Source organism: Adiantum capillus-veneris, chromosome 19 (genome assembly GCF_014529385.1).
Source record: "Adiantum capillus-veneris isolate H3 chromosome 19, ASM1452938v2, whole genome shotgun sequence".
NCBI lineage: Eukaryota > Viridiplantae > Streptophyta > Polypodiopsida > Polypodiales > Pteridaceae > Adiantum > Adiantum capillus-veneris.
This window is the reverse complement of record NC_140949.1, coordinates 143,598,573-143,742,751: the sequence shown is the minus strand read 5'-3', so window position 1 is coordinate 143,742,751 and position 144,179 is coordinate 143,598,573. Positions and strand designations below refer to the sequence as shown.

At 44.7% G+C, this 144,179-nt stretch overlaps 1 protein-coding gene across 1 annotated transcript; it reads right to left on the bottom strand.

The window, feature by feature from the left end:
- Window positions 1-29,710: 29,710 nt before the first annotated feature.
- On the bottom strand, window positions 29,711-134,363 carry LOC147435007 (cytochrome oxidase complex assembly protein). The gene is made up of 5 exons (XM_086491366.1): window positions 134,214-134,363; window positions 134,031-134,135; window positions 46,906-47,093; window positions 46,691-46,825; window positions 29,711-29,996 (listed from the first exon to the last, which is right to left on the bottom strand). The coding sequence occupies exons 1-5, from the start codon at window positions 134,228-134,230 to the stop codon at window positions 29,896-29,898; spliced, it is 546 nt and encodes a 181-aa protein (XP_086347492.1). The 5' UTR covers window positions 134,231-134,363; the 3' UTR covers window positions 29,711-29,895.
- Between the last annotated feature and the right edge of the window lie 9,816 nt (window positions 134,364-144,179).

The window sequence follows — 144,179 nt, the reverse complement described above, 5'->3', positions numbered from 1 at the left end:
GTCCATGAACCTACTCACAACTCCCACTGCATGTGCAATGTCTGGCCTTGTTCAGACCATAGCATACATTAGAGAACCTACCGCTGCAGCATATGGAACTTTAGACATATAGGCTGTCTCCTCTTGTGTCTTTGGACACATATCCTTCGTTAGTTTAAAATGACCAGCCAAAGGTGTAGAAACTGGTTTTGCATTTTGCATTGCAAACCTTTCTAGTACCTTCTTGATGTAATCTTCTTGAGATAGCTTTATTGTCTTCTTCGTCCTGTCCCTTGATATTTTCATACCAAGTATCCTCTTTGCAGCACCTAAATCTTTCATTGAAAAAGATTTGGACAGCTCCTCTTTTAGGTCTTTGATGTCCTGCATGTTAGCACTTGCAATCAACATGTCATCAACATACAACATTAGGATGATGAATTTCCCATCTCCCAAATTCTTCGTGTAGATGCAGTGATCCGAGTTGCATCTTGTGAATCCATGATCCAACATCCATCGATCAAACTTCAAGTACCATTGTCTTGATGCTTGCTTTAAACCATACAAGCTCTTCTTTAATCTGCAAACCATTTTCTCCTTACCTTTTACTTCATACCCCTTTGGTTGAAGCCGTGAGGGAATGCCGTATTTACATCCATTTGCTCGAGATTTAAATCATGAGCAGCCACAAGGCTTAAGACAAGCCTAATTGAGTTCATTTTTACAACAGGAGAAAATATTTCATTGAAGTCAATACCTTTCTTTTGAGAAAACCCTTTTACCACAAGCCTAAACTTGTACCTTTTCTTCCCACCTTCTTCTTCCTTCAGCTTGTACACCCATTTGTTTTGAAGTGCCCGCTTACCTTTAGGCAACTCAACCAACTCCCATGTTTGGTTGCGATGTAGTGAGTCCATCTCCACTTGCATGCTCTTCGTCCATTGTTCTTTGGATTCATGTTGCATAGCTTCTTCGTATGATTCCGGCTCTCCAGAATCTGAGATCAAGAGATGGTTGAAGGAAGGAACAAACCTTTCTGGAGGTCTACTTGCTCTTGTAGATCTTTGGGGAATAGGTTGAGGCTCCGCATTTGGTTGACGTTGTTGCACATTGTCACCGTTTGCAGTCCTTGAGTCTTCACCGTCCTCAAGCTCCATGTACTCATCACTTGTTTCTTTTGTTTTTTTTTTTTCCAAGTAATCTTTGTACATATTTTGTTCGTTAAAAATTACATCCCTACTCCTTAATATTTTACCATCTTCAGGATTCCATAGGCGATACCCAAAGTCTCCTTCTCCATAGCCAATGAAGAAACACTTTTTGGACTTTGCATCTAGCTTTGATCTTAGGCTTCTATCTATGTGCATGAAAGCCTCACACCCAAACACTTTGAGAAATGCATAATTCACCGGTTTACCTGTCCATGCCTCTTCTGGAACTCCCCCATCCAATGCCGTTGAGGGTGACCGATTGATTAAGTACACAGACGTACTTACAGCTTCCGCCCAAAGCTCAAGCGGTAGGCCTGCATGTAGCCGCATGCTTCGTGCTCGTTCCATGATTGTCCTGTTCATCCTTTCCGAAATCCCATTTTGTTGAGGTGTCCTAGGGGTTGTCCTTTGCCTCCGAATGCCATTGCTAGCACAAAAGCTTTCAAAAGCTTGGCTGCAATATTCGCCTCCATTGTCGGATCTGAGGCATTTAACCTTGGTACCTATTTCATTCTCCACAAAGGCTTTCCACCTTTGAAATATGGAAAATACATCGGATTTATTCTTCATGACATAAACCCATGTTTTTCTAGTCGCATCGTCTATGAATGTTACATAGTACAATGAGCCACCAAGTGATGGTGTACTTGCAGGACCCCAAACATCAGAATGAACCAACTCAAGTTTTTTAATTTTTCTTTCATTTCCCGATTTTTGAAATTTTACCCTCTTTTGTTTACCATAAACACAATCTTCACAGAACTCTAAGTCCACTTCTTTCAAACCTGGTAGAAGCTTCTTTGTTTGAAGGATTTGCATTCCTTTGGCACTCATATGCCCAAGTCGGTAGTGCCACACCGCACTGTCAACTTCTGTAGTTGTTGCACAAGTTGAAGGTTGCGTGCTAACAGTACACACGTAAAGTGTATCGACTTTTTCACCCTTGGCAACCACCAAAGATCCCTTTGAGATCTTCCACCGTTTGTTTCCAAATGCAATGTTGTGACCTTCATCGTCCAATTGTCCTGTAGAGATCAAATTTTTGCGAAGAGAAGGAACATGCCTAACATCTTTAAGCTTCCATTCATTTCCGTTAGCAGTTTTGACATAAATTGTACCTTTGCCGACAATCTCACAAGCTTCATCATCTCCCAAGTATACATACCCAAAATTACCTTTGGTGTAGTCTTAGAAATGTTGCTTGTGTGGTGCTGCATGGAATGAAGCCCCGGAATCTACTATCCAGGAATTAGACACATTGTCTAATGAGAGAATTAGAGCATCTTGCTCTACTTTACCTGCCACATTGGCCTCCGATGTTGGCTTGTTGTCTTGAGACTCTGTCTCCTTCTTCTTCTTGGACCAGCAATCCTTATTCACGTGGCCCTTCTTGCCGCAGTTCCAACATTCAAGAACTGACTTTGTGCGTGACTTGCTCCGCCTTGAGCGATCACGACCCTTTTGGTTTTTGAACCTCTCCTTAAGCCTTCCTCTTGTTTCCACTGATAGTGCAGCACTTGATGATTCTCCTGTGCTTCTCCTTCGCATTTCCTCGCTTAGGAGAACACCCACAACATCATCAAACTTAAGAGTATTTGTGCCAGCGATAGAATTACTTACAGCCATCACAAGGTTGTCCCAACTATCCGGTAGAGATGATAGTATAAGGAGAGCTCGCACTTCGTCATCGAAATTGATTTTCACTGATCGAAGTTGACTTATGTTTGTGTTAAAGTCATTTAGGTGTTTTGCAACTGAACCATTCTCTGCCATCTTTAGATTGAACAAGCGCTTCATAAGAAATACCTTATTGGATGCCGATGGTTTCTCGTAGAAGTCGTCAAGTGACTTCATCAAGTCCTCCGTGGTCTTCATCTCTGAAACATTGAAGGCCACCGTTGACGCCAAGCTTAATCGGATTGTTCCCAGTGCCTTTCGATCAAGGACAATCCATGCTTCATCTGCCATTGTTGCGGGCTTCTTCGCAAGACCGCATAGTGGCAAATAGAGGTCCTTCTGGTAGAGATAGTCTTCAATCTGCATCTTCCAATGTTGGTAGTTTTTGCCGTTGAACTTCTCAATCTTGAGCTTCCCTTCCTCCGCCATAACTCCCACTCAATTCAAGGAATCCTTTCCTTGAGATAATTTAGCTACGAGCAAACCTTGCTCTGATACCAGTTGTTAGGAAATAAGACGTAGCTAAATAGATAATTGAGTAGATTACTTAATGGAGAGAGACAGATTTATATACACGAGATTATAGAGTAGAGAGAGAGAGAGAGAGAGAGAGAGAGAGAGAGAGAGAGAGAGAGAGAGTACACACGATATACGTGGTTCACCCAATGTGGGCTACGTCCACGGGAAAGCAGCCACTCAATGGCTTTAGTACTTCAAAACAAGAAGTAGTTTGCAAAGAGATTATACCCTTAATGGAGCTCCCGCCTTGCTTCACTCTCACCACCTCACACTCACCTTGTTGTATCAACTTCACACTATGAAATGTGTGTAGAAATGGCCTCCTTTTATAGGCCAAAAGGGCTACCCTCTCTTATGAGAGACAGCCATGTGTAGCCGCCCTTGTGCGAATAAGTCCAAATCGGACCCTCCAATCCGCCCATGTGTGGCCGCCCTTGAGAAGACAAGTCCGCTTCTGAATTCGGCCACCGGCCACCGGCCATTGACTTCCGACCACCGGCCACCGGCCATTGACTTCCGACCACCGGCCATCGGCCATTGACTACCGGCCACCGGCCAACCGACCGGTTGTTTTCCGACCACTTTCCGGCCGCCGTCCGGCCATAATATTCCGGCGAAAAAGAATATTCCAGCGAAAAAAAAGTCTCAGGGGCCTCCGCCCCCGAGGCCTTTAAAGTTGCCCCTGATTCTTGTCTGTGAAAATTTTGGTTCCGGTGAGTGATTTTCCTTCACGCACGATGGCTTCTCCTCATAATGGGGGCCTTACAAATGTGCGCTTTTACCACAGAAAATTACAAGGGTAAATCAGGCTCTATACTTAACAACTAGTTGAGCTGGATTTGAGTGTGTATAATTTAATATTGGTTTGATTTGGTATGTGTGTGAAAAATTTATTACTAATTTTGATTTATATTACTCCCCAGACCCCCACTTTCGATCTAATTTCACCAATTCCATGTTAAAATCCACTATTTTTTACTAACTATTCACTAATTCCTACTAACAACAATTGACTAATTTTTCTATTGTAATCATTAACATTGATTGTAAATATATATATATAATTTCTTAATTAAATGTTGAATTTCCACTCTAATCGAGTTATTTTTTGTTCATTGATGCATAATCTTGTGACTTGAGTGTTTAATTTTTGGCGAAATTGGAGGCACACATGTATGTGCATGGATGAGTCTACTCGCGGAGAAAGGATTTGCATGGATTTCTATGAATATGTTAGTGCTCTAACCTGCTCAATGTTTTTTATGCTTGCTAATTTGAATCTAGTATTGTGCTAATTTAATGACAAAAGATAGGCAGGTTTGTGTGTGTGTGTATGTGTGTGTGTGTGTGTGTGTGTGTGTGTGTGTGCATGCGAGCATGCACGAGCGCGCATGTGCATGCATGCACAATTTATCTACATCGTGTGCAATCTCTAATTGGATTGAGAATGAAATCATGAGTTAATTTTGATTCTTGGGTCTTGTGTATACAATGACTATGCCAAAATATTCTTGTCAAGATCTATATGTGTACATTGTGATTTTGTGCATTGAAAACAAGCAAAAATTGCCAGCAATCCAAGTTTGTGAACCTAAATTCTTGTGTGTACATACCTAGAAATCAAAGGTTTGGATCATAATAATTTGTGCAATTCACTCTAATGATGTATATGATTGGCATTCCTCGGCAATGTCAATGCAATTGTGCCAAAAAAAATTGGGCAAAATAAAGTGTGTGTATCCATACTAAAGCCACTTTAATGTGATGATTTGTTGTCTAATGGGGTCATAGATGCCAATGCATTGTCAAATTTGCATCAAATTTGTGTTCAAATATTGGGACTACACTTAATTGCATTGCTAGTTCAGACAAAACGGGAACTTGCACACTAATTTTAGTGTGTTTGCTTTGCTGGATTGAGCGGTAAATGCAATCAATTTAGGATTTTTGAGCACGCATGCCTTTTGATATGTCTAGACAAACATGAAGTTGAAGCAATGGAACAAGAAATTGAAAGGTCTTCTTCATAAATTTTTGGTCTAATTTTGAGTGTATGTGCCTAATCAATTGCACTAGAATTCAATTATTGAATGAATGATTGGTAATATGTGTAATTTTGTGAAACAGTTCACTGGTTATGATGACTAATGATAAAAAATTTGGTTTGTCACCATCAAAATTGGCTTGAAGAGTTGAGATTGATCACTCAACTGGTGAACAAATGTGAAGGTCTATGTGTGTTTCCATGGTAATGATTGTCAGTTGATTGAATATGGCAATGTTGTGTTGATATGGGTAGCTAAATCAAGTGTGTGAAACCATGCAAACCTAATTGAATTTGAATGATATTGGACGGTGAAAATGAGCAATTCAAGTTGCAATGATTGATAATTGGGTTTGAGTATCAAATGAGAGGACTTGTGCATGAAAATTATATGTGTGCATTGCTCACTTGAGTGAAAATCGAATCAAATTTTGAAATTGAAATGGATTCTTGTGTCTTTAGCATTCCTATTGAAGCAATATGGACGAGAAATTGAATGGCAATATGAATGATTTTTGGTCTATCTTTTGATGTGTATGTCATCATGTGTTGTGTGTTTACCATAAAAAATTGAAGGCTGCATAATAAATTGAAGAAATGGGCAACAATGTGTGCTTACAAATTTAAATGTGTCTACACATTATTGGAAATATATACCATTATAATTCCACTAGTGGATGCTTAAACAAAATTGAGCACGATGTTTGACCTTGAATTGGGTGCTTATGCCATTGATTGTGTACTATCCATCTGGCTTGAGAGTGTAGAGACATTTTTGTGTGTTTCCATTATCACAAAGTTTCAAATAATTCTTGGGGGATCTACCATGGGAAACTTACTATGCACAAAGCTAGATGAGCTTATAAGTTAAGGGTAGGTCCCTATTAATTTCCCCTTCTATACTTATACGTAGGGGAGATGGGATATAAGTTTTACCTGAGGGGCAAGGGGAAAAGGGGAAGGAAAAGACATAGGATGTATCAGAAGAGAAGGAATAGATATTCTTTCTAGGATATGATCTATCAATAACATGTATCTCCATTGCGAGGCAATCAAAACACAAAGTAGAAGAAAGAGTGAGAGAAAATAATAGGAAAATGAAAATCAAGCAAGACTTCCTTAGCTTGTGGTATTTTTGTTTTGTTTTACTGCCTCCCCCCCCCAACACACACACACACACACACACACACACACACACACACACACACACAGAGAGAGAGAGAGAGAGAGAGAGAGAGAGAGAGAGAGAGAGAGAGAGAGAGAGAGAGAGTCTTGCTAGGGCCACAAAGAGATAGAAGACTCACTTTCAAGAGAATGGGTCCACTTGACACCCTTTGAAATAACCTATTCGAGGATGTGGGTGCTCTATTTGGGTTTTTCCTATAGCTTTAGCTTGATTCAATCTCCACAATTTCAAAGAACGAAAAGTTAGATGGCATTGGAAAGTCAAAGATCCTCGTGCTCCTTTTTATTTTAAAGAGGTTGTCTAAGGTGGTGATCCCGCCAGGCTCATTTATGTGAGTAATTTCAGTAATTGTGCCTCATTTGTGTTGGAAATAGGGTGTCAGTGAAACACACACAGATTGGAGAAGATGAAGAAGCTCAAGGCACACAACACAGAGTATATTGCTTAGTGCACAAATAAAAGATATATTAGCCCTAGAATGATGGGCGTATATACAATGGACGAGGGGGGGGGGGGGGGGGGGGGGGGGGGGGGGGGGGGGGGGGGATATCTCCTAATGAGGGAAAAAATACCCTGACGGACCGGAGTGATGTGTATTCACACACATCACTACCACATATATATGGTAACAAATCCCCCCTAGGAGTGATGCGGTGAACAAGAGCTGGCACATAGTGTATAGGGGAGTGCCATGCCCTGAGGGCATGATCAATCAACAAAGGGGCGTAAGCCCAAAGCTTTGCAGAAATCTTAAAACTTCTCACAAGACAATGCCTTTGTGAAAAGATCTGCAAGGTTTTTCTATGTCAGCATATAAGCCAAGTTGATCCCTCTTGCTGAGATTCTCTCTCTAACATAGTGGTAATACACCTCAACGTGCTTTGCCCGAGCATGAAAAACTGGGTTCCTCGCATCTAGAAATGCGCTCTGATTGTCAGTGTAGATGATGTTGGTAGTGTCCAAATCATCCATAAGGTGTCTGAGCCATACACACTCAACCGTATTTGTAAAGACTGCCAGGTACTCAGCCTCATAACTAGAAGTGACCGTAGTAGGTAGCTTCTTGCTCAACCATGACATGCATGAACTGTCAATCATGAAACAAAAACCACTTGCGGACACTCGCGTATCATAACAACCAGCCCAATCTGAGTCCAAAAAAACATGTAAATTTGGCGGCAATGATCCCCTTGTGGGATAAAACAATCCAAGATGTAAAGTGCCACTCTAGTAGTGAAAGATCCTTTTGATAGCCTGCCAATGCTTAGACCTTGGGCTATGCATAAATTTGATGACTTGTGATACTGCAAACTAAATATCGGGCCTTGTATTGATACATAAATAAGGCATCCAATGGTAAAGAGTGACATTGGCAGGATCACCAACATAATGAAGAATTAATTTCAAACTTGTTTCCATGGGAGTAGCAATAGGTTTGCAGTCCTCAAGTCCAAACTTACATAGCAATGTCTCTATGTAGCGTGTTTGACACAAGAAAATACTGCCATCAAACAACTTAAATTGTATGCCCAAGTAATGATGCAACGGCCCCAAACAGCATTCAAATCAGCCTTAAATTCAGCAATATGTATCTCATTCAGGCTGGTAATCAGCAAATCATCGACATATAGAACAATGATGAGAAGTACATCACCCTCATGCTTTACATACAAGGTGCTTTTTGTTGGATTGTTATGGAAGCCTCGTTTGACCAAATGAGTGTCAGCTTTTTCATACCAAGCATGAGGAGACGGCTTCAACCCATACAAAACTTTTTTACATTTGCACACTTTATCTTCTTGTCCTTTTATGACAAAACTGCGAGCCTGAGTTACATCAACTCCCTCAAATATATTACCATTCAAGAAAGCAGTAACACTATCTGATTGATGTAAATCCCATCCAAAATGAGCTTCCAATGCACATAGAAAACAAATAGTAGTCATACGACAAGTGGGAGCAAAGTGTCTTCATAATTGTTGCCTTTCTGCTGTGCATAACCGTTTGCAACAAGTCAAGCCTTATAGCAATCAATCTCACCATCCGGCTTACATTTCAACTTGTAAACCCACTTTTTACCAATAGCCTTTTTGCAAGGAGGCAAATCACATCAAGTCCATGTGTCATTTTCTATAAGTGCATCATATTTTGATTGCGTGGCAGCCATCCAAGTTTTTGAATTTTGTGCTTCATCAAAAGATAGAGGTTCCTGCACATCACATAAACTAGAAATAGCCGAATCACAACAATCTGACGTATAACATGCATGGCAAGAACCTGAACGAGTACGACTAAACAAAGGTGCATCCAATTTATTGTCACGCATACCTCTAGCCTGCTCATTCTCAACCCTCTCCACATCAAGTACATCATGTACATCTGCATCAATAATAGGCTAATCTGTACCATTTTTAGAAACCCCCATAGGATATCTATTTGCCTCATTGGAATTTACATTCAACTTTCCACCATAAAAAAGAGGCAAAAAATGTCATAAATGTCTTGTGAGCTTACATTATTGTCTCTAGAACATGACAACAAAGGCTGAAAAGAATCTTCCACAAACACAACATCTCATGAAACCAAGATATGTTTCAATTTTGGATGGTATATTCTGTAACCTTTGATTTTAGTACTATAACCAACAAAAATGCATTTAACAGCCTTATCATCCAATTTTTTGCGGTGCATTTGTGGCACCAAATCATAAACTAAACAATCAAAATCGCGCATATGATCAGTAGATGGCTTCTTATCATACCATGATTCATAAATAATCATAGACTGCAAAGCTTTTGTAGGACACCTGTTAAGTACATAAGTAGTAGACATGATGGCCTCAAGCCAAAATGAGTGTGGCAAAGCTTGACTCTTGGGTCATACATTGTGCCATCTCCGTAAGCGACTTGTTTTTCCTTTCAACAACACCATTTTTTTGAGGTGTATACGACACTTTACATTGGTGTTTTATCCCACGACTAGCTACAAATGCATTAAACTCATGAGACATATACTCCCCCCCTCGATTTGAACAAAGGGTGCCCATAGTATATTTAGAGACATTTTCATCCATAGCCAAAAATTGCTTGAAGCACATGAACACTTCCGATTGAAGTGCGCAAGCGAGAGCACGCATGCGTGCACGTGTGTTTGTGTGTGTGTGTGTGTGCACGCGTGCGTGCAACAATTGAGAAGAGAGAAGAAACAGGTTTTTGGTGGACTGTTTAGAGTTATGAGTCCTTATTGTTTTATGTAGAATGAATGGCTGCCCAACACTTAGGTGCGGCACATTGGGCTTTACCACCCCAACAACCTCCCACTTAAAGGACAATGTGTCTTTAAGTTGGGGTGACAATGTATATATACATACAATAGATGTAGACAATGACCATAATCATCTACCTAATGTCCATGAGTGCCCGACAATGTGCAAACCTAATGCCCATGAGTCCCCAAAAATGTACAAACCACTCTGAAGGTAAGCCCTTTGCTAGAAGATCAGTAGGATTCACATTAATGTGAATCTTGGCAAGCTACAATTGCTTGTCCTCTAGCACCTCCCGTGAATGAAGAGATACTTCACATCCACATGCTTTATCTTTACATGAAACACTGGGTTCTTTGCCAATTGTATAGCACTTTGGCTATCACAATGTAACACAGGCATCTCAACACTAATTCCCAAGTCTCAAACTAGCCGACCAAGCCATATAGCTTCCTTGAAAGCTTCTGAAGTTCCAACATATTCAACCTCTATAGTAGACAAGGTAATGCAATCTTGAAAACAAGATCTCCATGAACCTGCACCCCCAGTGAATTCAAAGACATAGCCTGAAGTGGACCTTCTCTTGTCCAAGTCTCCTGCATAATCTACATCTGTGTAACCCATTACACATGCTTCCTTTCTTCCAAATCAAATGCACATGTATTTTTGTACCGTTCAAATATGGCATAACCCCTTTCATTGTCTCCCAATGTTTCTTGCCTAGGTTTGACATATAATTGCTAACGATTCCCACTACAAAAGCAATATCACGACCTGTAGCAATCATAGCATACATCAAACTCCCAATTGTAGATGAATAAGGCACTGTGGCCATTTCATCCTTTCCTCTTTAGACTTAGGGAAATCATTTTTAGAAATTTTCACATATGGAGGCAATGGAGTACTCAATGCCTTCTCCCTCTCCATATTGAAACGCTTCAGCAATTTAGCAATGTACTGAGATTTAGACAAAAAGACCAATTTCTTGCATCGATCTCGCCTAATGCGCATGCCAAGGATATGGCTTGCTTCACCCATGTCTTTCATTTTAAAGTTCTCATGTAACTCCGATTTCAAGGCTGAATCTCATCCCTGCATTTCCCGATAATTAACATATCATCCACATAAAGGACCAAAATAAGCAAACTACCATGTTTAGCTTGCTTAGTGTAGAGGTAGTGGTCCATATCCCTACGTTTGTAGACTTGAGAGAGCATGAACGAGTAGAATTGATGATACCACTCCCTTGATGACTATTTTAGACAATAAAGAGTCTTTTCTTACTGACGCACCAAGTCTTCAATGCCATTCTCAACAAAACCTTCTAGCTGCTGCATATAAATTTCTTCTTGAAGATCACTATGCAAGAAAGTTTTCTTGACATCCATTTGGTCAAGTTCATATCCTCTTAAGCAACCAAAGCAAGTACACACCACAGAGTAGCCATCTTGACAACCAAAGAAAAGCTCTCATTAAAGTCAATACCTAACGCTTGATCACTTTAGCAATGTACTCAGATTGAGACAAAAAGATCAATTTCTTGCATCTATCTCGCCTAATGCGCATGCCAAGGATATGGCTTGCTTTAGCCATGTCTTTCATTTCAAAGTTCGCATGTAACTCTGACTTCAAGGCTGAAATCTCATCCCTACATTTCTTGGCAATTAACATATCATCCATCCCTACATTGTAGCATTGAGACAGCATGAACAGGTAGAATTTACGATACCACTCCCTTGATGAGTGTTTTAGACCATAAATATTTTTTTCTAATTGACACACCAAGTCTTCATTGCCCTTCTCAACAACACCTTCTGGCTGCTACATATAAATTTTATCATGAAGATCACCATGCAACAAATATATATTGACATCTATTTGGCCAAGTTCCATGTCCTCTTTAGCAACCAACGCAAGTACACACCGCAAAGTAGTCATCTTGACAACTGGAGAAAATATCTCATCGACGTCAATACCCTGATGTTGCTTAAATCCTTTAGCAACAAGTCATGCCTTGTACTTGGGTTTATTATCATGAGGTGTAACTTTTTGCTTATACACACATTTTCATGGTAATGCCTTCTTACCTTTAGGCAATAAAGTTTGATTCTTATGCAGCAAGTCCATTTTTTATTGCATAGCTTTCTACCACTTCACCTTGTCATCCATTGACATGGCTTCCTTATATCAAGAGGGCTCTTCGCAATCTGTGAACATTAATGTAGTCCAATGAGGGAGTAAACCTATTAGGAGGCCTTGAAACTCTTGTAGACCTTCTAATAATAGGTTGAACCTGTTGTCCCTTAGCAACATCTTGTACTGTAGAAGGAATTTGGCCTTGTTGTCTAAGATTAGGCACTTCAGCCCTATTGTGAAAAAATCTATCTTCTTGAAAGATAACTCTTGTGACCTCCACGGTATGCACATTCTTCTTATGCATCTTTTCCTTATTGAGGTATACGTCAACAATATTTTTAAGCCTTTGGATCCCATAGCCGAAATCCCATTTCGCCATGATTGCCATAGCCAAGAAATATGCATTTTTTTTTACTTAGGAGAAAACTTGCTTCGGAATTCCTTTGGAACATGGAAATATGCTTTACAATCAAACACTCTAAGATGCTTGTAACCAGGAACATAACCAAAACGAGACAAGATTTTCATTCCCTTTTGAGACATATGTCATAACCGAAAATTCCACAAAGAAACACTTGGCTATTCGATTACACATATTACATGGTTTTTGACATTGGATTGGATACATGTAGCATATACAAATATCTGGACTTGGAACCATGTGCTACCACTAAAGAACCTTTGGTGATCTTCCATGAACTATCACCAAATGTTGAGTACTATCTTGCATCGTCCAATTGTCTTGTGCTAGTTAGGATTTCGGTAAGCTTCGACACATGTCTCACATTCTTGAGCATGAATGAAGAACCATTTTGAAATTTCAACCGCACATCACCGGCACCAACTATGTTGCAAGCAAAATCATTGCCAAGAGGAGCGCGACCTTTATGAGTTGTATAATATATACTAAACCACTCCCTGTAAGGAGTCACATGAAAAGCTGCACTTGAGTCAAGAATCCAATCCTATAAAGCATAGTCACCAGCGGCAACAAAAAATGTCGGATCCATGGTGGATGTGGGAAAAATATCTCCATCATAATATTCAACAAAAACATTGTTGATTTATTCAATCTTTATGTTGCTTTCTTTAGTCTTGCCTTCTTCCTGCTTCTTGTCTTTACCTTTCTCTTGTTTCCACTTTTGACAGTCTTTCTTCATGTGACCCTTTTTGTGACAATGATAGTACTCAATTTCTTTTCGGCCACATGATTTACTATGAGATTCTCCTATGTAATCCTACTTACCCTTTTTGTGTGATCGACCACAAGAGCCATTCTACTACCACAAAAAGCATCAAGATTCTTCATGCTAACCTCTTCAATAAGCAAACTACCCTCGACATCAACACATGTTAAACCATCAAGATGTGTTGAGTTACTTATGGTTGTGCAAAAAGTATCCCAATTTTTTGGCAATGTAACCAGCAAAGACATTGCTTTGACGGAATTGTCAAAATTGACTCCCTGTGCAGAAAGCTGAATGAAAATTGTGTTGAGCTCATTGAGATGGTTTCACATGGGTGAGCCCTCATCCATTTTCAAATAACCAACATTCTGAGTCAATAGACTTGTGACACTCCACTTTGCTTCTCATAGAGGTCACATAACATTTTCCACAGCTCATAGCTAGTCTTCTCCATGTTTACATTGAAGTACACATTCTTTCACAAAGTCAACATGATGGTGGACCTGGCAAGCTCATCCAACTCTTGCCAATCATAATCATCCATATCCTCAAAATTTATCCCCTTCATCTTTATAGGTCGGATCTGCTTTTTCTATACCAAGGCATTGTAAATTTGTTCCTTCCAAAATGGAAAGTTAGTGCCATCTAACTTCTCATTGTTGGATGATGAAGTCATCACTCTCGACCAAGAACAAAAGTGGTAGATCTGCTAAACTAAACAAGATGATAGAAAACCGAGTCTCTCCTGCAAAATTGACTTCTGAAACCAAAAACAAATGTATACAATGACTGAAACGCTGATCAAAGTAGCCAAAATTGCAAGATAGAATCTCAAAAATTGTCACTGTAAGTGTCTCCAACTCTAGCAGAGTGTCCCTGACATTGTCAAACACATATGCATAAAGATGACATCAATGCCAACAATAGCGGGTCAGCAGATGCACACTAGTATTGCACTAACCGCATGAACATACATCCTATGTCGATACCGAAACTATGGGGATGTCGGGGGCTCACTCCAAAACCTGTATCACCAAAAGGATCTCCACAATTGATAATCTCCCAACACAATAAAACCTTACCACAACCATCAGCAATAGGCTTTGCATATTTCTATCAATACATAAATTGCATAAGATCGTACATGGTTATATAAATCGTTTTCTGTAACCGCTGCGACGGTTTGTCTAATTTAATAGACCCTCAAGATCTTACATCAAATATGCATGTGATAGAGATTACATAAAAAGTTTGCAATAATGAAAACCTTTACACAGAAGAACTTGCAAAAGTAGACCACCCTACTCTCTAAACTAGATATCTCCCAAACTGTGCAGAATTTGTAGAAATCTCCTTGTGCAAAGTTGTAGAGCATGAGAAAAAAATTAGAGGACATAAGAATTGACTTGAAATGCTAATTCTAACTAGGAGAAATTTGATCTGCAAAATCTACAACCTGTACTATATGACCTGTAGACAGTCTAAGAAACATAGAATTTAAACTTTCTTCTACAAAGTTAAAGAGCACAAAAAAGTTCAAGAATCGCGAGAATCGGCCTGAACAAAAACCTTTTGACAGACCAAAAGAGATTTGCAAAAATGGGTTGAAGCTTTTGCTGCTTCCCCGCCTGCTTCTCTGCCGAGCTCCAATGGTGCTCTCCAATCCTCAAGCTCTAATACCAGATGAAGTGCACGAGCGAGAGCATGTGTGTGTGTGTGTGTGTGTGTGCAACAATGGAGAAGAGAGAGGAAGAGAGGAGACACAGGTTTTTGGTGGACTCCAAACACAAAAAATTCGGTGTTTAGGGTTGTGAGTCCTTATTTTTTTTATGTAGAATGAATGGTCAATGTTAGTCCCCGGTTAGTGTCTGGAAGTCCAACACTTAAGAATAGAACATTGGGCTTTATGACCCCAACAAGTCAAAGATAGGCATACTTCTTGGCTATGGAAATCCTAGCGAGATGAGATTTTGGTTATAGAATCCAAAGGCTAAAAAGATTGTTTGTATCAATGACGTATACTTCAATGAAGAGAAGATGCATAAGAAGCACGTGCACACAGTGGAGGTCACGTGCACACAGTGGAGGTCATGAGAGTTATCTTCCAAGAAGATGGAGTTGTTCACAATAGGGTTGAAGTGCCTTATGTTAGACAACAAGGCCAAATTCCTCCTGTAGTACAAGATGTTGCTGAGGGACAACATGCTCAACCAATTAACAGAAGGTCTACAAGAGTTTCAAGGCCTCTTGATAGGTTGACTCCCTCATTGGAATACATTATGTTGATAGATTGTGGAGAGCCCTCCTGTTATAAGTAAGCCATGTTAATGGATGACAAGGGGAAGTGGAAGGAAGCTAGCAATAAAAAATGGACTCGCTGCATAAGAATCAAACTTGGAAGTTGGTTTGTTTTCCTAAAGGTAAAAAGGAATTGCCATGCAAATGGGTGTATAATCAAAAAGTTACACCTCATGATAATCAACCCAAGTACAAGGCACAACTTATTGCTAAAGGATTAAAGCCGCAAAATAATGGAGAGGGGGAATGCATTGAGTACTCCATTGCCTCCATATGTGAAACTTTCTAAAAATGATTTCCCTAAGTTTGAAGAGGAAAAGGTTGAAATAGCCACAGTGCCTTATTCATGTGCAGTTGGGAGTTTGATGTATGCTTTGATTGTTACACATCCTGATATTGCTTTTGCAGTGGGGGTCACTAGTAGATATATGCCAAACCAATGAAAGAAGTATTGGGAGGCAGTGAAAGGGGTTATGTAATATTTAAATGGTACAGAAAGACATGTGCATTTTCTTTGGAAGAAAGGAAGCATGTATAACGAGTTATATGGATGCAGATTATGCAGGAGACTTGGACAAGAGAGAGTCCACTTCAGGCTATGTCTTTGAATTCATTGGAGGTGCAGTTTCATGGCGACCTCGTTTGCAGGATTTCATTACCATGTCTACAATAAAGGCTGAATATGTTGCAGCTTCAGAAGTTTTCAAGGAAGCAATATGGCTTGGTCGCCTAGTGGGAGACTTGGCAATCATTGTTGAGATGCATGTGATAGCCAAAGTGCTATACAATTGGCAAAAAACCCAGTGTTTCATGCAAAGACAAAGAATGTGGATGTAAAGTATCACTGCATTCGTGAGGTGCTTGAGGACAAGCAATTGCAGCTTGCCAAGATTCACACCAGTGAGAATCCTGCTGATCTTCTAACACACTATCTTTTTAGCCTCTAGATCCCATAACCAAAGTCCCATCTTTCGAGGATTGCCACATCCAAAAAATATGCATGTGATAGCCAAAGTGCTATACAATTGGCAAAAAACCCAGTGTTTCATGCAAAGACAAAGAATGTGGTAGCCTCTAGATCCCATAACCGAAGTCCCATCTTTCGAGGATTGCCACATCCAAAAAATATGCTTGTGATAGCCAAAGTGCTATACAATTGGCAAAAAACCCATTGTTTCATGCAAAGACAAAGAATGTGGATGTAAAGTATCACTACATTCGTGAGGTGCTTGAGGACAAGCAATTGCAGCTTGCAAAGATTCACACCAGTGAGAATCCTGCTGATCTTCTAACACACTATCTTTTTAGCCTCTAGATCCCATAACTGAAGTCCCATCTTTCGAGGATTGCCACATCCAAAAAATATGCATACCTTCATGCAATGAAGGTCATTTTTTGTCAAGTACAAGAGGAATAAGTATTAAAATCTTATGATGTCTTTGCAAGAAGAGTGTACACTCTTTAATTGATAATCGAAGTGGTTTAATAGAACGTCCTTAAAATCTTCCATGTTGGCATAATAAATTTGATGGTAAGAATGAGAAAGAGACTGTGTTGTGATTGAGAGTTTGAGAGAGAATAAACATGTGCATTCTGTCTATTGTTTTCATTTATATATTCACACATTTATTTTGGTTGATGTACCAACAACTATCATGGAGTGATTATGACAGCACACTAGGATTTTGAGGCTTCAAATGAAATTGACCCTCAATTGACCATGCACAAATTAAAGTGATCATTCTCTGACCAAATGCTCAAATTTTGTCTCTAGTGATTAATTTTTTTGCATGGATGATACTCTATTGCATTAAAATTTGAGACACGTCCTTTGTTTATATCTTGATCTAAATGCAATAAAAAAATCCTTTGAAGCATCCAAAAATGAGATTTTTGGGAAGGGGTTGGTGACATGTGAACAATCGGGACTTCATTGGCCTATAGAAGGGTAGGCGCATTGAAATGCATTGATAATATGGGTGCCAAAATCCTTTCCATCACTTTCTCAAGAGTTCATGTCATCTCTAGCTCAAGTAATAACCCGGGATTATGCATTATCTATATTAGACTAGGTGCACCATGAAAATCCCAAGAACTACAATCACAGACATTTTTTCCTATAAGGTTTTTTCCCTTTGGAAAATCTAGATTTTTAGACCTTAGATTGGGTCGAACATCTGTTAATTGGTTTTGAATAATTGAGTTTCTTGATTTTGTTTTGGAGCTAATCTTTGCTATTGCAAAAAGCTTTGGCATTCAATAAATGATCAAGATTAGTCAACAAGAAGTTTCTACTTGCCCAAGAAAGATCTGATGAGAAAAATCAAGTGAGACCCCTCTATGCTTTGCTCAATTATGTCTCTACATTGCTTTCTTTGCTTGGGACAAGTGGAAATTGATCCATATTATGGTTTTATACTTGCCAAAACTAGATTGTGCGTTAATACCAACTCCAAGTCTAGGATGGCAAGGCTCTCCTTGAACTTGGGCCATATACTATCAATTACTTGAATTCTAAGATGTTACCCACTATCGTTACTAACATGTGATTTAGGCATGCTTTACTATACTAGCACTAAATAATTGTCCAATTAAATGGCCAAGCACCGACTCGAACTTCCAATGCTTTCCAAATTCCAAGAATCGTGTCTTTCCAAGCTTTTCAATGACTCTCCAAATCTTAAGGCTTCTAAGCACGCATTCTCATGCAATGGGCTACTTTACCACTAACACATGGCATAGCCCCTTAGTGGCTTGCAACTTTCTCAAAATTTGATTGCATAACACTCCCCTAGATCCAAAAATAAGCTAGATAGACTCGATAGTTTACAAAGTGTGTTGAGAAAAGTCCCCAAAACTCAATCCAAGTTTCATAACTACACCTCTTATAACCCTTTTCTATACTAACCCAAACAACGCTCCTCCCTACCCATCTCCCAAGTGAAATATATGTGATCCATTTTATGGCAACATGCCAAGGCTTCCTGAAACCTATCATATTGACATACATCCAAATCAAGTTATACTAGAGAAACTAATGAAACCCAAATTTAATATTTAATTTTTTTTAAAAAAAAATCTACTTCAAAGATGGAGTGTAGATAAACAGCCTAATTTGTTGCACAGTGATCATGCAAACTCCATCAATAAATTCTCCTCCTTGATGATCTCAAATTTAGCAAAAAAAATATCCATGTAGAATTTTTTTGCACACTTATGGAAATCACCTTGAAACTTTGTAGTTGCTTTGCAATGATCCTCAAAAATTGTTCAAAGATATCTAACTTGCAAACAATGAACTAAAATAAAGGTTTGAGATTTTGAACTTTTCAAGTTTTCTTCTTTTGTATTATCAGCTTTTAAAATTTTCTTTTTCTGTATTACCAGCATATCCTCACACAAAAGTATGTAGAATTAAAAACAACTTGCTCGAATTCCACTCCAAAAAGCACATCCATTTGATTCACACTTGAAAATTCATAACACTCCAATTTAGACAACCAAGTATGATTATAAAAAACAATGGTTTGCTTCATGAGGACCTCTTTTGGATAGTTTTCTTTTTGAAGCCTTTCAAAGAAGATCTTATTGGTTGAATCAAACCTAAACACAAATCAATCCGCTTCGTCAAATTCTCTACAACTGAAACTTCAAGGTCATGGACAACATTCACAAGGCTCTCCCTCACAAGCTTCAAAATCAAAATCATGATCCTCAAGATAATTTGAATTTTCAAATATGATTGTTTGATTTCCCTCTTGAATATGCTCATCCTCCAAATAAGCAACATTCTTCTAGTGGTTCATGTCTATCATCTAGTAACTGTTTGTAATTAATGTAGAAATCTACATGTGGCATGCTCTAATGCACGTCAACATATTTTGCTCTTGCTCCTCCAAGTTTTGCATTAGTATCTTTGATTGCTAAAAATCCATTCTTTGATTTTTTGGTATAGGTTGGTTGCTGCAAGATTTAGATGTCATATTTGAAACATCCTTTGGTTAAAAACCAATATCATCAAATTCAAGAAATCTACGAGAAATAACGTTGTTGCTCCTCAATGCTAGTGCTTCCATGTGTATGGTTAGACGATCCTCCACTATGTCACTGAGTATGATCTAGTGTTAGTTTAGGGGTATTTATCGGTTCTTAGTGGCTCTCTTGGAAACATTTCCTTTGGTACTCCCGTAACCTTCATATTTTGTAACTCAGCTTGATAGAAAAAGGCCTCCATGTGTACCCAACCATCGTCACTTGAGTCGCTCTCAAGCCCATCCTCATTGCATCCTGCAAGTTTTCACATGCGTTTTGCAACCTACCTACTAGAGCATTACTTATGACTCTTTGCCTTATCCTCATCAAACCAGCCATATGCTCTTCCAAAACTATCCTTAGATTACTCTACCTTCCAAAATCCCTTTGCATTTGTTCATGTCATGATGCTTTATAAAATCTTTGAATAAATTTACGGAATTTTGCCCACAATTCAACAACACTCAGACATCCCATCCTCCCAACTCAGACAAAATTCACACATTTTTGTTTTCTTCCTACTCTTCAGTTTGATCCATTATCAAATACTAGTTTCATGCCTACATAAGTTGCATCTAGGTTGTTCAACTCCACTTGAAAGCGAAAGCATGCTTGATAGGAGTAATATGATGATTGATAGACTCCTGTCTTGAGGGCCTATATCAACAAGATGCAAGCATTGTGATCAAAGATACTATGGATGGGGAAGAAATCTGTTTCAAAAGACACGTCCATTTACTTTATGTCTGAGTTACACCTATCCTAATGTGGTTTCTATTTTTCATTAACACAAAAGGTCTTTTGACTTTCCACCTTCATTTGTCTTTTCATTTCCTAAACTCACCCTCACTTATCCACTTAATATGTTTTGAAAGAATTTTTATTTTTCTGAGATTGGGGAGACCTAATGGTTAGGTTATGGAAAAAATATTAAGCTACCATTTAAAGTTAGCAATCTCAATGAGAGAGTGAGACAGAGACACCGCATGAAGAGAGCTAGGAAAAATTGAAACTACTAGATTTCTTCATATGTGATATAGGTGAGTCTATCAAGGCTTCTTATATAGAGGTGGAAGAGAGATAAGATCTAGGAGGTGGAATTAATTCTTCTTAGAGTAGGCCTAGAGAGCTTACTCCAAGACCAATCAATATCGAACATTCTGAGAAATCTTTATAGCTTATAAAACACTACTTACTATTGGCTCGAGTTACTACTCTAAGCCTAGCATATTGAAACATGGGTGATACAACTAAACATATACGTGTTCCATCCATTGGTAAGTATCTCAAGACACTCATGACCAATGTGGAACTCTATCATCATAGTAAGCATGTGTATCCTTACATGACATAGGCCAAGCCCTACACGAAGTTGCGAAAGATAAAGAATGATTTTTCTCCTTGTCCAATGGCAATGGAGTGTTATGGATGTTCCACAGGGGGTGATGTATCAAAGAGGATTCCAAAGTTGATTCCTCTGGAGGAAAGCAATATTAGTTTTTCAAAATATAACTTGGTGATTATCGAAACTATATAGCATCATAAAATATCGAACTTTAATGTTCAAATAAGAAACTAATGCTCAAGGTGGAGATTTGTCAAACCTTCACGTACTCAAACCCATCATGGGTGATCATGTGATGCATGGAATCAATTTGAGAAAGAGCAAGCCTAAAGATTGAATGGAAATAGCAAAGAGTAAGTTGAAATGTATTCTAGAGACCCATGCACAAAATAGAATTTAGATACATTTGTCAATGTGTACAAGCATTGCACTAATAGAATGATCATATAGCCAAGGTCACACTAGGTCACACAATTACGTCTAGGAAGGAAGTGGTCAATAGGCTTGCAACTCACTGGCAAGCACTTTTTGTGTATGCATTTTCTTGCTCGCCTATCCACTTTATCTATATGAACATTTATTGCTAAAATGCCTTTTTGTATCTTGCTTTCATCTAATAATTTAATCATAAGAAAGAGTTATAGTTGGGCGTTTAAAAACAATAAGATGTTTTGCACCACTTATAATGGGTATTGAGGTCTTTGGGCCAATTTTTCACCAACAGATATTTGTATTATTTATAGCATGTCATTTGGCAAATCTATAGTTTTTCATGTAGGTTAATCCAAATAAATGTTTTGAGCTACTTGCAAAAGCCACATGGAGAGACCCTTATTGATGAGGCGACTTGTTAAATAATGCAAAGTGTACTGAAATTAGTGCTTTGTGAGATATGATAGTTGTAGCAGCAGAATGTGAGATGTGGGCATTCTAATTGTGAGCATAATGAAAAGAAGAGAGCTTGTGACCTTCAATTGACAATGCACATAAAACACCTATCTAGCATTTGTTAACAATGCGTTGATTTACATATGCTTTTGAAAGGATATTTATCATCTTGTATAGACATTCTCGAAGATAAGTTATATTCCCACACTCAGATATCAATTTCATATACATGTGCTTTCATAGGATATTTATCTTGTAGACATTTTGGAAGATATGTGTTATTCCCTCAATCAAAAGATTTATCACTAAGTCAATCTCACCCTTGTTTTCATGTCGGTTTCAACCTAGACTTGCATCAAGAAAACTTGCATTTGTGGAGATCCTATTTCGTCTATGTGTGAGCTACTAGCTCTGAATGTTTTATTTTGTAACTCCATACTAATCTATGCATCATCCTTGTGTGTGTGTGCGCGCACACACCTGCACCCTTGTTTTTGTGGGAAATTTTGGTCCTTTTGAAATTAAGCTTGCTTTCTGTGGCCTCCTAGGGCATCACAAGACACTTGGCTTGGTTGCTAGCCCAAAAAGCTTAGATTCCCCTCCATAGCCAATGGGAAAGAAGAATTTTATGGAGAGGAGTTTCACACATGGCAAACCGAGTTGAAAGGCAATCTAATGCAAATAGATGTGGTCAAGTCTCCTCTAGATCAAGAACCAAACTAGATGTAATACAAACCATACTCTCATCCTTGTGCTCAATTCATAGCCAAGGACGAGCAGGTCCTAGGCATAATTATCATACCACTTCATTATAATTGTGTGCACTTCACTGATGAATGCATTGGTGCACATCAAGCTTGCCAAAGTTCTTGAAAAAACTTTGGGGCTTGAGCCAAGACAAGCAAGGTAAGCCTTAAGAAGCAATTGCATATCATCACCATGGATGAAGGAAAGGACATTGCAAGCCCTGTAAATAGACTTATAAGTATAACCGCCCATCTTCCCTACATCAAGTGTGAGATTTCCAAGGATGACAAGATTGTAGTTCTCTCCATTTGATCCCTTGGTCACCATCCTTGTAGAAAAGAAATTAGCACTTCTTACAGGATGTGAATTATTCAATACAAGACCTGGAGGTGCACTTGTATCTTTTTCATCTACCAAAACCTCTTAACACTTTCACATGAGGTAGGCTAGGACACTTAGCAAAATATTGTTTCAAAAACAACAAGGCACTCATTGTGGTAAGAAGGACATCCACATGAAACATGTTATTTTAAAGATACGCCAAAGAGAAGTAGCAATACCACCAATAAAAAGAAGAAAAATCCATAGATCATATCATGTACTATATGGGCATGAAGATGAAGATGAAGATGAAGATGAAAGTTGCAACAACCAATAAATAGAAGAAAAAGCCATAGATCACATCATGTACTATATGGGCATGAAGATGAAGATGAAGATGAAGGTCGCAACAACCATTCCCTATCCATATGCTTCTAACTCTGATATTTTGTAAAAGAGTAATGATCATCACCTCTACCTCTTTCCTTGTGTCGGATTTGAGATAGACTAGGAGAGCTTGGTCACTACCATGATTGTTGTTTCCATGTATTCATCCAAGTCGTGATCTTGTAAGCTGTCCAGTAAGTTTGTAGTGTTGCATGAAGCTTCTCATCCAATGATGAGGCTCTTCTTGCACAATCTTGGTCACAATGGTCTTGATGGTCTTATAAGGTCTTGTTAATGCTCTTCGCTTGTCCATTGCATCTGGAAAAATAGGGTGTTGATTTTCGATGCTTGATCGAGAAGATTTCAATGGAGATTTGAATTGTTTCATTTATAAAATGGGTTCCGTGATTTGAAACTATCTCAATCGGACAATCATATATGCACTCCACATCCTCATACAAGTACCATGTTGTTGACTTTGCTGTGTTGTTGAGTAATGCCTTGGCCTCCACCCATTGGTTGACAAAATGTCACAAATTGATGACGTGGCAGAACCATACGGACAAACCCGCAAATTGCACTGACATGCTGACGTGACAGTAGTATGAAAATCCCGCTTTTTGGTGTCACAAACTGGAGACGTGGCAGGTCCGTCGGACTACCGTGAAATGCACCGATAGGCTGATGTGGTAGCAGGCCAGCGAAAATCTTACCGGAAAACGTGCTAATTGGTGACGTGGCAGGCAATACGGATTTTCGAAAAGGGCAGTAAGCTTTTGAGTTGAGATTTTGGGGCTCTGCTTTTTGGGCAACCCTTGTAACAACAAAAAGGTCTTTTGAGCTTCATTACTCGGAGTATCGGGAGGCGGAGTCTGAGAGTGAGTTGCCAAGGACACTCTTGTACTTTGCACACAGATTAATATAAAAAGAAATACACAAAGGGGCGCCAGTCTTTGGGGCCAATACCTCCTGGCACGGAACGTCGACGGAAATGTTGCAGTCATTTCGTCTTTCAGTTCCTGCACTCAAGTATAAATCAATCATTTTAATTTTCGGGAATTCCAGTTCATATAAAGTCATACAACATAATATTGTCCGCCCATTAGTATCCTTGAAACCCAAAGGGGGACATCAGTGACTCGATTCAAAATCGGGGTAATCCGTTGACAAAGGAGCGGAGTGACTCCCCTCTTGTGCAAACCCGCTGCACTAGATTCACCCATGCATCGGGGTTCTATCGGAGTAGACTATGCTAAACCGAATGCTTCAAGGTAAAGTTCCAAAAATCTGAGGAGTATCTGCTAGGTCCTCCTCCATCCACTTCGCATCCAATGCAGGATAGTTCTTGAATTTAACCCAGAACCGCCTAATCACTTTACCTTTAAACTATCTATCCTTGTGTGTCAATATCTGTTCTGGAACGAGTATCTTCTCGCTTTCCTCCACTTTGGGTTGCTCATCATCCCCATCATCGGGCACATCGCCTTTAAAAGGCTTCAATAGACTCACATGAAATGCATTGTGAATCTTCCAAGTATCGGGCAGCTTAAGTCTAAAGGAGACATCATTAATCTTTTCTTCGATTTGGAAAGGGCCATAGTACCTCATGCTAAGCTTTGAAAAAAGCCGCGCCTTTCACTTTTTCTTTCTTAGGCATGCCTTCTCAAAACGTAAGAGCAACCAATGGTCTTCCTTGAATTTCAAATCGCGACGGTGTCGATCTGCTGCCTTCTTGTGTTTTTCTTGAGATTTCGCTAAAGCCTCCCGGACCTTCGCAAAAGCAGTGTCCAAGTCCCTCGTGTACTAGTCGACTTCAAAAAACTTATCTTTCGTGCTAAGGAAGGGTGGAACTTCGGAGCACATTCAATGATCTCAAATGGCGCCTTCCTTGTCGAAGAGTGGATCATGTTATTGTAGGCAAATTCCACCAAGGGCAAATTTTTTTCCCATTTGAGTCTATTAGAAATGTAATACTTCAATAAATCCAGTACGACTAAATTTGCAATCTCTGATTGCCCATCTGTCTGTGGGTGGAAAGATGACGAGAATTACAACCGTGTGCCAATGTTCTCCCAAATAGCCTTCCCAAAACAAACTCGTGAATCGGGGATCTCTGTCAGAGACTATTGTCTCACGCATTCCATGTAATGTGAAAATCTGTGCAATGAACAGTCTCGCTATATGATCCGGCTTGACTGTTTTCTTCATTGGAATGAAGTGAGCTTGCTTGCTAAATCTATCAATAACAATCCGAATGCCATTATGTCCACTCTGTGTCTTCGGGAGATCAAAAATGAAATCCATTGCAATACTTTCCCAAGGGCGGGTGGGAATGGGTAAAGGCTGTAACAATCCCTGTGCGTGTCAAACTTGACCTTTTAGCATACCAAGCAACTACGTACAAAGTCGTCCACATCCTTCTTGAGTCTCGACCAAAAGAAGTAACGCTCCACACCTTTCAAGGTGGTGTCGATCCCGTGGGGACCCGTAAAAGGTGGACAATGGCACTCAATGAAAACCTTTTTCCTCAACGGCTATGCAACGCACAACATCATTTTCTTCATTAAGTAGCCATCCCGTATGGAATATCCCGCTACTTACCTCCCCATTCTGTATTCGAGTGAATACATCCGGAAAATCCGGATCTGTGGCGTACCCATCAACCATGTCCTCGAAGCTTCTATGATGAATCGTCGAAATAGCCAAGAGCAGCGGCTTTCGAGACAAAGCATCTGCCACCAAGTTCTTCTGTCCCTGAACATGGACAATCTTGTTAGCCCACTGCATCTGCTTTTCCGAAAGCTGCTTCTGTGACAAGAAGTAGCGCAAACTCCGATGATCATTAAAGACCGTGAAATTGGCTACGAGTAGGTAAAGTCGCCACTGAGTAAGCATGGATCACTGCCAAAATCTCTTTCTCATAGATCTGTGTTGTCAATTTTGGCCTTGAAAACAATCGATGTTTATCGGCAATCACATGGCCTTCTTGAATTAAGACCTATCCCAGACTACGACCACAAGCATCACAATATACTTTGAATGGCTTTTGCAAATCCGGCAAAGCCAACACTAGTCCAGTAGTCTTTTTTTTTTTCTTTAAGCGTCTAAAAGCGAGTGACCTCTGTGGATCCCCACAAGAAAGGGACTCCTTTTTGTGTCAAAATGTGTAAAGGGAAAGCTATCTCTGCAAACTTTCGAATGAACCACCGGTGGTAAGAACAAAAGCCCAAGAAGCTTCCAACTTCATGAACATTCTTCAAGTCAGGCCAATTGCAGATAGTGTCACTTTTGGCCGGATCCATCTGTACCCGTTTTGTTGAGATGATGTGTCCCAAGAAATGTATCTTAGGCAAGAAAAATTCGCTCTTTTTTACATTTATAAGCAATGTATGCTTCCTCAGTGTCTGGAAAACCCACAAATGATCGATATTCTTTGAAGATCTAAAAAGTTGTCTTGTTGTAGACGTTTGGTATCGTATTCTTCTTCTCTCTCTCTCTCTCTCTCTCTCTCTCTCTCTCTCTCACACACACACACACACACACACACACACACACACACAAAAACACAAACACACACACACACACACACACACACAATCTCAGCACCTTCATTCAGAGTGTCATTCACTTTGTTTGTAATCATTTGCACTCTCTCACTAAAGGAACGGAAGGCTCTCCCTTTCGTAAGTAAAAGGAACCTTTGAGCGCAGTTCGGAGCACTCATCTTGAACAAAGTACCGTGTATCATCAGTGGCGTGTATTTATGGTATGCAATCGAGGACATTTGCGATTTCAAGAGGGGAGTATATCACGAGGACGTGGCAACTGCTAACCTTAGTTGTTGGTTTCTTTCCAATGATTTTTGTTTTATTTTTGGAGACCCTCTTTTTGAAGTTGCAAATGGTCGGACATTGTATGGCCAATGTGAACGGTAGTTTCGCCCGCAGACGGGAAGTTGGTCGCACTAGAATTCGTATAGTAAGAGGATGTTGTCTAGGCTCAGTTCAAGATCATGTAGCTCCCCCCGTCGCACTTAGCAAGTTGGTGGATACTAGAAAGTGAACTCAATAAAGGCATAGTGCCAAGGTGGGGTCACCAAGGGAAAGTACCCAAGAGTTGGGCCACATTGCATTTTTAGATGTGGTCCCAATGGGAATAGATGGTCAAATGACCAGTGGGAGTCCAACGGAAGCAACCCCTAAAATTTAGGAAACTGCTATTTTGGGCCACGAAATCTGTTTGCGCATGTCATTACCTCCGGAATGACAAGGGGGACGTTTTAGAACTTTGCTACAAATTCAACTGGGCAACCAATCGAGAGATTTTTACGAGGGAAGCCCAAAGTGGGAAACTGCTTGTAAATGTGCAAAGTGGCACCTTTCTGTGTACTTTCCTCATGCAGCCGGGAGTAGCGCTCGATTTCTAGCTGGGAGGGTTCGTTTGCAAGCTCCTGTCACAGGTTGAGAGCTATTGACTGCAAGCTTTCCTTCTCATGTACAATGTGGTGCAAGAAGTCATGTCATGTACACCTCACACTGCTCTCTCTCTCTCCCCTACGCGCAATAATGTGATGCCCCACAAGAGAGCTCTTTATTTGACTCATGTACAAATGTGTGGTTACATGCGTTTTTGTTGAGGCAAGAGTCTCTCTTAGCAAGAATAGGAGTAGCTAACTGCTGCTCCAAAAGCAGGCACCGGTGAGGTGATAACCTCACCATACAGGTGTGTTTTCAACGCTGGTTACGCGCTGAATTTTGATTGTTTTTCAGCCATACGGATGCCATAACCATTGGGAACAGTGCCCCACTGTTAGAGGACAGTTCACGGACTGTTTAGGGCTGAAAACAGGGCAAAACCAGTAAATACAGCGTGCTGAATTTACTGTTTTGGGCAAATATCAGAGGGTTTATGTTAGTGGAATTGAGTTCCAGCAGGGGAATTGGATTCGGGCAAGTGTTGGGACTGTTATGCTGCCAAAATTTTGCCAAAACAAGTGGTACCTAGCTAGATACAGGTAAAGAATCCCCAGGACTCTTCTTGTAAGCTGCCCTCTTAAAGAATAAAGAAATACCGAAAGGGGCGTCAATTTTTGGGCCTACAGGTTGTTGGCGCCTACTTGGTAGCGCTCTAGCTTCTGAGCCGTGTGTGGGCTTTAAGTGTTAATTCCCGTCGCGGGTTACCTTTCCAAAGTTCTCTTTGTGTGTGTCTAAAGTAAAGAATTTCGGGTGAAAGCCAACGTCTACCGCCCTACAGGCCAGTTTCAGGTTCCTAGGCTTCTTGTTTACCAAGGAGCCTATCCAGGTGGATGAAACCGAGCGGTACTTGTCAAAAGCCCTTGTTCGTTGTCCCCCACAAAAAGCAGGTACGGGTGGGATGTTAAAACTCGTGGTGGAGAGTTGCCATCCCTACAGAGGTCGACCTTGCTCCATTCCCGAGTAACATGGGACTTGCTTGTCCAATCGCTTTCACCATATGCAAAAAGTAAGGGCTCCTTACTTTCCATACAGGAACATCCTCAATATAAAAAAACCTCCGCAAGGCTTGGTCTGCTTGCTTCCGTGCTTACAAGCCAAATACACTTGCCAAACCTCCTTGCGCAACCTTCCTCTTCTTGCTTGAGGACCCCACATTGGACTTGGAAGAGCCACTTACATCAGTCGTTCCCTTAGCATGCGTACTCAAATAAGCACCTCCTTAAGCTTGAGAGGCATCTCCTTCCAAATCATTGACCAATGCATCTACAAAAGCAGTTTTGTCTTCTCCCTCTGCCCTTGCATATGCATGCAATCTTCTGAAAATCTCTACAACATCGGATGGGCCTCATCACATGGGCCTCCCACACCACAGTTCATGCGGCCAAAAAATTGAATTCGTAAAAATTTGGGACAAATTTTATCTTGTGTTGGCTAGTCGTACGGAATGACATTCCGTACATTGTTTGTACTCGTACCCGTACGGAAGGGTGGTTGAGCAAACGGACGCGTCCAAAAAAAACTATACCGAGGAACATTTTGAGGGACAATCAGTTTTCTCATTCCAAATTGGAGCTCTTGTTATCTTGGGTCATTGGCTTTCCAAAAAAATCTCATCCAGTAAGGAGTCTTATTCCAGATTGGAGCTCTTGATATCCTGGGTCGTTGGCTTCCCAAAAAAATCTCATCCAATAAGGAGTATTCAGTGGTTGGCACATCACAATGCAACACAAATGCTCACATATGCATGTTACAAGACATAGAAATATAAAGCCGCACATGACCCCCCCTCCCCCCCGCAAATAATCATCCAAGTTCGGGCCATGAGCTATTCAACAACTCCCTCATCACTCCTCCCGCAAATAAGCTAAAAAGGTCTAGGCTATGAGATATAGAGGCATTTTACAACCAAATGCCCCCCCAGATCACAACCTGCGTCGTTTGGAGGTGCTGAGAGTAACCACTGCTCAGACTTCTTAATACTCCCTCCATAAATAACCACAAGGGTCCTTGCCATGAGTAAAAGAGCACTTTCAAACATTCAATACTCCCCTCGCAAATAACCACTAGGATCCATACCATGAGTATGTGCAAGCTTTCTTGAACATCATTTCTCACTACACCCGGGAGCAAACTACAACTACAAACAGCTGCCAAATTAAAGGATGATTTGAAGAGCGCCAAAGAGTCCTAGCAATCCCCTAGAGAATCGGCGGCAAATTCTCACTTAGAAACTCCACATTGCTTTCGCATGAAATTTGGAGGCGAGTATACCTTTGTGCCACCTCTCCCAATCCCAGCCCTAAAAACACAGTAAAAAATCAGCCTCTGTTTGATCACTTTTTGAAGTGAAATTGAAGAGAAAACTATAAGGAGATGCAGCACAGTAAACTCAAGCGCATAAGCATTATCCGCATCAATATACATCTGAAAATCAGGTTTTTAGAGAATTTATAGCTGTAAAATAGCATGCTACTTCAACAAGGGTGTGGGAGCACATTCAAATGACTACCACGGCCTGCACTATGACCACAGAAGCACGATGGCTGCATAAAACTACAATATTTGCAAAAATCAACTCTCAAATTAACCAAAAACTGATGCAAATATCCTTAAACTGCCCCACTACTCGCAGATGATGACTTGATACAGCGAGTTACTCTCCTTAACAAGTGTCCCACTTTCCCACTTAGCAAAGCCTAATTATTCTTGAGAACGTGAATCTCAATTGTCGAAGATTAATATTGTCCTCTCGATATTCATTTCACAAAACCCTATAGCCTTTCAGCCGACTTCGTCTACATTATAGAAGAATGTACAGCCTCAAAAATTGGTGCACACACCTTTTAATGCCGATTGTTGGAGAGCCATATTTGTGGCCCACGGCCCCAACCCTTTCACAGTAGCCATGCATGGCCCTGGGACCTCAAGGTCTTGTCTGCTTGCACATTTCAAGAGCTTTAGGAGGAAAAAAACACAACAAAATAAGATAAATAGTAGCCAAGGATACATGAGTGGGTTATTTCTCCCACTAGGTGTTCTGCTTTTCTACCCTTGTCATCTTACCTGGTGATTTTCATGCAGAGCCCTGAGGCATTTCGTGTAAGGATTCTAGGTACTAATCCTTAATTAAGTACTTAAACTCATGATTAAGACTTACGAAACTTGAACTGAACTTGGAAACAAAACTTGGAAGACTCTGTGTTGATTGATTGAATGTGTGATAAGAGGGCTCCTGTAACGTGCAGCTGAAGTGAATGTTGAACTTTGCTCAAGATGAGTGCTCCGAATTGTGCTCAAGGTTCCTTTTACTTAGGGAAGGGAGAGCCTTCCGTTCTTTAATGAGAGACTGCAATGGACACAAACAAAGTGAATGGACACTGTGAGTGAAGGTGCTGAGACTGAGAGATAGAGAGAGAAGAAAATACGACACCAGAATGTTGTCAAACCCTCCTCCGAAGGCTCCACTCTGTATGGCGAGAGCGGTCTACTATTGATTGCACAAATCCCTACAATGCTTGGACTTGCCGACGATGAGGACGACGACGAGACGGGCTGAAATCTGAAAATGCTAAGGGCTGAAATCTGCAAATCTTTATCTACTGAATTCTGACTCTATGTCAGGGACGATGTCGATGACGATGATGCGACGACGACGCGCTGAAAACGCAGATGCTGATATCTGCGTTTTCCGGGCTGAAACTGCAAACTTCGATGGATCCGACCGTGCCACGAGGATCTGCTGCAAGAAGGTGAGATCTGCGAGGTTTGGGGGTTCTACTGCGGGTACTGACTGCTGAAAACTGAAAACGCTAGTGTTCTTGATGGTCTTGTCGCAAAGATCTGCAAAAATGCTGATGGTCTCAGGTAGATGCAAAAACGCTAGGGCTGAATGTCCTGCGGTGGGAATCTGCTAACACTGGGGCTGATCTGCTGTGGTTCTGTCGCCAGGCTGATGTTGATGCAAAAACGCTGGCTGATCTGGGTTCTTGATCCAAAAACGCTAGTCCATCTGTTGTGGTGCAAAAACGCTAGGGATCTTGGGGTCCTACTGAGAAGTTGCATGTGAACACACTGGTTCCTACTACCTCTTCAGCCAGAAAGTGCTAGCGCTAGGTTTCTATATATACAAGCTTAGCAAAATTGCCCTACCTAGTTCCCACAAAAGTCACTTAAAGATAATAAGTGAAAAATGTCAAAAATAGGGAAAACAGGTCTATGCACTGTAAAAATGCTCCTGATGGATTCTGACTGTAATCTGATGATCATGCTGTGTGCAACCAGAGGATATGCATCTATTCTAAGTGTCTGGACATGCACGGTCTGCTAACAGACTCACAAAAGTGCCAGATCACTTCCTAAGCTAACTGAACTGAACCCATGTCATGAAGTAGCTTGTCCACGTACACATAGGGTTAGATGTGCACGTGACATCCCCTCCTTTTCTAAGTGAGGTACTGGTACCGAATTGTATGGCGTCGAGGGAGATCGCCAACAATGTCTAGAATCCTGGAAAGGACTGTTCGCCGGCCCACTCTGATGCGTGTGTCATGCGATACTTGAACTTCATAAAAGTCTGCAAAGTCGTTTTCTTTGGGCCGCGCCGAAAACGACACAAAAAAATTTGTGGCTTCTTCCATGCTTCTACTTGGTCTAGAGCCATGTGTCTACCTTCTTCAAGAATCTCCAAGGCTGAAAATTCCTGAAACCACTTCCAACACAAAAACATGAACATACCCATTCCATGTAAAGTGACAGGAAAAATATTATTCCTTCGAAAAAATTGTGCGTGCAATGTAGATGAACAAAGTGACGGAGTGCCAACCGTTAATCAAACACAGGCTCACAATGGGGTCGAATCTTGACTTTACGATCTAAATCAATCAACTCTCGCAAATCACAATGGAAATGCCTATGCTTGATGCTCAATCCTTCTTGTGCTCTTTCAGAAACTGTGTCATGCCAAGGAAGAGACATGGAATGACACTTCCTTGAATGCATACTTTTCAACTTTTCATGAGAAATCTGCATACATCCGTGCTCATTCATGATGAATCGTGCTCAACGTACAATATGGCATGCCTTTGAAAAGGGATCAAAGAAAGACGCTGACTAAAATATAGGAATCGATCACGAATGAAACACTCGAACAATGCGTGCTGACTAATTACTCGAACACATAATACTTCCTAAGACGGTTCTTTGGACCTAGGCTCGAGAGACAAGATCGGTTCTTTGGGATCTATCGAATCTTCTTGTGGGGGTTCTGTGGACCTCGACTCGAAAGCCAAGATCGGTTCTTCGTGATTGATCAAATCTGCAATGAGGTGAGCGTCACTAGAAAAAGTATCAACTAAACCATCATCCTTGTGAGCAATCACAGCTTCTTCCTGCAAATCATCATGCTTGTGAGAAATCACATCTTGATCATGCAAATCTTCATGCTTGAGAATAATCATCATGCTTATTATTATCATCCAAATTTTGTGTGTCATGCTTGGGAGAAGAAGCGACTGAAAGAGTCTCCTTTTCTTGATTCTGTGCAAGCTCCACCTGCACAAAAGAAAAAAGTTGCCTCAACTCTTTTATGTGTTGGTCGCCCTTCTCTTCTCTTGCTTTGTTCTCGCGATCAAATGTTGCTTATCTTTCTTTGTTCTCGCGATCAAATTTTGCTTCTCTTTCGTCGCGCTCACGCGCTATGGCTGCCATTCTGTCTTGGTACTCACGCTCTATGGCTGCCATTATTTCGTCGCTTTCTAACTTCCTGTCCATTACCATCTTGTCGAAAGCCTCCATAGGAGTTAGTGCAATCCTTGGCGTAGATGGGGAAGGGGGAGGGTCGGAAAAACCTCCTGTTGGGGATATTCTTCTTCTCCACGCCCACGCCCACGCTCACCACCTCCATGTGAAGTACCATTTCGCTTCGAATGATGACCATCCACTGAAGCCTTGGGTTCTTAAGTTCACGAGGAATTTGGGTTCTTGTGGGTCTTGGTTCTTGAGTTCTTGGGGGTCTTGAATCTTGAGGTTCTTGAGGTTCTTGAGGATCTTGAGGATCTTGAGGTTCTTGAGTGTCTTGAGGTTCTTCTTTCGCTTGCAATCTATGTTAGAGAAGGATCTTCTCTTCACCCGAGTTGTGCTCTTTTCCGCAGGCGCACCCCTTGGCGGCCTTGACTCACACCAAGGTTGCTTTTTCCCACCTCACCTCGATTGGCTGGCCGCTAAGCGCACGGTCCGCTTTCAACGAGTGAAAAGAGGCACAATAGGAGGCTGGACAAGCTCTTCTTTCTTGGGTTTCCTGTCACTCTTCAAAAACACGATTAGGAATCGACACGCCCAAGAGGTCTTGGGTTACATGCGACCGCAACAAGCAAAAAAAAAAATGTGGTTCTTGTGGTTCTTTCCTTGAGTGATACAGAACACTGCCAAAGCTCTAATACCAATCTAAGGTGCAGCGGAAGTGAATGTTGAACTTTGCTCAAGATGAGTGCTCCGGACTGTGCTCAAGGTTCCTTTTACTTAGGGAAGGGAGAGCCTTCCGTTCTTTAATGAGAGAGTGCAATGGACACAAACAAAGTGAATGGACATTGTGAGTGAAGGTGTTGAGACCATAGTAACAGGGGACGCCCTTTTTCGGGCTTCCCGTCCCCACTTTTCCGTCCCCACTTGCCGTCTCGCTCTCTTTTTTACACTAAAAATCCATTTCAGCCCCGTCCCCCGTCCCCCGTTCCCCCGTCCCGGAATGCGTCCCTTGTGACTATGGTTGAGACTGAGAGAAAGAGAGAGAAGTTAATACGACACCAAAATGTTGTCAAACCCTCCTCTGAAGGCCCCACTCTCTATGGCGAGAGCAGTCTACTATTGATTGCACAAATCTCTACAATGCTTGGACTTGCCAACTCGACGAGACGAGCTGAAATCTGAAAACGCTAAGGACTGAAATCTGCAAATCTTTATCTCTTGAATTCTGACTCTATGTCGGTGACGACGGTGCATTGAAAACGCAGATGCTGAAATCAGCGTTTTCCGGGCTGAAACTGCACACTTCGCGGGATCTGACCGTGCGGCAAGGATCTACTGCAGGAAGGTAAGGGGTTTGGGGGTTCTATTGCGGGTACTGATTGCTGAAAACTGAAAACGCTAGTGTTCTTGATGGTCTTGTCGCGAAGATCTGCAAAAACGCTGATGGTCTCAGGTAGGTGCAAAAACGCTAGGGCTGAATGTCATCCTGCGGTGGGAATCTGATAACGCTATGGACTGATCTGCTGTGGTTCTGTCGCCACGTTGATGCTGATGCAAAAACGCTGGCTGATCTGGGTTCTTGATCTAAAAACGCTAGCCCATTTGCTGTGGTGCAAAAACGCTAGGGATCTTGGGGTCTTGCTGAGAAGTTGCCAGTGAACACACTGGTTCCTGCTGCCTCTTCTGCCAGAAAGTGCCAGCGCTAGGTTTCTATATATACAAGCTTAGCAAAATTGCCCTACCTAGTTTCCAACAAAAGTCACTTAAAAATAATAAGTGAAAAATGTGAAAAATAGGGAAAATAGGTCTATACACTGTAAAAATGCTCCTGATGGGTTCTTACTGTAATCTGATGATCATGTTGTGTGCAACCAGAGGATATGCACCTATTCTAAGTATCTGGACATGCACGGTCTGCGAACAGACTCACAAAAGTGCCAGATCCCTTACCAAGCTAACTGAATGGAACTCATGTCATGAAGTAGCTTGTCCACATACACATAGGGTTAGATGTGCACTTGACAGCTCCTTATATAGGAGACGAAGAGACACAAATGAAAAGACACGTCTCATGGTGAAGAGACATAACTGAAGACGTATAGACACATCTTTTCAGCAAAGAGCTGCAATCATTGGGCGAAGAGTCGCACCCGTAGAGCGAAGGGGCGTGACCAGTCGTCGAAGGAGTGTGGCTTTTGGCAAAGAGGCACGTCTCTTGGGCGAAGAGGTGTGACCATCCAAGCATAGGGGTTCTCTTTGGCATGGCACTTAGCGTATCTGCAACTAGGAGTGCATGTAATACTGCAACATAGTCTCAATCGTGACATTCTCTCCCATTTAAAATGAGAGCCCATGTTAAAGAAATGACTTCTGATGTTGACAGAACTCTGGAAGAGCAATGAATCTTCGAAAATCTTCAATCTTTGAGTTATTGGAAACCTTTGTCTTGAATCTTTGCTTCTTGCGAAACCTTTTTTCTTTTACTGTTAAATCCCATGTCATTGCATTGTTCAAATTCTTTTTAGAGGAATCTCACATAATTAGGTTGATTGCAACAAGAGATTGATCTTCAAAATTCTTCATGCGATATAAGATTTCTAGTTCAAAATCTTCTAGTAACTACAAAATATTTGGGGAAGAGAAAATCTTCTCAAGGTACTCTTCAGATGGGGTAACTTCAACTTTAGTAATCACTGGAGAGGATTTTGACTTGAGAGTGTAATCATCGTCCAATAATGAATCCCAAAATTCTTCGGAATCGTCTGTCACTTCATGACTTGCAATTGGCATATCATCATCCAGCAAAGAATCATAGAAAGCATAGTCGTCTTCAAACTCGGAATCCGCAACTATGTCCTTATCTTTGTCTGGTAACGAAGTATCACTTGGAAAAACTTCTTGCTTGAAATCTTCTCTGTCTTCAGCAATTGATTCAGGAGAAGTTAATGAGTTCAAAAATTCATCAATAATAATATTTGCATCTGCATCGGAAATCATATTCTCTTCATAATCCACTGTATCATACTATTTGACTAGTACACGTGAGGCTTGAATCAATCGTTCTGCATGATAAAGCCCGTGTAAAGTCAGTTCACGTCTATCTTTGAACATATTGATAGCCGCAACTATGTCCTTATCTTTGTCTGGTAACGAAGTATCACTTGGAAAAACTTCTTGCTTGAAATCTTCTCTGTCTTCAGCAATTGATTCAGGAGAAGTTAATGAATTCAAAAATTCATTAATAATAATATTTGCATCTGCATCGGAAATCATATTCTCTTCATAATCCACTGTATCATGCTATTTGACTAGTACACTTGCTTGAATCAATCGTTCTGCATGATAAAGCCCGTGTAAAATCAGTTCACGTCTATCTTTGAACATATTGATAGTATGTCCTCGAAAGCTAATTGCGGGATCATACTGGAATAACCAATGCTGACCAAGAATCATGTCGTAATAAGATAGAGGCATGACTTCGAAATCCAATTGATCTGCATCAGTTTGAATCTCGAACTGCAACTGTCGAACTGTCTGATCACAAGTCAAAATTGATCCATCTGCTAATTCCACATCATCTAAATGAGATGTCTTCTAAGTTGGTAAGCCAAGCTATTGAACTATCTGAGTGCTGACAAAATTACTAGAGCATCCACTGTGCACCAAAATGTTGATGGAGCGACCATTGAGAGTTCCAAGACGGCTGAGAACTTGCTTTAAAAGAAGCTTCAAAAGTGAAGAACCGCACTGAGCATGCTTCATAAGAATAGTCGTATCCTCTGAGACACGAATTCTGTTGACCACTGATTTTCCTTTATCCTTAGCTGAATGTGGTTGTTCAACATTCGATGATGTTTCCGCGTTGGAATTTATTTTCAAATTAGACAGTTTGGTCTCTTTGGACATTGATACCATCTATGGTCACCACCGCAAGTTGTACATAATCCTTCCTTCTTTGAAGTCCAAGATGCATTTGACGAAGAGCCTTACTGAGTATTGGAATGCCGATCTTGAGAAAAATGACGTCCTTTACCGCGATCAAGTGGAGGAACATTTGAAGAAGATCTGCTTTGAGATTGTCGATCTTGAGAATAGAACCTTGAAGTTGAATAAGGTGTTGTGGCTTGCTGGCTGAACTGAGACTGATGTTGCTGACTTTGGCTATAGTTGTCTCTGCGATCGCGCTATGTAAAGCGAGTGCTATTTGAAGATCTTTCACCGAGAAGAAAATTCCATGTAGGGCGTCGATTATTGCGAAGACGCTCCACATAAGCAATTGCAGCATCCAAGGTGGCATGGCTGTATTTGTGCACATCGTCCTTCAGGTTGGGGTTGAGTCCGTCCATAAAACTGTGTAGTTTATCAGAGGGACTAAGGGTCTCTATCTCCAGAGTTGCTTTGAAACTTTGTGATGTACGCGGCAAAGGAACCTGTTTGGCTCAGGCGGAGAAAAGAGGACCGGGCATGAAAATCCGCATTGGCAGGCTCGAATGCCTTGCGAATAGCACGTCGGAATTTATCCCAAGAAGGTGTGTTAGCAACCCATCGTTGCCACCAAAGAAATGTTGTATACTTTAGCAGAGAGCTAGCAAGTGCAACTTTTTTATTTCCAACCAAATCTGTGTTGGACAAGTAGACCTCCATTTTGAACAGCCATTGGTCCAGCATGCGCTTGTCGCAGCAACCATTATACCGCTCGGGCAATTTAACATCCAGCTTCTTCTGTACAGCATTAAAAATCTTATAAAGTAATTGAAGTTCGCGATTGTCTACCTCTTCAGTTGGATCTGGTTCGTTTGGTTCGTCCATTGAAGCTTCAGAAGAAGGTGTGGAAGATGCTGCATGTGTAGTCCGAGAAGCAGAAGGACGCCTTCGAGAAGTATTTTGCATCTGCATCTGATCCAAGCGAGTGTGTAGTGATGCGAGACTTGTGGAAAGTGTGGCCATCTGCTTTGATAAGAGTAAAGGCATCATCAGATTGACCACCTCCATCCTGAGAATTCGGCATGGTTACGCCTCAAAGGAAACTCTTGAAAAGGTGCAAGAGCAGGTTCGGGGACAGGTTATGGGACGGGTGCTTCGTGAGTGGAAAGTCTCGCTGGAATAAGTTCGCACTCTGGAGTCTAAGATCTAGAATAATTATAATCTTTGCTCTAGAGAATCTAGAATCATGAACACTTCATGTGTAGGAAAAATTCAACCGCATCGGGAAATTCCGTGTACTGGTTCGCGTCAGCCATGTGTGCGAAATGTCTTGCGACTTTCAGCCAGCATTAAGTGAAATGGCAACCCAGCGCAAATTCAGCCCAGCGTTTCAGAAATTTCAGCTAGCGCTGGGAAAGAGGGTGACTCCTGGTGAAGGGGTGCGGGCAAAGAGAAGGTGTGGTTGCCTGCAAGGTCAGTGCCTTTTCGCGTGAAGGGGTGCGAAACTCTCGGAACTGAAGGGGCACTTCCGCTTGAACCTCCTCATGAACGGTCATTATCACTGGTACGCCCGCACACACACATTTGTACTGCTGTCCGTTATGTATAGAATTGGAACAGAATAAATTTAAGTTACCTCATACGCGTAGTAGAGGTACACCATCTTTCCTCTGTGGCTATATAACACACTAGGTGAGGGTTGTGGGTAGGGTCGGCAACGGCGAGGCTAGGTAGACGCCAAGTCCAAAGGCCCCGGAAATTTTTTTTCTCTCATACCACTGTAAGGATTCTAGGTACTAATCCTTAATTAAGTACTTAAACTCATGATTAAGACTTAAGAAACTTGAACTGAACTCAGAAACAAGACTTAGAAGACTCTGTGTTGAATGAGTGATACAAGGGCTCCTTATATAGGAGACAAAGAGACATAAATAAAAAGACATGTCTCATGGTGAAGAAACATGACTTTAGACGTAAAGACACATCCTTTCGGCGACGAGCTGCAACCATTGGGCGAAGAGTCGCACCTGTAGAGCGAAGGGGTGTGACGAGTCGTCGAAGGAGTGTGGCTTTTGACGAAGAGGCACGTCTCTTGGGCAAAGAGGTGTGACCATCCAAGCGTAGGGGTTCTCTTCGGCATGGCACTTTGCGTATCTGCAACTAGGAGTGTATGTAATACTGCAACATAGTCACAATCGTGACATTTCGGGTCTTCTTCAAAAATTTCCTTCCTCGATAGTTCATATCTAATAAGAATTCTTAGAGATTTACTGCAATGGTTGTTGTCGGGCTACCACTCATTCTATTAGCCTGTAGTTACATAAGCAAGAGGCTGATGTCTTTGAATCCCGTTACATTCGTTCGGCTGCTCAAGTTATTCAAATTGCTTTTTTGAAGTACCTCTATTATACAATGCTCTCCACTTTCACTTTGCTTATGGTTCTATGGATATAGCCTTACTTCTATCCTTTTACATTACTAGTGGCTTTTCCCTACTGGTCTATACTCATTGAGATTGTCGAGGGCTCACCACCCCACTTGTATCTTGTAATGCCTTCAAGATTTTTCTAGAATATAAGGGTCTCAAGCCATGGCTTTCTAGAGAAAAGAAAGAAAGAAAGATCCCTTTACTTCTATTAAAGGCTGAAATCGGCCTATGAGACAAATCAAATACACGTGTGTCCTCCATCTATCGAGAAAGGACAAATGTAAAAAGTAACAAAACGTGGTCCTGCGGTAAGGGGGGACGGGGGTGATCCATGGGAGGCTAGGATACAAGATACATGGTGTATTTGGGGGGGCGGGGGGGGAGGGGAGAGGGGGAGCCTAGCTCTATCTCTAGAGGTTATGGGTGCACATCTATATGTTTAGAGAAGTACAATCATGAAGCGCATCAAGATGACTAGCTCTCTTGGGGTAGAACTCCGCCACTCCCTGTCTCGGGTGTCGTGCATCTCTTTGAGTTCAGTTGTTATTGAAGTGCTAAAAGTCTGTTCAATCTGTTCTTTTTCGTTGGCATGTGGTGCCTGTCTCGTGACAGGCTGCATGTATGATTGCGGCTGGGTCTACCATCAAAACTGAGAAAATCTATCCTGGGTTGTCTCGTCGTGGAGAGTCTGGATCTCTTGAATCTGTATGTGATGGAATCTCAGAGCTTTGTATCTTGGAGCTTTGGGGCGTCTCCTAGCTCTCATCGTCAACCTGTTGTAGGGTGACCCCTATCTATGTCTGCATGATGGGTAGGGCTCTAGAAGAAGTCTGTAAACAGTGATTGTCTGCCACTGTCTGGTGCCGCTACTGGTGCCAACAATGTCTCTCTATGTCTATGTATCTCCACTAGAAAACGGCCAAATCGGCACTAATCTCTAGACTCCATGAATCTGTCGTAGGGTGGGATGTCCTGTAAAAAGAGTCCCATATCTATCTTTCTTAGTCTGATATGCTCTACATCTGTACAAAAAGTGCCCCTTGTCCTCAGTCACCCTCTCTGTGAAATGCTAGCAGAATCTCTCAGCTCGGGGGGTATGAGCAGCTCTTCCCATCTCTATCTCTAGCCGGTGTGATGATACTCAGAGCTGACCAATCGCCCCTCGTGAGCTATGTAGCATGTATGTGTCCATGTAGCGCAGTCTCTGAATGAGCCCCGTGTCTAGCATGGTGAAGAAGTGCTCATTGTAATACATCTTCAAGGGAAGAGGCTGCCTAGGGGCAATCCAAATCTCTTTGATGTAGATCTTCCATAGATCTTGTCAGAGTATAGAGTTCCTCTCACTGTGTGAGAGCTTGATGAAGGGTGAGCCCGGGTCATACTAGAAGGGTGGTAATCTATCCATGTCTAGTCCATGTGCTCCAAACCACTTTCTCATCTGCAAGTACCAAGACTCCTGCTCGCCTGACTCTAAAATCTGTTTGGAGGCCTCGTAGGCTCTGCGTGTGAATCTATCTGATGGCATCTCTCTTATCCTTTGAATAATGCAAACCATTTGGAAAATAGCCTCGACTAGCATGGGTAGAGTGGCTAATTAATGTGGTGTGGTACTAAGGGCTTGCTGCGGAACAAGCGTGATATCATACATATCCGTGGTCTCTCAATCTGTGTCCACGAGACGGCTGACAGTCCAAGGTTCCATATTATTGCACCATACATCAAAGATGGGATGACCTAAGTGTCGAAGAGCCACCCTTTCGTGCGGGGCTCCTGAAAGTGTCCCTGATGACATCTCCCTCTAGCATGGCCAGAGCTGCATGTCTCATGTCTAAAACATGGAATGGGAAATTGGTACGAGAAGTTGGAATGGGAACAGGGATTGAACTATCGCATCCTTTGAATGAAGCATATAATCTGGAACAAAGCCTCTACTAGCATAGGTGGGTTCGCCATCTCTACTCAAACAATATTGTACGCTTGTTGCGGATCATCCGAGATAGCATACAAATCTAGGGTCTCTCTATCTAGGTCCAGGTGTCTGCTAATAGGCCTGGAGCCCATACTGCAACAGCGTACATCATAGCCGGTGTCACCAAAGTGTTGAAGAGCCACCCTTTGGTGCGAGGCTCGTGACAGTGTGTTGAGTGGCATCTCTGCTCTGGCATAGCCAATGATACATATCCTCTTGTGAGCCTATCTGTGGAAGCACGAGCCATGGTGAAGCGCCCGGGGGTCTGGCGAAGGTAACCCCTAGATATACATATGACTCTACCACCTCCAGTCTCCCTCTAGCTGCTGTGAAAACTATGTCCTGTCTGACTCCTCTGGTTGTGGGGAAGATCACGACCTTAGTTCACTGTCATACCTCGATGTGTGCAAAAATCATCAAGGGCACCGAGATGGCATTGTAGCCCCTGCTGTGACTCAGAGATCAAAACAATATCATCAACATAAAGCATGATATGTACTGCGGTTCCTGCTAGATCTACCCCCTGCCCTCCAGCTCTGAGTACAAAATCAAAGATCTCATCGATCTAGAGCCCAAACAGTGTGGGTGAGAGAGCTAAGTAGGTGTGCTGACTCTCTGGATGCCACGATGTAGTCCACTGTGCTGCCTCTCCCCTTTGATACACCATGTGGCATCCATGTCAAACCTCCTTGAGCGGGCCATTGTGCCATCCTGTTAAAGATAACGAGACGATGCTCAGGTCCCAGTCTGAATAGGTGGTGCTCGCATCTTGTGGGGTGGGCTATGTCAGCTGAGGTCCGCATGGTGTCTGTGTGCTCCATGGTCTACAAGATCTCTGGATCAGTCGTAGATCTCACATTTTCAGCTACAGGTCCTGGTATTGAAGTCTCCCATTAGGAAGACTTACCCATGAGGTGAGTACTCCATGATCCCCTTTGTAACGCACGTGTAAAGTGACTCACCACTCTCTCCATCCCCATGCTCTGTCGCAGCAAACCTGGAGTCAAAAGGAGCAAAGAAGCATAGGACTATGTATATGATCTAGTCCAGTGAGAGCCAAAGGAAACGGGTGCCCGGATCGCATGCTACAATCTGTATCCTGGTCTATAGCTCTCAACGGAAAATTATGGCGACGATTCCTCACCCTCTGGATGTGTTTGGCATGTACACCCTTTGTGTATGGACTTCCATTGAAAACCATGTATGCGTGGTAAGCTCCTCTTGCAGCTCTTGTGTGTCTCGGTGATGATGTCACGATACTCATGACCTCCTCTAGCCTCTTTGGATGTGTCCATAGGTCCTCGTTGCAATTCCAAATTGCAAGGTGTATCTCCTCATGGTGTGTCCCATAGGCCACGAGTCCCTATGCTATGGCCTTGCCATCAATGATGACCCAGTTGTTGCGGTAACAAACTCTCTTTCCCTCTTTGCGTGCTTGGAGTACTTTGGGCATTCATGCTCGCATATGTCCCACTTGCATCTTTGTGAGGTCATTATCAGGGTAGATAGGAGGAGCTCCCATGCGAGCGCGTAGCATTACCCTCCTGCCAATCAAGAGGGCTCTTGCTTCCTCCAAGGGGAATTGGAGGATGAGAGACCTCTTCTTGGTTAAATCTTTGCCTGCTCTCCATGCTTTGGTGAAGGGCGTTGCCTCTTCTTCCTTGCACCCAAGTTTGGTACATAGCTCTCTACCATCTTTTTCGTGTGTCAAGTCCTCTAATATGCCAGTGACACGTATGTTGAGTCGGTGGGCATGTCGCATCTTCTCTTCCTCGAGGGTGGTGTGCATGAGGAGAATCTCTTCTTTCTGTGCCTCTACTTTTGCGTCCTTTTTATGTTCTTCGTGATCACTTAATTCCACCCACCCCTCTTTGGTGGCCTCTATCTTCCCATCAATGCTCTCTGTGAGGGCTTTGGTGAGCTCCTCTTAGATGGCCTCTTTCGTGCCGGTGTTGATTTCTCCCTCATCGAGGTTGACGGATGCCATTGAGGCCTTGAGAATGGCCATTTGGTCCCGCATCTTTCCTCCTCCTTCGTCCATTCCTCTTGGGTTTTCTTCCATGTCTTGGCCTCCTCCCTTTTTTCCTTGTCCAAAGTCTCCTTCTCTTTCCTCCATTTCTCTTTCTCCTTGAGGGAGGAGGGATGGCGGGGGGAGGTGAAGGGTCAAATTCCGTTCATGTTTAGGGGTGTGTATGTGTGAATGTGTGTTTTTTTCCCGGGGGGGGGGGGGGGGGGAACGGGGGACGGAGAGAGAGAGAAAGAAAGAAAGAAAGAAAGATTTTTAACGTCTATGTCAGGCCGAAATCGGCCTATGAGACAAATCAAATGTACATGGTGTGTATGTCATCCGTCTAGCGGAAAGACAAATGAAACAAAACTGATACAAAACTGAACTGAATGTAGGTTATGGAGTATCTGAGGAGGGATGGAGCTCTATCTCTAGGGGTATATGCATGTCTATATGCTCAAGGTAGTACAATCATGAGAATGCATCAAGCTATCTAGCTCCATCCTGTACAAATGGGGGGATGTAAGATGTGGTACATGGGCGGGGCGGGGCTGGTGCCAAGGCTACCCGGATGAAAGCTGTCGGGTCAGCCCTCATCTGAGCTACTCGCTCCTCAGTGGCACGGCGCTCCCGGGCTCGGATCTCCTCGATCTGTCGGTGGTGGGAGCTCACGCCCCTGTAGCCTGTGACTCGTGGTCGTCGTCTAGCTCGGTTCACCTCCGCCTGTGGGAGTGTCACTCCTCTCTGAGTATCTGGTGAGGTAGGGGTGGCAATCCTCTGAAAGAAGTCTGTGAGTTGCGACTGTCTCCCCTCTGTCTGTGTAGCTGTGCGTGGCTGTAGTAGTGTGTCCCGATGGCTCTGTATCTCTAGTAAGAAACGTCCGAGCTGTCTCTGATCTCGAGAGTCCATGATCTCTCAGAGAGTGGGCTGTCCTCTGAATAAGGCCTCATACCTGCCTCTGATCTCAGTGTATGCTCTGCATCTACATACAAAGTGCTCCTCACTCTCCACCTCCTCTGTGCAGGCTCTGCAGACTCGCTCCTCCCTGGGAACACCAGTATGTCTCCCGATCTCAATCTCTAACCTGTGTGAAGCCACTCTCAGCTGACCAATCGCCACCCGTGAGCTATGTGGCATATATGTGTCCATATAGCGTGGTCTCTGTATGAACCCCCCAGACAATATGGTGAGAAACTGGTCTCTGTAATCTGACATCCTCGTCCCCAAGCCAGGTGACTCCCAGACTCTCCTGGTGTATAGCTGCCACAGATCCTGTCTCAATACCAAGTTTCTCTCACTGCGAGAGAGGTGAACAGATGGTGAGTGGGGGTCGTACTGGAATGGTGGTAGGCTCTCCATGTCAAGACCGTGTCCCTCAAACCATGCTCTGACCTGTGAGTACCAAGCTCTCTCATGCCCACTCTCTGATAGCTGTATATCTGCCTCAAATGCTCTACGAGTAAGTCTGTCAGGAGGTAGCTCTCTCATCCTCTGGATGAAGCAGACTGTCTGGAATAATGCCTCTACAACCATAGGTGGTGTGGCGAGCTCGGCTCTAATAATGTCATGTGGCACTGTCTTCTTGCTGCGGAGCAAGCGTGAGATCATACATACCTGTGGCCTCTCAAGCTGTGTCCACTGGTCAGCTGTCAATCCTGGTGCCCATACTGCCGCCGAGTACATCAGGGCCGGGGTGACTAAGGTGTCGAAAAGCCACCCCTTCGTGCGGGGCTCCTGAAAGTGTGCCTGGTGGCATCTCCGCTCTAGCATGGTCAGAGCTGCATATCCTCGGGTGAGCCTGTCAGCAGCAGCCTGCCTCATAGTGAAGGGTCCTGGTAGGCTGGTGAATGTGATGCCAAGGTAGACATAGGAGGTGACTACATCAACCTGTCCTCCTGCTGCTGTGAAGGTGGCAGCGCTCCTCACTGCACTGGATGTGTGAAAGATCATGACCTTGGTTTTGCCAAGGTTCACAGTCAACCCCTTGTGTGTGCTGAATTCGTCCAAGGCCTCAAGATGGCGTTGCAAGCCCTCGGGTGACTCTGAAATCAACACAATATCATCAGCATATAACATGATGTGGACCGGAGTACCTGCCAAGTCGCTCCCCTCTCCCCCTGCTCGTAGTATGTAGTCGGAGATCTCGTCGATGTAGAGCCCAAAGAGTGTCGGGGAGAGTGGGCATCCTTGCTTAACACCAATGGTGCTAGCAATGGTCTCTGAAAAGCCGCCTGGGCAACGAACTCGACCCGTCACCCTCTCGTAGAGAGTATATATGGCCCAAATCATCTCTGTCGGTACCCCAATGCTGTGAAGGCGCTGGAAGAGTCTCTCGCGTGGGACTGTGTCAAAGGCCTTGCGGAAATCCACAAAGCAGCAGTAAAGCCTCTTCTTCCGCGCCTTTGCCCCATCAATGAGGCAGCGCAGAACGAAGATGTGGTCAGTGGTGGAGAAAGCTCGTCTGAAACCTGCCTGGCCTGGAGCTCGTAAACCCTCGGTCTCTGCGTAGCAGCTGAGCTGTGCCTCAAGTACTGCTCCATATAGCTTGAGAGAGAGAGAGAGAGAGAGAGAGAGAGAGAAAAGAAAGAAAGATTTTTAACGTCTATGTCAGGCTGAAATCGGCCTATGAGACAAATCAAATGTACATTGTGTGTATGTCATCCGTCTACACACGATCTCTTGCCCAGAAAAGACACGTTATGGCACATGAGGTGCACAACAAAATTATTCGGCTATATAATGGACTTCCATACCCATACCTGTATGAGTGCTTCGGAAAGGTTTCTAACTTCTCTTGTAATGAGTGCCTATGATTAGACGACTGTCCATCCATATAAATTTCACAAAATTTAGTTTATCAAATTCGCTAAGACATCTAAAGTGCAATTTCAAGTTATTGTGTTGAAGTCTGCCCTTTATTCTCACTTGGTGTTTCCAAAAAGCTTAAAAGCTTAATGCGTTGTGTGGTGTCTTTGCCCCCTGCCAGCTGCCATGCATCTGCTTCAACTGAAATCAGCTCCCAATGGCCAGACTTGAACAAATAGTTCCACATTCCATTCCCTGAAACATGTTTAAAATTTAGCCGAAGTGAGTCTTTGGTGCAGCTAAGTGTCAAAAAGCAGCATCCTTTCTTCTCTTACCTTGGGTTCGTACCGCCTTAAGCTTAATCTCTGCGGTTCCCTGACTTCCATACACCGGAAAGCTACATGACACAAATTGACCATTCTGTGCAAAACCAATGGTTGCTTCTTGCCACCCTCCTTGCTGAATGCGACTGCCAAGGAGTTCCCGAACTCTGTTATTGCCTGCAGCTGATTCAAATGCCTTCCTGAAATAGCCAAACAGCTCCAATGTACAATCTTGAAAATAGGAAAAGCATGACCTGCCCCACTTGGGCATCCAAGGATGTCAGAACAAAGTAGAATAAAGGAGCAATGCATGTTCAACAAAGTAGAATAACTGACAATCAAGTGCTTTTATGTGCATGTCTGCCCTCGATATCCTTGCAACCAAATCGATAGGACTACCCATTGGGCTAGAAAAGACAATTGTGACAAACATCTGCAAAAGTCTGCCAAAATGCAGGAGCAATCCCTTCGATGCCCCTACTCCTCGCCATTCTGCAATTGTGAGCAAAATATGAGACGAGACAGCAGGATTCATCGCAAACATCTGAGGGCTTGCCGAGCTTTCTACCTCACAAATGGACAAGAAAACCATTGATTGGAATGACCCTTTGCAATGGTATGTACTATGAGGGCTTCCTAAGCTTTCTACCTCACATAAGGAGCAAAAAACAATTACTTATTGTTTTTCAGCCTCAGCATCCTCTAAATTAGTAAAAGTTCATACTTTTAATCAGGCTCCACTAAAAGAAGAAATATTTTGAATGGCTCTATGTGCCACGTGGACATGCTACTAGTACGTCTTCAAAGTCAAGGTTTGTCTACAGAGTATACATGATTATGTGCCAGAAATTTTGTGAGCATGTCCGCAAGACCAGCATGCCCAAACAAGTCCATTAAATTAGACTTTCCAGTTTTGGAACCCTCTTGCATAAATGGTTTGATGTGTTTGATGTATGTTGTTACACTTCGATGAGCATCCTGCAACACTAGCAGGTAGCCTAGGATAAAAGGAACGCGTCAGTTCAGTTGTCACAAACTGCTGACGTGTCAAGCCACTGAAGAACGGAACCAACCTACACAGAGGCCTAAACCCTAGAAGAAGCAGCAAAAGAAGCAGAAGCAACACAAGGAGTTTTACCAACTTGCAAAGTCTTGCCGAGTGGCCTATTCTAAAGAAGAGTTCCCGCCAACTTAGGGGACCCCGTCCGATGGGACCGAAGTGACACAAAGACAATAAATAAAGTTGGACCCACCCACACAGCGTAAAAAACTTGATAATGTGGCAGCTAGTACAGAAATCCGCGATTTGCGTTGATGATGTGGCAGCCTGTACGGATTTCTGCGAATTGCATTGCTGACGTGGTAGGTGTATGGATTTCCATAATTTGTGTTGACAGCTTTTGGGCAAGTTGCTTTTGGACCACATGCTTTTGAGTTTGAAGCCTTTCATGTAAACTGCTTTTCATAGGCCAATGGCCTTTAAATATGTGCAGAGGGCTCAGTCTTTGACACACATCCGGGTGAAGGTGCAGAGCGTGAGTACCGGCATTGTATTGAGTTCAAGCAATATAAAAAAATATTGAAAGGGGCGCCAAGGTTTGGGGCCAGTGCTCTCTTGAGGTGGAACTCCGTCACTCCTCGTCTCGAGTCGTGCATCTCTTTTTGTTCAGTTGTTATTTGGAAGTGCTTAAGCCTTAAAGTTGTTCAGCCTGTTCTTTTCCGTTGGCATGTGGTGCCCGTCCCATGACATCAGTTCCCATGCAAAGCGCTCACCAAATAATGAATTATGGGCCAAAAAGTTCATAACAAATTTCTAGGCCAATAAAACCAGCATAAAGGGTCACCCTTCCTTCTATATTTCTCTCAAAGTTTTTAATGCTCCCATCAAGAGGTCTCTCTAACGTTTTAAGGAGGGATCGTTCTCTCTCCAATTTGCCATCGTTTGAAGACTCCACAGTCCTCTCTCATCTGAAGCCTTGGTGTTTTTCCTTGGCAGCCATCCCCCTCTGCCTTCCCTTGGCCTCCTTGAAGTCTTGCCTCTGCTGCCCATCTCGAGTACATCATCGCCAGTAGTTTCAGCCTTGATTTGCAGATCTACGTTTCAGTCCTTTAATCAGACCTAATCTTGGCAAATTCCGGCCAATTGGGTGCTCCGATGGTATATTCAGGTTTGCCAATCGATCCCCCATCATCCACACATCCTTTGCTGCAATTTCAGGTGTCGCATCAGCCCCGTCCATGCAGCCATACGCAGGTACCCATCCATTCAATTTCAGCCGAGTTACCCTCATAGTCTACATCCAATCAGCAAGTGTTAACACATTTTCAATCCCAGCCGTGTTTGCTGTGGATTCACCGTCTTGCCAATGGCATGCCAGTTACACTGATATCAAAGCTTTAACCGATTCTTCTTCTTCTACAAAGGATCCAATCCAGCTATTTGCAGCACACACCATGCACTTTGATAGAGAATCTGATGATTTGAAGAGAGGGATCTAAGAAAGAATCAAAAGACAAAGCAGAGGAATCTGGCAAGGAAGTAGAAGAAGAAGAAGCCGATCACGATGAAGACAACCAAGATGAAGAAAAGTAGGTCGAAGTCTTGTACCTGCAAAGGCACCTTGTTCACTATGCCCAATGGGTAAAGACTATCCTCTGGTCAGCCAACGTAATTGCGAAAGGAGAAGGTCAGGTAGGCTGCAGACCAAACACCAACATGGTAAACTCAGGCATCAGGCTGATGTCAAATTCACCGTCCACTATCACTCCTGAGAATTGACACCCCAAGATGGACACGGTGAGACGAGGGCTTCTATAATCAATGAAGGGAGCAGCCGGGTACTCTAATGGTTTTGCATTGGGAGGTGCCCACCACTAGGGCCTGCTTCAGGGTAAAGCGACCGAATAATTGCAAGGGTGTCGCTTCGAAACCCCCATCTAGCCAAAGCATGTCGTATAGTGATACTTGTTGAAAGGTATTCTTCAAAATAGTTTACACTCTAGGTTTTTCTCTTTAGTTCGGTGCCTTCTCTATTTCCTTGATCTGTTGTAGATCAACAATTGCTTCAAAGAAAGCCCCATCAATATCCGAGAAGAGCTAAAGATCCCCTCTTGGCACTAGGGGATGGCTTGTCAACCTATGGAAGAGGGGTATTCAATGGTGAGATAATGTGTGGGAGAGTTAAACTTGCTGGAATGCTAAGACCGAGGGTTGCCCTCTCGGCCGGAGTGAGGACACAAGCGAGTTCTTCTACCAACTACACTCTGTCTTGAGGGGCAACCACATGGGCAGATGGTGGCGGCTAAGGGATGGTGCTAACCAAAATCAAATGTGAATTCACGTTGGCTCTGACTTGGGCTCGAATCCAATGTTTGGGACAATCCTTCCTGTAGTGATCCTTAGCCTCAGGGCAACGACGACAAGGAGACCCTTCAAGCAGAGGGCATTTGCTTTAGTAATGCCCATATTCCCCGCATCTGTAGCACAAAATGGGTCGATTGGATGGGCGAGTCGAAGGGCGAGGTGGTCCGTGCTCCTGTTGCACGAAGGTGGAAGCTGAGGTGTAGAATCTCTGAGGAGCTGAGGGAGCATGGAGCTCAGGGAGCATTAGCATGATAAAAGCTATGAGAGAGAAAAGTGCTTTGCGTACCTTGCATAGGAGGTGTATTCAACAAGGGTGGCATGTAGTTTGGATGGCCATAGGGGGAAACCATGTTAGATGCAGGTGCTAACCCTTGTTGAAGAGTAGGAGCAACGCTCTGCTGTAGTTGTCGCAATCCCTTCAGGTAGTAGCAATCCTTGTCTTCATGTCCAGATTTTTCATAGAAGTGGCAATAAGCCCGAAGGGGGCATTCGTGTGGAGGACGCCTTGGAGAGCGTCATGAGCTACACCAGACCACGGCCTTAGACTCCTACTGACCTTGAGCTCTTCTAGCTCCCGCTTGATCTGGTCCAAATCCTCTTGATGTGTAGGCTTCCCCTATCGAAGAGAGAAGGATCTCTTCTTGAAGAGCTCATTGTAACTTCAGTGCTTCCAAGTCCTTGCGTAAAGAATTCAAGGGGTCAAATGGACTTCCCAAGAGTACTGAGGCAGTCTCTACCTAAGGACGGTCGTTGAATAGCTTCCTTGCCCCTTATATCCTAGTAGCAACATCGACAAACTCCTCCAGAGTTGCTTGAGGTCTGAGACTCTCTCAAAGATTTTGTTGAGAAGTCTTGGGAAGAGCCTTCTCCACCCACTTCTTGACCATGAATTCTCCTAGTTGTTGGGGAAGCTTGGCAACTAGAGACTTTGTTCTTGTCATGAATTCTGTAAAAGTCTCACTTGGTTGTAGCACTAGGTTCGCCAACTCATCCAGAACCTTCTCTTGGAAGTCACTTGGTCTGAAAGCTTCGCAGAACTATTGCCTTAGTGTTGCCCAAGTAGTAAAGTGGTTCTCAGCAATGGTCGTCTGCATCCTCTGCGGAGAGTCCTTTGAAAGTATGAAACTTTATGTTCAGCTTAGCCAGAACGCTTGTCAGCTCCTCCATGGTTGCTTGCTCTGGAGCCTGTTGCTCAGAAGCTTGCTGTAACACAGTGGGTGAGAACTGTACTGGGAAATGCGACTTGGGAGGTGAAGAACTGGTTGAGAGCGTGATGTAGATGCCTGGGAGGGTAGGGGTAACAGGGTTGATGGACTTTTACTTGGGAGGAAAGGCTGACGTTTTGTATGGTAGTACTTCAGAGGGCTCGGTAGTGGGCTTTGTCGATCTTTAGACTTCCTTGTATGCGTCATTCAGTAGCAACAAACCCACCCAAGCTTTGGGCGCGGTGAACCTTGAACTTGCTCGGTAATCTAGACCCACTAGACCAGACCCGACTAGACCAAGCTAGACTGGCTAGACCACTCCTGCTAGATAGGGACGAGAGACTAGACCAGCTAGATCAAGTTGGACGAGGCGAAGGTGGACTAGACCAAGTTTTGTGAAGCCGGTCTAGACCAAGCTAGACCGCACAAGCAGACTAGACCAGGCGAGGGACTGAAACAGCTAGCTCCTCAACATGTATGCTCAGTGGAGTGGAGTGGAGCGAGACTTCCATTGAGGTCCCACCGGGCATGCCAAAAATGGAAGCACCTAAGCAGGAAAAGGGTTTCATGCTCTCTACAGTGGGTGCTCCTCAGTGCAATATGCATGAAACCTTACTCCAACAGAAAGAAAACATCACACAACAATGGAACAACAGACTCAAGACTCAATGTAACTCGACAAACTCACAGAACCATACAAACTCTGGCTACCAACACACTCAGCTCCAAGACCAGGACTCAAAGGTACAATGGGGGTGTCCAGGCTCCAATGTGTAGGGAGGGTGTAAATGTGCGGTGCTGGACCCAAGACTCGAGAATTAAGACACTAGACCATAGAAAGTGGATGATGTCTTCTCCGACGACCCAAACCAACTACACATATAAACAATCATAAAGAGTCACGAACGGCTAGCAAAATCTCCCAATCCAGCTAAGCCTATCTCCGATGGTGATCTCGTCGCGGTGTCCACTAGACCACCACCCGTATCACTCACTGCCCATGCGAGAGTCCGTCCGGTGTGAACTCCAGACCAATTGTAACTAACTGCATGTCCTGTGCCAATGACATTGTAGCCCTGCTACATTGACTAAAACTTGACACACGTACTCAACTTTAAACTAACAAGGATAAGACATCTCAAAGACTTAATCCTAGAGATCAAACTCCACACAACTTCTAAAGAAACAAATTCTTAAATCCTAATGTAAGCTAAATACTAGAAATGAATACTACTACGAACTTACAAAGAAGAGGCCGAAAATAACAAGAAGTACAAAAATCCAAATGTGACAATAAGTGATCTCAACTTCGCTGCTTGTCCGGACAGGAAGAATTAGATTATCACCTTTATCATGCATAGCTCGGACAACAGCTATGACATCTCTACTCAGTCGTCAGTGCCCAAGAGTAGGTGCAGGTTTGCATAGAGGTCATTCATGCTTTGACCATACTCTATAAAACCAACGATCTGAGTTTCTATCACCCTCTGGAGGTGATGGGCATACTCAGCCATGATAAAGGCTAGCCTTTGTCAAGCAAGAGCAAAAATACTAGAAGCACTAGAGATCTAAACATTAAAATAGTGTGTTACGAGTTAAGCTCTCCACTTTTATTGAATTTACTATTAATTATCGTGAACATTCCAAAGGAAGAAACATTGAAAATGAACTTACTACGATGCAAAAATGAACAAACGTTTTTCACGATTCTTTTGAAAGAGTATCCTTTCTCAACGAGTGAAAAAATAAGATGGCACGACTGAACAACAAGCGTACATTTACAAGAACAAAGACGAGAAAATCTAAATAGTTGAGAGACGAAAAAATCATTCTTGTTGGACTTAAGGTCAAACTTCCCCCTTTGCTTCTTCGGTACATGGACGTATGCATCGCCTCCAAATATACGAAAATCAGTTTTCTACCAAAGTAAGCTGCAAGCAAGTCTTCCTTAGAGCTGAAGATGTAGCAAACCTTGATAGTGTGAACTATTGACGCACGTACAAAGACTTCAAGAGATCTCTATGCTCAAGCATCGTCATCGCCATCTCCACCACAGTCTTATTCTTCTACTCCATAACTCCATTCTTCGAGGGCGATCCAGTATTCACAAGCTCTTGCTTGATGCCATGGTCCACAAAAAATTGTATAAAAGCATTGGAGGTAACATGGACGTATGCATCGCTCCCAAATTTCTGATAGTGAGAGATATTCAGTTTTCTACCAAAGTAAGCCGCAAGCAAAGTCTTCCTTAGAACTGAAGATGTAGCAGACCTTGATAGTGAGAACTATTGACGCACCTACAAAGACTCCAACAAGTCTCTATGCTCAAGCATCGTCATCGCCATCTCCACCACAGTCTTATTCTTCTACTCCATAACTCCATTCTTCGAGGGCGATCCGGTATTCACAAGCTCTTGCTTGATGCCATGGTCCACAAAAAATTATATAAAAGCATTGGAGGTAAACTTGACCACCTTTGTCCGATCGAATTGTCTTCAACACTTTGTTGCTTTCCTCTTCCACGAGTGTACGGCAGTTCCTTAAAAGATCAAACGCCTCTTACTTATGTTGTAGAAAATACAGCCAAGTAAAGCAGTTGAAATCATCCACCGGCAACATGAAGTAAAGAGCTTTGTCCAAAGAGGGAGTTTGTATTGGTCCGCAAAGGTTGATGTGAATTGTCACAAGACTATGACAAACACCAACTTTATTTGTTGGTTTCCTTCCCTTGGTTTTTATTTAATTTTTGGGACCCTCTTTTTGAAATCACAAATGCTTGGACACAACATGGCAAGTGTGAAACGGTCGTTGGCCGAGAGTTTCACCCGCAGAAGTTAAGGCCAGGCAACCATGAGATGGTTGGGCCCATCGGCACGAGAATCGGACTAGTAAAGAAGTAGTAAGGCTCGGTTAGGCCCCTCCACGAGACTTTATAAGTTGGTGGGTACTAGGAATTAAACCAAATGGGCAAAATGAACACATGGCAGTAGGAGAACAACCTAGCAGCAAACACACACATCCAGAAGGCTCATCCCAAGTACAATGTGTGTGAATAGTGGGTGCGGGTGATCACAGTTTCAATGGAAAGCTTGCCTTCTCCCTTGTCTCATGTATCACGATGATTTGCTCTCGTGCACCTCTCCCCCCCCGTCGCACATATCGATATGCCCCACTAGTTGGGCTTCTCAAATGACCATGTACAGTTCTATGGGTTTTATGCACGTTTACCAAGGCAAGAGCCCTCTGAACAAGAACCGGATTAGGTAATTGCTAATCCCCCACAGGGACGCACAATTCCATCGCGAAAAATTGCAAAAACAAAAAGTTTTCTCTAGTGAAAACTCGTCCAAACCAAAGGGGAATTGTTCCATTGTGTGGGGGAGCTCCTGAGACACGCGTAGACATTTTTGCTCTGCTCAAAACAATCCAAAACACAAAATTATAGCCTGTTGTGCTTATTGCAAGTTTAGGGTTTCGCACCTAAACTGCAAGGTAACACCAAGGGAGCCTCGAGAAGCCTTGGGGTGCTTGTACAGGGATTTCGGCACCTAAGAGTGACCAAAACAGAAAAATTACAGCATGCTGAAATTGACCTACAGCTCACCGGAAAGCTTCTAAAATGCAAGGGAAACCGTCCTAGACGTGTACTTTTGACGAACAGGGATTTTGACGCCATTAAGCTACGGAAATTGGGTCAAAAACCTGCAATTACATCCCTTGACAGGTTTAGACAGCTTGGTGAGAGTTAGGTGAAACTGTTTAGGTCGTTTATTTGCAATTGAACATAGAAATAGCGATAGGGGCGCCCGTCTTTGGGGCCTACAGGGTGTCGTTGTCTACTTGGGAGCGCTCTAGCTACCAAGTCGTGATTTGTTTTGAAGTGGTAAATTCCATTCACATGTTTATTTGTGACATTACTTTGTGTCGTAAAGTACAGGGAAAGTTGGATGGTTTAATTACCGGTGAAAGCCAAAGTTTTACCGCCCTTTAGTAAGGTTGCAGGTCGGTTTCATGAACCATCTCCAAAACCGCAGAAGCTGGGTGTGTAGAATGCTTTTGAATAGCCTCTCTATGTTGCTTTCCACGAATGCAAGTAATGCATTTCCCATGCTTAATCCCAGCATCTTGTAAGCCTAAAATGAATTGTTCGCGAAAAGCATGACAATGAGCATCAATGTTCAAATGGCCATACTAATCAAGCCATAAATAACCTGTGGGAGTACCAGTCACTAAAGAAAGAGCATGGAGCCTATAGAGACCATGCTCCACCATGCCCCCTCTAACCCGAATGGACACTTCATCCTCTCTGAAAATCACCTCCATGCCTAACTTGCACACTTTGCGCACAGACAAGAGATGGAAACCCCACTTTGGAGCATAAAGAACCTTGGAGGTATGCATACCCCCTCTGCCATATGGAATCAACTCTATGGTACCCTCGTTGTGAACAGGAATCTCCGATTAATGGAACCACGGTGTGGCTGCATGTTGGATAATTGATCCTTCGAAGGTGTCATGTGCCATAAAGCACAACTATCAAGAATCCAATTCTGAGCATCCTGGACCGCAAGAGCTGTCTCAAGCTCCGATGTCCCTAGAGAAGCCTTGGAAGGTAGCATCTCCAAATGAACAAAGGCTAGCGATTGTACCACCGTCGAAGAAATCAAAGCATCACCAACTCGCTTTCCACATTTCCGCCAAAATTGACCTTTTTTCCCACGATGATTATAATGTCGATCTGCTTTTAAAACATCATTTTCAGCATCTGTCTTCTTGAAAGTGCGTTGCTTTTCTTCTTACCCTTATAGTTCTTGTTGTTGTAGTTGGAAGAACCAGCCAAGGCTTTGGAGCTTGGCTTCTTCCCCGCATTGATTCGCTCCTCTTGGTCCAACACCATTGGAACAATCTCTTCCCAAGTAATCGTATTCAATCGGCTACTCGTAATCAACCAAGTACAAACATTGGAATACCAAGAAGGCAATTGGGACAAAGGAGAATGGTTGAACTCATGAGCTTTCCCATATGAAGTATCTCTTGTTGGAGCTCTTGCATCTCATTGATATGGTCCCTCATGGATGATTGTTTGGCATCCAAGGTTCGTAACTACACCTCTAAAGCAATCCGCTTCATCAGAAAAACTTGATCATATAAAGATAAAAACAGATCCCAAATTTGCTTCGCGTCCTTCATCAATCAGATGTAGCTGACGACAAATGGTGTACTATTGAGGATGATAAATGATCAAATCCAACCAGTGACGCTCTCTCAACACCTCGCTCCCATTGGGTCCCTTGGGCTTCAAAAAGTTGCTATTGATAAAGCTTCCAAGCTAGTAGGAGTCAAAGACCAATGTCATGGTCACTTTCCAAATGGCATAGTCTTCGCCATCCAATTGCCGATACGAGAGAAAGGTAGGAAGGGTAGGCAGCTCGATTGATTGATCACCTATGCCGAAGTAAGATAGGGACCAATCTTTCCACTCCTCATTTGACTTGTGCTCCATCATGAACTTCCTCTTGTCATACTTCTTCATCATGGACCGAGATAAGTTCGAAATCATCATCCCTTGATATTGTTGATGCAAACTTGAACATGTGATGAAGCTACGACAGATACCTTCAAATTGGCCCATTATAACTCAAAATTTGCCCCATGAGGGTGAAAAACGGTTGAAGATGGCAAACCGTTTCTTTTCTTCATAAAATATCAGCACCAAATATTCACACAGACCATCGATTCGGCTAGAGAGCATGCCCTAGCTTTGATACAAGGTCAAAGGTGGAGCGGAAAACGGTGAATCAGGCGATGATCAACTCCGCTACCATGAGCACACCTCCTCTTGGTACCAGGAAGCCACTGGATGTCACATCTACCGCGACAGATCTCGTTTACGTTCTTGTGGATCGACCGCCCCACCGAATGGGCTCGGCAGCACAACAACTTGCTGAAAAAGAAGGGGGGAGGGGGGAGGGAGTACTACCGCTAGATAGAGAGAGGGAGATCGCATAATATTTTTAGCTAAGACCATAAATGAATAAAAATGATTTCTGTGCACTAAGAACTAATTTATGAATTTCTTAATACCAATTAATAATTTAACAGAAGGGAAAAGTTTACAGTGCAATGTGTCATTTGGGTAATTTATCGATGTCAAGATACTATGATAAGTAGATCAGTAGCCGGACTTAGTGTAGAACCGATCAAGACAAACACATGAATAAGTTAGTGTCCCCAGTTTGTTCAGAAAAGCCACGATTTAATATTTTTATTGTGGTCACCCAAGAAAATGGCCAGCAGCTCCTCAAACTTGCTCGGCGTGTTTGTTCCAGCAGGAGAACGGTTTTTCTTCTTCGCCCTCACTTGCTGTAGCAAACACAGATGGAAGCTCATGCTCCGCCTCAGAGACTCAGATGAAGTCCCCCTCGCCCAACCCCGCGGAGCCGACCATCCGACTTGCTCTATTGCCGGCAGAGCAAGCGAGCCTTGCACGAGAGGTGGAGCGCCTTCAGGCCACCTCTATTAACTGCAAGATCATTGGCAGTCAGCCCAACTGAGGTAAGGTGTGTGACCTCCTTCAGGCCCGTGTCCTAGTAGAGGTGGGAAACATCATCGACATACAGCTTCTCGGGCGAGGATACTACCAGATCGAGTTTGAGACACGCCTAATGCTCTCATACCACAGTCATAAGACTAGCACCACGTGCCAATACAAAAGAACAGACTGAACACGCTTTTAGCACTTCAATAACAACTGAACAGAAAGAGAGAGACGACACGCGACACGGAGTGGCAGAATTCCACCCCAGAGAGTATTGACCCCAAACCTTGGCGCCCCTTTCGGAATTTCTTCATATTGCATCAACACAGTACAAGGCGGTACTCCACGCTCTGCACCTTCTCCCAGAAGCATGCTAGAGAATGAGCCCATGGTCCATATTTAAACGCCCTAGGCCCAAAAGCAGTTTACATGAGAAGCCTTCAAACTCAAAAGCATCTGGTCCAAAAGCAAATGCCCAGAAGCTGCCAGCGTGATTTATGAAAATCCGTACAACTCCCACGTCAGCAACGTCAATCGCGAAAATCCGTACAGGTTGCCATGTCATCATTGTCAGCGTGAAACACGAAAATCTGTACAATTTGCCACGTCAGTAATCTAGCGCGAAATCTGGGTTTTTCGTACAGCCTGTCAACGTGAATTCCGTGAATCCGTACAGTTGTCGGGTCATCTCCTTTTATTGCTTCTGCTTCTTAGGGTTTAGGCGCCTAGGCCGGGATCTGCAAGTTGGCTCCGTTCTTCGGTGACTTGGCACGTCAGCAGTTTGTGACATGTGCCCGTCTTGTGACACATCTTCCGACCTTGAGGCAGCTTGTTTCCGAGTTCACATCCTCTTTCTAGCCGCCAAAGGCATCAGGCTTTGGATACAGTGCAAGGTTAGATCAACACGTACGTACAGCTCGTTTCCATACCGTACGGCTGTATTGTACGGATCCGTACGATGCAGGTTTTTTTTTTAAAAATTATCCGGCTCTTATGCGTGCCTGAGGGTTTCGCCCAAGATTTGCGAGCAGTTTTTTGTCCACAAATTGTGTGTAACCAAGGTGCAGAGACCCAATTCAATGTAGAGAAATACCAGGTTGCAAGGAGCTCTGCACATGTAAATACTCTCTCTCTCTTCTCCGAGTTCTTCCTGCAGGCTCTCTCTCTCTCTCTCTCTCTCTCTCTCTCTCTCTCTCTCTCTCTCTCTCTCTCTCTCTCTCTCTCTCTCTCTCTCTAAGGAGGATGCAAGCTCTACATGTGAGGGTAACCGGCCTCAAGGACATAGACAATGTGGAAAAAGAGGTCACAAGCCTGACATCCATGATGGGGGTGGACAAGCCTTCACACACAAAGGCATGGAGAGTGGGCAAGAAGAGTGATGGCCCGGGAGAATCTTCGAAAGGGAGAGCTCTCATACTACGCTTCCCCTCCTTGGCTGAGAAGAAAGAATTCTTGAGAAAGAGGCCTACTCTCAAAAAGACACGTATTTTTCTCGATGATAATCTCTCTCTCTCCTGTGTATCATGCGTTGGAGAAGAAGAGACGGAGAGAGTCTCCTTTTCCCGAATCTCTTGCATCTATGCCTGAAGTTGAGAAAAGAGTCGCAAGAACTCTTTCATGTGTTGGTCGCTCTTTTCTTTGATGGCTTTGTTCTCACGATCAAATTCTGCTTGTCTTGCTTTATTCTCGCGATCAAATTTGGCTTCACTTTCTTTTTCTTCCAAGTCGTACTGACGATGTATGGCTGTCGTTCCTTCTTTGTATTCACAATCTATGGCTGCCCTTCGTTCTTCGTAGGCCTTTCTTTTTGCTTTTCTTTCTTCGCGTTCTAACTGTCTTTCCTTAAACAACTGCTTCAACTCCTCCATAGGAGTTAGTGCAATCCTTGACGTAGATGGGGAAGGGGGAGGGTTGAAAAAACCTCTTGGTGGGGAAAATTCTTCTTCGCCTCTCTCATGCTCACCACCTCCAAGCGAAGTATCCATGCCGCTTTGAGTGATGACCATTCTAACGTCGTGGTTCTTGTGGGTTCTTGTGGGTTCTTAAGTTCACGAGGAACTTGGGTTCTTGCAGGTCTTGAGTTCTTAAGTTCACGAGGAACTTGGGTTCTTGTGGGTCTTGGTTCTTGAGGTTCTTGAGGTTCTTGAGGCTTTCTTTCGCTTGCAAACCATGTTTGAGAAGGATCTTCTCTTCACCCGAGTTCTACTCCTTTCTGCAGGCGCACCCCTTGGCGGCCTTGCGCTCACACCAAGGTTGCTTTTTCCCACCTCACGTCGATTGGCGGGCCGCTAAGTGCACGGTCCGCTCTCAATGAGTGAAAAGAGACACAAGGGGAGGCTGGACAAGCCCTTCTTTCTTGGGATCTTGTCACTCTTCAAAAACACGATTAGGAATCGACACGCCCAAGCAAACTTGGGTTCGTGCAACCGCAACAAGCAAAAAAAAATTATTGTGGTTCTTTCCTTGAGTGATACAGAACACTGCCGAAGCTCTGATACCAATGTTAGGTGCAGCGGAATGAATGTTTGCGCTTTGCTCAAGATGAGTGCTCCGAACTGTGCTCAAGGTTCCTTTTGTTCTTATGGAAGGGAGAGCCTTCCGTTCTTAATGAGAGAGTGCAATGAACACAAACAAAGTGTGGACACTGTGCGTGAAAGTGTATGAGATTGAGAGATAGAGAGAGAAGAGAGATACGACACAAGAGACGTTGTAAAACCCTCCTCCGAAGGCCCCACTCGTCGGCGAGAGTGGTCTACTATTGATTGCACAAAGTGGTACAATGACAATGCATGGAACTGATGTAACTTGGGACTATGCCGGTGACGACGACGGGGATGACGATGACGACTCAAAGGCTGAAATCTGCGGTCTTCTATCTGCTGTCCATAAAAACGCTATGGCTGAAAATCTGGGACTGTTTCGGGTGGCTGAAAACTGCTGTTTTGGCTGCGTTTTTGAGGGCTGAAAATGGCGATACTCTGCAATTGGCTAGGGCTGAATCTGCTACTATTCCTAAGGCTGAAAACGCTGGTCCATATGCTGCAGATGAGGCTGAAATTGACAAACGCTAGCAGCTACTGTAGCGTTAGTGAAAAACGCTGGTTATCTGGGTAATGCTGGCGATGATAGCAAGGCTGAAAATGCCAAGGTCTAGGGGACAATGGTTGATGATCAAACCGCCAAGGGTGAGTGTGGGCGATGAGGTATGACCAAAAACGCCAGGTGCTTATGGGTGCTGATGGGTTTTGCTGAGAGAGAGGAAGTACCTGCTGCCTGAGGGTCTGTTGTGCTCCTTGCTCATCTGCCAAAGAGTGCGAGCTTTGGTTTGCTTATATATTCTCTTAGCAAAATTGCCCTACCTACTTTTGTTGGAAAGTCACTTAAATTAATAAGTGAAAAATGTCAAAAATAGGGAAAATAGGCTAAATGCACTGGAAAAATCCCCTAACTGATTCTAATGGATTCTGATGGGAATACTGATGATCATGCTGTGTGCAACCAAAGGATATGCATCTATACTAAGTGTCTGGGCATGCACGGTCTACGAATAGACTCACAAAAGTGCCAGATCACTTCTAATCTAGACTGACTTGACTGAACTGAACCCTGATCATGCTGTAGCTTGTCCACGGACACATAGGGTTGGATGTGTCATGTGACATAATGCCAGAAATTACAGCGGCAAGGGAGAAGGGAAAGATGGCCTTTTACAAAGATGGTCGGGTGGTGATTGTAGAGCAGCGCTCTACATGACAGTGTGAGACCTATGGGACCACACTGAAGATGGCTACTTGGAATTGTAATGGATCTATGAGGTTGGACGTTGGTGCCTTTGAGGACAGTTTCAGAGTCAGGGACATTGTTTTCTTCTCAGAGACACATCAAGCCCCTAGAAACCTTACGCCACATGTGGTGGGATACAAATGGGAGACAACCCACAGGACAGTCGCGAGATCTGAGCATGGGAGTAGAGGTTCAAGAGGAGTAGTAGTGCTATTTAGGGAGGAGTTACAGCCACTACTACATATTGTACGGAGAGATGTGGATACGTGTGGGTGAGGCTAAGAGCTTCTATACATTGCCATATGTTACTTCCACCCAGTACGTCAGTATATGCTACATCCAGAGGACAGTCTCCTTTCTCTATACTAGATGATGATATATGGGAGTTTTCTAGGGATGGTGATATCATCCTCCTAGGGGACTTCGATGCCCGAACGGGCAACTCTCGGACAGTCTTCTATGACACTTCAGATGAGATGCTTAGAGAGCTGGATGTGGGTGTGTTGGGGCTTGACATGCTCACATGACAGAGAGCAGACGGAGTATGGGAGATACCTCACGGAGATGACGATTGCACATGGGTTAGCCATACTTAATGGTTTACAGCGATTTCTTGGAGAAGTCGGTTTCACATGCTTTCCACACAAACACGGGGCCAGTACAATGGACTATGTTATGGCACAGCCGAGCTTTATTTCAGAATTTCATAGTGGGAGCCAGACCAGTGGGCGTAGCAGTGGATCATGCACTTTTGACATTTTCTGTTTCACTTCAATAAAGTATAGCCCGGACATCAGGAGGTAGGTCACATACCCGTTATACATTTACACCAGAGACTGACTCAGTTTACACAGAGGAGATCAATAGCCATCTATGCACAGCTGGTCCTCGCCTCTCAGTGGAGCAGTGCACCACTTTACTGAATGAGACACTGCATGGTGCAACATCAGAGGCATACCCACACACTCAACCGGGTCGGAGGCGATATTTTGGGAGCATGCCCCAGAATAGTTGGTATGATGAGTGCAGAGAGTTCAGAGGGATCTTCTTTTAGGAGTCATCACTTACAAACAATCTCGAATTGCTTCCCGACGCCTTGTGCGACGAAAGAAACGAGCTTACTTGGCCCAGATGGAGCGAGACTTGTATCAGTTGTTCTTGAGTAGACTCAGGAGAGGCATGGCGATTCTTTCATGAGCACTCCCCTCCCCCAATGATTACTTCTCCTAATGTGTGGGGCCAGTATGCCTCATCGTTATATACGGTTCCTAGACAGGACCCCCTTCCAGATCCTACAGAGCCATGCCTACCTACCAGCACCTTCTTTACCACTGAGATGGTAAAGAGAGCCATTGACAGGATGAGGACCAGCAAGGCATATGATCATGATGGTCTAGTAGCAGAGCACTTTACACATGCTAGAGATATGTTGGTAGAGGTTCTTGCAGTGTTCAATCGTGCCATGTGTGAGGGGTTACCTGTGACTTAGAGATTGTCTACTATTGTGCCTATCTTCAAAGTAGGTGATCCTACAGAGCCTGGGCATAACCGCACTATTATGGTTGGGCACACATTGGCACGGTTGTATGCATCCATTCTTGAGCAACGGTTGAGTAATTGGGCAAAGGGTGAGGGTGTACGAGCAAAGGGCCAGGCCAGTTTCAGGAGGGGTTTCTCCACTCTTGATCATATTCTGACACTCAGAGCCATTATTAAGGAGGGCAGGTCACATGGGAGACGGATTTATTGTAGCTTTGTGGATTTCCGCAAAGCATTTGAAATGGTACCGAGAGCTCGATTGATGCGCAGACTTTAGGAAATGGGGGTGCCCATAGTGTTGATTTGGGGGATTATGGGTCTATACAGATCAGTGATGGGACATGTACGCACTCCGGAGGGGATATCTGATTTAGTTCACTCCACCATTGGGGTGAAACAGGGTTGCCCATTGTCTCCTACTCTATTTGGTGTGTATGTTGATGAGGTGTCTGATTACATTGACAGAGAGGATGATAGAGGTGCCCAGCTGGCAGGGACGTGGATCCCATGGTTGTTATATGCTGATGATATTGTGTTGATCTCTAACTCACCAGAGGGTATGCAGTGACAGTTGGATGCATTACACAAATTTGCAAAGGATAGTGGATTGTCTGTAAACCTTGCTAAAACCAAGGTTATGGTGTTTAACACCACACCACAATGGATCAGGAGATCAGCACCGACTTTCACATATGGTCAAGAGATTGTAGAGTATACAGATGCATACACTTACCTTGGGGTTGTCTTCACTGGGCCGAGGTTTTCTTTGAGCAGAGACTAGACTGACTAGAGCTTTTGCGGCTTTGGGAGGCTTGGACAGGATGTGTTCGTAGGTTCAATTCCAGGAACCTTGGACAAAGTTATGGCTCTTTGATACCTTAGTAGCCTCACCTATGTTGTATGGGGTGCAGGCATGGGGGCCAGGATGGTTGGAGACGTATAGCCCTTGGTATCTATGATCTCTCGACTGATCAAAGCCAAGGCCTCCATACCCCACGCTATCATTCGAACACAGCTAGCTGCCCCTCCTATGGAGATTGAGGCACTTACCAGATCAGTCTCCTTTGTGCATACCTTGTGGGATACTACTAGAGACAGATATGCTAGATTGGCCCTTGAGTCTTCCAGACAATTGGCTCTTCAGGGGGACACTTCATGCTGGTATGCACAGATGACATCATGGTTTCAGACGCATGGTTTCACCATGGACAAGGTGCCCCCTTTCCAATACTCTCTTCAGGTACCCTCGATGTCTCTTACACGGGTGGAGATTACTAGACTCATTCATCAGGACCTCATCCAGCTGGATACCGAGAGGACATGTGTTATGTCCCGCTCATAGGAGAGGGGATCTAGCCCAGACGCCGTCGGGATGGGCGTCCAGTGTCCGGGCGGACGTAGTGTGAACCCGGCCAGTGTGGCCAGACATTATTATAAAAGGGAGGCCAAGGCCTCATTTACAATTATCGACCCCCACTGGCAGAGTGCCAGTGGTTAGCCCGCGAGGCTAGGAGTGTGCGAGGTCACCTCGAGGAGGTGAGGCCGGGTGGTATGGGACGCTTGGTCTTACAGGTGCACGCCTACGTCCTCGGACGCTGGCCCCAGCATGCGGGAGCTGCCGGATGGTGGCTATGGTCGGGTGGTTCGTCCGACGCGCATCTGTAGGCGGTCTGTGTAACCGGGAGATCCATTCTTCGCGTTCGTTTCATGGTATCAGAGCCGGCTTGGCTGCACGAGCGACTGTGTGCACACCTACGGATAGGTTCGAGTCGGATAGTCTTTGTTTCATGCAGTTTTCGACGAAATGGTTATTTAATTAATTTTTTTTTTCTCATGAGCATGTTTGCAGGTGAATTTAACAGACTGCTCGCTGATTTTTTTTTAAATTCAGCGATTTAAAAGGGGGAAGTGCTAAAAATCAGAGGATTTTTTATTAGATTTACTGGATTTCGCTGAAAATCAGTGTAGTTACCCTGAATTTGCTGGTTTTGTATTAAAATTCAGCATATTGTAACTCTTTCAATCTCTCTGTAAGTTCTTTGTGCGAAGCATAGAGAGAGAGAGAGAGAGAGAGAGAGAGAGAGAGAGAGAGATGCAGATACCTCTCTCTGTAGCGTGGCTTTCTCTGCAGGTACCCCTCTCTCTGTAGCGTGGGTTTTTCTGCAAGAGGAGTGACTACCTAGTTGCTGGCGTGGAATTCACTTGCAACGCTGGCTCCTATCTAGCGCCCCTTGTGCGTGCTAGCCACGGGCAACCACGCGCCGGGTCCTTTCCTTCGTGAAATCTCCACGCAGCAGCTTCAGCGCATCCTTTTTTTTCCCAGCGCTGGACTCTTCTCTACGCTACCCTCTCCAATTTATTAAGTCACTTTTATTTCAAGTGAGCCTTTTAATTTAAAATGGGCCAAGACACTTAGGTTTTTTTTTTTTAAAAAGTCTGAAACCTGTGTTTTATTAAAAGCTCATAAGTTGCACTAAACTCACTTTTGGGCTCTGTTGCTTCTCTCCCACCACTCCTCTCTCTCACCTGCTCGCGCTCCCGCGGTCCCGCCATCACCTGCTCGCATTCAGACGCTCACGCCGACACGTAGAGCTCTTCAAACTTCAACTTTTCGCGATCGAAAAGTGCAGAAAAGGCTCGGTTTCGCGTGCAAATTCCAATTTTTCCACGCACTTCGCCATGGATTCCTCCAGCTCAGATGTACAGCGTGACGACACGCCAGGTAACATCCAAATTCCATTCACGCATGCTCTCTACACATGGATTACAAGCACTTTCCAGAGTTTTGACCAGCGTGTTACCGCTCTGGAAAACGCGAATGTTCAGACGAACCTTCGCTTGGCCTCTCTCGAAGGGGTCGTACAAGGGCTCAGTTCCCGACTTTCTACTCTCGAAAATATGGCTCAGTCGACGACTGCGCGTATTTCCGAGGGGGAAACCCATCTCCAGCAATTGCAGATATAGATTGCTGCTTTAGGGCGTTCGCAGGGTGGTCCGACTGCCACAATTCCGTACAAAACTACCAATTTCTCAGGTGAAGAGAAGGAGTGTACGGAACTGACTGTAAATAACTGGCTGCACCAGTGGACCACATACTTTGATCTCAATGGGGAGCATGATGAACGGAGGATTCAGACGATTCCTAGGAGTGTACGGAACTGGCTGTAAATAACTGGTTGCACCAGTGGACCACATACTTTGATCTCCATGGGGAGCATGATGAACGGAGGATTCAGACGATTCCTCTCTATCTGCGCAGTAAGGCGCTTACCTGGTGGCATGACATGATAGAGAAGCCTACGATGTGGGCTGACTTTTGTGTGAAATTCAAGAGGGATTTCGCCAAAATGGACCCTTTGAAAGCCTATGAAGAATACGACGGCTTTCAAAGAGGCGCTCACCTTCTACACGGTGGATTCTACGCACGCTGTGCACATGTATCTGTTGGGATTGCATGAGGACTACCGTTGGGCCTCAATTAAGTATAAAGCCCCGACTGACGTCGAGGATGCAGTGGCAAAGGCCAGAACATTCCATTTGATAAATGGAGCGAATTATGAGAAGAAAAGAATGGCAGACCATCAATCCGGTGAGGGTGCTTCGAGGAAGCGACCCCGATTCCAGCATAAGTCCAAATCACCGCCGAGATCTTCTCAGGAGAAGAAGAAAGCCAAAAATGCTTCAGTTGCTGATACAGTGAAGAAAGGGGCTTGCTTCGGATGTGGCCAGACTGGTCACCAAATCAAGGATTGCCCCAAGAAGAAAAAGACGCAGAAACCGCAAGGCCGTCCTTCGGTTCAGATTCACGAGATCTCAGGTAACTCTGATGTTGTTCAAGTTGAACTCCATCATTTAGCGCACAGTTCATGCACTAATTGTACTTTTAGCACCAAAGTGTTTGGTAAGCACAATCGTCTCCGTTTCCCCGGGAAGATCAATGGTCACGACGTGACCGTACTCCTTGATAATGGAAGCTCACACAATTTTGTGGATGCAAAATTGGTGCAAAAACCGAGCCTGCGGACGTGGGACAGTGACCATGAGTATGGCGTGAAGATGGCTCGTGGCGTGGATACGGATGTATGAAATCGGATGGTTCTAGACTTGTCGCTCGAGCTGGCTGATTACAAAGAGAACCTGGATTTCCACATCATGCGCATGGACAGAGCAGATGTTATTTTAGGAATTCCATGGTTTTATGATAAACAAGACTCATTGTATATAGACTATGTACATCACTCTCTTGTTTTTGTTAAGCAGAACGTGCCTCATGTATCTGTGTCGCTTTGTAATCAGAAGTCTGTAAATAATGGTTATGCAATACCAGTTGTTACTGCTTTGGAAATGTATAAAGAAATAAAGTCTTCTCATGTTGACTTTTATCAATGTGTACCATCTGCCTGGTTTGATTCATTAGTGCTTGGTACTTCTGTCACTGAATTTCGTAAAAATGTTTCATGTTCTTCTATTGAACTTGGGGATTCCGACGAATCCAACTTTATCCGCGAAATCATGACTGATTTCAAGGATGTTTTTACTGATGATCTACCTCCTAGCTTGCCGCCGTCAAGAGGAGTAGATCATGGCATTGAGTTGGTGGCTCGTAGTCAGCCCTTCTCAAAGCAACCCTATCGGTTTAGTAAAACCGAGGAGGACGAGATTCAGCGACAGCTAAAGGATTATCTCGACAGGGGTTTTGTTCGGCCTAGCAAATCCCCATGGGGAGCGCCAGTGTTACTTTCTCAAAAGAAGGATAACACTATGCGCTTCTGCGTGGATTACAAGGGGTTGAATAAGCTCACTGTCAAGAACAAGTATCCGCTCCCGCACATGGACGATCTGATAGATCGGCTCCATGAAGCGTTGTATTTTACGAAGATAGACCTACGATTAGGCTATCATCAGATACGGATCAAACTGGAAGATATTCCTAAGAACGGCTTCCATACGCGTTATGGTCACTACGAGTTTTTGGTCTTGCCTTTTGGTTTGACCAATGCTCCAGCTACGTTCCAGCAGATCATTCATGATCTACTGAGACCATTTTTAGGCAACTTCGTTGTTGTATTTCTCGATGATATCTTGATCTACAGCCGAAGTTTGTCTGAGCACCTAGTGCATATACGCACTGTTCTCGAAGTACTGAGAACTGAGAAGCTTTACGCTAAGGCTTCGAAATGTGAATTCTTTAAGAAAGAGCTTCTGTACTTGGGTCACATCATTACTCGCGATGGAATTCGCGTTGACCCTGAAAAGTTGGATAAAGTGCAGAATTGGCCCATTCTGAAGAATGTACGCCAAGTAAAGTCCTTTTTCGGCTTTACTGGATTCTTTCGCAAGTTTATCAAGGATTACTCTAAAGTTGCTGCTCCGCTTACGCAACTTTTAAAAGGAGGGGGTCAAAGGGCCGAAGACTTCTGGTCCTCATCGTAAAGGTAATCCCCCTGTTGTCTGGAATGAGCGTCTCGACGAGAGCTTTCGGACATTAAAGCACTTGGTGACTACTGCGCCAATATTGCACATTGTAAGTCCTAGCAAACCGTTTGTGGTTGAAACGGATGCAAGTGATTATGCTATAGGTGCGGCATTATATCATGATGGACGTCCTGTCGCGTTTGAAAGTAAGAAGCTTTCTGACGCTGAGATGCCTTATCCAACGTACGAGAAGGAGCTTTATGTTGTAAGTCCACGCCGAGAGGAATGGCGGCACTACTTGTATGGCTCTACATTTGTTGCATGGACAGATCATCATTCCTTGCGCTATATTTGTGATCAGGGTGATCTCCGATGCCGGAAGGCTAGATGGGTTGAGCTTATGCAAGAGTTTGACTTTGAGATCCGTTATAGAAAAGGATCCAGCAATCGAGTTGCTGATGCGCTCAGCAGGATTCCCGACGTTAATGGCTTGTCTATGGATGAAATCTCGACGGATTTCTATCTCTCTCTCTCTTAGGGCTATGTCGTTCCGATGGCCACTTTGGCAAGATATGGAACAAGGTCCAAGCGGGGCATGACTCGCATACAGGCTTGGGTGGTCCGGAGACCCGAGTGAGTCGTGCTGGAGAGACGAGACAGCGACAATATTCCATTAGAGGTGGACTATTGTTCAGAAATGGTAAAGTCTGCGTGCTGGACATAGATGAGATTCGACAAAGGATTTTGTGCGAATGCCACGATGTTCCTAGCGCTGGGCACCCAGGCATCCAAAGAACTTTGGCTTTGGTCAAGCGATATTTCTATTGGCCAAGGATGCGCTCTTACATAGAGAGCTATGTGAAGAGATGCGCTCAGTGTCAGGTCAATAAGGAAGAGCGCCTTAGGAAAGCTAGCCTGCTACACCCATTGGAAATTCCAGATGCCAAGTGGCAGAGTATTTCCATGGACTTCATCGTTAGTTTGCCAAATACTAGTCGGGGCAATGACGCTATTTGGGTTGTGGTCGATAGACTCACAAAAATGGCGAAGTTTATACCAACGAAGTCGACAGTAAAAAGCCATGGGACAATGGGTCTATCTGAAGATACCCAAGGATTCCAAGACTATGCGAACAAGAAAGCATTATAAGCTTTCTGCTAGATATTGTGGTCCATTCTTGATCACAAAGAAAATTGGCCAAGTTGCCTACAAGCTGGCTCTTCCTTCGGATGTTAGTGTACATCCAGTGTTTCATGTCAGCCGCCTTAAAGTGAAATTGGGCGAAGCCGACGTTTTGGTGCCTATCGAGGAAAATGTATGGCAAGATATGCAAACTAAGTATATTCCTCGAGAACCAGAAGCGGTTTTAGATCATCGTACCCGTCATTCACGTCAAAAGGCTTATGACGAGTACTTAATTAAATGGAAGGGTCAATCTGAAAGGTTTGCTACTAGGGAACCTGTTAGAGCTTTGAAGGCTCAGTATCCCCACTTCATTGATGAGGACATCAATGGTTCTTAAGGGGGGAAGTATGTTATGTCCCGCTCATAGGAGAGGGGATCTAGCCCAGATGTCGTCGGGATGGGCGTCCAGTGTCCGGGTGAACGTAGTGTGAACCCGGCCAGTGTGGCCGGCCATTATTATAAAAGGGAGGCCAAGGCCTCATTTACAGTTATCGACCCCCACTAGCAGAGTGCCAGTGGTTAGCCCGCGAGGCTAGGAGTGCGCGAGGTCACCTCGAGGAGGTAAGGCCGGGTGGTATGGGACGCTCGGTCTTACAAGTGCACGCCTATGTCCTCGGACACTGGCCCCAGCACAGGGGAGCTGTCGAATGGTGGCTATGGTCGGGTGGTTCGTCCGACGAGCATCTGTAGGCGGTCTGTGTAGCCAGGAGATCCATTCTCCGCGTTCGTTTCAACATGGATAGAGCCACCACAAGAGTTGGGCACGAAGATGGCTTTCTATAGAGAGCATCTTCTCCACCTCACAGGAGATGGGTTTGTGATTTGACCCAGCTACATGGACACACATATGTCTCATGGTTTGCGGTGTGCCATTGGTCAGATACGCACATCCTCACATCAACTGGAGATTGAGATTGGTAGATTTAGAGGGATACCAGCAGACAGCAGGATATGCCGCTTATGCCACTCAGAACCAGAGACAGAGCTACATTACATATGTCATTGCACAGTGTATTATGAGATACGAGGCCGTTTCCATTGCTTATTCAGAGAGGGTTTCGGTGCTTTCTCTAGGGTCATGAGTTATGAGGATCAGAGACGTCTTAGGCTATATCTACTTGAGTTACACAGATATAGAGACACTTTACTGGAGAGAGAGAGAGAGAGAGTCCCAAAGACAGATTACAGATTTCTTTTCACTAGATATGGGACAGCCAGAGGAGCATTCATCATTGCAGAGCTCGGCCGACACTCATTCGGCCACTACAGGACTCTCATCGACCGAGCACTGGAGTTACGGAGATCCAAACGGCCACGATTGAGAAGAGAGGCTACACAGCATCGACGGAGACTACAGCAGAGGATTCGAGCCATACTCTCTCGATATCCAGAGTGCAGATCAGAATGGATTCTAGTAGTAGTATCGAGTTCTTTTGTACCCAGACATGGTATTAGATTCACCATTTTGTAACAGATTGGTCTCATAGGTCATTTGGCATTTTGAAGACGTTAATAATAAATATTTCATTTCATTTCATCTCTCTCTCTCTCTCTCTCTCTCTCTCTCTCTCTCTCTCTCTCTCTCTCTCTCTCTCTCTCTCTCTCTCTCTCTCTCTCTCTCTCTCTCTCATGCAAGACGCCCAACCAGAGTTCTGACCATGGAGGAAGTCAATGAGATCCGACAGCGACCGATGAGCGATTTCATCTGAACCCACAAACCCCCCCCCCCCCCCCCCCCCCCCCCCCCCCCTCCCCTTTTTATTCCCTTTCTCCTTAGTGCCTTAGTGTTTTAGTGTTAGTTCTTTGTAACTTGGTAACTTTGTAACCTGGTAATTTCCGTACTCAGACATGGTATCAGATTCACCAATTGTAACTTTTTGGTCTCATAGGTCATTTTGGCCTTTTGAAGACGTTAATATAACATTTCATTTCATTTCATTTCTCTCTCTCTCTCTCTCTCTCTCTCTCTCTCTCTCTCTCTCTCTCTCTCTCTCTCTCTCTCTCTCTCTCTCTCTCTCTCTCTCTTGCGCGCCAATAGCTCAGCCCCTCAGCCCCGCTAGTGGCTCTCTCTCCTGCGCACCAGCAAAAACACACACAGCAGCCCTCTGTTTTTTTGAGCCCCCTTAGGGTATGTGGGCACCCTGTGGGGGCTAAGGGTCCAAGGCCCAAAAAAAAAAAATCACACCCACAGTACAGAATCATCCACCCACAGATATGGAGAAGATGACTTTCTCTGCTGCTGTGAAGATGGGAGGACCACCAATCCCACCACCCCTATCAAAACCATCGCAATGGGAAATACCTGCTTCAAGAACTCAAAAAGGTACAAACCAAGCTTACCCTAATGGCTACGAAAGATGAGAAAATCTTGTGGTTAGAAGCACAGCTACAACTCAAAGAACAGCAAGAACATACACACAAGGAAGAGAACAATGAGGCAACCATGAATTCAGCGCCTACACAGGTAACCCACACTTCAGTATCAAAAGTTATCTCACAAATGCAAGAAAGAGAACAAGTGCAGGCAAGAAAAAGTTATCAAGATCGGTGGTATGTGTCACTAGCCAGTGGCAATTCCATTTTTGTTTATTCCTCTTTCTTTGCGGAATTTCATTTGTTTTACCTTTTGGAAACACCCCTTTGGAAATCTAACTGCCCTGCATTGCATAGCCAATGTGGAACTGTTCAGAGAGAGTCCATGCCTGAGGGCTAAAGAGCACTAAGGTTGGACAAGGACTATGGTTAGCCAAAGTGGGGTCATTGGCCAGCCAAAGCGGAATCCTTTGCTACATAGGCTACATTTCAGTTCTGGGTGTGGCTGCAGTGTACAAAGAGGGTCAGATGACCTAGAAGAATGCAATGGCAGGAACTCCTAAATTTTAGGGACTGCTATTTTTGGATGGCAAAATGTCTTCGCGTCATTACGTGCAGTTTGACATGGGGATCATTTTGTTACTCTGTGGCCAAGTCAACAGAGGCTGCAGGTGAGATATTTTTAGACCCGAGAGTCTAAAGCGGGAAAATGCACAAATGAGTGACACTTGGCACTCTGAGGCCAGTTTACTACTTAAAGAGAAGGCAAAAACGTGATTTTCAAGTGTGAACTCGTTTTTGAGTGTTGTCACAGGTGGGAGAGCTTCAATGGAGTGTTGGCTTACCCTCTATGTACAGTGAGGTGCAGGATGTCATGACCTGCACACCTCTCACTGCTCTCTCTCACCCCTATGGCAGTATGTTATGCCCCTCTAGTGGGCTTTTCATTTGACCAATGTACAGTTATGTCGGTTCATGCGCGATTGCCGAGGCAAGAGCCTCTTGCACAGGTACTGGATTAGCTAGCGGCTAATCCCCCGCAGGTACAAGTAAATTCCGAGAGGTTTCACGTGCGAAATCCCGTCCGATTCAAAGGGCAAGTAGCCCTACAGGTGCGGGAGCTCGAGGACTTGCTACAGATGCGACCGGCACGCGAAACGGAGCCCAAAACAGGGAATTACAGCCTGCTGTGTATTTTTGCAGGTTTAGGGTTTTGGCCCTAAACGGACCCTAATATCCCCAGGAGGTTCGGGGACGCAAGGGGACCGCTGTACAGGTGATCTGGCGCATTTTCAGGGCAGAAAACAGAGAATTCAGCGTGCTGCAGATTCTCGCCAGGTTTTGCAAAGTGTCCGTATGCGTCGGGAAAGTCATCCAATGTGTGGGAATACTGACTGTGAAGGGTCCTAGTACAGTTATGCTGCCGAAATCAAGCCATAACAGTTGAAATTCAGCCAAGGTTGTGCGGGGCAGCTTGTAGGGAACCACAGCTTTTATTCCCTCTGTTAAAGAATAAAGAAATACCGAAAGGGGCGCCTAATTTAGGGGCCAGTCTGGTGTCGGTCTTCGCATACAGATGCATTCTAACATATGTATCCCATTCCCCTCTCTTGTGTCATTATAGCACAGTAGAATAGACGACTAATAATGGGTGAAAGCTAAATCAAGGTTTGAAGTAAAGTCTACCGCCCTTTTTGAAGTTAACAGGCCGGTTACAGTATGCCGGATGATTGGACCCAAGTTGTCATAGAAGAGGACGAATACATGACAGAAACAACCATATGGACGAATACATCACTTTTTCCTCAAAAAGTGAGCCTTGGTCAGTTTGGATTGAAGACACGGAGAGAGTTTGGGATGACCTTGAAAACACAGAGAGTTTGAAAGTAGATCGAGTGGATTTACAAGTGAGAAAGACTACAAGAGTCTTTCTTTGGATACAGGTGAGAAAGGCGGCTACGAATTGGTGCGATTCCTCATCACTAAATAACACCTCCCCAGGGAGGTGGGATCAATGGCCCACAGTAGGCGTCGCGAGGCAGGTGCAATCCGGGCCGTCCGATCGACATTTAAACTAGGTGTGAACTAAGCGTGAACTCGGAGATATGTGCACCACACCAAATTTGGTGTGAACTCGGTGTGAACTCGACGTGAACACGGTGTGAACTAGGTGTGAACTGGGGAGGGCCTGCACACCACACCAAATTTGGTGTGAACTCGGTGAGGACTCGGTGTGAACTAGGTGTAAACCTGTTCGCGACGCCGTGATCTATAAGCTTATCCCACACACACCTTTCAACGAGCGCGCGTTAGCTTAGTGGTTAGAGTCAATCCCGTGGGGGAGAGGGTAGTGGATTCAAGTCCCGGATCCGAGAACGTGGGAATCTTTTGCATTCCGTAGGAAGTCCAACGGTCACGATCAACTGATGATCGTGAGCCATTGATCCCACCTCCAAATGGAGGTGTCAATTAGTGACGAGGAGTGCGATTGGCACGCAAAACAGAGCTCGAAAGAAGAAAATACAGCTTGCTGTATTTTTCTGCAGATTTAGGGTTTTGACCCTATTTGATGCCTTTTTGTCCCAAGAGCTTCGGGGAAGCTAGAGGACAGTAATACAAGTGATCTGGAGCATTTTAGGAGCTAAAAACAGAGAATTCAGCGTGCTGAATTTCCAGGACAGGTTTGCAAAAGTGCTCTATCATGCGTGGATATGTGGATTTTTTATTGTGAAGATTTCTACTACAGTTATGCTGCCAAAATTGGGTTCAAAAGAGAATTCTCAGCCCAATAAAAGTGACAGCATAAGGGTAGATCACAGGTTAATCTCCAAAGATCAAGATGAAGAGCAGAGAAAGATTGTTTTCGATGCTCAATATGCAAATCAGTGATATTGCATAAAGGCTGAAATTGCCTGAGAGTTGGAAGATTCACAATGCGTTTCACGTGAGTCTTCTCAGACCCTATGTGGGTGATGTGCCAGAAGATATGCCAACTGAAGATCAACCGGAAGTCGAGGAACTTGACGAGATCTTGGTCCCGGAACAGATTTTGGCACATAAAGAAAGAAAAGAAAAGGCAAGGTTGCAAGGTGCTGTTTGGTAAAGTTCAAAAGCTATTCACCTCTGGATGTCAAGTGGATGGAAAAAAGTGAACTTGCAGAGTCACTAAAAGTATGGGAACTTAAAACCTTGGTTTGCAACCTACCTTGACCCCTTGAGATTCAGAGCTACATGGATTGTCAGTGTGACAATGGCTTGATGTACATGTTACTTACAATGAGCTCAAATGAAGTGCATGTTACATGAATGTTAAGAGCTATACAGATTGTCAGTTTGGCAATTGCTCTTATGGAATGTCCAAAAGTTTGTTTAGTGCTATAGAAGTGAGTATTTCTTGTCAGTTTGTCAAGGGTACAACAATTATTTCTATTGAAGAGTACATGTGTAACTGCATTCTTAAACTGTTGGTTTGGGTATGCTCGAAAGGTTACTGGATCCAACGTGTACTAAAAGACAGTGGCAAAATGTGACGCTTCCATTTTGTCATTGGAAAGTTGTGGACTCAAAGCAATGGCAGAGTGTGACGCTTCCACTATGTCATTGGGACAGGGTTTACACGCAGGCAATACATGTGTCAACGAGGTGTTGACTGTGAGTATGTATGTGTCATACATGTGTCGACACGGTGTCCGGACACCCGAGTGCTGACGGTAAGCATGTACGACATAGGTGCAAACGAGGACATTTGAGATTTTAAGAGGGGGGTATGTCACCAGCCAGTGGCAATTCCATTTTTGTTTATTTCTCTTTCTTTGGGGAATTTCGTTTGTTTTACCTTTTGGAAACACCCCTCTCGAAATCTAACTGCCTTGCATTGCATAGCCAATGTGGAACTGTTCAGAGAGAGTCCAGGCCTGAGGGCTAAAGAGCACTAAGGTTGGACAAGGACTATGGTTAGCCAAAGTGGGGTCATTGGCCAGCCAAAGCGGAATCCTTTGCTACATAGGCTACATTTCAGTTCAAGGTGTGGCTGCAGTGTACAAAGAGGGTCAGATGACCTAGAAGAATGTAATGGCAGAAACTCCTAAATTTTAGGGACTGCTATTTTTGGATGGCAAAATGTCTTCGCATCATTACGTGCAGTTTGACATGGGGATCATTTTGTTACTCTGTGGCCAAGTCAACAGATGCTGCAGGTGAGATATTTTTAGACCCGAGGGTCTAAAGCGGGAAAATGCACAAATGAGTGACACTTGGCACTCTGAGGCCAGTTTACTACTTAAAGAGAAGGCAAAAACATGATTTCCAGCTGTGAGCTCGTTTTTGAGTGCTGTCACAGGTGGGAGAGCTTCAATGGAGTGCTGACTTACCCTCTATGTACAGTGAGGTGCAGGATGTCATGACCTGCACACCTCTCACTGCTCTCTCTCACCCCTATGGCAGTATGTTATGCCCCTCTAGTGGGCTTTTCATTTGACCAATGTATAGTTATGTGGGTTCATGCGCGATTGCCGAGGCAAGAGCCTCTTGCACAGGTACTGGATTAGCTAGCGGCTAATCCCCCGCAGGTACAGGTAAATTCCGAGAGGTTTCACGCCCGAAATCCCGTCCGATTCAAAGGGCAAGTAGCCCTACAGGTGCGGGAGCTCGAGGACTTGCTACAGATGCGACCGACACACGAAACGGAGCCCAAAACAGGGAATTACAGCCTGCTGTGTATTTTTGCAGGTTTAGGGTTTTGGCCCTAAACGGACCCTAATACCCCCAGGAGGTTCGGGGACGCAAGGGGACCGCTGTACAGGTGATCTGGCGCATTTCGGGGCAGAAAACAGAGAATTCAGCGTGCTGCAGATTCTCGCCAGGTTTTGCAAAGTGTCCGTATGCGTCGGGAAAGTCATCCAATGCGTGGGAATACTAACTGTGAAGGGTCCTAGTACAGTTATGCTGCCGAAATCAGGCCATAACACTTGAAATTCAGCCAAGGTTGTGCGGGGCAGCTTGTAGGGAACCACAGCTTTTATTCCCTCTGTTAAAGAATAAAGAAATACCGATAGGGGCGCCTAATTTAGGGGCCAGTCTGGTGTCGGTCTTCGCATACAGATGCATTCTAGCATCTGTATCCCATTCCCCTCTCTTGTGTCATTATAGCACAGGTAGAATAGACGACTAATAATGGATGAAAGCTAAATCAAGGTTTAAAGTCTAGTCTACCGCCCTTTTTGAAGTTAACAGGCCGGTTACAATATGTCGGATGATTGGACCCAAGTTGTCATAGAAGAGGACGAATACATAACAGAAACAACCATATGGAAGCACAAGTTAGGAAAAGCAGTGCCTTTTGTGGACCTTGGAGATCCAATCTACGTGGAGGTCAAAGGGAAGCAACTTGCAAGCAGCAGTACATTATGATACTATGGAGGAGAAGATAACTGTGATGAAGCAAACAAAAACACTACAAGGCACTAAGGTGTGGATTTCAGATGAACTCACCCCTTTGCAGCCTAAGGTTCGAGCCAGTGAATTAGCAAAAGTACGTGAAGCAAGGAAAGAAGGCAAATGGGTAGTATATAGAGCAGGAAAAGCACTCGTTAGAGGATTCAAGAATCCCACCCCCCCAAAGTAGAGATTATCTCTCCTTATATATATTTTGATGTAAATTCATGGATTATCACCCCTTATGTAAAACTAAGCTTTTATGAGTCATAAAAGCCTGGAAACACTGTATAATAGTAAGCTCATAACCATGGAACTCTGAGCTACTGTGAACTTTGGTTTTCTTTCCCTTGCCTGATGAACTAGGACCCATAGAAGATGGATGTATCTGTTTTGTCCTATAGGTCGAGTTCGGCCTCCTAAAGGACGTTAATAGATCTCTCTCTCTCTCTCTCTCTCTCTCTCTCTCTCTCTCTCTCTCTCTCTCTCTCTCTCTCTCTCTCTCTCAGGATTCTAGTTACTAATCCTTAATTAACACTAGTCTTGTAAAAAATTAGCCACTTTTGTGGCTTTTTGAGACTTTTGTAAAAAAAATTCCAACACTATGTTAGTTATCTAAATAGAAAACGGTTTCAAGGAATTATGACCAACACTCAATATGAGTTGATAAAAAATATTACAGAGCTAAATGAAGGTCTAAAGGTGTCTTTCCATTGCCATCTTCTACAACAAACTTGTGCGGATGGACAAACTTTTTCTTCTTTTTTTTAAAAGTAAATCAAATTGTTGCTAAGCAAGCCCAAACTTCTTTGAAAATTCCCTCAATAGGTATGTGACAAATGTACCAAGCTTTTTTAATCCATATACAAAGACTACCGACTTTTTTTACTTCTCCAAGTTAAGTAGTGAAGTGCAGTTTTACATAAAATTTGCTAGTTTTAGAAAAGTAATTTTTTTTTTGAGCTTTTCATGTAAATTTTGTACGTAGAAACTTTTTTTATACCTTGAACCCATAATTAAGAAGTTTCATGAAATTTTGATGTCATATACAAAAGTTATGTTTCATTTACTAGAATCCTGACGTGAGCCATTTTTGTGGCTTCAGCCAGTTTTGTGGCTCATTACAAGTCTAGTGTTAAGTACTTAAACTCATGATTAAGATTTAAGAAACTTGAACTTGACTCAGAAGACTGTGATTGATTGATTGAATGCTTGAAAACTGAGTACAATAGGCTCGTTATATAAGAGACGAAAAGTCACGAGTGAACAGTCACATCTCATGGCGAATAGACATAACTCTAGGCGTAGAGACACATCCCTTGGACGAAGAGCTGCAACCATTGGACGAAGAGTTGCACCCATAGAGTGAAGAGGTGTGACCAGTCGTCAAAGGAGTGTGCCTTTTGCCGAAGAGGCAAAGCGAAGAGTTGCAACCATCCAAGCGTAGGGGTCCTCCTTGGCATGGCACTTCGCATATCTGCAACTAGAAGTAGGTGTAATACTGTAACATAGTCACAGTCGTGACATTCCCTCCCATTTAAAATAAAACCAACGGTAGTTGTAGAAACTCCGGGAGAAGGAAAATGTATTCCTGCTTGCTTCTGCATCCAAAGCTCTAATTGTTAAGTCCCATGTCATGGCACTGTTATTGACCATGACTATTTTGCCAAACTGAAAATTGATCATATCTGCAACTTGAGTTGTGCCTTTGTCAGTCGTTTGTAATGTCGAGCTTCATCCAAGAAAAGATTGAATCTTTATCTGCTTCAAGTGAAACTATTGGTAAACTGACTTGAGTTTTCTGTTGAGTGATGACCACTGATTGAAAATCTGTAAGGTATTCCATTGGTTTATCTGGAACAGTAAAATCCTCCTGAAGGCATGTTGTAGACTGAGACAGAGTAGTGTTTGAAGGTATATCCATATGTAAAGGTTTATCACTGGAATAGGTTGTGTCCAAAGATTCAATTGCAGCGACTGAAGTCGTGCTGCAAGAGCCTGTATCTGATTTATCCTTTGCATCGTTGAAGGCAAGGACTGGAGTCTTCAAGTTTAAAGGATTATCATTCACCACTGCTTTGGGTATGTGTTCAGAGACAGACTTTATTCTGCAAACGGCGGTGATGAGGCGACTTATTCTGTTTGGATCACGGTCATAGAAGGGGTTATGTGCTTGTTCGGTGTCACACAAGAACCGCAATCTTTTGAATCTTCAGCTGTTTCAGCGGGTATTAAGGCTTCCAATTGAGAAAGGGGAGGTCGAGGGAGTTGTTGCTTCTTAGACCTCTCAAGGATCCTCTTGCACAAGGAAAGGATCAATAAATCTTCAACTCTACCACCATCAAACAAGAAAGACTTAAATGTAGGGCATGGCTCGTGAGGGGGAACTTGTCCAGTATCGTGGCATTCACGACCCAGTACTCGACAAGTGTCGGACATATGTGCCACTAAGTAAGCCCATCTTGATATCGTTGATGATCCTTTGGAAGCTTCATGTTGCTGCTTCTGTTGCCGATGATTCCAATAAGAAGTTGGTTGCTTAGAACTGTAACATTTCTAAGAATATTCATGTCGAGACTTTTGTTGCTCCTACGAAGGTACTTTGTGTCTAGTTGTCTTTGAGAAACCATGCTTTGGGAGAGAAAATTTGAGTTCCCAAGGCTTTTGTTTGAGTGGTTCTTCTTGGTCGACCATCGAAGCGTCGAAAGAAGATGGCAGAGAAATTGCATGTCTAGTCCAAGAAGCAGTTGGGTGACTCCGAGAAGAGGTTTGCATCTGCATCTGATCCAAGCGAGTGTGAATCGATGCGAGGCTTGTTGAAAGTGCTACAATCTACTCTTTGAAAACTGCTATCCAATCCTCGAGTAAAATATTGTCGTCGCCATCTTGTGATTCGGCCATGCCGACTGTTCAGCGGAAATAACTGTTTCTCCGAATAAGCTTAAGAATTGATACTTTTTTTTTTCTGAGAAAAAGATCCTTCTATTAGTTAATGAAAATTGCCCATAGGGCTAGAACCTCCTCTGCAAGAGAGGGCTACAACAAGCATGATGGGGAGACTCTCCCAATGAAAAAATAGCATATATACAATGAGGCTAAATCAAGAGATGGGAGGAGGGAAGAGCCACACAGGTGCACAGTAGTGCCATCTGAGCACCCCCTGAACTATGGTGTAGAAAGGCCCAGGGCGCCAAAGTCGAAGGAAAGCCTCGCGGCGCTCCCGCATGCAGTCTGAGCTGCCCTGTAGTCCCTCAAGCTGTCCTCTGAGAGTATGGATCAGCTCTAGCCAAAAGTCACGAACAGTCTCTGCTGGTGGCACAGGGCGAGCCTCAAAGATGCGGAAACAGCGGGCCCGCCAGATGAACCAAAGTGTCAGGCCACTGATGAGCTCCCAACACTCCTCTCTCTCACTGCACCACTCCTGTGGGGTAAGCTCTGTAGCAAGCTGGAGTGTAGGACTTCCCCCCTGCATCACTATCATCCTCTTGGTGGAAGATAGCTCAAACTGAAGTGCCGGGCCCGTGAGGGTGGACAAAGCCGTTGCCTCCCCAAGTGTACTGTCGAGCCGTGGAGAGAGCAGGCATCAGCCGAAGAACTCGTAGCCACACCTGCTGGGTAGAGGGACAGTCCCAAAGACAGTGACGTTGACTCTCCACCAAATGGTCACAAGCTGCACATGTGGCCGAGAGACCACTATGCACTAGCGAGCTCCCTACTGCAGTGGCTCTGTGTGCGACCAGCCCCACTGAAACAAGGGGACTCGCCTCGGCTGTCTGGAGTCCCACAACCTCTCCCAAAAGTCTGCCAAGAACTTGACGGTGAGACCCTCCTCCTGCCAATGACGTGCTGCAGCGGGGAGGGCCTCTCTCTGTGCTGCTAGTATGTGCCATCCAAGCCGAACAGTGTAATGAAAGAAGGGGACTCCTGGGTGGTCTGTAGAAGAGAAGGGGTCCCTCCATAGCCACTCACTAGGATCCCATTGTACTCGTGCCAGTGGACAGCACTCCCAAGCCCAAAGCCTCCAGTGGCCAGTCTCAAGAGCTGCTGGGTCAGGGTCTATGACACAAGTCCTCCCACAGATGCCCACAACTCGGATCCTCTGAAAACAGCACTCTGCTACCTGCGGGGCCTCTACTGCAACTCGCTGTAGTCGTCCCCCACCTTGAAGCTCGAAGAACAGGGCTTGGACAGTCTCTGAGCAGGCCCTGACTGAAATGAGAACCTCCAGTCGTGTGAAGGCTCCCATCCACCGGGGTGCTACTGGCTCGAGAGGCGTGAGCCACTCAGCTGGAACTGACTCTGAGATGTCCTGACACATGCTCTGCACCCCTCTCATGCCCTGTAGCTTGAGACCCTGTACCTCCTCTGACAAACCTGTGAACTCTAGCCAGTCACCTAGAGAGAGCGCTGGACCTGCTGCCATGGGACCCCAGGAAACATGAGGTCGACTACCAACCAAGTGGCCTCTCTGAGTGCTAACCATGGGGTTCCAGACGAGGGACTGCCGTAGGCGCTCCTCCGTGCACATCGGCCGTCGCTGCTCCCTGCCACGCCGTAGGAGCTCCCAAGAACGAAGCAAACTCACAGCGAAACGGTCCTCCAGTCTCCTGCTCAAACCAACTCGGCGCATCTCTGTAAAGATCCATCTGGTCGAAGGTTGCCAAGGGCCTCCTGACTGAGGCACCATGGCACGAAGCCTCTGCAACAAGAACTCCTTCCAGGGCTCCTCACCTGAAAGAAGTCCTCTGACTATGAACTTCCCTAGAAGGGCTCTGCTCTGATTTGCTAGATCAATGATCCCAAGCCCTCCCTGAGAACAAGGAAGCGTGATGATCGACCAAGCCACCTTGGCTCGGGCCATCTGAGTGTCACGTCCTGACCAAAGGAAGTTTCTGATCAGCCTCTCCACCTGGCTGATACAAGAACTCGAGAAGATCCAGCAGGAGGTGATGTACCACATAGTTGCCAACAGCACCTGGTTGGCAACTACTACTCTACCAGCCAGCGACAGACGTGCTGAGCTCCAATGTAACAGCTTTCTCCTGATGGACAGGAGAAGAGGAGCAATCTGCTGCTCGGGAGACAAGTCCAAACCAACCTGACAACCCAAGTATCGAACTACAGTCCCTGGGGGAATCCACCTAAAACCCTCTCCTGGCATCCAATCTGGCATAGGAGTACTACCAACCGAGAAAGCCACTGTCTTTCTCCAGTTGATCAGTGCGCCCGATGCACAACAGAAGGTCTCCAAAGCCTGCTCACATCTGTGAAGATTGGCCTCCTGGCCATGTAAGTACAAGGCTGAGTCATCGGCAAACTCAGCGTCTAGTAACTCCTCTCCCCGAATACGGAGTGCTAAGCCCCGAAGACCAACCTGCTGTGACACCAAAAATCTGCTCATCGCCTCCGCATAGAACAGAAAGAGAAAGGGGTCAAGAGGGCAGCCCTGTCTGACCGAGCGTGTGAGCATGAAGCGCGCACCTCTCCCCCCTGCCAAAAGCACCTGACTGTGAGTCTGTCTGTACAAAGCTGACACCCCTCTGATCCAAGCATCTGCCTCTGATCCAAGCATCTGAGAAGCCCATCCTGCGGAGAGTGCCCTCTAGAAAGTCCAAGTCAACTCGGTCGTAGGCCTTCTCAAAATCGAGAAGAAGAATCACAAGGTCCTCACCACGGAGCCGTGCCAAGGCAGAAGCCTCCCAGAAAGTAAAGATGTTGTCAAGGATATTGCGTTCCTTCACAAAACCTGTGTGAGTCCCATGTATAAGGCTCTCTAAAAGTGGCTGAATCCTCAAACTCAGAGCCTTGGCAAGAATTTTGTAGGCTGAGTTGAGGATGGTGATGGGGCGCCACTGACGAATCTCATCCAAGGAGCCACCCTCCTTGGGAATGAGGTATATCAGGCCCTCACTCATGCTGTCAGGCATCACTCCTGTGTGCAAAATGTATTGAAAAGCACTACAAAGATCTGGGCCAAGCAGGTCCCAGTACTCCAAGAAAAAGCTGGGAGTCAACCCATCCTCACCTGGACAACTACCACGAGGAAGGGCCCTCAGAGCTGTGTGCAGCTCCTCAAGCTGAAGTGGCATCTCTAGCCTCTAGCGCATCTCCTCTGTCACAAGACATGGCATCTCTGCCCAAACCTGCTCCCTGCATGCATCCTGCCGCTATGACTGAGGCTCAGCCGACAGTAATTCATGGTAGAAGTCAGTAGCGACTGCACGCATATCCTCAGGCTCACAAGCAACTGACCCATCGGGCCTCCTCAACTGACTGACCTTGGCATGCGAATGCCGAGGCCCCACTGTCTCAAAAAAAGCACCAGTCACTCTGTCGCCCACCTGAGTCCACTGAGATGCCTATCGGTGGAAGGCAAACTCAAAACGCCTCTCCTCTGTGCTAGTAAGCTCCTCTCGAGCCTGCTGTAACTGCTCCTCCAACCATGGACTGTCTGGATGCTGCTCTTGCATCCTTTGCAATGAAGCAATGCCCCGTCTGAGACGCTGCTCCGCCTCTCTCGTTGCAACCCGGCGAGCCAGAGACTCTTGAAGAAAATAGTGGCTAAGCTGAGCTAGGCCTGCGGCCACTCTGTCTGCAGGTGAATCCTGTCTGTCCATACCCTCTGTCCGGAGAGCCTCTACCCTCTCTCTGAGTGCTGAGTCCAACAAGACCCTCTCTGGGATGCGGAGCATCGTGCTCCCACTCCTCTGCCTGTCTGCCACTGTGAGGATCACTAGTGCATGGTCCGAGAAGGAAGTCCCTGCCAGGATGCCCACTAAACCCCCCAAGTCACTGAAGTGGTCACTAGTGTAGAAGCGATCTATCCGCGATAAATTCACTCCTCCCACTCTACGGTCCGATCTAGAGAAGGCAAGACTGTCTGGGGGCCTCACAAAACCTGAGTGCTGCCATGTATCCGAGACCCTCAAAGTCATACAAAACCTCTCCCAAGCAGCCAACTCGACTCCATGCACAGTAGCATGGTTGCCACCAATCCTGTCAGAAGGGTCCTCCAACATGTTGAAGTCCCCTCCTATACACCAATGATCGGCCTGCGGCAAAGACTCAACAATCTGTGACCAAAACTTTGCACAAGCACTCGCCACATTGGGCGCATAGATGTTCAGGAAACCCACAAGGCCACCCTGAACCTGCATAATAATCCACTGAGCCCTGCCTGGCACAATAATCCCTCTGCCTACAATGGCCTTCTGCAATGAGTCCGCAATAGTCATACATACCCCTCCTAGGATGCCTCCAGGTCCAAAAGCAACTGACCAAAAGGTATCATACCGTCCACGCAAAATCTGACCACAACGCCGAATGCGGCTCTCACACAGATGGTGCTCCTGAAGCATAAGGAGATCAATCTCTCCTCCCACAAGGCAACGCTGAAGCTCTTGACGCAATCGGCCCCACTGTCGCTGAAACGGGGGTCCACCTAGTCCCTGCACGTTCCATGAGACGATCCTCATGGGGAACGAGAGAGAACAGATGCTGCTGCAGCAGCAAGACGGGCTATCTTCGAGGCAGGCTTGGATGGGGAGTAATCCGCATCCGAGCGGCCTCTAGATAGTCGTGACTGCAGTGAGTGCCTAGCCCAAGCCCAAGCAGAGCGAGCCGTACGTAGCGCAGCCTCCTCTGTCCAAGAGTCCTCATGAATGTATACATAGCAAGGCAAACACTGCGTATCAGCAAAGAAGTAGACCACAATGTGCCTACATCCTGCTGAGTCTGGGGGTGTCACCGCAAACTTGGCCAGTGGCCACAAAGTCTGCAGCATATCTGTAACTCCAAGTTTTCCCATGTGGTGAGAGAACTCTAAAACCTGTGTATGCAACCATCCCACCACTGAGTCAAGGGACCACTCTGTCTCGGTCCTACCACAGAGGGGGAAGGAGAAACCAACTGCAGAGTCCAGGGCCTCTGTCCCCCTAGCAGCGAGGAACAAAACATGGACCCTGAAATAGGCTGCCTCATGGTCTGCTGCGGAGTCGCCGAGAAAACGAGTGAACCCGTAGTCGAAGAAGTCCCAGCGGCGTCTGATGTCAATGCTCGTCAGCCCACGAGGGATGGCTGCAAGGAAGAATGTCTGAATCTGTAGAGGGGGCCGCAAGAAGGGCTGACCCTCTCGCACTAGGCGACTCGTGGCAAAAGCGCTTCCAAGAGATCTCCTAGCCGCCGGAGAGGGACCAGTTGCCTGAGCCGACTGAGGAACTGGAGCAGGAGGAGGAGAGGGAGCTGGGGCGAGAGGAGGAGAAGAGGGGCGGGATGGGGCGACAGAGGTAGAGGGGCGGGGTGGAGAGGCGACGGGAGCAGAAGGCGGGGAGGATGAGGCAAAGGGAGAGAACTCTGGGAGGGGGTGTGGCTGTCGAGGGAGAAGCGGAGGTGGAGGCTGGCGTAGGGATCTCCTCCTGCTCAAGAGGACCAAAACGGTTCCCCGTGGGAACCCACTGCTGCTGAGTCGGCACCTGAGGGCCACTCTGAGTGCCATGCTGTCGCTGTGGCCCCTGGCGTCAGCGGCCACGGGCCTGCTGCCACCCCTCCTCCGCTGGAGCCCCAGGCTCGGAGGGTGGCTCTGCATCTGTACGCTGTGCCGCTGGCTGTGGCTATGGGCCAGCCTTGGCAGGTTGGGGCTGAGGCTGTGGTGCAGGTCGCGGCCTCCTCCATGGACAAACCTTTGCTAGATGGCCCATCTGGCGGCAAATGAAGCACTGGTTCGGGAGGCCCGAGTACTCCACACTCTGTCGAAACCAACCCCCACTCACCCGAGGTAGAAGGATAACCTTCGGAAGTGTGTGGGTATCTCTAACCAAAACTCGAACTGAGGGAATGTCAGCCGCCTTGGCAGCTACTGATGCTGCCGTGCGACGTGTCTCCAGGATAGTCCTAATGGCGGAACCGATCCTGGAAAGAAGTGGTAGGTATTCCCTCCGTAAACCCGGAAAGCAGACTGAGATGGGGATGTCTGCCTCCTCTACTAGAACATCCGAAGTTCGGTCAAAACCATGTCGCCATTGTCGAAAGTGGGCACGTGAGGCTCGGATGGCCAGTGGACTCATAGCTATGACCTTGGACGCCATCTCGGAGGACTCAAACTCGATCTGATAGTAGCCCCGATTCTCGGACGGGGCCATCTGCTAGGTCGGGTGCCGAGAATCTTGCAGATGACCGAGGTCGCCTGCAATCGCTCTACCTCGGCGGCAAGGCTCGCTTGCTCTAGGCAAGAGAGCAAGTCGAATGGTGGGCTCAGAGGGGTCGGGCGAGGGGGCTTCTGGCGAGTCCCTCTGTGGCGAAGCTGGAGCCTCCATCTGTGTCTACTGCTGTGCCGTAAGAAGAGGACGACGGGAGGATGCAGCAAAAGGGCGCGCCAACACTGCTCCACGGAGTTGGAACAGCTACCGAAAGTGCCGAATCTGCAGGGAGTAACCGAGGCGGATGGCCCAAACTGATTGAAGAACAGGCCAAGTCGGGGGGGGGGGGGGGGGGGGATAAAGCGGGTTGGGGCTGAGGGCTGAGGGCGTGCGGAGCCAGCAGGGGCCGAGGCTGAGGGCGTGCGGCGGCAGCAAGGGGCTGAGGGCGGGCGGAAAGGCTGGAACAGGGCAGCGCGAGGGGGGGGCAGCGGGGGCAGAGGGCAGGCGGGAGGGGACAAGCAAGCGGGGGGCAGCGGGGGCTGAGGGCAGAGTGAGGGAGGGCAGCGGGCAGCACGCGGGAGGCAAAGGCGATGGCGCAGTGGGAGAGCACAACAGCAGCGAGCCGTGATATCAGTTACGCTTCCGTCTTTGTGACATATCCCTGTGTATCATGCTTTTGGCATAACCTTCTTTGCAATGCCCCAATTCAAAACTCTGTGCAAGAGTGGGCGAACGCATGTCGAGTAGATGGCGTGCAATAGTCGAATGCACTCATGATCATTTGCAGGGTTGCGTGCAAGTTTGTTGCTGGCTCGACTTGCAAAAGAGAGAGCCACCACCAAGACCTACAAGTTGTAGTGCAGGTTTTAGGCCACCTTTCTCGGCATCGAGCACATATCTTCGAGGCTGCCTGTGCGCGAGCCATGCTTGGTATTTCTTGGGGCTAGCTGCAGCAGACTGCATTTTTTGCTTGGCTAAGGCTCGCGAGCCTCCCTCAACCTGATCCTTAGTCTGCAACTCTTATCCGGGTGTAGGCCTGCATTACCTTTTCGCCCTTCATTCTCAGCACGTCAGCAAGGAGGAATTGATACTTCGGGAGCGGAAACTGCGTTCAGAACGGGTTTCGGCTTTGGAGTCTGGGAATTGGGAATTATGATGACCTCCGGCTTGGGTAGGGGTGATTCTTGAATGAGAATAACCTCCTATGAAGGAACAGGATTTGTGTCACAAACCGGTGACGTGGCATAGCCACTTGGGCAGGAGAAACACACTCACACCCTGGCTGTGGCTGTGGCAGCCAGCAGTACACACACACGCAGTCCCAGAATTCTCGCAGAAGGGCTGACGTGGCAGCAATGTACGGACACGCTGTACGGAATTACGCATTTTACGACGCGTTTTACGGAGGCAACAGCTGTCACTAGGAGGTGTATTTTTCCTGTTGCCTTCTATAAATAAGTACTATATATTTTTATTTTTTAATTGTGTTCCCCGGAACCCTTGAAAAGGTGCAAGTGGACATTGCATGGCCAGTATGAAACAGCTGCGGCCAGATAGGTTTCTCACATCGGGAGTCTGGGTCAATCAGTCTGGGACTGGTCGGGCCAATTAGCACTGCATTTTGATGAGTATGGAAGCCTGTGTGCGCCAAATGAAGTCTGGGCCACTCGGAAAGTCACTTATAATTTTATAAGTCAGTGGGAACTAGGGAATTAACTCAAAGGGGCAAACTGGACAATTGGCAGGAGGAGATCATTCCTGCAGGACACCCCAGCAAGAGGAGGCGCCCAGGAGAGAGAGGGCTGATTTTTTATCAAAAGTGACCTACAGTGTGTGTGAGTAGTGGGTGCAGGTCTACAGCTTTAATGGAAAGCTTGCCTTCTCCTCTGTCTCATGTAGCGCGATGACCTGCTCTCGTGCATCTCTCTCCCCCCTTTGGCACATATGGTAATGGCCCACTAGTTGGGCTACTCAGATGAATATGTACAGTTCTGAGGGTTTATGCGCATTTGCCAAGGCAAGAGCCTTCTGAACAGGAACCAGATTAGCTAATTGCTAATCTCCCACAGGTACGCACAGTTCCATCGCGAAAGATTGCGAGTTCGAAGAGTTTTCTCGCGTGAAAACTCGTCCAATTCATAGGGGAACTGTTCCATTGTGTGCGGGAGCCCTTGGGACACGCGTAGGCGTGTTCGCTCCGCTAAAAACGATCCGAAACAAGGAATTACAGCCTGCTATTGTTTTCTCCAGGTTTAGGGTTTTGCACCTAAACTGCAAAGGAACACCAAGGGAGCCTCGTGAAAGCCTTGGGATGCGTGTATTAGCTTTTGGGCACCCGGCAGTGAAAAACAGAGAATTACAGCCCGCTGAATTTCTGTGACAGCTCACCAGAAAGTTTCCAGATATCGAGGGAATCCGCCCTAGACTGGTACTTTTGACCTACAGGGGTTTTTGCGCCGTTATGCTGCCGAAATCAGGTCGAAAACCTGCATTTTCAGCCCTCGCCAGGTTTGGACAGCTTTGTGAAAGCTTGTGCTGAGTGGTCGGACCGTCTACCTTAAATTAATAAAGAAATACCGAAAGGGGCGCCAGTCTTTGGGGCCTACAGGGTGTCGGTCTCGTGTGCACAGTGACATTCTAGTCACTGGGTGTAACTATGTTCTCTTTCCTTCTCAGTGATCTGTGTAAAGTTAACAGGTAATTAAAATAGTACCGCCCTCTACGTTGTACAGGCCGGTTATATGGTTCCATCGACGGGATAGTCACTTTTTCTTCAAAAAATGTAGCGTGGATTGTTGTGGGTGAAAGCAACACAGAGCTTGTCGTTATGGCAGAGAAGAGAGACCAAGTACCTGAAGAGGGATCTTCCTCACATGGCACAGAGAAAATTCCTTCAATTCTTCAAGAAGAGGACAGGTTGTTTAGAACTCAACTGCGTTGCTGCATGGACATGTTTCAGCAGATGGCTAACAACCCAAGGATACAGGAGTTCCTACAGGCTCCGACACAGGGTTTTCAACCTCCTACACACGGCATGACTCAGCCGTTGTAGGAAAACGAGATTTCCAATGCACAGAGGACTCATGATGCTCGAGGAAAAGCCCATGTGGTTGAGCAACTAGCGGTGTCCAATGATCCAAAGCAACTTGCTTTAGCTAGACAGGAACCGTTTGTGAATGGTCAAGGAAGCAATGAACAGGCTATGCGTCAAACCCCTCCATTACCTATTACTTATCCTGGTTATTTTGGAGGTGGTTCAGTGTTTCAAGCTATGGCTAGACCTTCCACAGGTTATATGCCAGGGAATGTGTTCGGGACAATGCAAACAGGCAGGGGTAACCCTATGTACGCGAACATGGATGTCCAACCAAGTTTTCAGGGTGCCTATGGCCAGTTTCGAGTTCCTGGAACACAATTTGGTATGGCTGGTTTTTTGCAGCCATACGTACAAAATGCAGATATGACAGGGAAAACAGTTAATGCGAGTACTAGAATAAACAATCATGGAGCACCACTGTTATAGGCACCTGTTTATGATAATGTGGCTCCTTTGAGTCAGCCTAAGGATTACAAGGAAGGTGGACAGAGAGTGAAGTTTGAAACTTTCAGAGGAACTGAGGATCAATTGAAGGCTTTGACCTTCATACAACAGTTCGATGCAGCTTATGCTCGAGGAAACTTCACGGAATCTTCAAAGATACGCAAGGCTGACACTTTCTTGAAAGGGAATGTGCTTCAATGGTAGACCGCATTGTTGAACCAGGGTCAAGCCCCAACAACGTGGGTCCACTTCAAACAGCTTTTAGCGCCTGCATTGCTGACAAACACTCTTGAAGTCGATGTGATGACAGAATGGCACGAGTTGAATGCTAAACAGTGTGCGAATCTGGAAGAGTACAATAAACAGTTTTGGGCCGCACTGTTGTCAGTCATCTCTTAAAGGTTTGTGCCATTGTCAGAACAGATTGAGAAGTACTGTTGCGGATTGCGCAAGAAAATCAGGGACTACTGCACAAAGACTATTGTCATGAATATGTTTCAGTTGATAGAGAATGCAAGAGTAGCCAGCAATTTGTCGAAGGGAGATTCCGATGGATTTAATAGCCACAAGAAAGGGTCCCAGGGCAAACAGTTTTCAGCCAAGGGCAATGTTGCAGCAAAGCCTTCTGAGCCTCCCACAAAGAAGCCCTCTAATGAAGAAACTGATACGTCCAAGAAGCGGTCTAAATCTCCTTCAGGACGAGGACAAGGACAAAAAAAGGCATTTTTCTAACAAAACTTTAGAAGAAAGGAAAGCTCTTAGGGAGGCCAAGAAATGCTACATTTGTGAACAAGAAGGACATTTTGCAAATGAATGCCCACAGAAGAAGTCACAAGATAAGGATGACAAGTCAGACCATAAAGGGAAGAAGCCAAAGCCGAGTGCAGGACTTAGTTGGAGACCAGCCAAACACAGATGCCACGGAGCTGTGCAGAGCTTGGGGCAAAGTTAGAGACCAGACACTACTGGTTTTCTTTGATCCTGGAGCCCGTGCAAATTTCATATCACCAGAATTGGCATCAAAGTTGGGCATTCGTGCAGAGGAGATGGGTATGACAGGGGAAGCAGGTTTGGCATGCCCAGGTCATTCAGAGCCTGTTACTCCCATTTTGGGGAAGCTTCTTATGCACATTCAGAGCTATGTGGATGCTGAAGAATTTCATATTATGCCACTTGAGGGATGTGATGTGTTACTGGGTATCCCATGGTGTTACAAGTTGCATGCTATGGTGGATACTTACAACAAAAAGATCACCCTTGTACATAGAGGAAAGACTCATGTCCTTGATGTAAAGCTTAAAGGCGAGTCTATTCCAGTTGTTTCTGCTTCTGCTATTTCATCTATAATAAAGAATCATCTTTCTGCGTACTTGATCTTTGCAAAAGAAGTACCTCAAGTTGTATCTAATTTGTATACCTTAGATAAAGACAGGTCAACTTTTTTGAGTGGTTTCAGTGATTGTTTTTCGGACTCTTTGCCAGGGGAGTTGCCTCCAGAGAGACCTGAGAATCATACTATAGATCTTGTGCCAGGTTCTAGTCCACCGAATAGACCACCATACAGGGTTAGTGCAGCCCAGCAGAAAGAGATTATGAGTCAGGTCAACGGGCTTTTAGAGAAAAGGTTGATTCACCCCAGTTCATCCCCTTTTTGTTCGCTTGTACTCCTAGTGCAAAAGAAGGATGGTTCATGGCACATGTGCATTGACTATCGCGCCTTGAATAAGAATACCATCAAGAACAGGTTCCCCATACCGAGGATAGATGACATTCTTGATCGCCTTGAGGGAGCGTCATTGTTTACAAGGATAGACCTAAAAAGTGGCTACCATCAGATACGCATTAGGCCAAAAGATGTCCATAAGACAGTGTTTAGGACAACATTTGGTCTCTATGAGTTTCTTGTCATGCCATTTGGTCTCACAAATGCTCCTGCCACGTTTAATAGAATGATGGACATAATTTTTAGACCACATAGAAACTTCGTGGGTACCTTCTTTGATGACATGATTGTCTACTCAAAGTCTGAAGAGGAGCATAGCGATCACTTGACTACAGCTTTCATGATTTACGTAAGAACAGGCTACTCATTAATGCGAAGAAGCGTGAATTCTTTTTGCAAGAGATTCACTTCCTTGGGCACATTGTTTCAAAGGATGGGGTACGCATGGATCTCGCTAAAGTGGAAGCAATTAGGTCATGGCCAAACTTGAAGTCCGTACATGACATTCGAAGCTTTCTAGGCTTATGTTCCTACTACAGGAGGTTCATCCGAAATTTTGCTGAGATTGCTTCTCCACTCCATGCACTGCAAGGAAAAGGAGTTACTTTCAAGTGGACAGCCAAGGAAATTTTAGCGTTCAAACACTTGAAACAGAAGCTGACTTCAGATCCGGTAATCATTTTGCAAGATCTTTCGAAACCTTTTGTGGTTCAATGTGATGCGTGTGGCCATAGTCTTGGTGCAGTTCTAATGCAGAATGGCCGAGTAGTCGCATATGAGAGCAGAATTCTTTTGAAGACTGAAAGGAACTTGCAAGTCTATGAGAAAGAATTGCTAGCAATAATTCATGCTCTCATTAGTTGGAAACACTATCTGCTAGGGGCTGATTTTGTTGTCCAAACGGATTATCAAACCTTGCGATATTTTCTCACACAGACAAAGTTGTCTGAGAAGCACATGCGATGGGCAAACATCTTGTCAATGTTCCATTTTTAGATTGTACATGTGCGAGGGAAAAAAAATGTGGTGGCTGATGCGTTGTCACGAAAGCCCCAAATTTCAGCAGTGTCAATTCCGTACCATTGTGAACTAGATGAAATGAAGACACAATATGCTGAAGATTCAGATTTTGCAAGGATTTATGACCAGCTTGTTGATGGGCAACATCATGAGCACTATATGCTTAAGAATGACTTTCTCATGATGCATGGAAAGTTATGCGTTACAAAACAGTTACGGCCAAAGATTTTGATGGAAAGTCACGCTCCACCTTTATGCTGGGCATCGCAGAATTGATGCGACAGTGAAAGGGGTTGAGGCATTCTTCTATTGGCAAGCTTTGCGTCAAGATGTTGACACATTTGTAAGATCATGCTTAGTATGCCAAAAAGCAAATTTGACAGACAAAAGCAACCGGGATTGTTGCAGCCATTGCCGATCCTTGATAGGCCATGGGGAAAGCATAGCAATGGACTTTCTCTTTGATCTTCCAAGAACACAAACAGGCAATGATGGGATTTGGACTATCATTTGAACCTATGTAGGTTCAGTAAACAGGCCCATTTCATTCCTGTGAGCAAGAAGATAAAGCCAGAACACATGGTCAAGATATTCATGAGCAATATCTTTAAATATCACGGGATGCCTCAGTCAATTGTCAGTGACAGGGATCCAAGTATGACAAGTCTTTTCTGGAAGGCATTGTTTGAGAACATGGACACTACGCTAAAGTTCTCCTCTTCATTTCTTCCGCAAATTGATGGACAGTCAGAAGAGGCAAATTCTATTGCCTGAACCTGCTCAAATGTTATGTGTCAGAGCACAAGGCAACTTGGAACACCATCTTCCATTGGTTGAATATGCTTACAATAACACTGTGCATACATCAACAGGTAAGGCACCATTTGAGATAGTGGAAGGAGGAAAGAAAGTCCCGCCCATTTTGCAGACTAAGGACAAGATTTTTGAGGCACACAAGTATGTGCAAGATATGGATGAAACATACAGGAAGATAACGATTGCTCTTGAGAAGCCTCAGGCTAAGCAAAAGAAAGCTGTTGATCGTCACCGTCGTGAACTTGTATTTTCACTTGGTGATTGGGTGCTTTTGCGCTTTGAAAAGGTCAGGTTAAGGAAAGGAAAGGCAAGGAACGCTTGTTTCCTAAGCTATATTATGGTCCTTTTCAGATTTCAAAAAAGATCAGCGATGTAGCTTACAGGTTAAAGCTACCACAAGGCTGGAAAATACATAATGCTTTTCATGTCAGCCTTCTAAGACCCTTTGTTGGTAATGTGCCACAAAATATGCTTGATGAGGAACAACCCGAAGTGAAAGCATTGGATGAGATCCTTGTTCCTGAACAAATATTGGCACATAAAGAAAGAAAGGTTAGAGGAAAGGTTGCAAGACGCTATTTGGTGAAATTCAAGAACTATCCATCGTTAGATGCCAAATGGATGGAAGAGTCTAAATTGGTTGATTCACCTCAGCTATTGCAATTGTATCTTAAAGCCTTTCAGATGGAACCCACAAAGACTTGATGTAGCCTTTTTCGAGCAAGGCAAGAGCATGGTTAATGATGCTCAAGAGAGTAGTTAAGCAATTGTATCTACTCTTTCCATACAGAATTTAGCTAGAGAAGTTTGTGCTTGAGAGTACACTAGAAGACTTCTATGCTTGATATATGTGTCGTAGACAGGTTGGTGGGATTGTTTAATGGTCCAACGCTACATTTCCGGAAGCATGTATATTTTGGATTCCCATCATAGAATATGTGTGATATCTAGAGATACCACATGTATTATTGGCATGCAAGCGAGGTCGCTTGCAGTATTTCAAGGGTGGAGTGTGTCACCAGGAGGTGTATTTTTCTTGTTGCCTTCCATAAATAAGTACTATATATTTTTATTTATTTATAATTTTTACTTGTTTTCCCCGGAACCCTTGAAAAGGTGCAAGTGGACATTGCATGGCCAATGTGAAACGGCTGCGGCCGAATAGGTTTCTCACATCGGGAGTCTGGGTCGGTCGGTCTGGGACTGGTCGGGCCAGTTAGCACTGAATTCTGATGAGTATGGAAGCCTCTGTGCGCCAAATGAAGTCTGGGCCACTCGAAAAGTCATTTATAATTTTATAAGTCAGTGGGAACTAGGGAATTAACTCAAAGGGGCAAACTGGACAATTGGCAGGAGGAGACCATTCCTGCAGGACACCTCAGCAAGAGGAGGCGCCCAAGAGAGAGAGGGCTGATTTTTTATCAGAAGTGACCTACAGTGTGTGTGAGTAGTGGGCGCAGGTCTACAGCTTTAATGGAAAGCTTGCCTTCTCCTCTAACTCATGTAGCGCGATGACCTACTCTCGTGCATCTCTCTCCCCCCTTTGGCACTCAGATGAATATGTACAGTTCTGGGGGTTTATGCGTGTTTGCCAAGGCAAGAGCCTTCTGAACTGGAATCAGATTAGCTAATTGCTAATCCCCCACAGGTACGCACAGTTCCATCGCAAAAGATTGCGAGTTCAGAGAGTTTTCTCGCGTGAAACTTGGCCAATTCACAGGGGAACTGTCTCATTACGTGCGGGAGCCCTTGGGACACGCGTAGGCGTGTTCGCTCCGCTAAAAACGATCCGAAACAGGGAATTACAGCCTGTTGTGTTTTTTTGCCTTCTTGTGTTTTTTTGCAGGTTTAGGGTTTCGCACCTAAACTGCAATGGGACACCAGTGGAGTCTCGTGAGAGCCTTGGGATGCGTGTACAGGCTTTTGGACACCCGGCAGTGAAAAACAGAGAATTACAGCCTGCTGAATTTTTGTGACAGCTCACCAGAAAGCTTCCAGATAGCGAGGGAATCCAGTACTTTTGACCTGCGGGGGTTTTTGCACCGTTATGCTACCGAAATCAGGTCGAAAACTTGCGTTTTCAGCCCTCGCTGGGTTTGGACAGCTTTGTGAAAGCTTGTGCTAAGTGGTCAGATCGTCTACCTTAAATTAATAAAGAAATACCGAAAGAGGCGCCAATCTTCGGGGCCTACCGAGTGTCGGTCTCGTGTGCACAGTGACATTCTAGTCACTGGACGCAACTGTGTTCTCTTTCCTTCTCAATGCTCTGTGTAAAGTTAACAGTTAATTGAAATAGTACCGCCCTCCACATTGTACAGGCCAGTTATAGCAGCGTACGGTAGCTTTTGGGCTACGCTGATTTTCTCTACGCAAGTGAAAGCTTTTGGAGATTAATTGCTTTATTTTACTAAGCTTGTGAGATGAACTGCTTTATTTTTAGGAATGCTTTTAATTGGCAGCTTTTGGGGTCTGCTTTTAGCATCCCTTGTAAACCTATAAATTACTGGTTTGGGCTCCCACTTCTCAGAGCATCTGGACGCAGAGTCTGAGAGTGAGACCCTTCCACTCCTTTGTACTTTGAATTGCAGATTAATATAAAAAGAAATACCGAAAGGGGCGCCAGTCTCTGGGGCCAATATCTCTAGGCATGGAACTCCGCCGGGCAGTGTCGAATCAATTGTGAACTGTGAATTGTTTTGAAGTGAATTCCTATTGTATCGCGGTAGAATCTTGACTTGGAGTATCCATGTTTGTTACAGTGGTATCAAAGCGCGCCGATTTCTCTGCTACCGGAAAATCCGATCCTTATTTTAGCGACACTTATGGATTCAGACAGAGATCAATCGACTTCCTCTGCATCTGGAGATGCGGGAAGAGATAACGAAGAAGATTCTCACGATGAGTATGGCCTGCCTCGGTCTACTCAGGCGGAGATTGAAGAGATGAAGCTCGACAATTGGTTGACGATGCGACAAAGATGATGATCAACATTGCGAAGGACCCCAAATTTGCAAAAAAATTTGACGCAGACATCCTTCGACGAAATGCACTCTCAAGTGACAAAGGCCACAAAACCACCCCTCAAACCGGCACTCAAGAAACCTCCTACTCCAAGGATGTTTAGAGAGCAAGAATTAGAAGAGGTGGTTGATACACGGATTTTTCAGCTTTTTGACGCATCCAACAAAGCAAGGCAAAAAGCAAAAGAAAGGAACTGACTTCCTGGGTTATTTGGGTCATCAATCTGCTTTTGCCTTGGCAAGAAAGCAAAAAAAGCATGTCAGATTTGAAGGAGTATCCAGTTCTTCTTCTTCTTCTGACAGATCTTCTAGCTCTTCTGACTCGAGAGAAGAAGATAGAAAAGGGAAAAAGCGAAGCAAATAGCAAAGCTTCGGAAAGGGCAAGAAAAAGGCAAAGAAGCCTAGATTTCGCCCAGTTTCTAACAGTTCTACAGAAGACTCGTCTTCAGACAGTTCGAACTCCGATGATCACAATTCTATGCAAAGAAGAAGAATTTCTATAAAGCCAACCAGTATGACTTTCTGGAGGATAAAAGCAAGAAAGTTCGAGAATTTAAAGAAGGTGGACACTAAATTAAATTTGACACGTTTTCTGGATTTCAAGATGCTTCAAGGGCTTTGGCCTTCATCCAGCAATTTGATATAGCTTTCTCTGGAGGGCATTACTCATAGCACTCCAAGATTCGGAGGGCTACCTCTTACTTCAAGGGAAATGCTCGAACTTGGTGGTCCACTCTTCTGTTGAACAACAAAGCGCCAGTTAAATGGCTGAAATTTAAAAGGCTTTTTATTTCTTCTTGGTTGACTCGGGAGTCGGGAGTACGAACACGACATACGAACTGCTTGGAACCATCTTCGGATGACCAAAAAAGATACCTTGGACGCATATTGCAAGAGATTTTGGAGCTCTTTTCTACCCGCTTCTTCATTTAAGAAGATCTCGTTTAAAGAACAGATTGAGCGGTTTACCTTGGGACTTCCTACAGAGATCCGGGATCACTGCTTAGAGCAAGAGTCAAATTCCATTCGGGAACTGATGAGTCATGCAAAACGGGGATTTGCCATTTATTCAGACAGTTTGACCTACCCCACAGATGAGATCATGACAGAAAATCGAGCAGACTTCTAAAAATGAAAGTAGAAAGAAGAAGAGCCCCCAAGATCACAAAGATAAGGATGCACGACCCCGGCTCACTCCCCGAGAGAGAGCCAACTACATCAAAGAGAGGAAGTGTTTTGAATGCGGGAAACAAGGACATATCTCCACAAATTGCCCTAAAAAGGCACAGAAAGATCAAGATGAAGAAAGGCAAGAGAGTTCAAAAGCAGATGAGGATCATGAACGGAAAGGCAAGATGAAAGCAAGGCTGGTTCCAGATTGCATGGGTACTGACCCAAGCCCAATTGATGAGAGTACAGAACTTTGCCGAGCTTGGGGGAAAGTGAAAGATCAGGAAGCCCTGATTTTCTTCCATGGAGGAGCCAAGGCGAACTTCATTTCACCTGAATTGACGGCACGGCTCGAGATCACACTTGATCGGATGGGACCACTAGCAGAGGCAGTTCTAGCGGCACCTGGCACGGACGTAGCCATTACACCTGTCATTGGCAAACTTCGGTTGCATTGTCAGGGGTATTTGGGGCACGAGGACTTCTACATAATGCCTTTGGAAGGTTGTAATGTCCTCTTGGGAATTCTGTCACCAACGTTTGACTACTATCTATCCTTTTTGTTGATTTCTTTCTTATTATTTATTTACTTTCACTTTTTGGAAACACCCCTCGGGAAATCTAACTACCCTGCATTGCATAGCTAGTGTGGAACTGTCCAAAGGGAGTCCAGGCCTGAGGGCAACAGAGCACTAAGATTGGACAAAGACTATGGTTAGCCAAAGTGGGGTCATTGACTAACCAAAGTGGAATCCTTTGCTACAGAGGCTACATTTCAGTTTTGGGTGTGGCTGCAGTGTACAAAGGGGGTCAGATGACCTAGAAAGAGACAATGCCAGCATCTCCTAAAATTTAGGGAATTGCTATTTTGGGACCTGAAAATGTGTTTGCGTCATTACCTCCGGAATGACAAGGAGAACATTTTCTTACTCTGCCGTGAAGTCAACTAGACAACTGGTTGGGAGATTTTTAGGCGGCAACCCCGAAACGGGAAAATGCTTGTAAATGCACCAAGTGGCACATTCTGGTGCACTTTCCTCATGCATGGAGAAGTGGCGCTGAATTTGAAGGGAAAAGAGGCTCATTTGCAGATTTTGTCACAGGTTAAGAGCTATGGAGTGCTTCCTTTCCCTCCTATGTGCAGTGCGGTGCCAGGAGTGATGCCCTGCACGCTACGCACTGCCCTCTCTCTCCCCTATGGCAGTATGTTATGCCCCACTAGTGGGCTTTTCAATTGACCAATGTACAGTTGTGTGGGTTCATGCGCGATTGCCGAGGCAAGAGCCTCTTGCACAGGTACTGGATTAGCTAGCGGCTAATCCCCCGTAGGTACAGGTGAATTCAGAGAGGTTTCACGCCAGAAATCTCGTCGGATTTAAAGGGCAAGTAGCCCTACAGGTGCGGGAGCTCGACGACTTGCTACGGGTGCGACCGGCACGCGAACGGAGCCTGAAACAGTAAATTACAGCCTGCTGTGTATTTTTGCAGGTTTAGGGTTTTGGCCCTAAACGGTCCCTAATACCCCCAGGACGTTCGGGGACGCGAGGAGACCGCTGTACAGGTGATCTGGCGCATTTTCGGGGCTGAAAACAGAGAATTCAGCGTGCTGCAGATTCTCGCCAGGTTTTGCAAAGTGCCCGTATGCATCGGGAAAGTCATTCAATGCGTGGGAATACTGACTGTAAAGGGTCCTAGAACAGTTATGCTGCCAAAATCGGGCCGGAACAGTTGAAATTCAGCCAAGCTTGGGAGGGGCAGCTTGTATGGAACCACAGCCTTTATTCCCTCTTTTAAACAATAAAGAAATACCGAAAGGGGCGCCTAAGTTAGGGGCCAATCTGGTGTCGGTCTTCTCATACAGATGCATTCTAGCAATCTGTATCCCTTTCCCCTTTGTTGTGTCTTGAAAGTACAGATAAAGTGGGCGACAAATCAAATGGGTGAAAGCAAATAAGGTTTAAGTCTGAAGTCTACCGCCCTTTTTGAAAGTACAGGCCGGTTTCATGGTTCCATCGCCGGGATTAAATCACTTTTTCCCATAGAAGTGAGCCTTGGTCAGTTTGGGCTTGAAGACACAGGGGATCATAGACCAGACACAGGAAATTGCAATTATGGCTGACAGACCAGATGATGTGACTGAAGCGGTTTCCTCTTCGCAGGGTCAACAGACACATGAAGTGGGTGAGTCTTCAAGACCACCACAGACGGATGATGATATATTCAAGACCCAGTTGGCTACTGGTGTGGCTATGTTCACACAAGTAATGCAGAACCCGAGGTTTTTAGCCTTAATACAACCTCCTGTTCCGTCTCAGCAAGTTGGGTCACTGGATCATATTCAAAAGCCTGTTAAGGCTCGAGCACAGGTGATTCATACTGCACAGTCAATGGAAACACCTGTACACTTGACGGAGAACATGCAGTCTCCACAACTTGTGCCTAAGGTGCAAGAACAGGTAGCTGAGATGCCAGTTTTTCAAGCTTTACCAGTTCAGCCAGCCACTTTTTAGCAGCCTATAGCTGGTTCTAATGGGCAGGGAAGCAACCTACAGGCTATGCAACAGGTCTTCCCACCACCTTCAGTACATCGTGGCTATTTTAGAGGTGGATCAGTATTCCAGAGCATGGCTGGTCATGCACATGGAAATCAGTTTTACACGCCAGGAACAGTGTTTGGGGGTGCTCAAACAATGATGCCTAACCCCATGTATGGTGTCACGGGCATGCTACCAGGGTTTCAGAGCACTCAGGGCCAATTTGGGATGCCACAGGCAAATTTTGGTATGGCTGGAATTACAAATCAGCAACCAAATATGGCATTTCCAGGTCAACTTAATTGCGGTCAAGGAACACAAATGAACCCTAACAATGTTCCCATGTTTCAGTCACTTCCATATGACAATTTAACGCCGCTAGAAATTTAACGCCGCTAGAGAGGCCAACTCCGTACAAGGAAGGTGGCAAAGGTGTGACTTTCACGACCTTTACAGGATTTGATGACAGGAAGAAGGCTCTCTCATTCCTCCAGCAGTTTGACAAGGCCTATGCAGGGGGAAACTTTACAGAGGCTTCAAAGGTCCGCAAGGCAGCCACTTTCTTGACAGGGAATGCGGGACGATGGTGGACAACTTTATTGCTTCAAGGGCAAGCTCCGTCCACATGGATTTACTTCAAGCAGATTTTTGCAGCAGCATGGTTATCTGATGACTTTGAAGCAGATGTCATGACAGAATGGCACCAGCTTAATGCTGCCACTTGCAAGAATCTGGATGATTACAATCGGAAGTTTTGGAAAGCTCTACTTCCAGTAACTTCCTATAGGTTTGTGCCATTGACAGAACAGATTGAAAAATACTGTTGTGGACTACCCAAAGGATTGAGAAAGTACTGCACAAAGACCAAAGTCACTACTTTGACGCAGCTCATTGAGGTAGCAAACACTGGCAATGGTTTGCTCAAGGGAGAAGATTGTGAATTCAATACTGGCGTCAAGGAAGGATCAGCCAAGAAAAATTCAGCGAAGAAGTATGTTCCCAAGGAGGTTCCTAAAGTGACTCAAGAGCCAGCCAACGCAGGGAAAGACAAAGCTACGGCTGAATCAGAAAAGGGACCAGCGAAGAAATGGAAAAGACGTTTTCCTCGCAAGTCGGAAGAGCAAAAGAAGGTCCTGAGGTCAGAGAACAAATGATTCATCTGTGAGCAGCCTGGCCACATTGCTTACAATTGTCCTACAAAGAAAAGGCCAGCTGATTCTGAAGACAAGGAGGACAGGAAAGGAAAGAAGCCCATGGCTGGTCTAGTGCCAGATATGGTGGGCGACAAGCCAAATTCAGATGCAAGTGAGCTTTGCAGAGCATGGGGAAAGGTCAGGGAACAAACAGTGCTTATCTTCTTTGATCCAGGTACCAAAGCCAACTTCATTTCCCTAGAATTGGCTTCAAAGTTGGGAATCAGACCTGAAGAGATGGGGTATACAGCAAAGGCAGGTTTGGCATGTCCTGGCCATACAGAGGTTGTGACACCCATCATCGGAAAGTTGCGCCTACATATCCAGTCCTATATAGATGCTAAAGAATTTTACATCATGCCACTGGACGGATGAGATGTGTTGTTAGGTATTCCTTGGTTATTTCGTGTACAGGGAATCATGGATGCCTACAACAAAAAGATCATTGTACAGAGCAGGGAAAAGACTCACATTCTGGATGTAAAGCTTAAAGGGGAGTCTATTCCCACTGTATCAGCTTCTGCTATTACTTCTGTAATGAAAAAGCATCTTTCTGCGTACTTGGTTTTGCACGTGAAGTGTCAGATTGTGATGAATCAAATTTATCTGTGCTAGATAAAGAAAGGTCAATGTTTTTACAACAGTATAGTGACTGTTTTTCCAATTAGAGCGGCTCAACAGAAAGAGATAATGGGCCAAGTACAGGAGCTGTTAGAAAAGGGGCTGATTCAGCCCAATTCATCCCCATTCTGTTCTCCAGTGTTGTTGGTGCAGAAAAAGGATGGCTCATGGCGTATGTGCATCGACTACCGTGCACTGAACAAGAATACCATCAAGAATAGGTTCCCTATACCTAGAATTGATGATATTCTGGACAAATTAGGAGCAGCAGCTATGTTTAGCAGGATAGATCTAAAGAGTGGGTACAATCAGATCCGCATTAGATCAGAGGATGTGCACAAGACTGCTTTTAGAACGACGTTTGGCCTTTACGAATTTCTAGTGATGCCCTTTGGTCTCACAAATGCTCCTGCTACGTTCAATAGGATGATGGACAGAATTTTCCGTCCACACCAACAGTTTGTTGGTACATTCTTTGATGACATGATAGTCTACTCAAAGAATGAAGAGGAGCATAGGCATCACTTGGCCATTGTGTTCAAAGAGCTACGCAGTCATAGGTTGCTCATCAATGCAAAGAAAAGTGAATTTTTTATGGACGAGATTCACTTTCTGGGACACATTGTCTCAAAGGATGGTGTCAGAATGGATCCTGCAAAAGTTGAAGCGATCAAGTCATGGAGATTGCTTCACCTTTACATGCTCTTCAAAAGAAGGCAGTCACCTTTAGATGCACACAGAAAGAGATTTCAGCTTTTAATCTCTTAAAGGAAAAGATGACTTCAGATCCAGTCGTTGTGTTGCCAGATCTTAGGAAGTCATTTGTGATGCCTGCGGTAGTAGCATTGGTGCAGTGCTAATGCAAGATGGCAGGGTAGTAGCCAATGAGAGCAGAATTTTGCAAGGGCCAGAGATGACCATGCAGGTCTATGAGAAAGAGTTACTGGCTGTGATTCATGCAATCTTAAGTTGGAAACACTACCTGCTAGGTGGAGATTTCGTTGTCCAAAGGGACCAGCAGACCTTGCGATACTTCTTGACACAGACAAAGTTATCTGAGAAGCATATGCGATGGGCAAATATCTTGTCCATGTTTCATTTTCAGATTGTGCATGTGGAAGGCAAGAAGAACGTTGTGGCTGATGACTTGTCAAGGAAGCCACAAATTTCAGCTGTGTCGATTCCTTATCATCATGCACTTGATGATATGAGGGAACAGTATGAAAATGATGAAGATTTTGCAAGGGTCTTCGAGCAGCTAATGCATGGACAACGTCATGAACACTATCTTCTCAAAGATGGGTTCATGATGATGCATGGCAGATTGTGTGTCACAAAGCCATTGTGACGCAAAGTTATGGAAGAGAGTCATGTCCCACCGTATGGAGGGCATCGTGGTATCGATGCTATAGTTAAAGCGGTTGAGACATTCTTCTACTGGCCTACATTGAGAAGAGATGTGGATGCCTTTGTGCGAGAATGCCTAATATGCCAAAAGGTCAAGTTTGACAGGCAAAAGGCACCAGGGCTATTGCAACCACTACCTATTCCAGATAAACCATGGGAAAGTATTGCTATGGATTTTATCTTTGATCTTCCGAGAACGCAGACAGGAAACGATGGTATTTGGACCATCATTTGCAGATTCAGCAAGCAGGCTCATTTTATTCCTATCAGGAAGAAGATAAAACCAGATCAGATGGTACGCTTGTTTATGAGCAATATTTTCAAGTATCATGGCATGCCACAGTCGATTGTTAGCGACCGTGATCCACGCATGACAAGTTTATTCTGGAGAGGCTTGTTTGAGAATATGGGCACCACGCTCAAATTCTCTTCGTCATTTCATCCTCAAATAGATGGGCAGTCAGAAGAGGCAAATTCTACTGTCCTAGATCTGCTAAAGTGCTACGTGTCAGAGCATAAAGGAAAGTGGGAGCAATATTTGCCATTGGTGGAGTATGCATACAATAATACAGTGCATTCATCAACTGGCAAGGCACCTTTTGAGATAGTTGAAGGTGGCAAGAAAGTTCCTCCCATACTGCATACAAAGGACAAGATATTTGAAGCAGATAAGTATGTTCAGGACATGGATGAAATGTACAAGAAGGTCAAAGTGGCCTTAGAAAAGACTCGGGCAAAGCAAAAGAAAGCAGTTGATCGTCACCGTCGTGAAGTGGTATATTCACTTGGTGATTGGGTGCTTTTACGCTTTGAAAAGGCAAGTAGATAAGTATGTTCAGGACATGGATGAAATGTACAAGAAGGTCAAAGTGGCCTTAGAAAAGACTCGGGCAAAGCAAAAGAAAGCAGTTGATCGTCACCGTCGTGAAGTGGTATATTCACTTGGTGATTGGGTGCTTTTACGCTTTGAAAAGGCAAGGTTAAAGAAGATGAAGGGCAAGGAAAGACTGTTTCCAAAGCTCAGCATGCGTTACTATGGGCCTTTTCAAGTGTGCGACATAATCAGTGATGTTGCATATAGGCTGAAATTGCCTGACAGTTGAAAGATTCACAATGCATTGCATGTGAGTCTTCTCAAACCCTATGTGGGTGATGTGCCAGAAGATATGCCAGCTGAAGATCAGCCGGAAGTTGAGGAACTTGACGAGATCTTGGTCTTGGTCCCGAAACATATTTTGGCACATAAGGAAAGAAAAGTGAAAGGCAAGGTTGTTAGGCGTTACTTGGTAAAGTTCAAAAACTATCCACCAATGGATGCTAAGTGGATGGAAGAAGGTGAACTTGCAGAGTCACCAACTGTGTTATCACTTTACCTTGAAGCCTTCGATTTGCAACCTACCTTGACCCCTTCAGTTTCAAAGCTACATGGATTGTCAGTGTGACAATGGCTTTTGAAACAAATGATGTACATGGTATTTAAAGTGAGCTTAAATCAAGTACATGTTACATGAATGTTAGAGCTGTACAAATTGTCAGTTTGGCATTTGCTCTTATGGAATGTCCAAAAGTTTGGTTAGTGCTATAGAAGTGAGTATTTCTTGTCAGTTTGTCAAGGATACAGTAATTGCTTCTATTAAAGGGTACATGTGTAACTGCATTCTTAAACTGTCGGTTTGGGTATGCTCGAAAGCGTTACTGGGCCCAACGTGTACTATAAGACACTGGCAAAATGTGTAGCTACCATTTTGTCACTGGAAAGTTAGTGACTCAAAGCAATGGCAGAGTGCGAAGCTACCACTATGTCATTGGGACAGGGTTCACAAGCAGGCAATACATGTGTTGACGAGGTGTTGAATACACCAGGGTTGACAATGAGCATGTATGTGTCGTAAATGTGTCGACAGGTGTTGAATACATCAGTGTTGACTGTGAGCATGTACGACAGATGCAAACGAGGACGTTTGAGATTTCAAGAGGGGGGTATGTCACCAGCGTGTGACTACTATCTATCCTTTTTGTTGATTTCTTTCTTATTTTTATTTACTTTCACTTTTTGGAAACACCCCTCGGGAAATCTAACTGCCCTGCATTGCATAGCTAGTGTGGAACTGTCCAAAGGGAGTCCAGGCCTGAGGGCAACAGAGCACTAAGATTGGACAAAGACTATGGTTAGCCAAAGTGGGGTCATTGACTAGCCAAAGTGGAATCCTTTGCTACAGAGGCTACATTTCAGTTTTGGGTGTGGCTGCAGTGTACAAAGGGGGTCAGATGACCTAGAAAGATACAATGCCAGCATCTCCTAAAATTTAGGGAACTGCTATTTTGGGACCTGAAAATGTGTTTGCGTCATTACCTCCGGAATGACAAGGAGAACATTTTCTTACTCTGCCGTGAAGTCAACTAGGCAACCGGTTGGGAGATTTTTAGGCGGCAACCCCGAAACGGGAAAATGCTTGTAAATGCACCAAGTGGCACATTCTGGTGCACTTTCCTCATGCATGGAGAAGTGGCGCTGAATTTGAAGGGAAAAGAGGCTCATTTGCAAATTTTGTCACAGGTTAAGAGCTATGGAGTGCTTCCTTTCCCTCCTATGTGCAATGCGGTGCCAGGAGTGATGCCTTGCACGCTACGCACTGCCCTCTCTCTCCCCTATGGCAGTATGTTATGCCCCACTAGTGGGCTTTTCAATTGACCAATGTACAGTTGTGTGGGTTCATGCGCGATTGCCAAGGCAAGAGCCTCTTGCACAGGTACTGGATTAGCTAGCGGCTAATCCCCCACAGGTACAGGTGAATTCGGAGAGGTTTCACGCCAGAAATCTCGTCGGATTTAAAGGGCAAGTAGCCCTACAGGTGCGGGAGCTCGACGACTTGCTACGGATGCGACCGGCACGCGAACGGAGCCCGAAACAGTAAATTACAGCCTGCTGTGTATTTTTGCAGGTTTAGGGTTTTGGCCCTAAACGGTCCCTAATACCCCCAAGACGTTCGGGGACGCGAGGAGACCGCTATACAGGTGATCTGGCGTATTTTCGAGGCTGAAAACAGAGAATTCAGCGTGCTGCAGATTCTCACCAGGTTTTGCAAAGTGCCCGTATGCATAGGGAAAGTCATTCAATGCGTGGGAATACTGACTGTAAAGGGTCCTAGTATAGTTATGCTGCCAAAATCGGGCCGGAACAGTTGAAATTCAGCCAAGCTTGTGAGGGGCAGCTTGTATGGAACCACAGCCTTTATTCCCTCTTTTAAACAATAAAGAAATACCGAAAGGGGCGCCTAAGTTAGGGGCCAATCTGGTGTTGGTCTTCTCATACAGATGCATTCTAGCAGTCTGTATCCCTTTCCCCTTTGGTTGTGTCTTGAAAGTACAGATAAAGTGGGCGACAAATTAAATGGGTGAAAGCAAATAAGGTTTAAGTCTGAAGTCTACCGCCCTTTTTGAAAGTACACGCCGGTTTCAAATTCCCTGGTACCATCAGAACAACGCCGTGGTCGACTATCGGGCGAGAAAGCGACTTTGACACAATAAAGGGCCGAACCATTGTACTTGATGTAAAACTTAAGGGCGAGTCTATCCCTATTGTATCAGCTTCGGCTGTTTCAAAATTAATGAAATCCAGTCTATTTGTTTATTCAATCTTCTTGAAAGAGTTCAATGATGATCGTAGGACAAATATGTTTGATCTAGAAAAAGGACGCCGAGATTTTCTCCACACTCATGCCGATCGCTTTTCAGAGGGCCTGCCAGGCGAGTTACCCTCAGCTCGTCCATTGATTTGATACCTGGAAGCACACCACCGAACCGGCCACCGTACCGTGTGAGCTAAGCTCTGAATGAAGAGATTATGAACCAAGTGAAAGACCTCTTGGAAAAGGGTCTTATCCAGCCGAGTAGTTCACCTTACTGCTCTCCGGTGTTGTTGGTTTTGAAGAAAGACGGATCTTGAAGAATGTGCATTGACGATAGAGCTCTCAACAAAATAACCATCAAGAACAGACTTTCGATTCCCAGAACCGGTGATATTCTAGACTGACTGCAGGGATCCTCTTGTTTCAGCGGGATCGATTTGAAGAGCGGATATCATCAGATCCGAATCGCGCCGGGAGATGTCTACGAGACAGCTTTTCGGACGACTTTTGGTTTATTTGAGTTTTTGGTGATGCCTTCTGGTCTAACCAATGCTCCAATGACATTTAACCGAATGATGGATAGGATTTTTCGAGAATATAGACTATTTGTTGGCACTTTCTTTGACGACATCATTGTTTTCTCCAAGGATGAGGCAGAACATAGAGAACATCTGCTACACGTCTTTCAGGCATAACGAGATCACAAGTTGGTGATTAATGCAAAGAAAAGTGATTTTTTTCTACCCGAGATACACTTTTTGGGACACATTGTCTCAACAGCAGGAGTCCAGATGGACCCGGCCAAGATAGAGACTATCCGTAATTGGCCCGATTTGAAGAATGTCCATGAAGTTGGAAGCTTCTTGGACTTATGTTCGTACTACAGGCGGTTCATTAGAAAGTTTGCAGAGGTTGCTTCCCCTTTGCATATCTTGACACAGAAAGGAGTCCCTTTCTCGTGGGGACCCACAGAGGTGACTGCCTTTCAGACTTTGAAAAAGAAAATGACTACGGGACCAGTTTTGACTTTGCCAGATTGCAAAAGTCATTTGGAATATATTGTGATGCTTGTGGTCATAGTCTCCGTGCGGTCTTAATGCAAGAAGGCCATGTCATTGCCTAAGAGAGCCGATTGTTCTCAAGGCCAGAATTGACAGCACAGATTTATGAGAAAGAGCTTTTGGTGGTTATCCATGCTATTACTCAATGGCGACATTACCTACTCGGAGCGGATTTTACTGTCTTCACAGAACATATGAGTTTACGCTACTTCTTGTCAAAGAAGCAGCTGTCGGAAAAGCAGATGTGGTGGGCGAACATCTTGTCACAGTTTCACTTCCAGATTGTCCATGTGCATGGACAGAAGAACTTGGTGGCAGGTGCTTTCTCTCGGAATCCTTGGGTTCTGGCTATTTCCACCATTCATCATAGGAGCTTCGAGGATATGGTCGATCACTATGCCACAGATACAGATTTTGCAGATATATTCACTCGGATACGGTATGGGGAGATAGTAGCGGGATATTACATTCGGGATGGCTACTTGATGAGGAAAACGATGTTGTGCGTTACACAACCGTTGAGGGAAAAGGTTTTAACCGAATGCCATTGTCCACCTTTTACGGATCACCGCGGCAAAGCTACCACCTTGAAAGGTGTAGAGAGATACTTCTTTTGGCCAGGACTCAAGAAGGACATGGACAATTTTGTACGCAGTTGCTTGATATGCTAGAAGGTCAAGTTTGACAGGCATAAGGCATTGTTACAGCCTTTACCCATACCCACCCGCCCCTGGGAAAGTATTGCGATGGATTTCATTTTTGATCTCCCGAGAACACAAAGTGGTCACGATGGTTTCTGGACTGTTATTAACAGTGCTCAGTTGGGCGGAATTTGGTGCAGCGGGTATGCACAAGAGGGGAGTCGCTCCACTCCTTTGTCAACAAATTACCCCGATTTTTGATACTAAAGTCACTGATGTCTCTTTTGAGTTACAGGGATACTGTGAGTTGACAGTATTCTGTTGCATGACTTTATGAATTGGAATTCCCGATAATATGATATTGATTTGTTCTTGACTTGTTTAAGTGCAGGAACTGATAGACGAAATGACTACAGCCTTTTGGTCTGAAAGATCTCGATAGACGTGATTGCAATATGAATTAGTTAATCAGGCATCTATGAGGTCCCGAGTGGATCTAGATGCGATTGCTAAATACGTTGCCGATTAATCATGGTCTGAGATCCGAATGAATTTTGAGTGTGATTTGTCCTGTGATGTCATGTGATTTGTCATGTGACTGTCGATTGGTACATGTGCTAGATGTGTTTTTCCTAGTGCGTCGGTACTAACAGTCAATGTCTGTTGCTAAGACAGTTTATGGCCGTTGTCTGTTTTGCAACCGTAATCGAGGGCGATTACAATGCTTTCAAGAGGGGGGTATGTCACAAACCAGTGACGTGGCATAGCCACTTGGGTAGGAGAAACACACTCACACCCTGGCTGTGGCTGTGGCAGCCAGCAGTACACACACAGGCAGTCCCGGAATTCCCGCAGAAGGGCTAATGTGGCAGCAATGTATGGACACGCTGTATGGAATTCCGCATTTTACGGCGTGTTTTACGAAGGCAGCAGCGTACGGCAGCTTTTAGGCTATGCTGATTTTCTCTACGCAAGTGAAAGCTTTTGGAGATTAATTGCTTTATTTTACTAAGATTGTGAGATGAACTGCTTTATTTTTGTGAATGCTTTTAATTGGCAACTTTTGGGGCTCTGCTTTTAGCATCCCTTGTAAAACTATAGATTAGTGGTTTGGGCTCCCACTTCTCAGAGCATCTAGACGCAGAGTGTGATAGTGAGACCCTCCCACTCCTTTGTACTTTGAGTTGTAGATTAATACAAAAAGAAATACCGAAAGGGGCACCACTCTTGGGGCCAATATCTCTAGGCACGGAACTCCACGGGGCCGTGTCGAATCAATTGTAAACTGTGAACTGTTTTGAGTGAATTCCTGTCGTATCGCGGTAGAATCTTGACTTGGAGTGTCCAAGTTTGTTACAATTTCCTGGCAAGTCTTCTTCGCGGACCTCGTCTACATACACGAGTGCGTTGAAGAATTCGTCTGCCATCGTGCACGCAGAGTGGTGGCGGAGAGTGTGCCACCGCTGAGGGAGAGGGAGCGAATCTGGCTGTCGCTTGTCATTTTGTGATTTTTATAATTATCAGATTATTCTGTTGTCCACACTTTATTAAATTTGGGGCGGCCGGGCCAATCTGGGGTTGGCCTGCCACTTCAATAAAACCTTAGTGGTGAATTGTTTTTTGTTTAAAGTCTTGCGCTGCTGGTGTCTTACGTAAAAACAGCCAGCGTAGAGCTTATTGGTTTTTTCGAAGGGGCAGCCCAGCCCAGCGTTTCAGCAGTCCAGCGCTTCAGTAATTCAGCCAGTGAAGGGGTGTGTGAAGAGGTGCGAGCATACGCTCTTTGCGAAGAGGTGCGAGCACCGGGAGAGGGGCCCGTGAAAATTTCAGCCAACAGATACAGCAGGTGACCTTTCAATACAGCCAACAATGTAGACAAGGAGCGCCAAAGGTCATGCTTCTTGGGAAGGGGTGTGAGCACAGGAGAAAAGGGGGTTGCTGGCTGCGAGCGCAAATGCTCAATTCAGCCCAGCATTCAGCCAGCGTTTTATGCGCCAATGGGTAGCAGCGAAGAGGCACACCGTCAGGAAGGGGTGCGAGCACGAAGGGGCACGCCTGCTGGCGATGTGGCTATTTGTGTAAAGAGGTGCAAGCAAAAGCCGAAGGGTATATCCCACGAAAGGGAAACAGCAGGGCCACCACCATCACCATTCACGGGTACGTGCGCGCGCACACACACATCTGTGTTCTGTTTTCTGTTTACAGAATTGAGAAAGAAGGTTTAGGTTACCTCATACGTGTATGCGTGTGTGCACCACCTTTCTTCTGCTTCCATACAACATTGGGAGAGGGGGGAGAGGGTAGCGGCGAGGGTGAGAGGCTCACAACCTTCGAGTCCCGGAAAAAAATTTTGCTCTGATACCACTCTGAGGATTCTAGTCACTAATCCTTCATTAAGTACTTATACTCCTAATTAAGACTTAAGAAACTTGAACTTGACTCAAAAGACTCTGTGATTGATTGATTGATCGAATGCTTGAAAATTGAGTAGAATAGGCTCCTTATATAGGAGACGAAGAGTCACGAGTGAACAGTCACATCTCATGGCAAATAGACATGACTCTAGGCGTAGAGACACATCCCTTGGATGAAGAGCTGCAACCATTGGGCGAAGAGTCGCACCTACAGAGCGAAGGGGTGTGACCAATCGTCGATGGAGTGTGGCTTTTGACGAAGAGGCATGTCCTTTGAGCGAAGAGTCGCAACCATCCAAGCGTAGGGGTCCTCCTTGGCATGGCACTTCGCAAATTTGCAACTGGGAGTAGGTGTAATACTGTAACATAGTCTCTCTCTCTCTCTCTCTCTCTCTCTCTCTCTCTCTCTCTCTCTCTCTCTCTCTCTCTCTCTCTTGCTACTTGCGACAGAATCATCATGCCTAAGCCATGCAACCCGTACTAAGAAGGAGCATACCAATGTCATCCGCATGATCAACACTCCACAGCAAGCGGGTTCTGGCACTCGACGATGGCAGTGCAAGTACTACAATTTTCAGCACACGAGTACAATTTCTCGTGTTGTCAAGCACCTAACAGGCATTGGCACGACCAATAATTGTGGAGGGTACAAAAAGATACCACAAGATATTAGGGACAAGCTGATTGCAAAGAATTTTCCGGAAGTACCAACACCAAAAAAAATACAAGGACAGCACACACATGATGCTCTTCATGATGCTCTTATTGGGGATTTTGGTGGTTCATCTTCCGAGGTTCGAGAGCAGTAGCCCACTACTGGTTCTAGTAGCAAGAAGGCTCGAGTTGTGCAGAGGAGGAGGATGAAGGTGATATGGATGCACGTAGGCAAAGCACATTGCCTTTGCGTGTGAACTCTCTTTCTTGGGTGAAGGAGCATCAAAAGGTTGCTGAGATGGAGATTGCTCACACTCTCATTGAGTGCAACATCTCCTTCAATGTTTTGAGGACTGAGCAGTGGAAGAGGATGGTCCGAGCTATAGCTAATGTTGGCCACACAGAATCATGATGAGGGGTGGAGTATATAAAGATGCGCACTACAGTGCTTGATGAGCAGAAGGCTTTGATAGATAAGGCCTTGGTCCTGATCAAGGCAAGTTGGGAGCATTTTGGGTGCACCATCATATCAGATGGCTGGAGTGATGTTTGTAGGCGGCACATCATTAATATTCTTGTGTCGTCTTTGTCACGTGACACATCCAACCCTATGTGTCCGTGGACAAGCTTCAGCATGAACAGGGTTCAGTCAGTCAAGTCAGTCTGGAATAGGAAGTGATCTGGCACTTTTGTGAGTCTGTTCGCAGACCGTGCATGTCCAGACACTTAGAATAGATACATATCCTCTGGTTGTACACAACATGATTATCAGCATTACCATCAGAATCCATAAGGGGAATTTTCTAGTGCATTAAACCTACTTTCCCTATTTTTGACATTTTTCACTTATTTATTGACTTTTGTTGGGAACTAGGTAGGGCAAATTTACTAAGTTTGTATATAAAGAAACCTAGCGCTAGCACTTTCTGGCAAAAGAGGCAGCAGGAACCAGTGTGTTCACAGGCAACTTCTCAACATGACCCCAAGATCCCTAGCGTTTTTGCACCACAGCAGATGGGCTAGCATTTTTGGATCAAGAACCCAGATCAGCCAACGTTTTTGCATCAGCATAAGCCTGGCGACAGAACCACAGCAGATCAGCCCCAGCGTTAGCAGATTCCCACCGCAGGATGACATTCAGCCCTAGCGTTTTTGCATCTACCTGAGACCATCAGCGTTTTTGCATATCTTCGCGACAAGACCATCAAGAACACTAGCGTTTTCAGTTTTCAGCAGTCAATACCCACAGTAGAAGTCTCGAATCTCGCAGATCTCACCTTCCTGCAGCAGATCCTCGTGGCACGGTCGGATCCATCGAAGTTTGCAGTTTCAGCCCGGAAAACGCAGATATCAGCATCTGCGTTTTCAGCGCGTCGTCGTCGCATCATCGTCATCGACATCGTCACCGACATAGAGTCAGAATTCAGCAAATAAAGATTTGCAGATTTCAGCCCTTAGCATTTTCAGATTTCAGCCCGTCTCGTTGTCGTCCTCATCGTCGTCGACATCGTCGGCAAGTCCAAAGCATTGTAGAGTTTTGTGCAATCAATAGTAGACCGCTCTCGCCATAGAGAGTGGGGCCTTCGGAGGAGGGTTTGACAACATTCTGGTGTCGTATTCTTCTCTCTCTATCTCTCAGTCTCAACACCTTCATTCACAATGTTCACCACTTTGTTTGTGTCCATTGCACTCTCTCACTAAAGGAACGGAAGGCTCTTCCTTCCGTAAGTAAAAGGAACCCTTGAGCACAGTTCGGAGCACTCATCTTGAGCAAAGTTCAACATTCACTTCCGCTACACCTTACAGTCTTGTCTTGGCACATACTTCTTACGCGCTGTGGATGCAGGGAAGGCGGGAGATCGCATCACAGGTGAGTTTATCTTTGAGCACATCAAGAAAGCTATTGAGGAGATTGGGCCACAGAATGTGGTACAGGTTGTGACTGACAGTGCCTCAAATTTTAAGCTTATGGGTGAAATGGTCGAGACAGCTTACCCTCGGATGTCTTTGACTCCATGTGCTGCGCATTGTCTTGACTTACTTATGGAGGATACAGGCAAGTTGCCTTGAGTATTGCCTGTTGTCACAAATGCCACTAAGACGACCACCTTTTTCCGCAAAAAACATCAAGCTTTAGCTATTTTTAGGAGCCGCAGCACACTTGACATGGTGCGGCCCTTGAAGATCAGATTTGCTTACATGTATTTAGTGTTCCAGAGGCTCTTCAAATTGAATGGGCTTCTATGAGTCACAGACATGGAGGACTCTAAATTGGGCTTAATCTACCATCTCTTCATGGAGATGAAGAGACACATTACGGAGTGCAAGTCTTTGACACAGGAATGGTAAGTACTTCTCTTTTGAAATTGATTATTGCTTTATTGCAAATCTTCTTCTTGTCATTTGAATTTGCGGCGTGACCCAAATTCAACTTTGTTTTATTGCTGAAATTTTCAGCTGAGATGACATCTTGGCCATTGTAGAAAGCCGACCTTTATGAGTCGTCCCATTCATGGGATGGCTGCATTGCTTCATCCTTTCTACAAGACACCATAGCCTTTCCTTGAGAGGAGTCTCTTGAAGCTCAAGGATAACTACAACAATATGATGTACGACATTGACGATCAGCTGGAGATTGATGCGGAGATGATCAGCTTCATGAACAATCTAGGACCATCCTTTGCTAGAGCTGTGGTGTTGAGGCTAGAGGCTACCATGTCACAAAGTGATGACGTGGCGGACAGCAGAAACCCTAATTTCTGCCAGAAACCCTAAAATTCCTGCAAACCCTAAAAACTGCCAGAAACCCTAATTCGCAGCAAACCCTAATTTCTGGAAACCCTAACTGCTGACTGAAACCCTAATTTCTGGCGCCAGTGCCACGTGGCAGGGGTGTACGGATTTTCCGGAAATTGCGCCGCAATTTGCGCTGGCAGCTTTTGGGCGTTGCTTTTTGCATAAAAGAGAGAGAACTTGCTTTTTTTTAATTAAAAAAAAAAGAGACTCTCTCTAAGAGAGAGAACTGATGCTTTTGATTTTTAAAGCTTTTGGGGCTCTGCTTTTGGGCATCCCTTGTAACCTTTAAATTAGTGGTGAGGGCCTCACTTCTCAGAGCATCTGGACGCAGAGTCTGAGAGTGAAACCCTAACCGCTCTCTTGTACTTTGATGATTGATTAATACAAAAAGAAATACCGAAAGGGGTGCCAGTCTTTGGGGCCAATATCTCTAGGCACGGAACTCCGCCGGGCCAGTGCAAATCTATTGTGATCTGTGAATTGTTTTTAAGTGGTTATTTGGTGCTGTCGTGGTTGATTCTTGACTTGGAGTGTCCAAGTTTGTTACAGTGGTATCAGAGCACGGCCAATTTCTCTTCTACGGGAAATCCGATCCCCGAAATTTTTTTCCACGGCACCTATGGCTTCAGGCAATGATCAGTCGACTCCCTCTGCATTTGGAGATGCGGGCTGGGATCATAACGAAGATTCAGACAAAGAGTATGGCCCGCCTCGGCCTACTCAGGCGGAGCAAAGAGAGATGGAGCGTCGTCAATTGATTGGCGATGCAACAAAGATGATGCTCAATTTTGCCAAGGACCCGAAGATTGCAAAATATATGAACCAGACCTCTTTGGAAGAGGTACAGTGGGAGTGGCAGAGAACCACAACACCACTCCCGAAATCCGCTCTCAAGAAACCTTCAGCCTCCAAGAAATATACGGAGAAGGAACTGGAGAACGTGGTTGATGCACGGATTGCTCAGCTTTTTGACACGCAAAAGAAAGCCAAAAAGCACAGCAAAAAGCAGAAGAAAGGCACTGACTTCCCGAGATATTTGGGTCGTCGGTCGACATTTGACAAGGCAAAGAAATTGAAGAAGCGCGTCACGTTTGAAGACCTACCCAGTTCTTCTTCTTCTTCTTCTGACAGTTCTTCTAGCTCCTCGGATTCGAGCGAAGAAGACAGAAAAGGTAAAAAGCGAAGCAAGAAGCAACGCTTTGGAAAGGGCAAGAGAAAGGCAAAGAAGGCTAAATCTCGCCCAGAGACAGACAGTTCTACTGAGGACTCGTCTACAGACAGCTCAGATTCCGATGACGGAAAGTTTTATGCGAACAAGAAGAATTTTTACAAAGCCAACCAATATGACTTTCTCGAAGATAAAAGCAAGAAAGTCCGAGAGTTTAAGGAAGGTGGCCACTCGATCAAGTTTGATACTTTTCAGGATACTCAGATGCTTCGAAGGCTTTGTCTTTTATACAGCAGTTTGACATCGCTTTCGCGGGAGGACACTATTAAAAGCACTCCAAGATTCGGAGAGCTGCCTCTTATTTTAAGGGGAATGCTCGCACTTGGTGGTCCACGCTTCTATTAAGCAAGACTGTGCCAGTTACATGGCTGAAATTCAAGAGGCTTTTTATTTCTTCTTGGTTGACTCAAGAGTTTGAGCGAGATATACGAGCTGCTTGGAACCATCTTCGGATGACCAAGAAAGATACAATCAATGCTTATTGTGAAAGATTCTGGAGCTCTTTTCTACCCGCCTCTTCATTCAAGAAGATCTCGTTCAGAGAACAGATTGAGCGGTTTACTTTGGGTCTACCTACAGAGATCCGAGATCACTTCTTGGAACAGAAGTCAGCTTCTATTTAGGATTTGATGAGTCATGCGAAGCGGCGCTTTGCCATTCACTCTGGCAGTCTGACCTACCCCACAGATGAGGCTATGACACAACGAGCCGAACAGACTTCTGGGAATGAAAGTAGAATGAAAAAGAGCAACCCAGAGAAAAAAAAAGGGATGCACGACCCAAGCTTACTCCTGAGGAGAGAGCTCGCTTCATCAGAGAGGGGAAGTGCTTTGGATGCGGGGAACATGGACATATTTCCGCAAAGTGCCCTGATAAGGCACAGAAAGAACAGAATGATAAAGACGACGACAGATCTGAGAGTTCGAGAGCAGCTGAGGAATGTGGCAGAAAAGGCAGATAGAAAAGCAGAACTGGTACCACATGGTGTGGGACCTGCACCGAATCTAATGAATGAAAGTACAAACTTTGTCGCTTTCGGGGCAAAGTGAAGGATCAGGAAGCTCTTTTGAAGGAGCCAAGGCCAACTTCTTTTCACTTGGAATTGGTGGCTCGATTTGGAACTACGCCCGACAGACTGACGCCACAGGCGGAGGTAGTTCGACTGGATGGGATGTTGCCATTACACCGAGCATTGGCAAACTTTGTTTGCAATGACAGGGGTGTTCAGGGCACGCGAGTGACATTCTACTCAGGATCCCTTGGTACCACAAGAACTACGCCGTGGTTGACTACCGGGCCGAGAAAGCGACTTTGATAAATGAAGGGCTTAGAGATTGTACTTGATGAACTTCGGTTTTCTTACTCATTCTTTTGGGAGAACTGAACGATGGATAAAAGTTGAATATGTTTTGACCTGAAGAAAAGAACACCAAGATTTTTTTCTCCACGCTCATGCCGATTGCTTTTGAGAGGGCCTGAAGATCATACCATGGATCTGATATCTGGAAGCACGCCACCGAATCGGCCACCTTATCGTGTGAGCCGAGTACAGAATGAAAAGATTATGAACCCAGTGAAAGACCTCTTGGAAAAGGGTCTTGTCCAGCCTAGTACTTCACCGTATTGCTCTCCAGTGTTGTTGGTTTTTGAAGAAAGACGGATCTTGGAGAATGTGCATCAATTATAGCACTCTCAACGAAATCACCATCAAGAACAGATTTCCGATTCCTAGGATCGATGATATACTCGACAAGTTACAGGGATCCTCGTGCTTTAGCAGGATTGACTTGAAGGGTGGATATCATCAGATCAGGATAGCGCCAGGAGATGTCTACAAGACAGCTTTTCGGACGACTTTTGGGTTATTTGAGTTTTTGGTGATGCCTTTTGGCTTAACCAATGCTCCTGCGACATTTAACCGGATGATGGATAGGATTTTTCGAGAGTACAGGCTATTTGTTGGCACTTTCTTTGACGACATCATTGTTTTCTCCAAGAATGAGGCAGAACACAGAGATCATCTGCTTCAAGTCTTTCAGGCATTACGAGATCACACATTAGTGGTTAATGCTAAGAAAAGTGAATTTTTCCTACCAGAGATACATTTTTTGGGACACATTGTGTCAACAGCAAGAGTGCAAATGAACCCGGCCAAGATAGAGACTATCCGTGATTGGCCCAATTTGAGGAATGTCCATGAAGTTAGAAGCTTCTTGGGACAGTGTTCGTACTACAGGCGGTTCATACGAAAGTTTGCAGAGGTTGCTTCCCCTTTGCATACCTTGACACAGAAAGGAGTACCTTTTTCGTGGGGACCCACAGAGGTGACTGCCTTTCAAACATTGAAAGAGAAATTCACTACAGGACCAGATTTGACTTTGCCGGACTTGCAGAAGTCATTTGAAGTATTTTGTGATGCTTGTGGTCGTAGTCTGGGTACGGTCTTGATGCAAGAAGGCCATGTCATAGCTTACGAGAGCCGTTTGTTCTCTAGGCCGGAGATGACAGCACAGATCTATGAGAAAGAGCTTTTGGCGGTTATCCATGCTCTTACTCAATGGCGGCATTACCTACTCGGAGCGGATTTTCCTGTCTTTACAGACCATCAGAGTTTGCGCTACTTCTTGTCACAGAAGCAGATTTCGGAAAAACAGATGCGGTGGGCAAGGGGCGAACATCTTGTCACAGTTCCACTTCCAGATTGTCCATGTGCAGGGACAGAAGAATGTGGTGGCAGATGCTTTGTCTCGGAAACCGTTGGTTCTGGCTATTTCCGCGATACATCATAGGAGCTTCGAGGATATGGTCGATCAATATGCCACAGATACAGATTTTGCAGATATTTTCACACGGATACGGGATGGGGAGATAGTAGCTGGATACTCCCTTCGAGAAGGCTACTTGATGAAAAAGACTATGTTGTGCGTTACACAGCCGTTGAGGGAAAAGGTTATGACTGAATGCCATTGTCCACCTTTTACGGGTCACCGCGGCATTGCTACCACCATGAAAGGGGTAGAGAGATATTTCTTTTGGCCGAGACTCAAGAAAGATGTGGAAGAGTTTGTGCGCAGTTGCTTGGTATGCCAGAAGGTCAAGTTTAACAGGCATAAAGCACAGGGATTGTTACAGCCTTTACCCATACCCACCCGCCCCTGGGAAAGTATAGCGATGGATTTCATTTTTGATCTCCCGAGAACACAAAGTGGTCACGATGGTATCTGGACTGTTATTGACAGATTTAGCAAACAGGCTCATTTCATTCCAGTGAAGAAAACAGTCAAGCCGGATCACTTAGCGAGACTGTTTGTGGCCCAGATTTTCAAATTACATGGCATGCCTGAAACAATTGTCTCCGACAGAGACCCCAGATTTACGAGTTTGTTTTGGAAGGCAATTTGGGAGAACATTGGCACGCGGTTGCAGTTCTCGTCATTGTTCCACCCGCAGACTGATGGGCAATCCGAGATTGCCAATTCAGTGGTTCTAGATTTATTGAAGTCTTATATCTTAGATCAGAAGACTCAATGGGAAAGATATTTACCTTTGGTGGAATTTGCCTACAATAACACGATACACTCGTCGACGGGGAAGGCGCCATTTGAGATTGTTGAAGGTGCTGCAAAGGTTCCACCCTTCCTGAGCACGAAAGATAAGATCTTTGAAGCGGATGAATATACGCGAGATCTGGATACGGCTTTTGCCAAGGTTCGCGAGACTTTGTAGAAGTCTCAAGAACGACAGAAAAAGGCAGTGGATCGCCATCATCGCGACATGAAATTGAAGGAGGATGATTGGGTGCTCTTACGTTTTGAGAAGGCACGCCTACGAAAGAACAAGGGAAAGGAGAGGCTTTTTCCAAAGCTTAGTATGCGATACTACGGCCCTTTCCAGATTACTGAAAAGATAAATGAAGTCTCCTTCCGACTGAAACTGCCAGATACTTGGAGGATTCACAATGCATTTCATGTCAATCTCTTGAAACCTTTTAAAGCTGATGTGCCTGATGATGGGGAGCCTGATGAGCAACCCGAAGTGGAAGAAAACGAGGAGATCCTTGTTCCTGAACAGATTTTGGCACATAAGGATACGAAGAATAAGGGTAAAGTACGAAGGCAGTTCTTGGTTAAGTTCAAGAATTATCCTGCACTTGATGCGAAGTGGATGGAGGAGGAGGACCTAGCAGATACTCCTCAGATTGTGAAACTTTACCTCGATGCTTTTGGTTTAGCATAGTCTACTCCAAATGGAACCCAGAATTCAGCTTGGCCGAAGATCTGGTGCAGTGGGATGCACAAGAGGGGAGTTACTCCACTCCTTTGTCAACAGATGCCTCGATTTTGATACTAAAGTCACTGATGTCTCTTTGAGCTTCAGGGATACTGAGAGCTGACAGTATTCTGCTGCATGACTTTATGAATTGGAATTCCTGATTATGATACTGATTTGTTCTTGACTTCTTGTGAGTGCAGGAACTGATAGCCGAAATGACTACAGCATTTTGGTCTGATTGATCTCGAATAGACAAGGTTGCAATAGGGGTTAGTCAATCGGACATCGTTGAGGTCCCGATTGGACCTAGATGTGATTGCTAGCTACATTGCCGATAAATCATGGTCTAAGATCCGAATGAACGTTGAATGTCATGTGATGTCCTGTAATGTCTGGTGATGTCATGTGATGTCGTGTGATGTGACTGTCGATTTTGTACATGTGCTAGATGTGTGTTCCTAGTACGTAGGTACTAACAGTCAGTGTCTGCTAAGACGGTTTATGGCTTTTGTCAGTTTTGCAGGCGTAATCGCGGTCGATTACAATGCTTTCAAGAGGGGGGTATGTCATAAAGTGATGACGTGGCGGACAGCAAAAACCCTAATTTCTGCCAGAAACCCTAAAATTCCTGCAAATCCTAAAAACTGCCAGAAACCCTAATTCGCAGCAAACCCTAATTTCTGGAAACCCTAACTGCTGACTGAAACCCTAATTTCTGGCGCCAGTGCCACATGGCAGGGGTGTACGGATTTTCCGGAAATTGCGCCGCAATTTGCGCTGGCAGCTTTTGGGCGTTGCTTTTTGCATAAAAGAGAGAGAACTTGCTTTTTTTTAATTTAAAAAAAAAGAGACTCTCTCTAAGAGAGAGAACTGATGCTTTTGATTTTTAAAGCTTTTGGGGCTCTGCTTTTGGGCATCCCTTGTAACCTTTAAATTAGTGGTGAGGGCCTCACTTCTCAGAGCATCTGGACGCAAAGTCTGAGAGTGAAACCCTAACCGCTCTCTTGTACTTTGATGATTGATTAATACAAAAAGAAATACCGAAAGGGGCGCCAGTCTTTGGGGCCAATATCTCTAGGCACGGAACTCCGCCGGGCCAGTGCAAATCTATTGTGATCTGTGAATTGTTTTGAAGTGGTTATTTGGTGCTGTCGTGGTTGATTCTTGACTTGGAGTGTCCAAGTTTGTTACATACCAAGTTTCCTCTTACATGGTGGCAACATTATGGGAGACACGGTCTTCCAACGCTTACACATCTAGCTTTACGAATACTTTCACAGGTAATTGAAAATCTTGAGACTTGTAGTTTTTGTACTTACTATTGCCATAAATTAAACCAAGACTCAAGCGTGAATTTAGAAATCTCAATGCTCACTGCTATAGGATTGCTCGGTTGGTACATGCGAGCGCAACTGAAGCGCTTATTCCTTGATACATACGAAGATCCGCAATTGTCTGAGCACTTCTCAACTAGAGAAGTTAGTCTATTGTTGAGCAAATATGAGGCTTGTGCGAGCCTACCACACTTTGGGAACACCCAAGTAGGTCCACTTTTAATTTTTTCACATGAATGATTCAATCATGATACACTCGACCATTGAGTACTTAGTACATACTAAATAATATTTCCTCGATTTTCAACTAGCGGACCCAACACACGTGAAGATGGCGGAAAATCCTAGTGCTATGGACGAGGTGGAGCTGCAGATCAAAAAATGAGCAAGAGTAGATTACTCGGCTGCTTCACAGGGAGTTGGAGAGTGTTGATCGGCGTGTGACGAGGTCACGCGCACAAGCTTTGGCTATTCCTCCACGAGAGCATGCTCCAGACCCAGATAGTGCTCGAAGGGAGAGCATTCGTAAAGGGAAGCTTCCTGTTCGTTCTTCTCGGAAACGGGCAAACGAGGTTGTTCGTCTCATTGAGGCTTCAACAGATGCAGTAGAGGAGATTATTCGGTTGCTTCACAAGGAGTTGGAGAGTGTTGATCGGCATGTGACGAGGTCACGCGCACAAGCTTTGGCTATTCCTTTGCGTGAGCATGCTCTACGCTCTATGATGAGCCTTTTGTTATAGCCTCGGCTTTGTAGGCTATCACCTATGGTACTTTGTCATTAGATACTTTCACTATCGGTGTGTTCATTGTTCACTGTTCTTTCAGATCTCATTTGAGCTTTGATATTCCTGTTCAATTATCAATGTCGTCTTAACTCTGAAGTCTCTTGCAGTAGTTACACAATATGTGGTTGTCTTGTAAAACATGTCTTTGAATGTCTCTATAAGTTGTTGGCTTCTGTTTTTTATTTGAAATGTCCTAGATAATTTAGTACTTTGCGTTTTTTTAACAAGAGTACATATCTTTACGTACATTAAAAAAATTTCCTGAACGGAACAACGTGTAGTACGTACATAAACGCCACATACAGTACGTTCTATTACCATCTTGATACAATGGTAGGCTTCTCATTCTCTTGTGTGGCAAGGATCACACAGTGGACTTTGCACACAGTCCTTGACTCGCTTCACGTTCAGGCTTTAGAGTTCTCACACCACACAGAGGACCTTGTACCAACTTGCATAACCAATCCGAGAAGCCACAATTTTATAACTTGTGCTAACTTATGGGGTCCTCTCCAATGGGGCACAAGCTAGGGACAAAAGGCTAAACCGAAAGGGACGCCAGTCTTTGGGGCTAGCACGTTTGGGCACAGAACTCCATCGTGTCGTCTCTCTCTCTCTCTCTCTCTCTCTCTCTCTCTCTAGTCAAGTTCAATGATTTTTTGTGTGTTGCTATTGATTTCTTGCTTGGAGTGTCCAAGCCTGTAACAATGGTATCTGAGCATTCTTCTACAAAGGATATGATCCCTTGTGCAGCACACATAAGTTCTCACCGAGAATTTGACGAAAACAATACCCCTCTGCGGGGAGATGACGAAAAGATAACCACGCGCGGGAACTGAAGAAAACAACGGAGATTTAGGCAAATTTCTCGCGAGGAATTTTGCCAAAGCGGAGTACAAGCGTCAACTGCAGGTTGACAAGTGTGAAAAGATTGATGAAGAACTCCTAGAACCTGAAATATGTAAAGCATCTGAAGGATTATTTGAATTCACTCGAGATGGCAAGACGTCGTGGTTTCTCCTCTTACAAAGGTACGGAAGCTGAAAGAAAACCCGATTAAGAAAAGGCTTAAAGAACCCTCAGAGGAAGAGGAAATCAGTGGATTTCCTCAGCTACTAGGGCCGGAAGTCGACTTTTGAGATGGCAAGTCGACTTTCGAGATGGCAAGTAGATCCAAGAAGCATGTTCGTTTCAAGGATGACCCAGATTTTTCTTCATCTTCGGAGAGTTCCGACAGTTCGTCATCCTCTAGTTCCACTAAGGAAGAGAAAAGGCAGAAGAAGCAAAGAAAAAGGAGGAAAAGCAAGAAAGCACATTTCTGAAAAAGTCTAGAAGGCATGGGAGGCCATCTAGCAGTTTGGAGAAAGAGAGCTCGTCCTCTTCTGACAGTGAACAAATGAGCAAGAAGACCAAGCAGTTCAAGGAAGGGAGTCGTCAAGTTTGACACATTTTCAACACCAAGACACCCATCGAGCCCTTGAGTTTATACAACAGTTTAACGTCGCCTTCTGAAGAGGTCGGTTTTCGGAACACTCCAAGGTGCCAAGGGCGGTATAGATTTTCCGCATTTTGCACAGGCTACGCCACAGGGAGGGCTGTACGGATTTTCCGGGATTTGCGGTGGCAAATTTTGGAGTTTCTAGCGCTAGCTTTTGGGAGCAAATGCTTATGGGGTTTAGTGCTTTTGGGTGAAGTGCTTTTGGGCAACCCTTGTATTCTTTATAAGAGCCCTTGGGCCTCACTCTCAAAGCATCTAGATGCAGGGTCTGAGAGCAGAGGACCCTCGAGTGTTGTATTGTTGACACTTGTAACAATAAAGAAATACTAGAAGGGACGCCAGTCTTTGAGGCCAGTACATCTCGGCGCGGAACTCCACCATGCCGTCTCTCTCTCTCTCTCTCTCTCTCTCTCTCTCTCTCTCTCTCTCTCTCTCTCTCTCTCTCTCTCTCTCTCTCTCTCTCTCTCTCTCTCTTTCTTTTTTTTTTTGGAAAAAGTCAAGGCTATATATTACTGAGTACAATATAATCCCCATCGGATGCCAAAATAGCCTATCACGTGGGGTGTACAAGCTCAATGTAAGGAGGAGAGCCACTATAGTGACAACTCAACTAGAACAATCTCATGGTGGTCTGTGTGATGAGTGGAGGAGAAACCACCGAGGAGGGGCATAATGCCACGTAATCTGGCCACCTGTAAGTGTGAAGAAGAGTGGGGATCGTGCCCAACGCCGAAGGAAGGCAAATCGGCGAGCCTCGGCTGCTCGAGATGTACCTGAGGAAGAATCCCACTGCCAAATCAGGGTATGAATGATGTCCAGCCAAATGGCAGTGAGGGTATCCTGAAGGAGCTGTGGAGCCGCACTGAGAATGTGGAGACAACGAGCTCTCCAAACATTCCATAGTGTAATACTAGTGATGACTGAAAAAACTTCATCACGTGTCTGAGAATCCCCCTGCCAAGCAATCTGTGGTAGCATAGCCAAAGTACCTCGTTGATAACCAGCCGATGTGAGCATAAAGGCTGGATCTGCGTCTGAGCCCTCGTAGAAAAGATGGGGGCCAGGCATCGGCATCAACCATGAGACAAATCCCCAAGTAAGAAATCCATGCTGAACACCTGCTCTGCTAAGTAGAAAGCAAACTGCAAGCCACACTACATGGGAAGCTGAGCATGACCAAAGATAGTGTGCAGGTGACTCCAGTAGTCACAAAGGACAGCGAGTACATAACGGATCATGACCCATAGTAGCTAGCCAAGTCCCAACTGGAAGTCCCGCATGTGCTCTCTCTCTCTCTCTCTCTCTCTCTCTCTCTCTCTCTCTCTCTCTCTCTCTCTCTCTCTCTCTCTCTCTCTCTCTCTCTCTCTCTCTCTCGCGTCAAGTTCAGTGATTTTGCAATTTCTGTTCATGTGTTATTATTGATTTCTCGCTTGGAGTGTCCAAGCCTGTAACAATAGGCACGATCAGCTCTGACGGGGACGGGTGGGATCGTAAAAGATTTAATGAGATTTATAGCCTCCCAAGGTGCCATAATTACCCCCCCCCCTCCCCTTTCTATGACCCCATGTGGTATGCATGTCAGATCTCCAAACGTAGGCCAATGTGCTAGTGTACTGAGGGATAATTGGATTGCCTCATTCTATGAACCAGATTCGGTTTTTCGGACCAAATCAGCCAAGTTTGACTATCATTAACCTTAGTACAAGTTTATGTTACGCTTCATTTCCGGCAAGCACAAGAAAGATTGGCCTCAAGCCTTCGAGCGTTGAAGTCTCCCATGAGGAAAACTTCTCCGAGTGTAGAGTACTCCCACAAAGAGAGAGAGAGAGAGAGAGAGAGAGAGAGAGAGAGAGAGTGTAACAAACTTGGACACTCCAAGTCGAGAATCAACCGCGACAGCACCAAATAACCACTTCAAAACAATTCACAGATCACAATAGATTTGCACTGGCCCGGCGGAGTTCCGTGCCTAGAGATATTGGCCCCAAAGACTGGCGCCCCTTTCGGTATTTCTTTTTGTATTAATCAATCATCAAAGTACAAGAGAGCGGTTAGGGTTTCACTCTCAGACTCTGCGTCCAGATGCTCTGAGAAGTGAGGCCCTCACCACTAATTTAAAGGTTACAAGGGATGCCCAAAAGCAGAGCCCCAAAAGCTTTTAAAATCAAAAGCATCAGTTCTCTCTCTCTCTTAGAGAGTCTTTTCTCTTTTTTTTTATAAAAAAAAGCAAAAGCAAAATTCGCGTCGCTCATCATTTTCCAAAAAAAAAAAAAAAATTTTTTAATAATCCGCCTCCGCGATTTCCGGAATTTAGGGTTTTTGGCAAAAATTAGGGTTTGCAGGAATTTTAGGGTTTTTGGCAGAAATTAGGGTTTCTGCTGTCCGCCACGTCATCACTTTGTGACATACCCCCCTCTTGAAAGCATTGTAATCGACCGCGATTACGCCTGCAAATCCGACAAAAGCCATAAACCGTCTTAGCAGACACTGACTGTTAGTACCTACGTACTAGGAACACACATCTAGCACATGTACAAAATCGACAGTCACATCACACGACATCACAGGACATCACCAGACATCACAGGACATCACATGACATTCAACATTCATTCGGATCTTAGACCATGATTTATCGGCAATGTAGCTAGCAATCACATCTAGGTCCAATCGGGACCTCATCGATGTCCGATTGACTAACCCCTATTGCAACCATGTCTATTCGAGATCAATCAGACCAAAATGCTGCAGTCATTTCGGCTATCAGTTCCTGCACTCACAAGAAGTTAAGAACAAATCAGTATCATAATCAGGAATTCCATTTCATAAAGTCATCCAGCAGAATACTGTCAGCTCTCAGTATCCCTGAAGCTCAAAGAGACATCAGTGACTTTAGTATCAAAATCGAGGCATCTGTTGACAAAGGAGTGGAGCGACTCCCCTCTTGTGCATCCCACTGCACCAAATCTTCGGCCAAGCTGAGTTTCTGGGTTCCGTTTGGAGTAGACTATGCTAAACCAAAACATCGAGGTAAAGTTTCACAATCCGAGGAGTATCTGCTAGGTCCTCCTCCTCCATCCACTTCGCATCAAATGCAGGAAAGTTCTTGAACTTAACCAAGAACCGCCTTCGGACTTTACCTTTCTTCGTATCATTATGTGCCAAAATCTGTTCAGGAACAAGGATCTCCTCGTTTTCTTCCACTTCGGGTTGCTCATCAGGCTCCCCATCATCAGGCACATCACCCTTAACAGGGTTCAAGAGACTCACATGCAATGCATTATGAATCCTCCAAGTATCTGGCAGGTCCAATCGGAAGGAGACATCATTTATCTTGTCAGTAATCTGGAAAGGTCCGTAGTATCACATACTAAGCTTTGGAAAAAGCCTCTCCTTTCCCTTTTTTTTTTCTTAGGCGTGCCTTCTCAAAAGTAAGAGCACCCAATCATCCTCCTTCAGTTTCCAGTCGCGACGATGGCGATCCGCTGCCTTTTTCTGTCGTTCTTGAGACTTCTGTAAAGTCTCGTGAACCTTGGCAAAAGCCGTATCCAAATCTCGCGAATATTCATCCGCTTCAAATTTCTAATCTTTCGTGCTCAGGAAGGATGGAACCTTCGCAGCAGTTTCAACAATCTCTCATGGCGTCTTCCCCGTCGAAGAGTGTATCGTGTTATTGTAGGCAAATTCCACCAAAGGTAAGTTCTTTTCCCATTGAGTCTTCTGATGCGAGATACAAGACTTCAATAAATCTAAAATCACTGAATTGGCAATCTCAAATTGCCCGTCAGTCTGCAAGTGGAACGATGACGAGAACTACAACCGCGTCCCAATGTTCTCCCAAATTGCCTTCCAAAACAAACTCATAAATCTGGGGTCTCTGTCGGAGACAATCGTCTCAGGCGTGCCATGTAATCGGAAAATCATCGTGATCATTCTGTATTCTCGGGAGATTAAAAAAAATGAAATCCATTTCAATATTTTCCCAGGGGCGGGTGGGTGGTTATGGGTAAAGGCTGTAACAATCCCTGTGCCTTATGCCTGTCAAACTTGACCTTCTAGCATACCAAGCAACTGCGCACAAACTCTTCCACATCCTTCTTCAGTCTCCGCCAAAAGAAATCTCTCTCTACCCCTTTCATGGTGGTAGCAATGCTGCGGTGACCCGTAAAAAGTGGACAGTGGCAATCAGTCATAACCTTTTCCCTCAACGGCTGTGTAACGCACAACATAGTCTTTTTCATCAAGTAGCCTTCTCGAAGGGAGTATCCAGCTACTGTCTCCCCATCCCGTATCCGTGTGAAAATATCTGCAAAATCTGTATCTGTGGCACACTGATCGACCATATCCTTGAAGCTCCTATGATGTATCGCGGAAATAGCCAGAACCAACGGTTTCCGAGACAAAGCATCTGCCACCACATTCTTCTGTCCCTGCACATGGACAATCTGGAAGTGAAACTGTGACAAGATGTTCGCCCACCGCATCTGCTTTTCCGAAAGCTGCTTCTGTGACAAGAAGTAGCGCAAACTCTGATGGTCTGTAAAGACAATAAAATCCGCTCCGAGTAGGTAATGCCGCCACTGAGTAAGAGCATGGATAACCGCCAAAAGCTCTTTCTCATAAATCTGTGCTGTCATCTCCGGCCTAGAGAACAAACGGCTCTCGTAAGCTATGACATGGCCTTCTTGCATCAAGACCGCACCCAGACTACGACCACAAGCATCACAATATACTTCGAATGACTTCTGCAAGTCCGGCAAAGTCAAAATAGGTCCCGTAGTCAATTTCTCTTTCAATGTCTGAAAGGCAGTCACCTCTGTGGGTCCCCACGAAAAAGGTACTCCTTTCTGTGTCAAGATATGCAAAGGGGAAGCAACCTCTGCAAACTTTCGTATGAACCGCCTGTAGTATGAACATAGTCCCAAGAAGCTTCTAACTTCATGGACATTCCTCAAATCGGGCCAATCACGGATAGTCTCTATCTTGGCCGGGTCCATTTGCACTCCTGTTGTGTTGCTGACACAATGTGTCCCAAAAAGTGTATCCATGGTAGGAAAAAATTCACTTTTCTTTGCATTAATCACTAGCGTGTGATCTCATAATGCCTAAAAGACTTGAAGCAGATGATCTCTGTGTTCTGCCTCATTCTTCGAGAAAACAATGATGTCGTCAAAGAAAGTGCCAACAAATAGCCTGTACTCTCGAAAAATCCTGTCCATCATCCGGTTAAATGTCGCAGGAGCATTGGTTAAGCCAAAAGGCATCACCAAAAACTCAAATAACCCAAAAGTCGTCCGAAAAGCTGTCTTGTAGACATCTCCTGGCGCTATCCTGATCTGATGATATCCACTCTTCAAGTCAATCCTGCTAAAGCACGAGGATCCCTGTAACCTGTCGAGTATATCATCGATCCTAGGAATCGGAAATCTGTTCTTGATGGTGATTTCGTTGAGAGTGCTATAATCGATGCACATTCTCCAAGATCTGTCTTTCTTCAAAATCAACAACACTGGAGAGCAATACGGTGAAGTACTAAGCTGGACAAGACCCTTTTCCAAGAGGTCTTTCACTGAGTTCATAATCTTTTCATTCTGTACTCGGCTCACACAATAAGGTGGCCGATTCGGTGGTGTGCTTCCAGATATCAGATCAATGGTATGATCTTCAGGCCCTCTCAAAAGCAATCGGCATGAGCGTGGAGAAAAAAATCTTGGCGTTCTTTTCTTCAGGTCAAAACATATTCAACTTTTATCCATGGTTCAGTTCTCCCAAAAGAATGAGTAAGAAAACTGAAGTTCATCAAGTACAATCTCTAAGCCCTTCATTTATCAAAGTCGCTTTCTCGGCCCGGTAGTCAACCACGGCGTAGTTCTTGTGGTACCAAGGGATCCCGAGTAGAACGTCACTCACGTGCCCTGAACACCCCTGTCATTGCAAACGAAGTTTGCCAATGCTCGGTGTAATGGCAACATCCCATCCGGGTGCCAGTCGAACTACCTCCGCCTGTGGCGTCAGTCTGTCGGGCGTAGTTCCAAATCGAGCCGCCAATTCCAAGTGAAAAGAAGTTGGCCTTGGCTCCTTCAAAAGAGCTTCCTGATCCTTCACTTTGCCCCAAAAAAAAACGGCAAAGTTTGTACTTTCATTCATTTGATTCGGTGCAAGTCCCACGCCATGTGGTACCAGTTCTGCTTTTCTATCTGCCTTTTCTGCCACATTCCTCAGCTGCTCTCGAACTCTCATACCTGTCGTCGTCTTTATCATTCTGTTCTTTCTGTGCCTTATCAGGGCACTTTGCGGAAATATGTCCATGTTTCCCGCATCCAAAGCACTTCCCCTCTCTGATGAAGCGAGCTTTCTCCTGATGAGTAAGTCTGGGTCGTGCATCCTTTTTCTCTGGGTTGCTCTTTCGTTTTCTACTTTCATTCCCAGAAGTCTGTCCGGTTCGTTGTGTCATGACCTCATCTGTGGGGTAGGTCAGACTGCCAGAGTGAATTGCAAAGCCCCGCTTCGCATGACTCATCAACTCCTGAATAGAAGCTGACTTCTGTTCTAAGCAGTGGTCTCGGATCTCTGTAGGTAGACCCAATGTAAACCGCTCAATTCTGTTCTCTGAACGAGATCTTCTTGAATGAAGAGCTCCAGAATCTTTCACAATAAGAATTCACTGTATCGCTCTTGGTCATCCGGAGATGGTTCCAAGCAGCTCGTATATCTCGCTCAAACTCTTGAGTCAACCAAGAAGAAATAAAAAGCCTCTTGAATTTCAGCCATGTAACTGGCACAGTCTTGCTTAATAGAAGCGTGGACCACCAAGTACGAGCATTCCCCTTAAAGTAAGAGGCAGCTCTCCGAATCTTGGAGTGCTCTGAATAGCGTCCTCCCGCGAAAGCGATGTCAAACTGGTGTATAAAAGACAAAGCCTTCGAAGCATCTGAGTATCCTGAAAAGTATCAAACTTGATCGAGTGGCCACCTTCCTTAAACTCTCGGACTTTCTTGCTGTTATCTTCGAGAAAGTCATACTGGTTGGCTTTGTAAAAATTCTTCTTGTTCGCATAAAACTTTCCGTCATCGGAATCTGAGCTGCCTGTAGACGAGTCCTCAGTAGAACTGTCAGTCTCCGGGCGAGATGTAGCCTTCTTTGCCTTTTTCTTGCCCGTTCCGAAGCTTTGTGTCTTGCTTCGCTTTTTGCTTTTTTTCTGTCTTCTTCGCTCTAATCCGAGGAGCTAGAAGAACTGTCAGAAGAAGAAGAAGAAGAACTGGGTACTCCTTCAAATCGAACACGCTTCTTCCGTTTCTTTGCTTTGTCGAATGTCGACTGACGACCCAAATATCCCGGGAAGTCAGTACCTTTGTTCTGCTTTTTGCCGTGCTTTTTGCCGTGCTTTTTGCCTTTCTTTTGCACGTCGAAAAGCTGAGCAATCCGTGCATCAACCACGTTCTCCAGTTCCTTCTCCGTATATTTCTTGGAGGTAGAAGGTTTCTTGAGAGCGGGTTTCGGGAGTGGTGTTGTGGTTCTCTGCCACTCCATCTGTACCTCTTTCAAAGAGGTCTGGTTCATATATTTTACCATCTTCGGGTCCTTGGCAAAATTGAGCATCATCTTTGTTGCATCGCCAATCAATTGACGACGCTCCATCTCTGTTTGCTCCGCCTGAGTAGGCCGAGGCAGGCCATACTCTCTGTCTGAATCTTCGTTGTGATCCCAGCCCGCATCTCCAGATGCAGAGGGAGTCGACTGATCATTGCCTGAAGCCATAGGTGCCGCGGAAAAAAAAAAAATTCGGGGATCGGATTTCCCGTAGAAGAGAAATCGGCCGTGCTCTGATACCACTGTAACAAACTTGGACACTCCAAGTCGAGAATCAACCGCGACAGCACCAAATAACCACTTCAAAACAATTCACAGATCACAATAGATTTGCACTGGCCCGGCGGAGTTCCGTGCCTAGAGATATTGGCCCCAAAGACTGGCGCCCCTTTCGGTATTTCTTTTTGTATTAATCAATCATCAAAGTACAAGAGAGCGGTTAGGGTTTCACTCTCAGACTCTGCGTCCAGATGCTCTGAGAAGTGAGGCCCTCACCACTAATTTAAAGGTTACAAGGGATGCCCAAAAGCAGAGCCCCAAAAGCTTTTAAAATCAAAAGCATCAGTTCTCTCTCTCTCTTAGAGAGTCTTTTCTCTTTTTTTTTATAAAAAAAAGCAAAAGCAAAATTCGCGTCGCTCATCATTTTCCAAAAAAAAAAAAAAAAAATTTTTTTTTTTTTTTAATAATCCGCCTCCGCGATTTCCGGAATTTAGGGTTTTTGGCAAAAATTAGGGTTTGCAGGAATTTTAGGGTTTCTGGCAGAAATTAGGGTTTCTGCTGTCCGCCACGTCATCACTTTGTGACACACAGAGAGAGAGAGAGAGAGAGAGAGAGAGAGAGAGAGAGAGAATAATAAGATTGTAAAGTTCTTCCTCATATCATTTGTGGGTGCCCTGACAATGTATCAAATGCACATATTTTTCAATCTTTGCATATCACAATGTGAGACCTATGCTTTCGAGGACCAAGAAATACTACATGCTACAGAGGAGGAGGACCTCATCCAAGTCCAAGGAGACTCAAGCCAATATGCTGCTTATGGATGCCATTTACTTAGATCGGAATCCCAACGCTGTCTCGTTAATTTTCAATTGGATGGCCCTCATGTTAGCTTGAAGAGGCAAGAGCATTGCCTTTTGAGTGGAAACTAGTATCCTCTTGTCCTCATGAGTTATATAAACATGGAGCACACGTTACGTACCAAAACATAACTTGAAACAACAAAATCAAAATCTCCTTCTTAAAACATTCTGGAAAGAAGTTTATTATCTCAAAAGAGAAGCAATAATTGGAATGAGTAGCACTCTCTCCATCAAACTATGAGCCTGGGCGCTAGCGCTCAAGCAAGTGATGAGTTTGATGGAGAGAGAGAGAGAGAGAGAGAGAGAGAGAGAGGTTTGAGGCACTTAAAGTTCTGTAGAGTGGCACTTCTCTACTCATGAGAGACCTACTTTGAAAGAAGTTTGATGCACGTAGTGTGAGTTGGAGTGGTTGAGATTCCTATGTAAAAGTATGACCGCATAAACCTTTTCTCGTGGACCTCCAATGACGACTCGTTCCTTTGAATTGTGCATGCCAACTATTTTGCTTTCTTTTGCATGAAGGAGAGGAATTCTTCAATTTTCCTCCCTATGGGAAGAAAATAATGATGAATCTTCTTCCAAATTATGCACGCCAACTCCTTTGCTTTCCTTTATATGGAGGAGAAAAATTCTTTATTTTCTCCCCAAGAAATCATCTTTGTTTTAGTCAACCACATCAATATTACAATGAAGTCAACCGCCTCGATAATATAATAGCTTCTTGTAGTTCCTTAGTAATGTAGAGAATTTCACAAACCCTTGGCAAAACTTGGAAGGTTATGCCATTGGAGTCTGCTAAGATGCTAAATGGTAAATTATGATGGACTTTTAACATTACTACGTCAAATACTTCCTTTGGACATTGTTTCTTCAGGTACTGAAAAGTATTCTTAGTACGCATGGACAGAACCAGTACCAAATCACTGTCTTGCCACACCTTGCAACCTAGTATCAAATTCAAAGGGGGTATATAGGAATGTATGCTAGAAATGTACCATAATAAATATATATGACAGCAAATGCCTAATTCTCCACGTCAACCCAGGTCAGTCAGTGCAAGTAAAACCCTAAGTCACCCTACCATGTACACAATTGCGAGGCGAATCCGATCACTTCAGACGCATACGAGCTTCTTGAAACTAGCCATAAAGATGAATTGTCTACAACCAAAAAAATAAATCCACAAAAATGCAAGCTTCTACCTGCTACATTGCTGATAAACCATCATGTCGTCTGCACTGCTTGCAGCAAGAGCTCCTGTAACTGTGAGAAGGGAAAGGGCCCCCAGTCTGCGTCCCCATAAGCTCCTGCATGTACACAGTCGCAAAAGCGTGTTTTAAAAGACTAGTAGAAGAGCAACAGAAAATGGGCTAGCGGACTCGTACCTGGTATTGCCAGGCATGGGACTTTACGTTCATGTTGCCAAGCATGGGGCTATATAGCCTATATACATGTTGAAGAAGCTTTGGGGTCTATGGGTGAGCCACGACACTATCTCTATAAGGGGTATGAGCCTCCCGAAAACTGCCACGGGAGGGGAACCCCCACCTAGACACGCTAGCCTCACTCCACGCACTCGTGCATCGTGGGGACTCCACGCAAGGTTCCCCAGGGCACGCTATGACCCTCCTTGAGTGCGGGGGAGCTTGAGGCTACGTGGGGCTAGGGACCCGGAACGCAAGACCCGCGAAACACACAACGGTCGCCGACCCACGGAACGCAACGCGACCCGAGCCGGTCCCGTCCGAGTCGGGCCCTCTTGAAGGCAAACCCCGCACCTTGACCCGAGCCGGTCCCGTCCGAGCCGGGCCTTTTGGAAGACAAACTCCCACTTGACCCAAGCCGGTCCCGTCCGAGCCTGGCCCTTTGAAGGCAAATGCGCCCACCACGCACTCCCGCATGACGGCCCAACCCCCGGGTCGTCACACTTGGTATCAGAGCCACTCTCCCGTGACGCGCCCAACCCCCGGGCCGTCACACCACTCTCCCGTGACGCGCCCAACCCCCGGGCCGTCACACCACTTTCTCGTGACGCGCCCAACCCCCGGGCCGTCACCCAGCTTCAGGAAATCAACCACGCCGAACCCAAGGAAGGGGGAGGCTCCAGGACTCAAAACGGCGCGTACCCAACCTCCGGGGCCGCCAACGCTGCTGCTACAACCACTACTTGCCGAATCCAAGAGGGGGGAGGCCACGGGCAAAACTACGTCCCGCTATTGCTACCACTCACTTCGCCAAACCCAGGAGGGGGGAGGCCACGGGCAAAACTACGTCCCGCTACTGCTACCACTCACTTCGCCAAACCCAGGAGGGGGGAGGCTACGGACAAACCTACGACCCACCACTCACTTCGCCAAACCCAGGAGGGGGGAGGCTACGGGCAAACCTACGACCCGCCACTACTCTAAACACAAAGGAAAGAGGCGAGCCAGACAGGGCTCTTTATATCAAAATCAGAAAGACAAAAACGCGATGGACTAACTCAACTTAGTTCGTCGCGCCCGGCCACTTTTGTGGCCTATGCTGAACTGAAGACCCATTCAAGTCTACAAGAGACCAAAGGGGCACCGAGCTAGCCCTCCAAATGACGTCCACACGGGGACCAATGGGATCAGTTTGACGATTGAAGATCCAGCCAAAGCCTTCATGGTGTCATGACGACCAAAGCTACTTCAACCTAAAGACTGAATCTAACCAAGTAACCTTACCCGATTCAAGATTCAGCGATTGGAAACCAAAGCTGGTGTCAGCCTAAGTTTACAACGCGCGTCAAAATGACAGTAAGTTTCCTTGCAACTTCTCAAGGGCTTCATTGCGACGGACTTTCCTTCACATTCGGCTTTCAAAGAAGTCTCCGCGCGGGCCAACGGAGCAGGTGGCTCCGCGCACCCCGGGTTACCTTTTGGGGAATGCTCAAGTATGGGGAATTCTACTTGGGTATTCAAAGCATATCTTTTCAGCCTTCTGCCAAAAACACAAAAATACACACACTTCATTCCAAAAATTCCAAAAACAAAGCATGCTATCTACTTGCATTTTCGGGTACAGTTTTCACTCACTTCGCACTATATGCACCCCTTAGACCTTTGGCCCATTTTTGGGTACAGTTTCGGGTACAGTTTTCACTCACTTCGCACTATATGCTCTCTTTTCCCTTCGTTCGACGAGGACGTCGAACTTTCTTCAACCGGGGGTGTATATAAGAGGTATGAGCCTCCCGAAAACAGCCACGGGAGGGGACCCCCCACCTAGACACGCTAGCCTCACTCCACGCACTCGTGCACCGTGGGGACTCCACGCAAGGTTCCCCAGGGCACGCTATGACCCTCCTTGAGTGCGGGGGAGCTTGAGGCTACGTGGGGCTAGGGACCCGGAACGCAAGACCCGCGAAACACACAACGGCCGCCGACCCACGGAACGCAACGCGACCCGAGCCGGTCCCGTCCGAGCCAGGCCCTCTTGAAGGCAAACCCCGCACCTTGACCCGAGCCGGTCCCGTCCGAGCTGGGCCTTTTGGAAGACAAACACACCTTGACCCGAGCCGGGCCCTTTGAAGGCAAACGCGCCCACCACGCACTCCCGCATGACGGCCCAACCCCCGGGTCGTCACAATCTCTGAGACTGGCTCATTTGTGAGTGACAAGGCTTTCAAGCCGGCCCTCTAAGGGCTTAAATAATTAACCCTCAAATGGGCACAAAGTCATGGTCATTGACCACACCTCCTTAGCAAGCTACTCATGACCCTATCACATGGTTTTGTTGCTCCCCTAGAGACCACATACCAGTGTGGGTCTTGTTGCTTCCCTAGGCACTTAACTTGCTCATACAATAAACCGCCACACAAAAAAGTAAAGTCGGATGTAAAAAGTAAACTCGGACCCATCAGACGCAGCATAAGTTTTGCAAGAATTGCACCACATTTCTTTGTTGCCAATGCCATCGCTCAAGTTTCATTCATGATCCCATGGGATATAGTGTTGGGGATGAGTGAGCGTTGAAACTAATTGACACAACGTGGGCTTTGTCGAAAGCCGGTTGTCATTTGAACGTTATGTTCTTTTGTGTATATGTACTAAGTTTAATGCAACAAAACACACACACACACACAGTCACTCACTTTCTCTACCTCCATAGACATCTATTCAAGAATTTCTCGAGTTTACTCCAGGATGTTTGGTTGCAAAAATTTTATAAATGCATGATGGTGTGTGTTTACGAAAGTTCATGACATTTGGTATGGATCCTAACTACCTTGCATATAGGACGGTTGTAGCACAATTAGATTCCATGAGGCTATTCATTTACGATTTAAATTATTGTTGGCTCTTCATCTTTTGTGGGTTGTCATAGCTAGGATAAGTGCATTTTTCACTATGTAGAAAAACAGAGTGGAGTCAAAGAAATTGTTACAAAAGGAGTCATTCTTATGAATATTCATACCATTGATTACAAGCGCTACTCCCCAAGAAAGCCTCTTTTTTTTTATGTTGCTTCTAAACTTCCATTGCTTTGAACATGAAAGTAACTTCACATGAGATAGTTTATGGTACACCTTCCAAATGTGCCATTGCACTGCTTGAACAAGCTCATTGTAGCCTTTTGCAAGTTTTTGTGTGTAGTGAACAAAAAGTGCATGGTAGCATCACATAAGAACTTGATGTTTCTTGCCAATCAAAATCATAATTGCTCTATACAAAAGGAGGTTGCAATTCAATTGGATTATGTGGAACATACGTTATTGCACTAAATCAAGGCATTAAAAGCATTGTTGCAAATGCTCATTTGCCCTTGCCTAAGCTGATCAACTAATTATCTCCAACTTAACGAGCTTTGGGGTCATGGGTAACCCCCATATCTACAATAACACACATTATGTAGCTATATACCTCTCCTACGACACTAGCTGCGTATTGTGTGTCGAGAGCCCATGATCTCCATAGAATCTTACATCTGAAAGGCAACAAAATGCTCCCTCCAATTGCACCCCCAAGTCTCGAAGTTCTGATTGCTTACTACTGATGCCAATGCTCAACCATCATGCGATCATGATTTACTTGTTAGATGTCTGCACTTGTAAAGCATTTTGTGAACTCAAAGAGAAAATTTCCCTTTGAGTTCACAGTATGTTCACATATACAGTGGGCAAAGTCTTGTCACATCATGCAACAATTCATGTTATATTTGATCACTTGGCGTTCTTTTTGGGAGTAATCCTCCATGGGACGGTGCTCATCCAATTGTGACACTAACCGAAAAGGGGACCATTGATCCCACTTGACAAACCTGTAAGAAATGTGGAACACAATAGGATCTTGTAGCAAGGAGAGTAGAGAGAGATACGATGCAAAGTAGATTATTGGCAATCAAAAATTTAGATTAACACTATTACAAAGTAATGGCTTCATTCACCCATGCACTCTCAAGGTAGAGCTTAGATGGCAATTTAAACAACTAGAGCAAGTAGGAATACAAGGGGCTAGCAATCCTTCAATAAGGATGTGTGTATGTCCTTAATGGAGCATAGAAAATGCCTTTTTATATAGATGTAAGGGAGCCTCTATATGCCCATGTGTGTGGTTGCCCTTGTGTAGCCAAGTCCAAGTAGAACTCGGCCATGCGCCCATGTGTAGCCGCCCTTGTGTAACCAGGTCCAAGTAAAACTTGGCCATCGCTCATTGAATGCCGCCATCGGCTATTGAAATCCGACCACCGGCCACGGACCATCGACCACCGGCCATCAGCCAATGACTTACCGGCCATCGACATGCCGTTTTTCGATCACTTTTTCAGCTATCCTCCAACCAAATAATTTCAGCGAGAAGAAATATATCCGACTAACCTTGCCTAAAATTTTTTCTCAAGGGCGTTGCCTCCAAGGCCCCAAAGGTGGGCCTTGAATTTGCTATGTACTGTCTACGATTACAAAATAAAGACCTCATCAGTGTGCAATCTGGAATCCACCAAATATATGTGCACTATTGACTTCTCCTCCTATGGGGGCCTTACAAACTGTCACAATATACATTGTGATGGGCAAAACTGACAAGTGGGCATTGTATGTATACTAGATAACTGGACAGAGATTTGTACAAAAAGGATTCAGTTGTAGATTCATTTTTGTACAATTTCATAATAATGAGGCATCATTCCAATGCTCTTATACAAAAAAACTACTCTGAGTTGTGGAGGTCCACGAAGCAACGAAATCCCGATTCTTCAATGTTAGAGAGCAACTAAGCCAAAAAATTCCGATAGAATTCTCACCTACGTTTATATAAACAAGACAACAGATTTGTTAGCTTTGAATACGCATTACAGATGTCAAAGATTCTATCATTTGTTATCCATGTACTACTTAAAAACGTTTAACTTAAACCTACCATCCTTTAAGTAGCTTAGAGTGTCACATAGTGCCAAGTATTAATAAACCAGCAAAACTAAGTGTTTTAAAACCTAAAACTTATATTTTTCCAAGTGGTTTAAATTCTAATTAGAAGGCCATCACCCCTTCTAATCTAAGTGTTTAACAAAATGTTATATAGAAATTTTCAATCATTTTTAAAATTGTTGGACCCTTTCCAAAAAGCAAGTAGATAATTGTATTTCACTAAGTTTTTATAGTGATCAGAAGGCCACTATCCCTTTCGATCCAAGTGCTAGAAGATCCCCTTAATGTTTCAAATGGTTTTAAGACGAGAAGGCCATCACCCCTTCTGATCCAAGTGTTAATAGAGCATTATTTTTTTGTTTATTATTTTAATTCTTATATGAGATGTGAAATACCTTGAGAAGATGTTCTTTTTAATAAACCTATCATTCTTTCAAATATCTTTTTAAGGTTAAAGACAAATATTTCAAAAGTTTTTATTGTGATTAGAAGGTCATCACCCCTTCTGATCCAAGTGTTGTCCCCATAATTTTTTATAGTGTGAAGTAGTCGAAACATAAAGTATCACTTCAAGGGCTTCAAACGGTCATTACCCCTGAAGCAAGTGTTTTGAACAAAAATTCACTATAAGTAGTTATTCTAAGAATTTTTACATGCACCTCAAGCCAGTCCCACAGCCTGTCAAACAATCATATATGTATCAAAGAAATAACCTCAGGGTTGAAATGTTATGAAGTAAGCATTAAAAAAGCACAGAGATCTGACGGATTCAAGGACCCATTCAACATGTTAAGCATTGAGCAACACAATCTATATTATCTAGCTTCTCCAATCATCAAGGCCAAGCTTTCAACCAAGAGTTTTAGCCTAAATGTTTACAAATATGCCAACAAGAGATAATGATTCAATTAAGGTAAAAACCAAAATCAGCATCATAAATGTAGTACTTCAAGTAATAAAGTACTTTACAAGATTTATATAAAGCAATCCTGAAGTCTTTGCTTCAACCACAGGTCTTTTTTTTAAAAGAAATCTCATCTTTTTATATGAGCAACATAGGGTTAGCATTTTTGGCTATTTAAGAAGATTTATTAGAGCAGCTTAAAAAAGGCCATCCAGAGTGTATATACAGATTTGTAATAGGAGTGCCCAAGTCAACGACGACTAGAAGATATCACCCTCAAACACGAATAGGAGTGTTCAAGCACAACAATAAATTCCAATATGGAACGTGCTCCAAACTTCTTTGTATAAGATAGAATCATTAAATAAAGCATTGATCCACAAACACATCATACCCAAGGATCCAACCATGGCAGGCATCAGAAAAAGTTAAAACCCTTTGCATGGCCATTGGGTTTTTAAAAAAAACTCTGAAGAGGTAATGTAGCCATCAAGCCGCCAGTTTCAAGCAGAGCACACTTGCAATAGCAAATTATCTCTTATAGCCACTTACTTTCATTGCAGGATCAAGACTAGCAAGGCAATAGTCATCACCAGTAGGAGGAACCTTGAATTCTGCACAGAATCTAGCAAGAGAATCCACATTCCACCATAGTATGCAAGGTTATGTAGACAATGGTAGGAGGTTGTGTGAGTATTGTCATAGCATCGGTGTAGGGAAGATCACCCATATGCAGGGATGACTAGAGTATAGAGACTTAATTACCACGCTGCGTTGCCAGAGGATACAAGAGATAGCAATGCATAGAGGGGAGGAGAAGGGTAAAGAAAAAGTGTTGCAGATCTCGTCGTCGAGCATAGTAGAGCATCAAGCAGTGTTACGGGTGCCAGAGAATGGCATGAGGAAGTGCGCAATAATAAATGCCACGTCAAGCACTATGTACCCACATGTCTGGTGTAAAATTTTCTTATCACACACAAGGGAAAAGCTATCTGTTAGGGGAAAGTCCCATATATTTTAAAGTTAATAGCCGACAAGGTACCATCAAGCACTGCTCAATTCAAAATGAATTTAGTTTATGCTACTACAGAATAATGCAAGGTAGTTAGGTAAAAAAATGGAGAGGCAGCTCCACCATGGCCTACTAATAGATTAATGAATCCATAGTGGAAATTAGAGGAGTTTTCAAGGAAAATATCCCATTATTAATAAAAAAGGTGACTAGTATGAGGTCCCACCAAGCAGACCAATCAAAACAATGACCCAAAACCATAGTAATATCATAGCCCTAGATTTGAGAGCACTAACTAAAGAATAGGCTAGAGCAATAGACAGACCAACCCAATCATGAGTACAAAGCTTAAACAGTAGCATTAGGTATGAGAAAAAGCTATAAGCAGGACAATTATCCCAAGGTATTATTTATCCAGACAAGGCAACCTTCCATAATTAAAGGACCCATGGTCAGCAGATAGTTGATATATCCTTCATCTAAGGAACCATAAAGGGGGTAACCCACCACTATACCAAGTGGGTAATCAAGGTAATTATCTATACAACAAATTTATCATTGATACCATTATTGTTCAAATAAAATAACTTTACATGATGCTATCACTACAACAAAAAAGGGGACCTTCGACGCAGGTTTCGACGCATTCCGTCGCTATGCCCATCGATATACGCGTCCCTACGAAATCGTCGATATACGCGTCGAAAGGTAATTTGATCGATGTGTATTTCAACGAGCTTAGCGATGACCATAACAGGGAAAAAAAAATTGGGCAGAGGACAGGCAACTTGGCCTATGCCCAATGAAAAGATGGACACAGCCACAGCCAGACTGTCTGTCCTCTGCCGAAGAAAGCGAGCAGCACCAAAATCAACTGTGCTCCCGCAGAAATTTCGGCAGAGTTCCCTTCGTTTTTACATAAACTTTTAAAAAAAAACCATATCATGTATACGCTTCCTACATGCTATCCATGTAGGATCTCGCATGAGATTTAAGGCCAATGAAAGAAATGAAATGAACTTTGTGCAAAACCATAACCGTACCAACTTAAAAGCATAACCATAACGAACTTAATTTGTGCAAAACCATAACCAAATTAAAACCATAACCGGCCATAACCACTTTGATCAAAACCATAATGTAGATAACCATAACCATAAACAAAATTAACAATAACCATAAGCATAACCAGAAAGTTAAACATAACCATAAACAAAACCTGAACCATAACCATGTATATACAAGAATAGGAGAAATAACCATGTCTATACAATGACAATGACAATAACCATAACCATAAGGAAAACAATAACTGTCTGAACATGAATAACCATAACCATATATGTCTATACAAAAAAGAAACACAGAAGCGTGTCTGTGTCTCACAAAGCATATATATGAAATCCGGTCCACTAAAGACTAGGCGTCACAACCTGTACATAGGACAAGTCACAAAATTAGTATTGATATTACTTCACATATACTTACTTAATCAAATCAACTCACACATATTAACGTTTCACCTCAAGTGATCAGCGAGACTCTAAGGCCTCCCAGTCTACAGGCTCTCGTGAAGCATCAAGATCATTCAATACTTCATAGATACCTCTGCGATATCCATCTGTCTCCTCTTGGCGTGTCGGGGCTCGATACATCGCAAGATTCTGCGTTTATACAAAAATCAAAGTAATAAGAATACATGATTCATCGTGTTTTAAAAAACACCATAGTTAGGATTGGATTAGAAACTCACAAACTCATAGCGAAATGTGTCGAAGCCTCTGCTGCCAAGATGAGATGTCCCCCTGGTCATCTGTCGTATCTGCGCGGCCTGATGCTGTTGTCTGAACTGCGTGTCTGCCGCTGTCCGCTCATCCTCCCTGATTTGCAACCACATCTCGTGTGGGATGCCCGAAGGCTTCGGCGAGCCGGTCCTGAAAGCCTTCCGAGTTGCATCTCGTCGATGTTTCACGGTGTCCCGTGCAACACCCTTGATCCACCTCCTCGGAACAGCCTTTGAACCCAGAGTAGGCTGGTACTCCCTCAGGATGGTCTCCACTATGTAACTGACTTTGTCCTCATCCCGCTCAAGCCAAGGTGTTAGAATGCTGGTCGAAAACTGCAGCTCCGCGAGCTGGCGAATCCGCTGTCTCATCTGAGTCCAGACTCTATCCATGTCAACAGAACCATCTGCCCATATAGTATAGATCTTGGAGGCACTAGGATCGTGTGCCCCCCAAGGTGTCTGAGGTGTGCCAAGAGGTGTGTCGAGAGGTGTGCCTAGATAGGACGGGGGTCGTGAGCGAGGAGGGGTCGAGCATCTGTGGACCCTCCTCCACAGCAACCACCACCTCCACCCGACGATCGCCGAGATCAGCGAGTGCACCTGTGCTGCGGAGATGAGGACGTACCCGCCTCTGCCGCACCCCTAGGTGTCAAAGCGGCCGTGATGGGAGAAGTAGGCATCGTACCCGTAGGTGTCCCCCCCCCCCCAGGCGTCGGACCCTCCGGTGTGAAGCCCAGAGGCGTAGTACCCGTGCCTCTGGCTACCCAGTACTAAGAAGCCTCTGCCATCTGAGCAGGCATCATCCGTGTGACGAAGCCCATGAATGCATCTACACTCATAGAAGCGGGATCTGGAAACTGGTCTGCCATACTAAAGTCCTGCATAAAGAAAGTAAAATAAAGCGTCAGAACACAGTTGTTTAAATTAACTTTAAGCTTAATTTTAAATCAACGTCTTCACACAAACACTTACAGGCCTAGGTCTTGACGAGTGAGGCATCATCGATAAGATCTTGCACCGTATCATCGTCTATCTCTAATTGCAAACATAACTCTCCCCAACTCGTTCTGGTAGATTGTCTTCATCCATTGCATCTTCATCTACAAGTGTCAATTCTGCCTCGTCTGCGTCATCCCTCGTATATCTGTCAGCTTCCTGTGCTGTACCTTCGTCCATCTCATCTAATGTCACAGTAGTATGGACGTCGTCTGACTGACTTTCCTCCAGGAGCTCTTGCCCTTCAAATACTTGTTTATTTCTT

Bases quoted from the DNA above. Each gene is read 5' to 3' on its own strand.
- LOC147435007 (XM_086491366.1), bottom strand. The intron at 47,094-134,030 runs GTAGAAGCTTGC...TGGCTATTTCAG, and splicing joins GTTTATCAGCAATGTAGCAG to GAAGGCATTTGAATCAGCTG. The intron at 46,826-46,905 runs GTAAGAGAAGAA...AACATGTTTCAG, and splicing joins TAAGGCGGTACGAACCCAAG to GGAATGGAATGTGGAACTAT.